This window comes from Monodon monoceros, unplaced genomic scaffold (genome assembly GCF_005190385.1).
Source record: "Monodon monoceros isolate NGI ecotype Baffin Bay Population unplaced genomic scaffold, NGI_Narwhal_1 Super_Scaffold_2, whole genome shotgun sequence".
In the NCBI taxonomy this organism is placed as follows: Eukaryota; Metazoa; Chordata; class Mammalia; order Artiodactyla; family Monodontidae; genus Monodon; species Monodon monoceros.
This window is the reverse complement of record NW_021703776.1, coordinates 68,535,431-68,679,609: the sequence shown is the minus strand read 5'-3', so window position 1 is coordinate 68,679,609 and position 144,179 is coordinate 68,535,431. Positions and strand designations below refer to the sequence as shown.

The 144,179-nt window shown below is 40.8% G+C and overlaps 2 protein-coding genes and 1 non-coding gene across 6 annotated transcripts; 1 reads left to right on the top strand and 2 right to left on the bottom strand.

The window, feature by feature from the left end:
- Positions 1 to 49,701: 49,701 nt before the first annotated feature.
- On the bottom strand, positions 49,702 to 61,065 carry LSMEM1 (leucine rich single-pass membrane protein 1). The gene is made up of 4 exons (XM_029234356.1): positions 60,704 to 61,065; positions 56,515 to 56,646; positions 54,022 to 54,150; positions 49,702 to 50,282 (listed from the first exon to the last, which is right to left on the bottom strand). Exons 2-4 carry the CDS (start codon positions 56,639 to 56,641, stop codon positions 50,152 to 50,154), a joined length of 387 nt encoding a protein of 128 aa, XP_029090189.1. The 5' UTR covers positions 56,642 to 56,646; positions 60,704 to 61,065; the 3' UTR covers positions 49,702 to 50,151.
- Positions 61,066 to 64,495: 3,430 nt separating this feature from the next.
- On the bottom strand, positions 64,496 to 113,442 carry IFRD1 (interferon related developmental regulator 1). 4 transcript variants are annotated; one of them, XM_029234205.1, is made up of 13 exons: positions 113,151 to 113,442; positions 89,672 to 89,940; positions 84,975 to 85,079; positions 84,747 to 84,831; positions 83,861 to 83,985; positions 81,702 to 81,859; positions 78,558 to 78,608; positions 78,297 to 78,475; positions 78,099 to 78,207; positions 68,432 to 68,566; positions 67,803 to 67,931; positions 67,255 to 67,350; positions 64,496 to 65,408 (listed from the first exon to the last, which is right to left on the bottom strand). In XM_029234205.1, exons 2-13 carry the CDS (start codon positions 89,760 to 89,762, stop codon positions 65,319 to 65,321), a joined length of 1,353 nt encoding a protein of 450 aa, XP_029090038.1. In that variant the 5' UTR covers positions 89,763 to 89,940; positions 113,151 to 113,442; the 3' UTR covers positions 64,496 to 65,318. The 4 variants fall into 4 exon arrangements, with proteins under 4 accessions (XP_029090038.1, XP_029090039.1, XP_029090037.1 ...); XM_029234206.1 differs by lacking the exons at positions 89,672 to 89,940; positions 113,151 to 113,442 and adding an exon at positions 88,941 to 89,166; XM_029234204.1 differs by lacking the exon at positions 113,151 to 113,442 and having other exon boundaries at positions 64,648 to 65,408; positions 89,672 to 90,685.
- LOC114902156 lies at positions 73,260 to 73,366 on the top strand. Its single transcript, XR_003795383.1, has one exon. It is a non-coding gene; the product is annotated as a U6 spliceosomal RNA (small nuclear RNA).
- Positions 113,443 to 144,179: the final 30,737 nt, after the last annotated feature.

Genomic DNA, 144,179 nt, shown 5'->3' with positions numbered 1-144,179 from the left:
AGGAATCCAAATCGGAAAAGAAGTAAAGCTGTCACTGTTTGCAGATGACATGATACTATACATAGAGAATCCCAAAGATGCTACCAGAAAACTACTAGAGCTAATCAATGAATTTGTTAAAGTAGCAGGATAAAAAATTAATGCACAGAAATCTCTGGCATTCCTATACACTAATGATGAAAAATCTGAAAGTAAAATTAAGAAAACACTCCCATTTACCATTGGAACAAAAAGAATAAAACATCTAGGAATAAACCTACCAAAGGAGACAAAAGACCTGCATGCAGAAAATTATAAGACACTGATGAAAGAAATTAAAGATGATACAAATAGATGGAAAGATATACCATGTTCTTGGATTGGAAGAATCAACATTGTGAAAATGACTCTACTACCCAAAGCAATCTACAGATTCAGTGCAATCCCTATCAAACTACCACTGGCATTTTTCACAGAACTAGAACAAAAAATTTCACTATTGGTTGGAAACACAAAAGACCCCGAATAGCCAAAGCAATCTTGAGAACGAAAAATGGAGCTGGAGGAATCAGGCTCCCTGACTTCAGACTACACTACAAAGCTACAGTAACCAAGACAGTATGGTACTGGCACAAAAACAGAAAGATAGATCAATGGAACAGGATAGAAAGCCCAGAGACAAACCCATTCACATATGGTCACCTTATCTTTGATAAAGGAGGCAAGAATATACAGTGGAGAAAAGACAGCCTCTTCAATAAGTGGTGCTGGGAAAACTGGACAGGTACATGTAAAAGTATGAACTTAGAACACTCCCTAACACCATGCACAAAAATAAACTCAAAATGGATTAAAGACCTAAATGTAAGGCCAGAAACTATCAAACTCTTAGAGGAAAACATAGGCAGAACTCTCTATGACATAAATCACAGCAAGATCCTTTTTGACCCACCTCCTAGAGAAATGGAAATAAAAACAAAAATAAACAAATGGGACCTAATGAAACTTCAAAGCTTTTGCACAGCCAAGGAAACCATATACAAGACCAAAAGACAACCCTCAGAATGGAGAAAATATTTGCAAATGAAGCAACTGACAAAGGATTAATCTCCAAAATTTATAAGCAGCTCATGCAGCTCAATAACAAAAAACCAAACAACCCAATCCAAAAATGGGCAGAAGACCTAAATAGACATTTCTCCAAAGAAGATATATAGATTGCCAACAAACACATGAAAGAATGCTCAACATCATTAATCATTAGAGAAATGCAAATCAATGCTACAATGAGATATCATCTCACACCAGTCCGAGTGGCCATCATCAAAAAATCTAGAAACAATAAATGCTGGAGATGGTGTGGAGAAAAGGGTACCCTCTTGCACTGTTGGAGGTTATGCAAATTGATACAGCCACTATGGAGAACAGTATGGAGGTTCCTTAAAACACTACAAATAGAACTACCATATGACTCAGCAATCCCTCTACTGGGCATATACCCTGAGAAAACCATAATTCAAAAAGAGTCATGTACCAAAATGTTCACTGCAGCTCTATTTACAATAGCCAGGACATGGAAGCAAACTAAGTATCCATCAACAGATGAATGGATAAAGAAGATGTGGCACATGTATACAATGGAATATTACTCAGCCATAAAATGAAACAAAATTGAGTTATTTGTAGTGAGGTGGATGGACCTAGGGTCTGTCATACAGAGTGAAGTAAGTCAGAAAGAGAAAAACAAACACCATATGCTAACACATATATATGGAATCTAAGAAAAGAAAAAAAAAGCCATGAAGAACCTAGGAGTAAGATGGGAATAAAGACGCAAACCTACTAGAGAATGGACTTGAGGATATGGGGAGGGGGAAAGGTAAGCTGTGACAAAGTGAGAGAGTGTAATGGACATATATACACTTCCAAACGTAAAATAGATAGCTAGTGGGAAGCAGCCACGTAGCACAGGGAGGTTAGCTCAGTGGTTTGTTACCACCTGCGGGGGGGGGAATAGGAAGGGTGGGAGGGAGGGAGACGCAAGAGGCAAGAGATATGGGAACATATGTGTATGTATAACTGATTCACTTTGTTATAAAACAGAAACTAACACACCACTGTAAAGCAATTATACTCCAATAAAGATGTTAAAAAAAAATACTTGGGAATTCCCTGGTGGTCCAGTGGTTAGGACTCAGATACTTTCACTGACACGGGTGTGCGTTCAAACCCTGGGAACTAAGATCCCATAAGCCACTCACTGCAGCCAAAAAAAGAAACTTTCATAAAATTGGCTAAAATATCCCTCAGAATTAGTGTCCTTTAATCAGTATTTATAGAATGCCTACTAAAAAACAGGCAACACATTAGGTATTGGGGAAATGGAGAGGCTTATTTTGATAAAAACTTTAACTCAAAATTCATTCTATGACAGACTATATCTGGAAACACAAGAAATTGTTAACAGGTTTACCTCTGGGGAGGAGACTTAATTTTTATAGTATACCCTTTTTCACTTTTTGAATTTTGTATTCTATGTCTATGTATTATTTACTCAAAAAGATTGGTTTCTAAAATCCTATGCATTCCATAAATCCTCTAGAAAATAATTTGTAACATGTAATTTGTTTTTTATATCTCATTAAAAGTCATTCCACATTGTAGCAAGTTAACAAATTCTGACAAACTTTTCAGTTTGTTCATCTTAATTTTTTTCTAAAAAAAGAAATTTTACCTCTATTTTCCAACCACCATACAGTAGTTTATTGTTTGTTACTGAGGATATTATGACCCTGAACATATTCTTAATTAACCACGATAGCTCCATGGGGAGGATTCTAGTATGTAGCATTCATCTCTACTTGAAAATAAGCGTATCTGTGCTTAGCACCAGCTCTTCTGAAGCTCTCCCATGGTTCTCCACCGAGTCCTCCTTCCCATGGTAGTGTATCATCTCAATCCCTGTGTCAATGGAGATTATGAGACGATTTTTCATCTATTCCCTTGCCCACAGCACTCATCTCCATCAATGAGACATGTAACTGGGAGGAACTCAGCAAGGTGCTGAGAAAAGCTAAAATGAACCCTCTGTGAATACTAAATACAGTGAGACTAAGCTCTGAAAGGACAGCTGATTAGCTACTGTTTCAGTTGCTTAAAATGAATTAAAATGTTTATCACGCTGGGGTTGTAGAAGAAAAGAGAAGGTGGGTAAAGTATTACATGAGACATTGCTTTGAGGGTGTATAAAGGAGTAGTCTAACACAGAGGGGTATAAGCCAAAGGCTTACTTGGTTTGTGGTCAGTCTCAGAAAGCAGTTCAGATCGTGCTGCAGTGTAGAAAGGGTTGAACGAGGACAAGATGGAGCAGAGAGACCATTTAGAGGACTGGATTAAGGCAGTAAGAGTTGGATAGAAAGGACAGGTCAAATATGTCACACATTAAGAAGAAACGTCTAAAATATAATAGCCAGGTAGAGTCAGTAAGACCAGAGAACTGATTGGCAGTTAAAGTAGAGCGATTAAGAGCAGGACTCTAGATCCGGTGAATTATGGCTCTGTATTATTAATAATTCTGGCTTAGTAAGACTAACAGAAATAGCAGCTATTAGTATTATTAGGTATATTGCATAGAAACAGAGATAGGGATGACTTCCAGGTTTCTGGATTACGTGACTTTTAAGTAGACATGCCTTTCACTGGGCTGGAAATACAGAAGGAAAAACAGGCTTGAGTGAGAGGAAGGGAAGATAAAAAAGATGCTGAGTTAGAGGTACTTGGGAAACACGCATATGTTGCATATGTGAAAACTAGTCAGGAGAGGGGTTGCGGTCTAGAAACATAGATTTGTGAGTGGCCACACATAATTGGTAGTTGAAGCCATCAGTGTAAATGAGAATGAGAGAACCAAGAGAAACATACAGCGTGTAGAAAAGGGAGACGGGTGGTGGGAAGGAAGACCAGAGAGCTTGCAGGGAAACCAGGACGATATAGTGACACAGGAGAAAAAGGGAAGCATTTGAGAGAGAAAGGCCTGATCAAGTGTTCCTTCCTCATCAGATCAACCCAAGAGAAGTTTTGTCTAGAAATGAACAAGGTTTTTTTGTTTGTTTGTTTTTTGTTTTTTTATTTTTTAAACATCTTTATTGGGGTATAATTGCTTTACAATGGTGTGTTAGTTTCTGCTTTATAACAAAGTGAATCAGTTATACATATACATATGTTCCCATATGTCTTCCCTCTTGCGTCTCCCTCCCTCCTACTCTCCCTATCCCACCCCTCCAGGCTGTCACAAAGCACCGAGCTAATATCCCTGTGCCTTGCGGCTGCTTCCCACTAGCTATCTACCTTACTACGTTCGTTAGTGTGTATATGTCCATGACTCTCTCTCGCCCTGTCAAAGCTCACCCTTCCCCCTCCCCATATCCTCAAGTCCGTTCTCCAGTAGGTCTGCGTCTTTATTCCTGTCTTACCCCTAGGTTCTTCATGACATTTTTTTCCCTTAAATTCCATATATATGTGTTAGCATACAGTATTTGTCTTTTTCTTTCTGACTTACTTCACTCTGTATGACAGACTCTAGGTCTATCCATCTCATTACAAATAGCTCAATTTCATTTCTTTTTAAGGCTGAGTAATATTCCATTGTATATATGTGCCACATCTTCTTTATCCATTCATCCGATGATGGGCGCTTAGGTTGTTTCCATCTCCTGGCTATTGTAAATAGAGCTGCAATGAACATTTTGGTACATGACTCTTTTTGAATTTTGGTTTTCTCAGGGTATATGCCCAGTAGTGGGATTGCTGGGTCATATGGTAATTCTATTTGTAGTTTTTTAAGGAACCTCCATACTGTAATGAACAAGGTTTGAGTCTTCTCTAGGACTTCAGGCCCAAGTATCCAAGAGCAGCCCCTGGGGTGCAGGCTTCCTGGAAGCCTCCATGACAGCAATGGCCCAGGACAGAAAATTCTCCTCTGCACTCATATCTCAGGTCAGCCAGAAGGCCCGTGGTTTCCTTGAAGCAGAAAGAAGAGTTTATCCCACTGTTCAGCAGCTGGCCAACGGCAGCTTCAGTTCAGTGGGAAAACTCTTAAAAAGCATGGAATCATGGAAGGTTGACAAAACCACCTGCCTATTAACAAATAAGTTAGAGATTACAGCTTTGTTGGAAATATAAAGTTGGCACCCTCAAATTCCTCTATGTTATAGTAGTAGAACAATGCCTTATTTGTATGAGTGAATTTTCTAGATAAAGTTTACTACTTTAGGAACTAAACCTTTAATTTTAGCCATCGTTTTGTCACTAAAATTTCCTTACCTTCCCAATACACAGTACACTAGACATAATATAATCTTGCTTGCAAACTCAGGATCATTGTTATGATCATTATTTATTATGGTAAAAGATATAAAGGATGAGAGGTAACATTTATTGTGCACTTACTATGTGCCTAATGCATAACACTTAACTTCCTCAATGATCCTATACACTAGGCACCATCTTCATTCTACAGATAGAGACACTGAGGTTTGGAAAGATTAACTTGTTCAAAATCAAACTTATCTTTAGTTAGAATTTATAGGTAGTGTCTGATTCCAAAGCCTTCCTATTTCCCTTCCTGCACTTTCCCCTCCAACTTTTGAAAATTGTTTTTTATAGCTATTTCTTGCTGGGGGTTCCCTCAGGGACTGTTTACCCCATAACGAAACAGGCCAGGTTACTGAGCTTTTACAGGATGATTTAACCTCTGTCCTCCCTTGATACCAATGATCACTTTTCAATATATCAGCTTCAGCAGTAATCCTTCCCTTCTCCTAATATCTTTTTTCTGAAACCTAAGCAACTTGCCAGGGAAAACCAAATTACCAATTTTATTAAATGAGTAACATAATTTAACACAATATTTAAGAATGTCTTCACATCTCTCTTGTGAATATTATTTTCACGCCTTCTTAGAGACTTGTTCTTACTGTCAGGTTTATGACTATACTCAAGAAGGTTAAAGCTAACCAAAGTCTAAATGTTAGATAAATTACTCTCAGTTTGCCCAACAAACCTTCCCCCCAGTCACCTGCCCATATTTGGGCCAAACTGATTGGTTCAGAGGAGGACAGGCACACAAGTCAAGCAATCAGAACTTTTCTTGGGGACTTCTCCTGCTGGAGCTATCAGGTAAGAGATGCTCTCATCACTGAAGCTATTACAAGACAAGTTCAGAGTTTTCCACTAGTCTTTGGAGATAACCCACTGCTGTAGTAGAGAATGACTGCCACTCACAGAGAGGGCAGAGACAAGAGATGAAAAAAAAGAGGATCCAGACAGCCTTATCTCTGGATTCAATTATTCCTAGCTCTGCAACTTCCATGACCGTATAAACTTATAAATCTTTCTCCTCTTTATTTTTCTTCAGCTAGTTGTACTTGTATTTCTGTCACCCATCACTAATAGACTTTTGGCCAATAAATGTAGGCATTTATCAAGAACAGTAGTTCTCAATTGTGGCTGCATATTAGAAGCATCAGGGGAGTTTTTAAGAGTCCCAAAGCCCAGGCTGCATCGCAAACCAATTAGACCAGAATCTCTAGGGTTGGAACCAGGCATCGGTATTTTTATAAAGCTCCCCAGGACAACCCAATGTGCATCCAGGATAAGAATCACTGCTGTGGAACAACTTTAACTCTAAGTAGTCTATCAAAAACCAGCAGCAAAGGATACATCTTTGGCAACATTCCCTCACTGAAGTAAAAACCAGAAAAATTGCCACAATTCCCTGTACTATTCAAGGTATACTGAAAGTCATAATTGATTCAAGAACACTAAAAAATGTTGTATGAAGTTTCAAAAAAGGATGTGCAGAGATGAAGTTGTCATCTTGCAGAGAATATATGATTGCCCACATAGATATCCAACAGACTCTATAGACAAAATATTAGCATTAGGAAGGTGGTTGGATACAAATTCCACACATGTACAAAGTGTTACTTCTCTCCAAAATGTATGTGCAATCAGTGCAAATCCAACAGGACTTCTCACAGAATGTGATCAGCTCACGCTAATACTCACCTAGAAAAATAAAGGATCAAGAAAAGACAAAATAGTTTTAGAAGATAACAAGTTGGAGACTTGCCTTACCAGATATAAATTCTCCCATCTTCTTCTAAATTTTTACTTAAACACACACACACACACACACACACACACACACACACGTATACTGACTCACACTCCAGAGATGAAAGCCATTACAAATACAGTAAAAAAAAACAAAAAAAATACAATAGGGAGGAACCAAGATGGCAGAGTAGAAGGACGTGCTCTCACTCCCTCTTGTGAGAACACCAGAATCACAAGTAGCTGCTGGACAATCATTGACGGAAGACGCTGGAACTCACCAAAAAAGATACCCCACATCCAAAGACAAAGGAGAAGCCACAATGAGATGGTAGGAGGGGCACAATCACAGTAAAATCAAATCCCATAACTGCTGGGTGGGTGACTCACAGACTGGAGAACACTTATACCGCAGAAATCCACCCACTGGAGTGAAGGCTCTGAGCGCCACGTCAGGCTTCCCAACCTGGGGTTCTGGCAACAGGAGGAGGAATTCCTAGAGAATCAGACTTTGAAGCCTAGTGGGATTTGATTGTAGGACTTCGACAGGACTGGGGGAAACAGAGACTCCACTCTTGGAGGGCACACACAAAGGAGTATGCACATCGGGGCCCAGGGGAAGGAGCAGTGACCCCAGGGGAGACTGAACCACACCTATCTGCTAGTGATGGAGGGTCTCCTGCAGAGGCGGGGGTACCTGTGGCTCACAGTGGGGACAAGGACACTGGCAGCAGAAGTTCTGGGAAGTACTCCTTGGCGTGAGCCCTCCCAGAATCTGCCATTAGCCCCACCAAAGAGCCCAGGTGGGCTCCAGTGTTGGGTTCCCTCAGGCCAAACAACCAACAGGGAGGGAACCCAGCCCCATCCATCAGCAGTCAAGTGAATTAAACTTTTACTGAGCTCTGCCCTCCAGAGCAACAGTCAGCTCTACCCACCACCAGTCCCTCCTATCAGGAAACTTGCACAAGCCTCTTAGATAGCCTCATCCACCAGAGGGGAGACGGCAGAAGCAAGAACAACAATCCTGCAGCCTGTGGAACAAAAACCACATTCACAGAAAGGTAGACAAGATAAAAAGGCAGAGAGCTATGTACCAGATGAAGGAACAAGATAAAACCCCAGAAAAACAACTAAATGAAGTAGAGATAGGCAACTTTCCAGAAAAAGAATTCAGAATAATGATAGTGAAGATGATCAACGACCTTGGAAAAAGAATGGAGGCAAAGATCGAGAAGATGCAAGGAATGTTTAACAAAGACCCAGAAGAATTAACGAACAAACAAACAGAGATGAGCAATACAATAACTGAAATGAAAACTACACTAGAAGGAATCAATAGCAGAATAACTGAGGCAGAAGAACAGATAAGTGACTGGAAAGACAGAATGGTGGAATTCACTGCTGTGGAACAGAATAAAGAAAAAAGAATGAAAATAAATGAAGACAGCCTAAGAGATCTCTGGGAAAACATTAAACGCAACAACATTTGCATTATAGGGGTCCCAGAAGGAGAAGAGAGAGAGAAAGGACCAGAGAAAATATATGAAGAGATTATAGCCGAAAACTTCCCTAATATGGGAAAGGAAACAGCCACCCAAGTCCAGGAAGCACAGCAAGCCCCATACAGGATAAACCCAAAGAGAAACACACCAAGACACATAGTAATCAAACTGGCAAAAATTAATGACAAAGAAAAATTATTGAAAGCAGCAAGGGAAAAATGACAAGTAACATACAAGGGAACACCCATAAGGTTAACAGATGATTTCTCAGCAGAAACTCTAAGAGCCAGAAGGGAGTGGCATAATATACTTAAAGTGATGAAAGGGAAGAACCTACAACCAAGATTACTCTACCCGGCAATGATCTCATTCAGATTCAATGGAGAAATCAAAAGCTTTACAGACAAGCTAAAGCTAAGACAATTAAGCACCACCAAACCAGCTCTACAACAAAGGCTAAAGGAACTTTTCTAAGTGGGAAACACAAGAGAAGAAAAGGACCTACAAAAACAAACACAAAACAATTAAGAAAATGGTCATAGGACCCCACATATCGATAATTACCTTAAACGTGAATGGATTAAATGCTCCAACCAAAAGATACAGACTGGCTGAATGGATACAAAAACAAGACCTGTATATATCCTGTCTACAAGAGACCCATCTCAGACCTAGGGATACATACAGACTGAAAGTGAGGGGATGGAAAAAGATATTCCATGCAAATGGAAATCAAAAGAAAGCTGGAGTAGCAATACTCATATCAGATAAAATAGACTTTAAAATAAAGAATATTACAAGAGACAAGGAAGGACACTACATAATGATCAGGGGATCAATCCAAGAAGAAGATATAACAATTATAAATATATATGCACCCAACAAAGGAGCACTTCAATACATAAGGCCACTGCTAACGGCTATAAAAGAGGAAATCGACAGTAACACAATAATAGTGGGGGACGTTAACACCTCACTTACACCAATGGACAGATCATACAAGCAGAAAATCAATAAGGAAACAGAACCTTTAAATGACACAAAGACCTGATAGATTTAATTGATATTTAGAGGACATTCCATCCAGAAACAGCAGGTTACACTTTCTTCTCAAGTGTGCACGGAACATTCTCCAGGATAGATCACACCTTGTGTCACAAATCAAGCCTCATTAAATTTAAGCAAATTGAAATCATATCAAGCATCTTTTCTGACCACAACGCTATGAGATTAGAAATGAATTACACGGAAAAAAACGTAAAAAACACAAACACATGGAGGCTAAACAATACATACTAAATAACCAGGAGATCACTGAAGAAATCAAAGAGGAAATCAAAAAATACCTAGAGGGCTTCCCTGGTGGCGCAGTGGTTGAGACTCCACCTGCCGATGCAGGGGACACGGGTTCGTGCCCCCGTCTGGGAAGATTCCACATGCCGCAGAGCAGCTCGGCCCGTGAGCCATGGCCGCTGAGCCTGCACATCCAGAGTCTGTGCTCCGCAATGGGAGAGGCCACAACAGTGAGAGGCCTGTGTACCGCAAAAAAAAATAAAACCTAGACACAAATGAAAATGACATCACCACGATCCAAAACCTACGGGATGCAGCAAAAGCATTCTAAGAGGGAAGTTTATAGCTATACAAGCCTACCTCAAGAAACAAGAAAAATCTCAAATAAACAATCTAACCTTACACCTAAAGGAACTAGATAAAGAAGAACAAACAAAACCCAGAGTTAGCAGAGGAAGGAAATCATAAAGATCAGAGCAGGAATAAATGAAATAGAAACAAAGAAAACAATAGCAAAGATCAATAAAACTAAAAGCTGGTTCTTTGAGAAGATAAACAACTTGATAAACCATTTGCCAGACTCATCAAGAAAAAGAGGGAGAGGGTTCAAATCAATAAAATGAGAAATGGAAAAGCAGAAGTGACAATAGGCACTACAGAAATACAAAGCATCCTAAGAGACTACTACAAGCAACTCTATGCCAATAAAATGGACAACCTGGAAGAAATGGACAAATTCTTAGAAAGGTAGAACCTTCCAAGACTGAACAATGAAGAAATAGAAAATATGAACAGACCAACCACAAGTAATGAAATTGAAACTGTGATTAAAAATCTACCAACAGGGGCTTCCCTGGTGGCGCAGTGGTTGGGAGTCCGCCTGCCAGTGCAGGGGACGCAGGTTCATGCCCCGGTCCGGGAGGATCCCCCATGCCGCGGAGCGGCTGGGCCCGTGAGCCATGGCCACTGGGCCTGTGTGTCCGGAGCCTGTGCTCCGCGGCGGGAGAGGCCACAGCATTGAGAGGCCCGCGTACCGCAAAAAAAAAAAAAAAAAAAAAAAAATCTACCAACAAACAAAAGTCCAGGATTAGACGGCTTCACAGGTGAATTCTATCAAACACTTAGGGAAGAGCAAACACCCATCCTTCTCAAACTCTTCCAAAAAATTGCGGAGGAAGGAACACTCCCAAACTCATTGTATGAGGCCACCATCATGCTGATACCAAAACCAAAGATACTACAAAAAAAGAAAATTACAGACCAATATCACTGATGAATATAGATGCAAAAATCATCAACAAAATACTAGCAAACAGAATCCAACAACACATTAAAAGGATCATACACCATGATCAAGTGGGATTTATCCCAGGGACACAAGGATTCTTCAATATACGTAAATCAATCAATGTGATACACCATATTAACAAATTGAAGAATAAAAACCATATGATCATCTCAATAGATGCAGAAAAAGCTTTTGACATAATTCAACACCCATTTATGATAAAAACTCTCCAGAAAGTGGGCATAGAGGGAACCTACCTCAACATAATAAAGGCCATATACGACAAACCCACAGCAAACATCATTCTCAATGGTGAACACCTGAAAGCATTTCCTCTAAGATCAGGAACGAGACAAGGATATCCACTTTCACCACTATTATTCAACATAGTTTTGGAAGTCCTAGCTATGGCAATCAGAGAAGAAAAAGAAATTAAAGGAATACAAATTGGAAAAGAAAAAGTAAAACTGTCACTGCTTGCAGATGACATGATACTATACATAGAGAATCCTAAAAATGCCACCAGAAAACTACTAGAGCTAATCAATGAATTTGGTAAACTTGCAGGGTACAAAATAAATGCACAGAAATCTCTTGCATTCGTATACACTAATGATGAAAAATCTGAAAGAGAAATTAAGGAAACACTCCCATTTACCACTGCAACAAAAAGAATATAATACCTAGGAATAAACCTACCAAGGAAGAAAAGGCCTGTATGCAGAAAACTATAAGACACTGATGAAAGAAGTTAAAGATGATAGCAACAGATGGAGAGATATACCATGTTCTTGGATCAGAAGAATCAACATTGTGAAAATGACTATACTACCCAAAGCAACATACAGATTCAATGCAATCCCTATCAAATTACCAGTGGCATTTTTTACGGAACTAGGACAAAAAATCTTAAAATTTGTATGGAGACAAAAAAGGCCCCAAATAGCCAAAGCATTCTCGAGGGAAAAAAACGGAGCTGGAGGAATCAGACTCCCTAACTTCAGACTATACTATAAAGCTACAGTAATCAAGACAATATGATACTGGCACAAAAACAGAAATATAGATCAATGGAACAGGATAGAAAGCCCAGAGATAAACCCATACACCTATGGTCACCTAATCTATGACAAAGGAGGCAAGGATATACAATGGAGAAAAGACAGTCTCTTCAATAAGTGGTGCTGGTAAAAGTGGACAGCTACATGTAAAAGAATGAAATTAGAACACTCCCTAACACCATACACAAAAATAAACTCAAAATGGATTAGAGACCTAAATGTAAGACCGGACACTATAAAACTCTTAGAGGAAAACATAGGAAGGACACTCTTTGACATAAATCACAGCAAGATCTTTTTTGATCCACCTCCTAGAGTAATGGAAATAAAAACAAAAAGAAACAAATGGGACCTAATGAAACTTCAAAGCTTTTGCACATCAAAGGAAACCATAAACAGGACAAAAAGACAACCCTCAGAATGGGAGAAAATATTTGCAAATGAATCAACGGACAAAGGATTAATCTCCAAACTATATAAACAGCTCATGCAGCTCAGTATTATAAAAACAAACAACCTAATCAAAAAATGGGCAGAAGACCTAAATAGACATTTCTCCAAAGAAGACATACAGATGGGCAAGAAACACATGAAAAGCTGCTCACCATCACTAATTATTAGAGAAATGCAAATCAAAACCACAATGAGGTATCAACTCACACCAGTTAAAATGGGCATCATCAGAAAATCTACAAACAACAAATGCTGCAGAGGCTGTGGAGAAAAGGGAACCCTCTTGCGCTGTTGGTGGGAATGTAAATTGATACAGCTGCTATGGAGAACAGTATAGAGGGTCCTTTAAAAACTAAAAATAGAATTACCATATGATCCAGCAATCCCACTACTGGGCATATACCCAGAGAAAACTGTAATTCAAAAAGACACATGCACCCCGATGTTCATTGCAGCACTGTTTACAATAGCCAGGTCATGGAAGCAACCTAAATGCCCATCGACATACGAATGGATAAAGAAGATGTGGTACATATATACAATGGAATATTACTCAGCCATAAAAAGGAACGAAATTGGGTCATTTGTTGAGACATGGATGGACCTAGAGACTGTCATACAGAGTGAAGTAAGTCAGAAAGAGAAAAACAAATGTCGTATATTAACGCATATATGTGGAACCTAGAAAAATGGTACAGATGAACCAGTTTGCAGGGCAGAAATTGAGACACAGATGGAGAGAAGAAACGTATGGACACCAAGGGGGGAAAGCCACAGGGGGGTGGGGGGATGGTGTGATGAATTGGGCGACTGGGATTGACATGTATACACTGATGTGTATACAATTGATTACTAATAAGAACCTGCTGTAGAAAAAAATAAAATATAATTCAAAAATTAAAAAATAAATAAATAAGAAAAAATAAAATAAAACACTGTAATCATGAGTTCCTCTCTGGTCTTTCAGGAAGACTGTAAAAGAGTCATTTTTCTCTTTTTTACACATACCAGCCCACCATCAATTTAAGTGACTACCCTAAAACTACAAGGAGGGTGCTAGAGGGTTACCACTATAACCCAGTCCCATAAAGCTTGAAAATTGGTATAAGACAAAATTCAGTCTTGGATCTGGTACCATAGATTGTAATTCTCAAAAGAAATCACTCCACTATATGTTAATGAATCCATAATTCTTTGACACAACTCCCAAAGTCTGTATTACGGTAAGGCTTCAGAGTATTTGACAATTCATTAATTCTTCAATGTTCAGTACTGTATTAAATAAAAGTTTAGTTTCTCTTCAGACATGAAAGAGAGTGGACACTCTTTTGTGAAGATATCCACATATGAGTTGCCAGGGTATTTTTGAAAGAGAGCAGAAAAGGAAAAAGATATAAAACAAAGGGTGCAGTAGTAAAAAAAATTTTTTTGTTTCAATTGGGTTTGACATCCAGGCAAACATTTGAGGCTGAAATTTTGCTTAAGAGCCCTCAAAAAGAGCCTGCTGCCACTTCTGCTTAATCTTAAAGCAAGAACCTCTTCAATGCCAAATCATCCAAACAGCCTGATTTTAAAATGAGCAGAAGATCTAAGTAGACATTTAAAAAGATATACAGGTGGCCAACAGGCACATGAAAAGATGCTCAACATCACTAATTATTAGGGAAATGCAAATCAAAACCACAGTGAGATATCACCTCACACCTTTTAGAGTGGCTATCATCAAAAAAGACAAGAAATAACAAATGTTGGAGAGGATGTGGAGAAAAACCTCGTGCACTGTTGGTGGGACTGTAAATTGGTGCAGCCACTATGGAAAAGAGTATGGAGATTCCTCAAAAAGTTAAGAACAGAACTACCATATGACCCAGCTATTCCACTTCTTAGTATTTATCCAAAGAACACAAAAACACCAGTTCACAAAGATATATGCACCCCTATGTTCACTGCAGCATTATTTACAATTGCCGATATAGGGAAGCAACCTAAGTGTCCATCAACAGATGAATGGATAAAGAAGATGTGGCATACACACACACACACACACACACACACACACACACACACACACACACACACACACAATGGAATACTACCCAGCCATAAAAAAGAACAAAATTTTGCCACCTGCAATAACATGAATGGACTTGGAGGGCATTATGCTAAGTGAAATAAGTCAGATAGAGAAAGACAAAAATACTGTACGATATCACTTATATTTGGAATCTGAAAAATACAACAGACTAGTGAATATAACAAAGAAGCAGATTCACAGATATAGAGAACAAACTAGTAGTTACCAATGGGGAGGGGCAATATAGGGCAGCTAGGGGATCAAGAGGTACAAACTATCAGGTATAAAATAAGTTACAAGGATATATTATACAACATGGGGAATACAACTAATATTTTATAATAACTATAAATGGAGTATAACCTTTAAAGTTGCAAATCACTATCTTGTACCCCTGTAATATATAATATAGTACAGCAACTGTACTTCAATTTTAAAAAGAAGGACCTGGAATAGGGAACAGGGAAGTCATCAGAACTCTCTATCCCTCCTTTCTGATTCTTTGTATCTGCTTTGTTCTTCCTTCTCAGGGCAGATGCATTCTCTCTATTTTCTAGCCCACATGGAGGGGTATGTGGGCCACCCCACAGATAAACCCAAGTTCATGTGTGTAATAGATTACATCATTCACTTTGATTCTTCTCACCACCCACCACTCACCCTTTGGGCCTCATATCCATGCAATGTGCCTTATGGCTACAGTTCTACCAAAGGAAAGCGTATATGTATCTACATCTTAATGTTGGGTTCAACACTTGACTTGTCAGGCAAACAGAATGAGGCAGATGTGAAAGCATGCCAGTTCCAAACCCAGGCTTGTAAGGCCTGCCTCACTTCCACGTGTACATTTGTGCTCTGCCATTGCCCTGTGTCCTAGTCCTTTCAGGCTGCTGTAACAAAATACCATAAACTAGGTGGCTTATTAACAAGACAAATTTATTTCTCACAGTTCTGGAGGCTGGGAAGTCACTCACAGAGACTAAGTCTCTGTGTCCGAGTCCCACCCTCTCTTTCTGAGGAGAGAGACTACAGTAGACCCAGTGTGGGTCAAGTGTCGACCCTTATGGCTAGAGGAGATGGTCAAGACTCTTAGTATCAACCTGGCTCCTGGGGGCCACCCTACAGATCAGGAGACTGTTCCCAAATGAAAGCAGTAGTGGGGTGGTCATCGTGAGCTGAGCAGGTACCCCAGAGGAGTCTACTTCTACTTGATGTACAAAGTGCTTCCGGCAGAGAGAACTGCCTGAAGGTAAAAACTGTTTCCTGCAAGAAAAACTGTTTCCTACAAGAAAGCTCTGAATTTCAGAGACAACTTAACTTGGAAGAAAGAAAAGAAGGAAAAGAAAAACAGCCACGATCTTTAAAAAGGGAGGATAGAGAGCAAGAGATGTTTAAATGCTATTAACAGGATTGGGGTAGAATGTGATCAATGGTTCGCTAGGAAATCAAGTGTGAAATAGAAGGGGAAGCAAGTAATTTCAGCACTCAGTTTTCTGTGAGTTCGGAAACATCGCTGCTCCTGGCCACTCACGCAGTTGGCTATCAGGCACGGATCTGCACCTGACAGGGGATGAAGAGTTGTCTCCTAATAAAGAAAATGGTCCAAGGTAGGAAAAAGAAGTTGACATAATCAGAACCATTTCAAATTTAATGAGTACACAGGTGATGTTAGTCCTTTAGTTGAATGGTGAGTTTTAAATCAGAGTTATTACACTGTAAAAAAAAATTTATTCAAATTGGCTTCACGGTAACAGGAAAAACTGATAAGTTTCTAAGTTGTTTTTGCCTTAAACAGAGGATTCTATTTCCTCTAATCACTCTTTGAAGAGATATGATGAGAATTTTTAGATTTTTGAACATTCAAATGGAGAGAAATGTTCATAAAAATGCACATTTGCAACTAATATTTAAATAACTGATTTCCAAACCATTTCTCAAAATACTAACATGAGGATAGAGATTACATTTTTCCTTTATGTCACTTCTAGAGAAGAAAAGACTGATTATGTTTTTACCTACTTATATAAAGAGAAGCAAACAACTATATATACATATTTTTGAAATACCATGCTTATTACAGACTGTGCTGAAATTTAAATTGAATAACTAACATCATAAAATAAATCATAGCCAAATGGACTCGAAATAGTTCTTAAAATAACTGATATAATTCTGAAAGCAATGCACAGTACTTGCCAAGAAGCAATACTTTCTGAAGGATTGTATTTGGAAACAATTCATTAATAATGGTCACTAATGATAATGAAGGTATTTGGTAGGTACATGGTGTCCCACCAATTATTTGCCAGACAAGCAAGAAAATTTTTTTTTTGCGGTGTGCGGGCCTCTCACTGTTGTGGCCTCTCCTGTTGCGGAGCACAGGCTCCGGACGCACAGGCTCAGCGGCCATGGCTCACGGGCCTAGCCGCTCCGCAGCATGTGGGATCTTCCCAGACTGGGGCACGAACCCGTGTCCCCTGCATTGGCAGGCGGACTCTCAACCGCTGCGCCACCAGGGAAGGCCAAGCAAGAAAATTTTGAACAAGGAATCTAATTTAAAGAGAGAGTTGCAAGAAAGTTGAGAAGAAATGGAAAGCTGTTCCAAATATTTTACAAGAAATCATACTGGGACCAGAGTCAGCAAGCAGACCAGCTCTAGGCTTTGGGTTGTGTTTTCTCCTAGGCAAAAATCCCAGAGGGAAGGAAATTCAAATGGCTGCTACCTACCCTGAAGACAGCATAGGTCCTTACGTCTACCCTAGACCTAGGGTATCCCAAATACCCTATCCCAGTTTGGGATATCGGATATGGGAATCCGATATCCCAAACTGGACTAAGAGGCTATATTTTTAATAGGCTTTTCTGGGTGATTCTCTTGAGCAGCCAGGTTTGGAAACTATTGCTCTGGAGAGAAAAATATCAAGCTAATATTGACACTGTTGGTAACCTCTCTGGTGACAGTAAAGCAGGACTTCAGAACACTCAGGGACCATGTGGTCAGGAATCAGCTCTTTGGTTTAATGCTCCCCACACCTTCCCCTCCCTCCCAGAGATTAAGAATCTCCCTTTTTTTTAGATATACAGTAGAAGGCGTTTCTATCGCCTTCTACAGTAGAAAACTATGGGGTTTTTTTTTAATTGTTGGAAAAAGTCTCAAGTGAAAATCAGACCCCTTCAATGACATGAATGATTTGGGATTAAACTGGCATAGGGTCACGACAAATGAATCTCTAAATTATTTATTGGGGACTGTGATAGGAAGAGGAACAACTGAGCACAGACATGGTTTCCCTTTAAATGTGTGTTTTACATCTACTTAGGTGCTGTTTTAACTTTGAAAAAAATCCACAGCACACTTAATTCACAACTCCTTCATTCTTTGTTCATTGATCTTTTAAATGGTTTTATTTATTTATTTTTTGCGGTATGCGGGCCTCTCACTGTTGTGGCCTCTCCCGTTGCGGAGCACAGGCTCCGGACGCGCAGGCTCCGGGCACAGGCTCAGCGGCCATGGCTCCGGACGCACAGGCTCCGCGGCCATGGCTCACGGGCCCAGCCGCTCCACGGCATGTGGGATCCTCCCGGACCGGGGCATGAACCCCCTGTCCCCTGCATCGGCAGGCGGACTCTCAACCACTGCGCCACCAGGGAAGCCCCCCTCATTGATCTTTTAAATTACAGAGCCCGAACTGCGCCAAGTTGCCTAAGTGGGATTATGCTACGTGACAAACTGCTAATAAGTGAGAAACTGAAAAGAGCCTCCATCTGTCCACCCAGCTTCCTGATGAGCAATCAAGGCAGCGAAGCTGTGCACAAAGCCCCGCTCCACCTGCAGGACTCCTGGCAGCCTCTGCAGCCCGCGTGCGCCCCCGGCACTGCGAGAAGGGCGATTCCGCTAGAAGCAGCGCACCTGAGGCGTGGACAGGGCGAGGCGGGTGGAGATGCCCTTCCACGGCGCTCTCCTCGAAGCTCAGGTTGCAGTTTGGCTCTTTCCCTCGATGTAAATAAAGCCAGTAAAATCTGAAGAACCTGTGCTCAGAGGCCTAATGGGCTTTAGAGTTCCAACATGGTTGGAAGGACAAAATCTACTTCTCTGACTTTCATACACTGTTTTTGAAGGTAACCAAGAACAATTCAGGACAGTCCAAAAGGAAGGGGGCAAGAAGTGGAGCCTACTCCTGGATTTTATTTATGGTGTGATGCAAATAAAATGGAGAGAAGTAGGCATATAATTTATATATAACACACATGCACGGAGATGTGAACATTTATGTCCATTTTGGGGGGCAGGTAAGCAAGAGGTTGGGCTCACCCCAGGAAGAAAACAAGAAAGGCCAGTGTGGGACAGACCCCCATAGTTCTGTATGTATGAGGAATCAGAACCCACTTTTTAAAAGTCTTCCTAAAGAAAGGAGAATAACGTCATACAAACTTGATCCAAGGACACCAGGTAGGGGTAGGAAGGGAGAGGAGATTTAGGGACAGCTGTTTGCCTGAGTCCCAGAAAAAGAGCCTGAATTGCAAGAAAGGAAAAACAGAAGGTCTATTTCACTAAATTTCCAGTTAGATGGAGAACATAAAAAACAATATGGAGGAGTTCAGTACCCTTTCTTATCCCTTGTCAGAGGAATGTGGATGGAGCTTGTTAGAGCAGAGGGATAGAGCAGGCTGGTCACAAAGCGGGACTCACCTCTCCCTGGGACAGAGAAGTAGAAGAGAATGACATGCGTCTGGGCTCCTCTCTGGGTGACAGGCGAGATTGCCACAGCCAAGGCAGGAAGAGTGGGCACGTTGGCAGAGAGGACCGGCTCCTGAGCACACGCAAAGCATTTCAGCATCTCCCTGAACCAGCTGGAAAGGTCTGGGAACCATTTGAGTTTCCCTAATTATAGATGGGAGCAGAGCTACAGAAATGCCTTTCTATCCTCCTTTGCATTGTGACCCCATTATAACCTCCAGGATGGCATGGCCCAGGGAAATAGGAATCATCACGTTTTTAAAAAAAGAATGTGATGGTGTAATCAAAGATGGCTCATATCTTGGACTAGCATATGGCATATGGATGAATAAAAGGAGATACACATATGTTTATGAGCCACAATGCACATATGTATTATGGCTGTTTTCATGTACATCTAAGTGTACACACATACACACCTTTATACACGCCTGGTTTTTTTGGCAGAAATGACAGATCTTGGTGATGAATTTGATGATAGTCCAGGCGGTGGATGGTGATGCCATTTACTGAGAAGAGGAAACCAGGAGGAGTCAGATTGGGTCAGCAGGGAGCTGTAAACATGAGTTCAGCTCAGGATGTGTTCTGTTTGAGATGAAAATGCCGCGTAGGCCGTGGTACACTCTGTGGAGTTCAGAGGAGAGACTGGGTGGAGGTGTCAAATTGGGTGTCCATCCACAGTTAAAGCCACGGCCTTAGATGAGCCCTCCTGTGAGGAGAGGACAGATAGAAAAGAAAAGCCTCTCAGAATTGAGCCCCAGGGAACACCATTTCTGTGACTAGATAGAGGAAGTGGAAGAATGGAAAACTAAGCTTTATATTTAACTCAGCGGAATTTCATAGAATTGTGTTTTTCCAACTCTAGTCCGTGGGATACTCAGTGGGAAGTGGGTTTTAATGAACAAATCAGTGTGTGGTGTGCCGCATACATAGTTCTCCCTGGGAGCTTCAGAGTAATATTTGTAGATGAAAGATTCAGAGATGTCCTACAATGAAAAACTTGGTTTAATTTTATTGAAAAGAGCATTTCCTAAGCCAGAGGTCCTTGAAGTGTGGCTCCAGCCCAGCAGCAGGAGCATCACCTGAGAACTTAGAAATGTCAATTGCTGTCCCACCCAAGACCCATAGAACCCAAGGTTTTGGGATAGGACCCTGAAGTCTGTGTTATCACAAGCCCTCCAAGGCGACTCTGATGAGTGGTTTGAGATTCACTGTCCTAAACATTGTCCCTTTTTCTACTTTTGGCAAATAATAGCATTTTCCAAAGTGATTTATTTGGAAAATATTGTTATTCAAACTCTAGCTTTTAGATTCTTAGTTTAACAAACCTTCAAGTGAGGACTCACTACTGAGGATTAAATCCAGTATCTCACCATTCACTTGTTTGTTGTTAAATCAACATGCCACGAAATATTTCTATCAATAAAGGCTTTACTTGCCAAGAAGCAACAATTGATTATAAGCTAGTCTGTGATACATTTAAAAATATTTTTTCACATTAAAAAAAAAAGTGATCCCTTGTGCCTCACTAAACAGGTCAAATTATCTAGACCTACACTATCCAACAAGGTAGCCAATAGCCACCTGTAGCTATTTACATTTAAACTGATTAAATAAATTGGTTAACATAAATAAAAATTCAGTTCCTCAGTCACATTAGCCACCTTTCAAGTGCTATCCATGTGAGGCCAGTGGCCAGTGCAGATATAGAACATTTGTTGAACAGCACTAATTTGGACAAGGAATGATTCCTTCCTTTTCTTTGTTATCAATGAATGCCTCACAGTCAACAGTTCAGAGAGGAGAGCAACTGTGATGTGTGAGCACGAGCCTCACTTCTCCAGACAATATCCGTCTTGATATGGAAAGGACAGTGACGAGCACAGGTAAGAAAAGCAGGGGTCTAGAACTTTAAGCTCGAATGTCTCCCTCATTTTTTCCACATAGTCTTAGAAGTTGCCCACTGCAAGTCTATGAAAATTCTCCTTCTGCTGCCCAGGAAACCCTCTCCCTCCACCACTTCACGACCTTGTTCACCCATCACCCCTTCACCTCTACTGCTGCCATGGTATAAATTCTGGCCATCATTGCCATTCTCGCCAAGACACTCTGGCCCCTCAGTACCTTTGAAACTCCTTTCTTTGCTGGGCATGCCCAGTAAATGAACCCATGCTTTCTCAAAGTACATGCCTTCCCCTTGCCGGCCTCCTTTGCAGGCTACAGAGGGGCATGTGACCTACACTCCACCAATCAGGTGCATCCACGGAGATTTCAATGTGGGAGAAAGCCACACAATTAGAAGGCAACACCTGGGCACTGCATGACAACCTGCTGGCAAGGATGCGGGAGGGTGGCAAGAGAGACCGTCAGCTTACAGAGGCAGCAGTGGGGATGGTCTGGAGGCAGTGCCCACACTCAGTGTCAGGACCAGAATGGCAGGAAGACCTCCACCGGAACAATGAACTGCCATGGCTTGCATCTTCCTCCTGGCTATAAAAAAATCCAAGTCCCGTTCTCCAGCTTCTTGGAAATCCTGTGAGCTACCTCATATCTTTTAATAAATTCCTTTTCAGCTCAAATTAGCAAGAGTGGATTCCGAGTAGCATCTGAAGCAGAAATTCCTACCAAGTAGGAAAGAATTCTCTCCATAGCATTTACCCATGCACGTTAATTATGTGGCTTGTGTCAGACTCTGCCAGGGAATGGGGATGCAAACACTGACAGGACGTTCTCAAGGGCCTTAAAATTCAGGGAAAGAGACAAATCAGCAAACCAAGAAGAACTTTAAAATATCGTAGATGGCCATGACAGAAATACAAATGCAGCATCATGGGAGACAGGGAGATAGGCCCAGCAGATAGGGAGAAGGAGGGCAAGTTCAGAAAATCTTCGAGGAGATGGCTCTTGAGCTGTGCTGTAAAATATAAACAGATGGTCGACATGCAGGCGGGCAACAGGACAAAGGCAACAGCATTAGCAAGACAAGGAGGCGACCATGGTCTTCCACGTTCTGGGAGGACAGTCGAAGCCTGGGGTTGGGGGTAGAAGGAGGAGTCTGGGCAGCAAGAGAAAAGGTTCGAGATATCAAATCAGCACACTGTACACCTTCAACTTACACAATGTTATGTGTCAATTACATCTCTGTAAACCTGGGTGATTTTTTTTTTTTTTTTTTTTTTTTTTGCGGTACGTGGGCCTCTCACTGTTGTGTGGCCTCTCCCGTTGTGGAGCACAGGCTCTGGACACGCAGGCTCAGTGGCCATGGCTCATGGGCCCAGCCGCTCCGTAGCACGTGGGATCTTCCCGGACCGGGGCACGAACCCGTGTCCCCTGCATCGGCAGGTGGACCCTCAACCACTGTGCCACCAGGGAAGCCCTGGGTGATATTTTTAAAAGGCTGGAGAAACCCTAATAATAATATCAACTGAGTGCTTATTGTGTGCACTACATAGCTTACACTGCTTTAAATCATTCACTCCTCACACAACCTCAGGTGGTAGATGACTCCATTACCCTTATTTTACAGACAAAAAAAAACCCGAAGGAGGCAGGAATGTACAGTGGAGAAAGGACAGCCTCTTCAATAAGTGGTGCTGAGAAAACTGGACAGGTACATGTAAAAGTATGAGATTAGATCACTCCCTAACACCATACACAAAAATAGGCTCAAAATGGATTAAAGACCTAAATGTAAGGCCAGAAACTATCAAACTCTTAGAGGAAAACATAGGCAGAACACCACAGCAAGATCCTTTTTCTTGTTTGTTTTTGTTTTTTTTTTTGCTGTACGCGGGCCTCTCACTGTTGTGGCCTCTCCCGTTGTGGAGCACAGGCTCCGGACGCGCAGGCTCAGCGGCCATGGCTCACAGGCCCAGCCGCTCCGCGGCATGTGGGATCCTCCCGGACCGGGGCACGAACCCATGTCCCCTGCATTGGCAGGCGGACTCTCAACCACTGTGCCACCAGGGAAGCCCGCAAGATCCTTTTTAACCCACCTCCCAGAGAAATGGAAATAAAAACAAAAATAAACAAACGGGACCTAATGAAACTTCAAAGCTTTTGCACAGCAAAGGAAACCATAAACAAGACCAAAAGACAACCCTCAGAATGGAGAAAATATTTGCAAATGAAGCAACTGACAAAGGATTAATCTCCAAAATTTACAAGCAGCTCATGCAGCTCAATAACAAAAAAACAAACAACCCAATCCAAAAATGGGCAGAAGACCTAAATAGACATTTCTCCAAAGAAGATACACAGATTGCCAACAAACACATGAAAGAATGCTCAAAATCATTAATCATTAGAGAAATGCAAATCAAAACTACAATGAGATATCATCTCACACCAGTCAGAATGGCCATCATCAAAAAAATCTAGAAACAATAAATGCTGGAGAGGGTGTGGAGAAAAGGGAACACTCTTGCACTGTTGGTGGGAATGTAAATTGATACAGCCACTATGGAGAACAGTATGGAGGTTCCTTAAAAACTACAAATAGAACTACCATAGGACCCAGCAATCCCACTACTGGGCATATACCCTGAGAAAACCAAAATTCAAAAAGAGTTATGTACCAAAATGTTCATTACAGCTCTATTTACAATAGCCCAGAGATGGAAACAACCTAAATGTCCATCATCGGATGAATGGATAAAGAAGATGTGGCACATATATACAATGGAATATTACTGAGCTATAAAAGAAACGAAATTGAGCTATTTGTAATGAGGTGGATAGACCTAGAGTCTGTCATACAGAGTGAAGTTAGAAAGAGAAAGACAAATACCGTATGCTAACACATATATATGGAATTTAAGGGAAAAAAATGTCATGAAGAACCTAGGGGTAAGACAGGAATGAAGACACAGACCTACTAGAGAATGGACTTGAGGATATGGGGAGGGGGAAGGGTGAGTTGTGACAAAGCGAGAGAGAGGCATGGACATATATACACTACCAAACGTAAGGTAGATAGCTAGTGGGAAGCAGCCCCATAGCACAGGGAGATCAGCTCGGTGCTTTGTGACCACCTAGATGGGTGGGATAGGGAGGGTGGGAGGGAGGGAGACACAAGAGGGGAGAGATATGGGGACATATGTATATGTATAACTGATTCACTTTGCTATAAAGCAGAAACTAACACACCATTGTAAAGCAATTATACTCCAATAAAGATGTAAAAATAAATAAATAATAATTTTTAAAATTATGAATCCCTCCAAAAAGTTTAAGTCATATCTAAAAATTTCAAAATAAGGACATAATTTTTTTATGTTATAATAAAGGATATCATTTCTGGTAAAAAAAAAAAAAAAAAAAAAAACCTGAGGCAGACGATCAGTTACATGCCCAAGGTCACACACACCTAGGGAGCAGCAGAGAGGGGGTTTTACCTCCTGACCCAGCCCGAGTCCACACTCTTAAGCACTGTTCCTATAGTCAGGCGAGCGCCAGTTCAGAGAGGACTTTACATCCCATCCTAAGGAGCTTGGACTGGACTCTCCAGCAGCACTGAAAGACTTTAAGCAGATGAGCAGAATGATCAGACTTATGTTTTAGGACAAACGTAAAGTGTTTCCAGAATGGAGGGCAGAACCAGTGTGGGTAACACAGCGAGAAGACAACTCCACTCTCCACCACACACCCACACGCACCCTCCTCCTGGGGCCTGCCACACAAGCCAGGATAACAAAAAAGGGCAGCTTTGGGGGACGTGATTCAAAACCAAGGCAGAAATACCAACTTTTAGCCAAATAGCTCGAAACAGACCTATGTTGGAACCATATCTCTCAATGTAGCAGCTTTGTGACCCCAGACAAATTACTTAACCTCTTTGAGCTTCAGTTTTTCTATAGAAGCAGAGGATAGAATGAAAATCCCTCTTCCAAAAGTCAGAGTGGAGTCAGATGTGTTTCCAGAATTCAGATTTTCTGGATTATAGGACAGAAACGCATTGCCCTTACCATATGTTACCTACGCAAACAGCGAGGTCTGACGCAGTCCTGTATAATCAAATCCATCAATATTTCTGCCGCAAAACATATGAATATTCACACTGAGTGGGGTAAGTCAAAACTATAAATAGCCTCACATAAGTTCAAGTCAGATTTTCCTGTCAAAAGATTTCAGGTCAGTTTTACATTCAAATGAGTTAAGAAAAACTCTCAAAGCTTTGGGGATTTCAGAATTACAGATAAGGGATTATGCCTCTCTTATAATAATATTATTTGTTTCAGAGTTGTTTTAAGACTTAAATGAGGTGCTGCATACAAAGCACTTGGAATCTGATATTCTCCTGCCTGACAACAAACATGACCCAGTATCCCACTTACAGAGCCCAAGCTTCAACTCTGCTATCTCAAAGAGCTTCCAAAGCGGGGGACGTCTTCAATCACCCCTTTAATCGTGAATTCTAATCTTTACAGTCTCTGAGCCCTACCACCAATCCTAATGCCCACCACCATTTTTCTTGGAAGCCCTAGCAAGTCTGTGTAAACAGTCTCCAAATTCCTAAGGTGGGTCTTAGTGAACAGCCCTGCCCTCACCCCCATGCATAGACCTGTCTGCAGGGCCATCGTGGGAGGTGTGAAGCTGGGGTGAATCACACCATGGGAGACCTTCTGCATCCAGAATGTTTTTAAAAGCAAAATGTTGTAAAAATCAGCAAAAGTGAGCATGAAGTGTAAAAGATGGGGGGAAAATACCAGGAAAACCACATAAAACCTCAGTGAGACAATGGTCAGCAAGGAAACATTTATTGACTGTATACCATGGACCAGGCATGGCGCACCTTGTCCACCTGCCCTACCCTAAGACAGCACAGTGTCTTCCTCCTATCTTCTCCGGTCCTCCATTCTGCTCCGTTGCCTCAATCGGAGTTCTGCTAAATCACCATCACCATCACCATCATCACGCTTCCATGATACAGTGCTTTAAAATCTACTTAGGATTATTACATACGCCGCCTTGTTTCTGCCTCACAGCCACATGGGGTTGCTATCATTAAATCTATTTCACAGGCGAGGAAACTGAAGCTGTGGGAAGTCTGGTGGTTGGTACCTATGTCTTATCCTTCTTTTCTATGGTCATGATCTCCTCACTCAGCCAGCCTTCTCACAGCTGGTAATTTCCATAAAATGCTGGTTGTTTTGGTGGGCAGAAGCCATAGAGGAAAAAAAGTCAAGTGATGCAGACAAAGACCTCTCACACCCACAAATCAAGCCATTCTGTGTGTCTGCCTGGGGATCAAGGGCCCTCCTGGACTGGAGATCAGGCCTCACCTGAAGAATGACAGCAGGCTATCCGTCAGCAAAGAACAGGAGAGATGCTAAGTATTGCCATTTCCATGGTTATTACAAAGAACAGTGGTTCCCGAACTTGGACTGAGCATCAGCCTAACCCTGAGAGATTTTTTAAATCCAGATTTCCAGGCCCCATCCCCAGAGACTGTGAGACCACGGATATGAGGTGAAGGCCGGGAATCTGCACTTTGTTAAGCTCCCCGGATGACTCTCACATAGCCAGTTTTGGGAACCAATGACCTAGAAAATCAGGAAACACAGATTACAGAAAAAAATCACTTTAAACATACCAAATTCTAATTTCTGGCAACTATGAACTCTGTGGCCACACGGGAGACAGAAAGAAAACGACCTTGGAATATTAATACATGCAGCTGTAATAACTATTCACGTTGGATAACTTGTGGAGAAATGACATAGAGGCTTTGTGAGGGAAGGACAAAATTGTAAAATGCAAAGCCTAAAACTGGGCGGAATGACAAATGAATATTGGGCATCTAGAAGATGCTCTCCATCAGCTTTGTGTGAGGGCTTGTTGCCTGTTCCTCTCCTCTCCTCTCCCCTCTAGCTCCCCACTTCCGTCCCCCTGTTCTCCCCAGGTGGAAGCTGCCTCGGGTCGCAGGATGACGCTTCAGAAATCAAACAGAAACCTAAAAATTACTTCTCTGGTTAGCATCTGTGTGGCAATATGTTTACTGCCTCTATTCAGCCCTGAGCAATTGGCAGTAAAGCCAAAAAGAGGGCAAGAGCTCTATTCATCTACTTGCTTCAGCAGAAGAAAAATGTGTTAATTAACTGACCTTAATAATTCATATATATCCAAACCAAGGGATCATTACATTGCACACAAGGGCTGGCATCTGAAGAAAGGATCACCGAAATGATCTCAGGGACAGCCTTATTTTGGAGAGGTGATCTATTTTTGTTTTCTCAAGAACAAATCTACCACCTTCAAAATGATTGAAGCACCTCTCTGCAAATTACGGGTTGGGTATAATACCTTGATTCCCCCAATTTCCTCAGCCCGTCTGAGGGATGTGAAATATTTTTAGAATCACAACAGCCTAACACATTAATTGGATTTCATTATGCTGGCTGCTGATTGGAACATTCTACAGGAAAGGGGAATGTGACTGTGTGTCCTCTGCAGACTTCCAAATCAGAAAGACAAGGGATAACAAAAAGGCTGGCTTTTCTGGGGAGTAACAGAATCATTCAAATCACAGTTTCCTATCAAATACGCTGCTGCATAGAAACCAGCCAGGAAATTAGATCAACAGACCTCCACTCTTAAAGTCAGTCGAAGAAAGAGAAAGGATGCTTATAATTTCATTCTCAAAGACAGTGGGACCCCCAAGCAGGTATGCTGTTTACATGTGCCTTCCTGGGGTCTTAGCAGGTGGAGGAGGAGACCTATTTTAAGGTCACAGAGAGAAAGAGGGAAATGGATCATGGGGCACTTGCAATTGGGATGAAGTCATTTTCCAAAAGCATTTATTAAACAATTACACAGGCATCACAGACACACAAGCACACAGATGGAGGCTGGGAGTCTACTTGCAGATGACAAACAGGAATGGTGAACAGAGAATAGCAGGAGGTCCTCCAGAAGGTCAGCAAGACATGATGGTGATGACAAAGATGCAGCTAGCAGTGATGGCAGGGGAAGAACATTTGTCCCTGGCAGAGACTCCAGTCTATCCAGCCAAGGCCATGGCTACAGCGTGCATGCCACAGCTGAGCCCCAGAGCCAGCAGCGGAGCCAGAGGGACACCTGCTTCTTCAGCAAAGGGGACCTTGCCAGGGGTCCAGTCAGAGGTGGGAATAGGCCGAGAGGACTGCCTAGACGCAGGACCCCTGTCTGTGGGTCCCTGGGTGTTATGGGTTGAATTGTCTCCCCAAAATTAGTATGTGGAAGTCCTAATCCCCAGTGCATCAGAATGTGACCTTATTTGGAAACAGGATTGTTGCAGATGTAATTAGTTAAGATGAAGTCATCCTGGAGGAGGGTGGGTCCCTAATCCCGTATGATTGATGTCTATCAAAGAACACCATGTGAAGAGACAAACACATGTATCAGAAGGATGCCTTATGAGGATCTGAGTTATACTGCTCCAGCCAGGGAACGACCAGAACCTAGGAGAGAGGCCTGGAGCAGATCCTTCCCTAGCAGCTTCAGAGGGAGTATGGTCCTGCTGACACCTTGATTTCAGAGTTCTGGTCTCTAGAACTGTGAAAAAATAAATTTCTGTTGTTCTAAGTCACCCAGTTTGTGGCCCTTTGTGATGGCAGCCCTGGGAAATATACACTGGGCCAACGAAGGTCTGAGTGGGTGGAGGAAGGCTCCATCCCCTGGCACTGAAATCCAGCCACCATGCTCCAAAACCCAGCCTGTGATCTTACACAATTGTGTAAGCTCTTCAAGCCTGTTCCTCCATCCATAACATAGGGCTGCTTAGATGGTGCCTTTCCAGAGGGTTGCTATGAGGATTAAATGAGATAATCCTGGTCACATGGTTAGCCCTGTGCCTGGCACAGAGTAAACATTCAATAAATGTGAGTTAGCTCCTGTTAAGGGGCCACAGAATCAAATTACCAAATTACAGTGACAGTGGACAGTGGACATCCATCTGCAATCTTTTCCATCCTAGATTTTACTTTGTACACCCCATAACTTGTGATGTGCGTTTTCTACCATGACAGCTAAAATTATTTATCTGAATGGCTGATTCACAAACGTCACAACTCTCCTCAAATCCTTTTTTCCATGTGGCCGCTTCACTAAATCACTCCTGGCTGGCAAATCCTCCATCGGCCCCTCTTTCAGCACCTTCCCCTCTCTGTGCATCTCCATCCATCTCCACCCATCTCCACCCATCTCCATCCACAGCCTTCCCTCCCGGGAAGATGCCTTTTCCTCCTTGCCCTTTCTGTTGGCTTCACCCACCTCCAGCTATAAATCTTCCTTGCTCTCTAGCTGCTCTGCCTGGAGCCATCTCCCATCGTGGGTCCTCCCCTCCTTTCTTTGAGCCCCCTCTCATCCTACCTTCTCCTCAAAAACCCATCCGCATCCAATTACAGTGAATGGAAATAGGAGGCAGGTTACCACTCAAACCTAAACCGTGTCAACTACCTTCTAACTCCGAATCACCCGCAGCTGATAAAAATAATCCTTTAAAAAACAGAATGAATCAGATTAATCCAGTGTCTCCTCATTGCACCAGGAGGAGCTCTGTCTCCAAACCCTGCACAGAAACAGTGTGTGCAAGACAAGGGAGGTCTGTGTGGGCGACAGTTCATGAGACAAAGCTGCTGGGACGTGGCCTGGGCCCCTCACCTTCCCTGCCCTGCACCAGTGTTTACTAGACACTCCCAGGGGAAAGGAAGAGACAGCACCCAATAATTCATCTGCAAACCCACAGAAGGAAAGCCGAGTCACACAGGCGGTGCCTCCCGCCCTTCACCACTCTTATCTCCAGGAGTCAACCTTTGGGGATTTCCCCCACCTATTTTAGAAGCAGCATCCAAGATATGGGTTGAATCTACTGGCACAGTGCACAGGTCTGTGGAGAGAGAAGCTGTTCAACTCTTTACCCAACATCTTGCTATCCATCAGCAACAGTAGCTGGTTCTTACTTTTGCCCGCCAGCGACTCCATTTCTTTGGGGGAACAATTCCTCTTCTGTTGCGTATGAATCTCATGACAGTCAAGCAGTGGAGTCACTCCACTGACCGTCAATGAAAGATCTGGTCCCATGTGATTCCATTCACTAAGAATACAACTGTCAGTTTCTCTCAAACAAAAAAGACTCAAGGAAAGCAGCCTATGGGACACCTTGTTATACAAGGGGAGGCAAAAGGATGCATGAGGCGAAGGGTTGTCACCCCATATGCCAGATAGAGCTGCATCTCTGTTCTAGGCCTTGTGACACAGATACACATTTACCAGTCTGGCCTCTGCCATGTTGAGACCTATTAATTAAATTTATGTACAGGTAATTCTGGGAGAAGGGTTGAGGGCATGTGGGGAGGCGGCACTTGGCAGGGCACAGCGAGGATGTTAACAGTGGCCAGGTACCTGGAGAGTGTGTGAGAGACACTGGCTTTGGGGGACCCCTCCTCAGTAGGTCCCTTCCTGCCAACTTGAGACTCTACCAAGGGTATGGGAAGTTCTGAGAAACAGCACATAGAGGGAGTCATCTCCTTTCCACACTCTGAGAGGCATGTAGCCAGCACATCCCTGCAAGGATGGAAGACAGTCAACAGCAGGGAGATTCGCAGCCTTTCAGAATGAAAGATTCGGTGCATTGTTTCCTCCGCGCCCTGCAAGGAAAGGGGAGGAGAAGTTCCCCCGTCTCCTGCCTCAGCCCAGCCTGTTACCTCCCTAGGAACTTGGGTATGTTTGTTTTCCAAGCTCCAGGAACATCTGCTTGGGGCTTTGCAGAGTCCCATTTAAATCCCTTGGCTTTGGCTTTGGCTTAATTTATGGTTTTGCTGCCACCATCTGGAAGGCTCTGGGCAAAAGCAATGGCAATTCAATGACTCTGTAGATGAGAGGGCCCAGGGGTCTTGGGAAATTTGGCTTGGCTGGGGGAAACACAGAAAGCAGAAGCATACCCAGGGAAGGCATTTTAGCTCTGTTCATCCCCAAAGCATCTTTACAAAGAGAAATTAAAGGCAAATTTAAACTCGAGTTAAGTAAGGGATATTGTAAACACAAAGTGTTATGGGTCTGCTAGGAAAATGAACATTTGGAAGGTACTGAGAGAAACCAGATCTGTATACGCTGTGCTCTGGATAAAGACTGAGTTACCTGGCAGATACCACTGATATTGAAGAAGCTGTAAATTGAAATGGGTCGGGGGGGTGGCGGGGGGGGGAATACCTGAAGAGAAATAAACCTCAAAGCTGTTACTGATGTTATTGATTAGAAAATCATTCACATCAATATGGTAGATAAAACTTTCTTACAGCACATCAGAATGGCCCAAACAGAGCGACAGGTTTGTCACTGGAGGCATTTATCAAGAGCAATTCCCCCCACAGTGCCTGGTAGGAGGACTATTCAGAGGTCATTTTCCTAATCTGAGACTTGTGGGTGGGATAAGTGGTGGTTCCTGGTGCCCCAGAAGCTACTCCATTCACTGTCTCTCTTCAGGGCCTTGACACCAGCTGCCCTTCCCACCTGAGCCGCTGGCCTCCACCTCCCACGCTACTGAGACAGAGCTGCCACCTCCACCACCACTGCCACCCTGTAGTCAGTTAACATTCTTGGATGCTGGACCGTGTCAAACACAAAAGCTGAATTCAGGAATATACTCCTTTCCTCCTGTCCTCGTCTCATAACCAGGTTCACTTCTTAGCTCTGCTTCTGACAATAGCACCTGAGTTCTCTCAGTCACCAGACTGAAACCATCAAGTGACTTTTTACTTTCTCTCCACTAACCTACCCATAAACCCATTGTGTAGTAAAGAACTAACCTCACCCAAAAAGAGGTCTGGCCTTTGCCCTTGGCTCCTGGAAGGTGATCTCTAGGCCCTTGAAATGTCCTTCCTGATGAGAGTGCCTTCATTTAGCTGGAGGCCTTGGGCTACATCAGATAAGGTAATGTGTGATTTATGAGGCACTAGATAGTAACTGAGTTAGGAAGGATTTTCCAAAGATGGCCACAATGGTATCTTTTACCCCACATGCTCTTTGGAGCCCTGAGCTGACCACATAAGGGCTCCAACTATTCTAAGGCTGTCATGTTGTGAGGAAGCACACATGTGGGTGTTTCAGTTGATACCCTCTGCCCAGGTGCCAGACATGTGAGTGAAAACACCAAGAATTCAGCCCTCAGCCATTGAGTTGCCCCCAGCCACTTGAGTCTTCTTGGCTGAGGTCCCACACGTTGTGGAACAGAGAAGAACTGATCCCACTGAGCCCTTCCCAAATTTCTGACCAACAAAGTCTGAGTATAATAAAATGGTTGTATTATGCCACTAAGTTTTGGTCCAATTTGTTACCCAGCACTAGGAACTGATACACTTTCCTGGCCACCCAGGTATGAATTAGACTCCCATTCTCTGGACTCCCATGGCAACTTGTACCTTTCCTACCCTAACTTTTCATACTGAATTATCACTGTCAATTCACTCATCTTTACCCCATGCTAGATATTATCTGTGAAGTCAGAGACCACATTACACATCTATGTCTCCTCAGCACTCTGCAGTGTCTGGCAAAAAAAAGGCAATCAATAATAATTTTCCAACAAATATCCCATAACAGAATGCCCCAAGAGCACCAGACGACCTCCCCAAAACATCATACAACAGGAAAAAAAAGTCCAGAACATGCACCCAGTGAGTCAGATGTATCATTTTACTGTATGAAGGGAAGCACCTCAAGTCAGTGTGAGGGTTAACAAGAGCCTAAGCCCAATTCCACTACAAAAATAGCTTTCAATTTGTGAATTTTTCATGAAAGGAAAGCAAGCTCTGCCCTGGAAGAAAGACCCAGATAGCAGAAAAGCCAAAAGTTCGGGGCTATGGCTCTGGATGGCAAATTATACTGTGAGTTTAGACCAATGTCTAGCCAGCCTTTATCTAAGGCCTGAAATTATAAGTCATAGAGCCTGACCCAAATATATTGAGGTGGGAGCTGAATCCTGTTTTCAACAGAGTCTTCTATGGTGCTCAAAAGATCCAGGGAAAAGGGCCAGGGTGTCACCAGGGGAACGATGAAAGGATAAGGAAAATTAAAGGAGTTTAGCTAGGGAGACAAGATTTTATTCAGAGAAACTAGATGGAAATATAAACACTTTAATTCCTTGGCCAAGTAAAAAACTTTAAAAACAGGGAATATTATCTTATTTCTTCATTAGAACTAGGAATAATGGATTAAAAGTATGTTTTGTGGGATGTACAGTAATTACTGCTATCAACACAATAACATTTAAGTAAATCAGACAAAGCAGGTTGATTTAGAATGATTTCCTTAACAAGAAACTAGATGTTCAATAAAAACTATTTTGATAGTAAAGAATTTTATCTTTTGAGATTTTTCTCTCTCCAGTTGTCTGAGTTTTCATTCTCAGAAGTACTAATATTGAAAAGATGTTGTTAATAAAATAATCAATTCTGGCAAATGCTAGAGTGACATACTTGCTAAAAGACACTCAACAATCAAAGAGGACTGAAGTCTTGCAAAGATTCAAGATGGTTCTTTAAAAAGTTAAAAGAATCAAATTTTTTTGAATATGTAAAACACACATGATATAAAATTCAACAGGTGTAATAAATCATAATGGAAAAGAATGTGAAAAAGGTTATATATAACTGAACCACTTTGCTGTAGACCAGAAACTGACACAACATTGTAAATGATCTATACTTCAATTTAAAAAAAAATTCAATCAGTATTAAAGAGCATAAACTACAAACTAAGTCTCCCTCCAAGAGTATTCTTTAAAGTCACAGTTTTATTCTGAAATTTTAGAATCTTTGAATTGCGTTATTTTGGGCCTACTTCAAGAAGAGCATTAGGAGTAATTTTTTGTGTTTGTACCAAGAAAAAAAAAATCTATTCGATCAATGTGTAGTGTCATTATTACAGTCACATTCCTTCTTGATTCAACTCTTTCTAATTTTAAGTTACTTTCCCTCCTCCCAACATTTTGAGACTTAGGACCATGGCCTACCACCTAGTAGAAAAACTCTCCATTATTTACTCTAAATCCTTTTTAGAATTTAGAATGCATTAGCTGTTAGCCATTAGCTACACATGCAAGTTTTAAGGGAATGCTAAAAACACCTTTAAGCAATGAAGGATTGTGTAAATTTTGGCCTCAGAGACTTCAGCAATGTTACCACCTCTTAGGTGGGCAGTAGTTACTGGGAACTGCAGAGATCTACTTCCATTGTTAGGACTTTTTTCCATTTTTGTGTTTTGTGTTGACAACACAAGTGGGTGACATCAGGCATGGTTTTAACCTCTTGCACATGTTAAGCATAAATTCACATCCACATCTGTCTCTGGGAGTCAATCAAACTGAGAGAAAAGACAAAATCTTCTCCTTCAAGTCTGTGAAGCAGGGTCCCATTCTTTCAATAGATTTTGAGGTTACACACTTACACTTCTGTTTATTCATAGATATGAATTTTCCGATGCTTTGTTTAGCTTGGCTACTCCATCATAGGCAATAGTGTTGAAGGCACACAACTTGCCACAGAAATTATGGGCCTATGATCTGATTAAGGCAACAGAGAAGAGAAAGAGAGGAGAAGAGGAAGAAACTGATTAATTTTCCTGGGAGACCTCAGTCTATTTCAACACTAAATCATCATGAGTTGACATTGAAAGAAACACAAGGTCTTTGCACTTCTCCACATTTTCTTCCGTCTTCCAGATGGAATTTTAGGTTTAGTTCATGCCATCACTGGCCCCAGCCCAAGATGACTCCAGACAAGGTAGAAGAAAAAAAACACCTGTCAATAGGGACATAGGAATAATACTTCTGGTATCCCAACATCCTGCCTGGTATGTGTTATGCCTTGTCTGCTTATCTGCTGGAATATCCAGGTGCTTACACATCACCTGGTATTTGATTCATTCACCTTGGGATTCCTACACCATGAAATAGTGTCCTGTTTCCCCGTTCATCTTTTACTTTCACATTTTACACTCTAAAAGTCATCTACCTCCATTCCTTACACCATGTATGAATGCCCTGTTATCTTAAATGTGTCTTCCCTTTCTTCCTGCCTCCTCTGTTGAGGAAAATGCTGGCTGCCTCCTGTCAACAGATTCCCTCCCTGCCTTTTAAAATGGAGCTTTAATCTCTTCTCTATTATACTGTCTTCATGAGGAGACGAGATCACAAGTATCCTCTTCCACTCCCATCTTCCGAAGTCCATGTCACAGCACACCTGGAGTCACCAACACCAATGTCTACCCACATTCAGAGTTTATGTGCTTGCTTCTGGCAAATCTGAGCCCAAACTAATGTTCTCTCTCCCTTCTCACCCTCTGCCATAAAATATGGTCACCAAGTATCCTTGGTGATCTCTCCTTGGCATTCCTATTTCTCAACAGATATTTCGGATTGATTCAGATCGAGATATTTCTAGGACACTTTCAATGAAAGGATAGGATATAAGGCAATTAAAGGCTCAATCAGTCACCTTTAGGTGTATGTCCAGCTCATAATAAAACTCTTCCTCTGAGAACTACCCCTCAAAAGCCACGCTTGTATAGTATGACCCCACACCTCAATTCAGCCACAGGTGAATGGACCAGAAATAGTCGGTCACTTGGTAAAAGCTGAGCCACAGATTCTCCTAGAAATTTGGAATGGGGTCAAAGAGAGCCAGATTGTTCCTGAAGCTAAGGACATATAAACTCAGAAGCTGTTGAGAAGTTATTCCACAGTAAAGCCAAGATTGGTCTGCAGAGACAGAAGAATGAAGCAGAGACAGAAGAACCACATATTCCCACAGGAAACAGACTGATGAGATGCCTGTGTTCCATCAGTCTTCCTTGTCTCTAGAACCTCTCAATTCTTTCTGGTAAGGATTTTCTTTAACGTCTTGTAGTGTGTGTCTATTGTTGCTGAATACTTTCAGCTTTTGTATGTCTGAACGATTCTACTTCTTTGTTTTGTTTTGTGGTACGCGGGCCTCTCACTGTTGTGGCCTCTCCCCTTGTGGAGCACAGGCTCCAGACGTGCAAGCTCAGCGGCCATGGCTCACGGGCCATGGCTCACGGGCCTAGCCGCTCCGCGGCATGTGGGATCTTCCCGGACCGGGGCACGAACCCATGTCCCCTGCATCGGCAGGCGGACTCTCAACCACTGCACCACCAGGGAAGCCCTACTTCTTTGTTTTTAAAAGTCATTTTTTCTGGGTTCGGAGGTTTTGTGTTTTGTTTTAAGTTTTGGTGCTTTAAAGATGTTGTTTCACTCTGTCTTTTTCTTAAAATTTTTTATTGGGGTATAGTTGATTTGCAATGTATTAGTTTCAGGTGTACAGCAAAGTGAATCTGTTATACATATATCCACTCTTTTTTACTTTTATTTTTTTAACATCTTTATTGGAGTATAATTGCTTTACAATGGTGTTAGTTTCTGCTTTATAACCAAGTGAATCAGCTATGCATATACATATATCCCCATATCTCCTCCCCCTTGCGTCTGCCTCCCACCCTCCTTATCCCACCTCTCTAGGTGGACACAAAGTACCGAGTTGATCTCCCTGTGCTATGCGGCCCCATGCCTTTTTAGATTCTTTTCCCATATAGGTCATTACAGAGTATTGAGTCCCCTATACTATACAGTAGGTCCTTAGTAGTTATCTATTTTATATATAGTAGTGTAGATGTGTCAATCCCAATCTTCCAATTTATCCCTCCCTTCGCTTATATTTTTCCCAATGAGAAATCTACTGTCATCTTTACCTTTGTTCCTCTGCATTTAACTTGTCTTTTTTTCTCTGACTGCTTTCAAGATTTTCTCTTTATTACTGGCTGAGAAATTTTATTATAATATGCTTTCTTCATCTAGCTTGTGCTTGGGTTTTGTCAAGCTTCTTGGATCCGTGGAGTTTTACTTTCCATCAAATGTCTGGCCTTTATTCCTTCAAATATTTTTTCTCTCCTCTCCTTTGAAGACTCCAACTACACAAATATTAGACTGCTGTAGTTGTCCTGCAGCTCACTGATGGTCTATTTCCTTTTGTTAATTCTCTTTTCTCTGCATGTTTCATTTTAAATAGTTTCTATTGCTATGTCTTCAAATTCACTGATAATTTCTTCTGCAGTGTCTAATGTGCTGTTAATACCACATACTGTGTTTTCATCTCACACATGTAGTTTTTATCTCTATATGCTTTAATTTAGGTCTTTTTAATATTCTTATTGTCTCTAGCTTTTTAAACATATGCAATACAGTTCAAGGCAGTACACTGGGACAATTGTAGGCTCACCTTGTTTGTTTCCAGTCTCTAGAAATAACAATTGCTCAATGCCTGATGCCAATTGTCTTGAAATCATAGCTGCATATATTTTCAGGTGGCGGGGGAGGGGGGAATCCAGTCCTAGTTACTCAGTCTTGATCAGAAGCAGAAGTACCATCTCCCATTTCCTAAGGCTTGTTGTCAGTTTTTTCTTGGATTTCTTCATATTAACCAATGTCCTTCAAAGAAATTCCATTTTTTGCCTAAGCAAAATATCTGATACATTGAACAAGTAGAATTCATGTGCTTTTTAAATGAATTTTTAAAATAAAAATATGCAAAACTATCCTTTTTTCTCCTGTACCTTTAAATCTCTTCATGGGAAGGTAACTATTCTTCTCCTGATCTTGGGGGGAAAGATGCAGGCCAGACAGTCTGCATGGGAATACTCAACATTAGCATCCTTCCAGGTATACCTAACTTCCTAAAAAGGGGAAAAAGAGAGCTGATGGCAGGGGGCATTTTATATCCCTGGTATAGGTCATAGTTTGGCAGGGGATGTCAGGAAGTCAAAAATCAAAATAAAATAGAATATATAAACAAGTAACTACAAAGAAGAACACAAGTAATATCATAGACTACAGATCCATAATGTGTTTTTAATTTCTAATCACTCAGATGAGCTATGGAGAACCACTGTATTCACCCATAAAGTATCCTTGAGAGTCAGAGGCAGAATTCTAAGCTAAATAAATCTCTGATCTAACCCTTTCTTAGAAAGGGTGGCCTTTCTTAAATTAGGACAACAATAAAGACCAAAATATAAGTTGATACAGAGCCAAAGACTGTAGAGAAATAGACACAAAAATCAATCAAACTTTAACTAAAGGTGAGTGCTAACACAAACAATTGGAAGTGAAACTTTATGTAGGAAACTGATACTGAATAGATATAGGAAAAGCTTGAAAAGAGGAGATGCCAAGTATATTGTGAGAGAGGAGCCAATTATGAGAAAAGAGTGTAGATATAATTTGGGTCATAACAATGGTTAGGAATTGGTGAGCCATCAACTGATACGCTGGGTCTCCTGAGATAAGGCAGCCTAGCACTGCCTACACATCCACTTTATTTGCTGAAGACCAAGTGAAAATTGGAAGGAATCCAAAGAAAACTAAAAGTGACCACAGAAGAGTAGATATTTTAAAACAATCTAAATGAATTAAAGATGGAAAATCTGGTTTAAAGACAGCAAAGACAAAGAAGGAAGGATGCACAGATGAAATCTAATAATAAAAACAGTACACAAATTCTTAATAGAAAGGATGAGAGCAGAACAAGGGCATGAGGACAAAAGAATTAAACCTGCAAAACCCATAATACAAGGACTTTGAGGGTTTGGGGCAAGAAAACAAACAAACAAAGAGTGTGAATCATAGGGAACACAGCCTAGCTTTATGAAGGAGAGAGGACTTGTTGGCTGGGTATTTCTTTTTCTAAACTTCATGGGTCAGGAATTGAGCTGAACACAGTAGAAAATGCCAGGAACACACCAACTTTCTTATCTGCCAACACTGTTACAGCCTCTAAACCTGGGCAGTTTCATGGGTGGTCACCTCATACATTTACACAGGACCCTGGGCTTGGTTTAATGCTCTACTGTTGCCATCTTGAAATTCTTAGTAATCTACAAACAAGGGGCCTGCATTTCCAATTTGCACCAGACCCCACAAATTATATAGTTGATTCTTCAATACACTCAGATTGTAAATAACTTCACCACTATTAGCAAAAGGTCTTTTTTTCCCCACCTCTGAAATAACAGACAAATCTGGAGAGAGACTAAAGCAAGAACAAGGACAATCCATTCACCTCCTTCCTCTGCAAGATCCCCTTCCTGTCTTCCCTGTTGACTGAGCTTCCCCCAGACATCCTGCCCCAGGACAGCAGACACATGTTTAAAGAGGATGTGCCTTAGCAGCAAAAGCTGCCTGGTCAGAGTCCACTAAGCAATGGCTTCCTCCAGAGTGGTCACTACATGTTAACAAAAAGTCCTTCTTTGGTCAACTGACATCTCTAATCTTTCCATATTAAATCACCTTTCTTCTTGCAGAATGAATGTGATGAGTAAAGAGCTACACTATTAAATAGGAGAGTGGCCCTTCAAGGCCTAGGAGAATTATAGATTTCTTATCCCCAAACATTATGAATAAGCAGAAAATTGTAGAACAGATACATGTACATAAAAATATTCCTAACAGATACAATTTCTTTATTCTTTTATTTAAAAAGTCTCCTTCTGTTGCCAGACACCGTCAGGCACTGAGGATTCAAGGGTGAATAAGATAGACACGGTTTCACATTAAGGCAGGAGTTGCTGGTGCCATAGTTCCAATACCTGGAAGGATCAATCTGCAGGAGAATAAAAAAAAATTAAAAAGAATAAAACTGACACACGGAAGAAGAGGACCGAGAGGGGAGTGGGATGGTCCTGATGGCTTTTGAGTTCCTAGTCTCAATTGTCCCTGAGACCCAGGCTCTGTGAGCCAATAAAGTCCCTTTTTCGCCTTAACTGGTTAAAGAAAAAAAAAGACATGGTTTCTACTGCCATGGTGGCTAGAGTCCAGGGTAAAACTATGAGCCAAGACCTGTGCTAAGTACTGCACGAACATGTCATCTCCCTTCAAACACACCATGGGGTTGATGATTATCATTCTCACCTGTATAGAGGAGAGAACTAAGGTGGAGAGAGGTTAAGTTTTCTTCCCAAGGCCATGCAACTGTCAGGAAGTAGACCTAAGATACTAATCCAGTATGCCCAACTCTAAGTCTTTCTGGTGCCTGAAAATATTAGGGTAGGTCTCCTTGAGGTGATAAATCCAAAAATGTTTTAGAGACTATGTCTGAGAAGCCTCAATATCTGAAGAAGAGGTGTTGAGATGGAGGGATTAGAAAAGGTCCCCCAGACAGAAGGGACTCTATGAACGAAGGCATTGCAGTGGAAACGACATGCTGTAAGGACCCACAAAGTAGGATTTGGGAACTATTAAAGATTTTTCACCGGGGAGAATATGGATTTATATTTTTAGAAAGATTATTCTAATGACTTTGCAGAGTGAAGACTTGAAAGAAATAAACATTGAGTCTGAGAGACCAGGTAGGAGGCTATTGTGATCATTCGGACAAAGGGCAATGATGACCTTAAGTTGGGCACAGGTCGGAGGGATAGAGAGGAAAGGATGGATTTGAGAAATGATTTAGAAGGTCAAATAAAAAATCCTTGATGACTAACCACATATGGTAAGTAAGGAAAAGAGAGAAGTCAAAGGTGATCCCCCAGGTTTCTGGCTTGGGTAATTGGGCAGTTGGTGATGCCCCCAGCTAAGCAAAGAGATACAAGAAGAGGAGAAATTTTCATGAGGAAAGGCAATCTGTTTTGTGTTGGACATGTTGAATTTATCTAGGTCCAGATACTGAGCAATTTCTTCTATATCTGAAGCACAGTGGAAAGATCTGGATTGAAGAAATAGATGTAGAAGTCATCTATAAATAAAAATGGCATTTGAAACCATAAAATGAACTAACCCAGGAATAGTGTGTAGAGAGAGAAGAGCAGGAACAGCAACATTGAAGAGGCAGGTAGAGCAAGAGGGGCCCTAGGAGGAAATAGAATAGAAACCCTAGAAGCATCCAAGGAAAAACAGGAGAGTGCTGACCCAGAGGTCAAGGGACTAAGGAGTTTCATGAAGGCAATGATCAACAATGTCAAATGCAACATAAATTTCCATTAACAACACGTTTGAAAAATAGTCATTGGATCTGGTAATGAGGTCATCAGTTATAACCTTAGCAAGGACAGTTTCAGTAGACAGGTGGGGGTGAACGTCACATCTCTGAGGAATGGATGGGAAGTTAAACAGTAAGAGACAATGAGTGCAGCCTACCATTTTTGAGAAGTCTAGACAAGGAAAGTAAGAAAAAAAGATAGTGGCCATTGGGGGTAATTGGAGAAGGATTTACAAGGATAGGAGAGACTTAAATGGGTATCTATAGGAATAGGAGCTAGTGGAAAGGGACAGACTGACTAAATAGAACATGGTCCCTGATAAGGAAAAGAGATTGGGATCAAGGACAGAAGGCAGTTCACCTTGATCTGATTCTTGAGGAAAAGTCATGGCTGGGGTGAAGTTGTAGGTAAGTCTGCAGAGAGAGAAGGTAGCCATCCAGAGGAACCCTTCTGGTGGCATCAATATTCTCTCTGAAGGTAGAATGATCAACCATCCCAGCTTGCCAGCGAATGAAGACTTTCCCAGGATAGATGGCCAGCCTATTGTCAGCTCAGGAAGATGCCTTTCCTCCCCTGAACTGTTCCAGATCTTATTCTCTGGATCACAAAATTGGGAACTTAACCATGCCTTATTTCTTGTTTTGCCTCTGTCTGGTAATCTTGTCTCCCCACTTAGGGGTAAGCTCCATGAGGGCAGCATGTCTGCATAGTGAAAAGACGTTGGAAATTAATAAATTCCTATTGCTTCATGGGAAGATACTTCCCAACAGAGACCTGACAATAAGTTACCTTCTGTGGACCTTCCTAAAAGTAGGATCAGAGAGGCCCCTTCCAGGGAATTTTTCCAAATTCAAAAGAACTATCAGCCCTTCACTAGAGCCAGCAGAAAACCTCTCCCTCACCTCAAACCCTGCTCTCACCTTCTTTATGTGAACAAGGGAAGGTAATAGCCACTCTCATTAATCAAGAGCTTACCAAACACCAAGTGTTTGCAGCAACACTGTGAGGCAGGTATCATTCCCATTTTACAGATGAGGGGACCAAGGCTCAGAAAAGGTAAGTAACTTAGCCAGGGTCGCACAGCTTGTGAGCAACAGAGCCAGATTCAAAGGCAGGTCCTTCGACTCCAAAGCCCATGGTCTTCACCACCATCAAGGTGGCCTCCTAGCCTGGTGGCCATTTCTCCCACATGTAGCCCCCAGCTGTCCTATGTCTGATGCAACCATTCACTCTCCCTCCAGCATCACACACTATATTTTAACTCCTGCCTTCTTTCTTCCTTTCAAATTGACTTCCTTCCTCTGAAATAACCAACTGCCACCAGGTGTCTCCCCTCTCATTAGTGAGCAGCACTTGGCTCTGTTGCAAGTCAGAGGCAATGCAGGCAGCATGGAAACCCGTCCTAGATTAATTACACAAATTCCCATTACTGAGCCATCACTATAGCCCGAGGATGCCCAGATGAGAACATCATACAAAGGGTACAACACAGGTACACAATGACAAGGCAAAATCTGAGAGGTTCACATGAAGTTCTAGGCTCAAAGGATTGCATTGTGTCCATTGGAGAAAAAATTATGAATGATTCCTTTGTGACTTCTACAAGTAATATGGAAAGAACCTGGGTTTTCTCTCATCTGTACTAAATGAAGGTTAAACATAGGTCAGGGAATGTACCTCAAAGGCTACGTAATGTCTTTTCCATCATTGTGTTTTCTGAGCCTGTAAGAAACTGTTTGAGCCCCTGAATGGATTTATAGTAATTCAGGAGTTGACCCCAACTCATCAATATTTAAAGAAATTTGCTAAATTTGGGGGAGGGAGAAGGATGTGGGTAGAATTCTAATTTAGTCTATTTGTGGCAATATTTAAAACCACTTTGGAACATGGAACATTAGACATTTTTAGCATTTGAGAGGCCATAATTAGATTATTAATTGGTTTTTCAATTGTTTGACCCGCCCCATTTGTTCATCAGGCAATAAATGCTCTGTGGCAGCAGTATTCCACATTCAGGAAGGATATTCCTCATGGAATAAGCTGTTACAATCCATTTCTTTGAGGATTCATGCATGAAGAATGAATCATGTTTCATAATTTGAAAGGGGATGTGAGAGTCAGAGGAGGCCAAGAAACAACGAGAAATTAGGATCATGACTTCCTTTTCTACAGCCCATTCGTTCTTCACATACAAGACGCGGGACAGAGCTCATCTGCCTTTATCCGGGAAGACTTAAAACGCCACAGCTTGACAGGTGGGATCTATACTTCACTCCAGGGCTGCTTTCTCTGCCCTTATTTACCCTCACAACCTACTTCCCACATTCCTGGTCTAAAAGCAAATGTCTACAGAAAAATCCCTACGTATTTTATTGGCAAGACCAGCCTTGAAGGCAAAAAAAGAGAGAAAGAAGAAATGAAACAAAATCAACAGTTTCTTTGATTTCTTTTTGACCAATAATGTGCCTTTCTCTAGGGGCAGTTTGATTTCTCTTAGGTGGTGAGAAATTTAGGGGTAACACAAGTTGTGTCCAAATGAACTCTTGCAAAGACAGAAAATGCACCTAAATTGAAGACAGGATTTCTAATCCTTGCAGTTTTAAGAGTTGCACCTGGCCTAGTCCCTGTTTCAACTGTTGCTTTTGCTCCTCAGGTGCTGAGGATTGAACTTATTTGCCTCACTTCATGGCCCATGACTGTCATTGGTTTCAGGTGATTATTGAATATTTGGGTATTGATTTTTTTTTTTTATCCCACCAACTCTGAGTCATTTATAACTGTTATATCAAAGAGGAGGGTGACCATTCCCAGACGTGATTCTCAATGTCCGGGGAATGTCAAAATTCTGTCAAAGGACCCATAAAATGTCTTCAGATAAAAATATCCAAGACAGGAGGTTCCCATCCCAAATGACCAGGAGGCAGATCCTGACAATTGGGGCCAGGGCAGGGGGGACTCTAAGGTGCTACCAGGCCACTCACAGGACTCTAGGGCCCTGAACAGTATTAGTTTTCTTAAAAACAAAACAAAACGGAAATCTGAATCATTTGTGTCTTGAGATCAAGATTGATCACAATTTTTCCAACATGTGAAAAGACAAACTGCTGGGCAGTCTACCAGCCTGGCCAGGCCTGCGTGTCTCACATTCCCAGGAAGCCCCTAGGTCATGGCGCCACAAAGCTCCTATGGCAATAATTCTTCTCTGCTCTCCTGGGGCAGGAAGTGGAGCAGACCCCTCTGTCTGGCTTCTCCCTAGGTTCCTCGCCCTTCAGCATTCCCAAGTTCTCACTGACACCTTCTGCTCTCAGAACGGCCCTCAACCAGCTCTTCAGTCAAATTGAACAGCCCCCTAAACTGGATCCTCAGCCAAGCACAGATGAGAAGGGGGAGGGAAGAAAAAAGACAGGTGAGGGAGGAAGTGGAGGGTTCTTCTGAAGACTTTTATGGTTCCTTTGACAAGAGATTAATAGTGTTCCCTGAGGATTAAAAATAACATCCACAATTGGGCCCCCTCTTTAACATACAATTTATGAGCCGCTTATAAACAGCACAGAGGCTGAAAGACTTTGTCAACTTCGCTGTTCTCGCCAGCAGCAACACCCTCCCACTATACAGACGAAACTCCCAAAAGTCAGGGAGGTTAAGAAACAGAGTCAAGGGATTTCCCTGGTGGCGCAGTGGTTGAGAATCTGCCTACCAATGCAGGGGACACGGGTTCGAGTCCTGGTCCGGGAAGATCCCACATGCCGCAGAGCAACTAATCCTGTGCGCCACAACTACTGAGTCTGCACTCTAGAGCCCGCGAGCCACAACTACCGAGCCTGCGCGCCTAGAGCCCCTGCTCCACAACAGAGAAGCCACCGCAAGGAGAAGCCCGTGAGCCACAACTACTGAGCCCACACACCATAACTACTGAAGCCTGTGCACCTAGAGCCCGTGCTCCGCACCAAGAGAAGCCACCACAATGAGAAGCCTGTGCACCGCAACAAAGAGTAGTCCCGGCTCACCGCAACCAGAGAAAGCCTACATGCAGCAACGAAGACCCATAGCAGCCAAAAACAAAGAAATTTTAAAAAAAAGAAACAGAGGCAAGAGAGGTGAGGGCCTCACTGTAACTTGTGCGCAGAACCAGAATCCAAACACAAGTTTACTCCGAATACATCATTTGTCCAGCAACTCAACCAAACTGAGCATCAGACTCACCACAGCAGCTTTTTAAGATCATGAATTCTCAATCCCATCCGCCCTGCCTGCTAAGTCAGAATATCTGAGAATAGGATCCAAGAACCTGGGTCTTTCTAAGCCTCCCAGCTGATCCTTGGACAGCCACATTGGGGAGCTGCTTTCTCCTGTTCATTATTACAGATCATTACTGGCTTCTTACGTGTCTTATTTGCACGACCAATAAGCCTCCTCTTAAATCCTCTGTACCATCAGCCCACACAGGCGGGCACCACATATACGCTCAACACCTGCTTGTTACAGGGAATTAAGTTTGTTCTAAATTGCTTGTCATTTTTTTTTAATCCTTTTCATCATCGTGAAAAGCAGAATTATATTTCAGTAAGGTTTTGCCTATAAAAAAATTTACTGAGAAGTTTTTATCTTTACCAAATGAAAATAAGTACACACATGGGTTCCAATAAGAATATGTTTAATTTCCTTTTTTTAAAAAAAATACACTTCCTGATTCTGTGGAAAGATAGCTCATAGTCCTAATGCTTTTTCACAGCTTCTTCTGAGCAAACTCATTCACAGAGGGGATAGATTACCAGTCTTTTCTTATGATGTTTCTTTTGGCCATCCTCTACTGAATTTAAATGGGGTCATTATTTTAAGTGGGAATAAAATTATTTTATACACCATGACTCAGAGAGACCTTGTTTCCATTAAAATTCTCTTTCTAAGCAATAAAAATGGATTATAACACAATGGTTTGTGCAATATTTCCCAAGACACCTCAGTCCAAATGTCATGCACACCAAAATTTTTCTCTTTTCCACCACAGACTGCTGTTAGAAAAAAAAAAAAGCAATTGTGTTTTTCTTTTTTTCCGGCCCCCCGGCATGTGGGATCCTAGTTCCCTGACCAGGGATCAAACCCGCCCCCCCTGCATTGGAAGCGCAGAGTCTTAACCACCGGCCAGCCAGGGAAGCCCCTGCAATTGTGTTATTTTTAACCCTCCTGGTTTTCTTCTTACCTAAGAGCCTTGCTTTGGAGATTGGTGTCCACTGGCAGAGTCCTGGCCAGATGACCCTGGTCTTTGCAGGAGAGAGAAGCACCCCGTATTCCCTAATCTGTGGCCGGGCAGCCACACTGGGAAGCTGAAGCCTCCTCCTTCCGGGTTGTTCCACACCCCAATGGCCTCCAGGTGTCACAGCAGAGTGTGGTGGGCGGGTCTGGGGCCAGCTCACCTGCAGGTGGTTGCCAATCAGAACAATTTGAGGAGCTGTAGGAAGGCTCTCCCAGGGTCCTCCTGGTGGACTGAAAAGTGCATGGCATTGTTCCTGGGGTCAGAAGACGTGGATAATCCTTCTATCACGGCAACACCAGGAAGGGCATGCAGACAGAGCCCATTGCCAGAAAAAAATCACCTCTCTCTGAGCCTCTTGTGAACATGTACAAAGTCCAAAGAAAGATGCAAAACTTTCTTTTCTTTCCCTATCAGGACATGTCTCAGTTCAGCAGTCCCTTCTTTCTTTTTCTACTCCTTTGCCTCACATTACTGTCCCGGCTCCCTCCTGCCACTGCGCGTTGTGCTTTGGTCCAGGACAGACCTCAGAGAAGCAAATGTGGATTGATATGTTCTTCAGACTAGATCGTTTGGAAAACCACAAACCCTCCTGCTTATATTGATCACCTCTTGTAAATTAGCTTAACACGTTGTTTTGCCAAAAGCTCTTACCCCACCATCCCTGGTCGGATCAGATCAGGATGCTATGGTCTTAAGTGCAGCAGAAAAACATTTGGCCCTAAGTCCCCATCAGTAGATGTTAAATTTAGTGGGTTATTTCCCTTATACAACACCTACTACTTTTAACATTAATAATTACAATAACTAGCATTTACTGAGTACTTTGTTTCTGACACAGTGTAAGTCATTTATCAACTCTTTTAAGCCTTACAACAATACTAAAAAACATTTTATAATGATCTAATTTTACTGATAAAGGAGGAAAGAGGTTAATTTCCCCAAAGCCACAGTAAATGGTGGCACCAGGATTCGAACCAGACAGTTGGGTTCCCCAGCCCATGTCTCAACCACCATATTTGACTGCAGCGAGACTACATGTAACCAAAGGGTATGAAGGTTCAGCTATGCAAGATGAACAAGTTCTCAAGACCTAATGTCCAGAATGGTGACGATAGTTTAACTATACTGTATTGTACACTTGAAATTTACTGAGTATAGATCTTAGATCTTTCCATACACACCACACACACACATTCATACAAATAGTAACTATGTAGAGGTGATGAATATGTTAATTAGCTTAATTATGGTGATCATTTAACAATGTATGCATAGATCAAAACATTGTTATACACCTTAAATATATAGTTTTTATATGTCAATTATATCTCAAAGCTGTTTTTTAAGAAAAAGGAAAGAAAAAAATGGATGATTTTATTAAACAAAAATTCTCCAAATGTTAACATTTACCATAGTGGCTTTATACACACATAAATTTTTTTTGAATTTTTGAATTTTATTTTATTTTTTTATACAGCAGGTTCTTATTAGTTATCTATTCACACACACACACTTTTATTTTTCTGAACCATTTTGGAATTGAAGACATGATGTCCCTTTATCCTTAAATGCTTCCATGTGTGTTTCCTAAAACCAAGAACTGTCTCATGATAACCATGATACTATTAGTAAAATCAGGAAATTAACATTGATATAATACTATTATCTAGTCTACAGACCCTATTCAGATTATTCCAGTTGTTCCAATAATAGCTTTAATAACAAATTTAAATCCCTGTGTTAAAAAAAAAAAAAGACTACATGTAGCCAGCCAATATTTTACAACAGGATCAATAGAAGTTGCGAATCTGTGAATCCAAATACCAGGAGCTGTAATGCCTGGAGTTCCCCAGGCTGTGTATGTGACCATGGCTCCATCGATGCCATACAGGCAGGACAGTGCAGATCCAACAAGATGGATGAAATGATTTATCAGACACTACACTACTTCATGTTATAAAAATCATAAATTCCTTGGAATAAAGATCATTTATTACTGAGCACAAAATATCCACTGTGTAGGGGAAAGAAAAAAAAAGGCATAACAAGACCAAACGGGTTCAAAGAAAGAAATGGGTATTTTTAAAAAGAGTTGTTGCATCAGCTCATCTGTAGTTCGTGAAACAATGTTATAGCAAATCCTGATAAGTTATTTTGCCACACCCCATCAACAGGTCAATAAGAATTTTCCAATAAATACAAATCAGATTTTTAAAATATTCTGCATGATGTCAATTTTTAAAAATTAAGTATGCAGTACAAATGTTTTTGAGTGCAAAAATGGATAGGTGAAATGTCTTGTGTTTATTTCATTAACTGTTTAGTGTTATAAAATGTGTTTATGTATGTGTGTAACTTTAGAATAAACCCAGATATTTCTGATGAACCCAAAATGATAGAATTGCAATAGACTTCACACAACAGACTTACACAATATATTTATATTAAATAAAAGATTTTCTAAGACTCATGCTTTTAAAGCTGATTTATATCACAACATATCCAATTTCATAAATTCTGTGCCTTGCCTTTTGTGCTAAAACAAGGCAGGTTCCAAATATTCCAAATATATGGTTTCCCACTGTAGTTTAATAAAGGCTACAAACCTATCAGATTTCCTCACAATTAATCAGTAGCATACTGAAGGATTTTTTTCCCATCAGAAACAAAGTCAAAAAGCTTATATATCTACACATAACTATACATCTCCTTTGTTCCTCACTTGAATGTAAGCTTCTCTGGAGTATGGTGGTTTGTACAAAGCAGCAGCTCAATAAACATTAGTTGAATAAATAGGGCTCTCTCTTTTGGCCCCACCCTACCATAGGCACATAACTACTATTAGCAAGTACCAGTAGGCAACTAGCTTGGAGGCCGCCCACCCCCTGTCACTGGAGAAATGAGTCAAAGTGTAATCACCTGAGCAGAATCTATTTTATTGCAAAGAGTTATCACCTGATTCCCTTGAACACAAATAATTCAATGAATTCCTTAGGCTTTCGAGGGATTTCATAAAGTTACATGAGGTGCCATGAAATTTACTGGCCACAGTGAACTTATTCTGGTGCCAAAGCTCCTTTCGTAAAAGAAGCTGTACATACAGAGCCAAATTCCCGTTCTTGTTTCCTGTTGGTTCTCTTCCGTGCTAGCCACCTTCAACCCCATGAAAGCTGAAGGACCCTACCACAAAACCAGCCCCCTTCTGGCGGCTGTCCCCAGCCCCCCTTGCCTTGGAGCTGCTCCCATCCCTGTAGTGGAAAGTTGGCCTTTTGTTGCCTGCAGATATGCCCTTGGTCGGTTCTTAACCCTGTACCCTCCCAGGACAGCGAGAAGCTCAGGTGTTAGCAGTTGCTCTTGGAAGATCATTCCTTTAGTTCTGTTCAGAGTCCAGTTGGTTGAGTCGCTTTACAATGATGCTGTTGATTTTCTTAAGATCATCTATGTCCCTTCCCTCAGCTGCTAGTCTTCTTGACACATCTTCCATCTTGTTGCCAGTTTGAACTTTAAAATGAAAAACAGACAGTGTTACACTGGTTTCCAGTGTGTTCCATCGGGACTCATCAGAGCCCTGTTGGGGTGCTTGGCTTGAGAGCTGAGAGGCCCTCTTGGCAAATCCCCTGCTCCAGTATCCCACGCAGCCCAGAAGCTCAGAAGAGAAATTGATGAAGACTGAAGTTACCTATCAAGTGAATTATTTTGACCTCTTGGTGAAAGACTTGACTACCTTTGGCAGACTCCACACAGATTTTCGCTAAGAAGGACTTTGCTGTGAGCAACCAAAGGAGACCACCAGCGTCTGATTATCCCCACAGAAGTGACTGTTATGTTGTCTCATTTTGAGACCCATTCTCAGAAAAGGTTTTTCACTCCACATGTGGGAGATGGGATATCTTGGGTTCCAGACTACTTTGATATACACAGCTCTCCTGGCTCTAAATTACCAGCCCATAATGAATGTATAATAATTCCCCTCAGACCACCCTGAGAGCAGAGAGTCCATATTTCCAAAATAAATAGAACCCCTGGTTATTGAGTAGGTCAGGGAATGGAATACTCTGAGGTCTGCTTATGAGTTAAAATTTCCAAGAAAAGCAGCACAAAATCAGTATTTAATACATGAGCTCCTTATCATTTCCATTGCAGGCAAGTTTTTTCCAAGATATCTTTCAGGAACTAATGATGGTGGTAACTTGCTACTGGGTTTAGCCAAAAACTAACGTGGGAAAGTGTTAGAGCCTCACCTTCCAGGCTTGGGACAAACTGTTGCCCAGAAGCTGCCCTTCCCTCATATCTGAAAACTTATGTTGGATGAATTATGGTCCAAGACATGACAGAAAGGTTTTAATTGAGCTTTGATGCAGAGCCAGGCAGAGATACCACTTGCTTCTGGAGAAAAGTGTGAAACAAATAAATCCATAGCATGTGACATACTTCCCCTCTTGGGAAACTTCTACGTTAGTCAAACACAGAAGGAAGTAGCAGCCATATTGGACTAAGGCTGTTCCACAATACAGTGGTTCCAAGTTAAATTCCAAAAGAGAAAAAGGTTTCTATATGCAAAAACATTAGAGAAAAATCATGCCTGACCTGCCTTTTGGAAATTCACAAGAAGTAAAGTAAAATACCTTAAGTATTACTAACCCAGCAATTCTCAAACTCATTTGACCATAGAACCCTTTTTTAAATTAAGGCAATACTTAATCACATCCCACATATCTACATTGCTTGGCCACTGGAAACTGCTACAGAGGCAGGTAGGCACCCACGGTAACCTATCCTTGCTGTCCGTTATTCCTCTTTAGGACAGAGATTGTGACAAAAACACAAGGCCCAACAGTTTATTCAATGTAATCAGTATAAAATAGCCTTATTTCTCTTGCATAAAAATGTCAGGGTTATAAAGAATATAAGTTCTTACACTTCAGTTAAAATGACACAAATTTGCACTGAACCCCACTGACAGCAAAAAGGTTTCCTTGTTAAAGATGAGCACAGGCCAAGTTCATTTATAGCTGCCTGTGCCAACTCTGGTCTTAGGTTGGGTTAAGGTTTATCTGAAAACCACAGGAAGCCTTTATTATTACTTCAACACAGGCAGTGGAGGGCCAGTGAGGTCTGCAGGCAGACAGCTCAGGCTATGAATCCCAGTTCTGCTTCTGACTAGCTGGATAAATGTGGAGAGTTAAACTCTCTGGGCCTTAGTCTTTCATCGGTAAAATAGAAATATTAGACACTACCTTGAAGGGTAGAGTAAGGACTTAAGATAATGAATTTAATGTGTCTAGCAAAGAGTAATTGTCCAAAAAAATACACTCTTCTTTATTCACATTTTCTTTTTTTTTTCTAAGATTTTTTTGATGTGGACCATCTTTTTTAAAGTCTTTATTGAATTTGTTACAATATTGCTTCTGTTTATGTTTTGGTTTTTTGGCGGCAAGACATGTGGGATCTTAGCTCCCCGACCAGGGATCAAACCCACACGCCCTGCATTGGAAGGCAAAGTCTTAACCACTGGACCGCCAGGGAAGTCCCTTCTTTCTGTTTCTTGATATGACTTTGCCCTCAATATAAAACACTAGAAGCAAACATAAAATAAATCTTATTCATACAACGGGGTGTAATATGGTGATAAAGTGAATGGTCTTTGATGTCAGGCAGGGGTGTCTCTGAGCCCTGATTAGGCACCATTGTCTGTTGGCCTTGGGCATATTAATTAATCTCTCTAAGCTTCAGTTTCAGCATTGATAAAACCAGAATAATAATAGGTCCTACACCATAGGGTTGTTATGAGGGGTGAGCAAACAGACATAAATGCTTAGCACAGTGCCTGGAACAGAGTGGGCACCCAATACATAACATTTTAAATTATCATTGCCCTAAATCTTACTACTTATTTTCCCACAAAAAACAGCAGTCCCTTTGGATTGCTCCCAAGTCGGTAGGCATACCTAAAATTTCTCAATAGTTTAACTGAGTCATTTCCCGGGCAGGTGAGGCAGGATGATATTTGGAGCATCAGCTTATGTGGTATAACATTTCAGAAGAGTAATCCGTGTGCTCTTTCCTGCAGGTTCAGGGCCAACCCTCCTCCAAAGAATAATCACATGCAAGGGCACCACTATTGTAAGGAGAGTTCACACTGTAGCTTCTAAGTGCAAAAGGGCATCAGCAGGGTGACAAAGGAGCAATTAAACATCACCGCTTCGCGCCAGCTCTGAAACCTATACCAGGAAAAGACCTTTAAGCTGGAAGGGAGACGAAGTTTTGGGGAGGAAAAGGGGTTAGAAGCTGTAAGTAAGAGTCATGCCCTCTGCCCACTTCCCATCACCACCACTGATCCTGAATGAATCTGAAATAGAGGCATTTCAGAGCCATGGGATCCACTGCTCATTTAGGAGTTCTGAAGGCTACAAGGCCTGCAGGGCAGAAGAAATGACAGTGTGGTGGATCCAGGCAAAAGGGTATAAAGCGTGACTCCTTCTCTCAGGCTCCATCCACTCTTAAGAGGGGTGGGAGGGAACTGAAGTAATCCCAGATGGTGGTCTGCAGGGGACAGCTCAGGGAGGATGCTGGTGGGCTTTCCTGAAAGGGCAACGTGCCTCAGGATGGACAGCACCCCTCCCCGACCTGAGGCAGAGAGGAGAGTGGCACTGAGACCTCAGGGGATCTCTTGGCTGAGGGGCTGTGTGGGAAAGCCTGGGTCACCACTCAAGGGCGGACATGCAGGGCCCAGGCCAAGGGCAGGCAGGACGCCAGCCTGGGCGGTGTCAGACAGGAGCAGTCTCCTCCCATCCCAGCACTGCCTCTGGGCCCTGGCACAAGCCCAGTTAGTGCTTCTAATGGATTTCAGGGAAGCCAGGGAACCTGGAAGAGGGGGTGAACCTGACTGTGACTGAAAATTATAGACCTGAGTTCATGGAGAACCCATGTGTTGGATGAAGAAAACCCAAAGTTAGCTAGAATAAGCTGCCTACCATTGGCAGCTAGGGACTCCAGATGAGAAATTAAAGCATTATAGAAACATTGAATGTCCATGTTTGCGAACTCCTGGCACTGCGGGCTTATGTGTGCCCCAGCGACCCGGCCCAGAGCAACAGGTACCCTAGGCATTCACGCCCCCTCAGCCTTCAGCGGCAGCACTGACTGCCAGGAAGCACTGCCTCGTTACCGGAGCAAAGCTAAACAACCAGCTACAAAGTAAGTGCACAGCAGTGATGAAAGGTGTGTCGATGGTACTCACCTATCAGAAATATCACAAAGGAAACCAGTGCCAGGCTGACAATCAGCACGATGATCAGCCCCACCAAAAACAGACTGTGGTTTCCATTTCCTGAGTTAGTGCCGATGTCCGGGATTTTCTCCTCTAGAGCTAATGTGAAACAAACAACAACAAAGACAAAAACTCCTCAGCATTAAAAAAGAGAGAGAGAGAGAGAGAGATGTAAGGGATATGCCCATTTTCCTTCTGATCACTCTGGAAAGAGACTTATGTTTGAGGAATGTCTTTGGATCGGGTGCTCTTTGAGAATTTTTCACCTTCTTCTATATCAGTATCCAAAGAACAAGTCAGGTCAAGCTATCTCCTCAGCCCCTATTTGGAAAATTCTTTGAAGATCGTGTTAACACTGATGTAGCCAGACTTGGATTTTTCTTTTGCTTGGGGGAGGGTGGTGGTGGGTGGTGGGCAGGGAATAAAGAAGTTAAGGGTTCAGAGTGATGGAGGCTCTATTGCCCTTTTCCCAAAGTGAGCCAAGAATAAAACACAGCTGGCTGTGGGCCACTTACTCTGGGTGAAAGGCTGAACACTCTGAGATATCTCCCAGAAAACTTTATTTCCTATAAAAATAACCAGTTATGGGCTTCCCTGGTGGTGCAGCAGTTGAGGGTCCGCCTGCCGATGCAGGGGACACGGGTTCGTGCCCCGGTCCGGGAAGATCCCACATGCCGCAGAGCAGCTGGGCCTGTGAGCCATGGCTGCTGAGCCTGCGCGTCCGGAGCCTGTGCTCCGCAACGGGAGAGGCCACAACAGTGAGAGGCCCGCATACCGCAAAAATAAATAAATAAATTTTAAAAAAATTTAAAAAATAACCAGTTATGCTTATATCCATTTAAACAACAACATCAAAATGACCCTGATGTGATTTGGTTTCTAAAAGCTGTTTCCAGGATGGACACGCTCTGGAAGCAAGGTTCTCTTAAATGTTTTACCGTTGAACTGAAAATGCAACCATGCTTATAAAACAGCTTGGTTCACCCAAACCATGAATTGTCTGCATTTGGTCACTGTTTTGTAAGGCCTATTTGCCTAATAACACCCAAATTAAATTGAAAAAGAAATACAGAAACTTGCGGTAATGGAGATCCTTGAATTGCCTTCTGTAATCCCTCCTACTTTGTATCAGTCCCACACCCTCTGCTACTTGATTATGGAGAGGTGGGGGCTTAGGTCCTGTGCTTTATAGGGACATCCTGTGTCACACCCTCCAGAGCTTTTCCTTCCTAATCATAGCCACGGCATAAGCTGGCACCCAAACACCTGCATTTATTGAGACTGACTACAGTAAAAACAGGTGAAAACCTGAACAAATTAAAATGAAGAGAAAAACAAGAATTCAAAAAGGATTTAGGGGGCTTCCCTGGTGGCGCAGTGGTTAAGAATCCGCCTGCCAATGCAGGGGACACGGGTTCGAGCCCTGGTCCGGGAAGATCCCACATGCCACGGAGCATCCCACATGCCACGGAGCAACTAAGCCCATGCACCACAACTACTGAGCCTGCGCTCTAGAGTCCGTGAGCCACAACTACTGAGCCTGCATGCCACAACTACTGAAGCCCGCGCACCTAGAGCCCATGATCCCCAACAAGAGAAGCCACTGCAAGGAGAAGCCCATGCACTGTAATGAAGAGCCCCCGCTCACCGCAACTAGAGAAAGCCGACGTGCAGCAACGAAGACCCAATGCAGCCAAAAAATAATAATAAATAAAAATAAAATTAAAACAAAAAGGATTTAGAAGGGGAATAATGGACATAAAATTGGGACAGTAAGAGTTTCGAGTGCATGTGAAACAAACAGCAAGTGGGCATTTATCACCTGTGTTGGAATGTCAGCGTTTAAGCAAGAAAAGATGGGGCTCAGAATAACCTGATAGAACTCATTTATAATATTTAGGGGACAAGATACACATGTAGTATTTAGTATTCAGCAGCTTTTTATTTTGTGTTCCCCCTCCTCTTTCTAATGCTCTGAGGCAATCTGTAATCTAAAAAAATGAAGCTGACTTTTTTGCCCAACAAAATCTTAATGACTTTTTTTAAAACTAGATAAACGTGTGGAACAATCCGCTATGAAGTAAGACCTCTCTAGGAAAGTGGGCACCCTCGGTGACCTGGCTGTGGTCACTAGGAGGCACAAAAGCGGCCAAGAGGGATGAGTAAGCCTCATCTCAGCAGCCTCCACCACTTTCCAGGGAGAGAAACTCCACAGGGAACTTCTTAGAACTTTTAAAGACAAGAGTTCAAATCTTGCTTAACAGCCAAGAAAGCCCACAAGCCTGGCAAGTATTCAGAGAACAAAAGCAAAAATTGCCTAATACTAAACAGCATCTCTAACGCGGAGGCTTCCTAATGCCCACCCCGCCCCCAGCCCACGACCACAGGTCCAGCTCAGCATTCGCTATTTTTAGGTGGCCAAGAAGCCCGGACGGGCTGCCAAGCCTGGGAAGGCACACATACGGAACAGATGCTGCGATCCGGCAGGACAGAGGTTTAGTTTGTTTAAGTCATTTATGGAATCCACAACATAAAGCTTTCTATCTTCAGGAATGCCGCCAGAGCCGGTGTCCTGGGAAGAAGGATTCATTGTCCCTGGAAGAAAACACTGCTGTTAAACACGAGAGGCGGGGCTGGGGAGCCAGCCTTCAAATGGATCACAGCCCACAGGAAGTTGGGCTGGCATGTGAAGACCCACCCACACATACTACTGCCAAATGAAGGGCTAGAAAAGTTTAGCTGTTCCTTTTGGGTACAACACTGAAACTCTTCTTTTTGCTTTGCTTGCCTGGAAGCTCAGAGTCAAGTGTGTGTCCCAATTTTAACGCTTTAATACCCTGCTTATCTGCACTTGCTCTTTCTTCCTGCTCAGATTTCTCAATTCTGTCTGTATTTACCCTGGGCCTCTTTTAATTTTTTGTAATTGATTTTTTTTTTTTTTTTTTTGCAGTATGTGGGTCTCTCACTGTTGTGGCCTCTCCCGTTGCGGAGCACAGGCTCCGGACGCGCAGGCCCAGCGGCCATGGCTCACGGGCCCAGCCTCTCCGCGGCATGTGGGATCTTCCCGGACCGGGGCACGAACCCGCATCCCCTGCATCGGCAGGTGTACTCTCAACCACTGCACCACCAGGGAAGCCCTGTAATTGATTTTTGAATGTTTCTCTTTATTACACTGTTCGTATTCTGGTGAGACTTCTCAAATCCTTTGTGCAGGAAGACGATGTATAAACACATAAAAAGATAAAATTAAGCTAGGCAGCCTGTGGCCATAAAAATTCTGAGAAGAAGATGTTACTGTGAACCATTCTAATTGATGAGGCTTTAATACAAAACTATACATTTTATATTCTCCCTCAATATGGTATAGGAGTCCCCACCTTAAAGGTATCCTTTAGTCATTACAGACTGGCTCTGAGACCTCAAGACAAAAATCTTAGCAAACTGAGTACGGAGATGAATACTGCAGCTGTTGGAGGCTAAACTTCAGGACTCTCAGGTCTCTTCCTTCTGTGTTTCCTTAGAGTGCGGTCACTTACGTAATAAGTAATTCTAAAATTGTGATTTACATTGAAGATAATATTCTCTAATGATAGCACAAGTTCAAGCTACACTGAAAAATCTGAATGGATTAAAAAGTTCTATTTTAAGATGTCTCTCTAGCACAACAGAGAACCTGTGACCTTTTAATTATATGAAAAGAAGGTTCTAGGAAGACAAATTCTGACTGCTATCAAAGCTTTCTTCTTCACAGTTATCTCTTTTCATAAAATGAGTCTAATAATGGATGTGGGATGTTTTGATCGGGAAAGGACTTTAGACATGCTCTCATCTAGCCCCCATCCTTTCCAAATGAGAAAACTGACGCTCAGAAGGTAAATGCCCAAGATCATACATTAGCTAGTTGCTGGGCTGGAAGCAGGCCTCACGCTTCAGAGTTCACTGCCCCTTCCCTCGTGTTACCTTTCTTCTCCACACCCTTCCTGAATCCTTTGTCAAGACTCAGCTCAAACCTCACCTCCATTAAGAATCAATCTGTCTTTTCCTTGTGCCCTTGCTGGATACTGTACATTCTTCTATCAGAACATCTGTTCTATTTTATCGCATTTATTTGCCTACATCTTTGATTTCCCCAATTGACTGAACACTCCATAGGGTAATCTCCAATCCTATTCTTCAAATGCCCAGTGCCAAGTTTAGAAGCCAGTGATTTATGTTAAGTTGGAACACCTAAAATATTTTATTTAGGATTTAAATCTCACTGTTTCCAAAAGAATTTGAGGCAGTTAATAATAAGTACACTAACATAAAACTGACGTTAAGAATCCTCGTGTCATATCTATCTGGACTTTAGTAAAAGCCATGCAGAAAACTTCGCATCTGCCTATATGTGGCAACACACTACTGACTTCCTCTTAACATTTTAAAATTTTCCTTTAATGCCCAGCTACAGAATGAAGGCAAATATGATTAGAGTTAGGAGAAACCAAATTCAGGAAAAAAAAGATGAACACCTATAGAAGATCTGAAAAAAAATAGTATCAGCCATTTGCTAAACAGATTAAACTGCACACTAAAATATTAAGACCAAACAATTTCCCAGTAATAACTAAAAACCTACTAGTACTTGTAAAAACAAAAAAAGTTCCCCCAGAACCCTAGCTAAGAAAAACAGTTAGCTCGAAAAGCCATGAACTAGTTAAATTTTTTTTCAAAGTAAAAATCTAAAAGGGTGTTTCAATTATGCTGAAATTTTAATTAACAAGAACACCTAACTCCCTGAATATTTTAGGTAAGATACTACCGAAGCACTTTAGATATAGATATTACTGAATTCCAAATATACTTCATGGATCATTCCTAAGGCAATGACTTTAAGTGACAAAAAAAAAAAAAGTAACAGCATATAGAACAGAGGGGCCTTAGAGATCAATCAAATCTCATCCTTTTACAGATAAAACCAAGTGTTGAATGATGCATGGTCACAGATTCCTATTGTTTTAAAAATGTTTTATATTTTATCCTCTCTTTATATATTATCCCAAACACTAATATCTGATGAGGCATAAAGGTTGTGTCCCATCATAGGATCATCGTTCCAGACACAGCGTCTATTTTAGGCTTGGTGGTTGACACATAGTTCATTTTTGGATCTCTGACTTGACATCCTTGAGCCTTAGATTCCCCTCTAGGGATGTAATTACTATTGCTTAAATCTCATACTGAGGTTTGAATCAGTGTTTACAAAGTAGAGGACTAGCTAGAAAATCATAGCTACAAAAACTGACTTAGGAGCTGCACGACTAATAAAATCTCCAAACTACTGGCCTTGCTGCTAACTCAAAAGGTGATTCAATGCGACATCAAACCCAGAAGCACTAACATAACAACTCAGAGTGAACTCTGAAGTGCTCTGAATGGAAATCTCTTCATTTGAGTAAAGTCACAATGTAAACAGATGCTATTTCAATGCATTTTTAATTAAACGCAACATGCAAATGAAAAATAAAGAGCCACTAGAAAAAACTGAGTTGAGTGTGGTTCACGGACGCCAAGAGCCTGCAAATGACCCTGTAAGTAAATGGATACAGGATCACATGGCCCTCAAGCCAGGACCCATAGCTGTTTGACACCCAGTTGTTGCTATCTTTGCATCTCCACATGAGAGCATCTGGCAACAACCAGCAGTGCTGGAGCAGCCAGAATGTTACTAAATTCTGCATTGCACTAACTTGGCCCTCCTTCTTAACTGCGGTGTGCAAATTTGCTCATTAAGATTGACCAACCAAAGTAGCATCCTTTTCATGGAACCCTTTCTAATACCTTGAGCTGAAACATGTAAGTAATTTTATTTTCCTCCAGTTTAGATCAATGCTAACAGCTGATTCTTTTTGTCATTTAAGAATTCTTCGACTACCTACTAATAAATATTCTGACCAATATCATCGTCTATGAAAATCTGCTTTGCTCTTTACTTTTTACCATAGGTGCTTGGTATCAAACCAGAGAAATAACTCAAACCAGCACTGCTTGCCACAAAATAAAAATTGTTATAATAGGATTTAATTCAAAGCTAATAGGAAGCTTTATTGAGCAAGTCATGGTAATTTGTTCTATAATTCCAGTTCAGAGTCAGTGCCTCTTCACATCCAGGAAGTAATTTTTAAAATCAAGTCTAAATCATCTGTATCAAAAGTTAAAAAAGCAGAGTAGGGCTTCCCTGCTGGTGCAGTGGTTAAGAATCCGCCTGCCAATGCAGGGGACACGGGTTCGAGCCCTGGTCCTGGAAGCTCCTACATGCCACGGAGCAACTAAGCCTGTGGGCCACAACTACTGAGCTTGCGCTCTAGATCCTGCAAGCCACAACTACTGAGCCTGCGTGCCGCAACTACTGAAGCCCGTGTGCCTAGAGCCCGTGCTCCACAACAAGAGAAGCCACCGCAATGAGGAGCCTGTACACTGCAACGAAGAGTAGCCCCCACTCACCACAACCAGAGAAAAGCCCACGCACAGCAATGAAGACCCAACGCAGCCAAAGATAAATTTAAAAATTAAAAAAAAAAAAAAAAAGCATAGAGCACATGCAACAAAAAACATCCCAGCCTCAAGAATCATAATTCAGTCTCAGTAGAGTAATAGCATGCAAATTACTTACAAAAATGTGAGCTTTGACTGCTAGGTTACCAGGAAAAACAAATTATTCAGAAGCAACTATAATGACTTCCTAGAAATTCTGTAGCTCTTTCTTTGCCTCCCTTCAGCACACGGTGCTCCTATAAGGCCCATAAACCCCAGCATGAAACTGCTGGTCTATATTTAGTGTTAACTTAGCCAAGCAGTGTAAGATTCCAAATAGTGACTTTTTTTCACAGTGCCTAAGGTTTTTAGTAAATATAGTACTGGGACTACGCTTTGAAAAGAACCACCATGCCTTGATTTAAATGGTAACTGATGAGGTTCTGATTGGACTGAGATTTACGTCCTTATTTGGTAGATGTGTAAACTGACACAGTTCCTGCACTTCTGCCAGGAGGTGCTCTCATATATAAATATCGGGTAGCAGGCTGGAGCTGCCACTCTGACAACTAACTTGCACAGGACTCCAGTCAACAGGAAAAGAATAAGGCTGACCATCTAACCAGGATGAGGGCAGATCAGAGGACGCCTAGGGCTTGCAGTAGCTACAGAAGCGGACTGTGCGTGGGTAGGGTTTGCAGTAGCTACAGAAGCGGACTGTGCGTGGGAGATTGCATGGCTACAGACCCAGTGCCCCCACTGCCGGCAGTGGAGGCACTTTATCTCATCAACTTTCTTTCCTTTTCAAAGGCTTTATTCTGTGAGTTTTTAATGCATCCTCCTTTCTCAGGAATGTCAGCCTCTGACGTGGTTCCCTCTCACACATGCCAAGGACCATCTGCCCTCTGGGGTACATAAAAGCAGCACAGTGAGGAGTAGACTATACCACAAGCCTACCCCCCTGACTATCCGAGCAGGATACTGAGGGTTAAGTGGTAAACGGATATATAACCCTTTATAATCCTACCCTCCATTGCCATTGCTAGACAGACATTAATTCATCCTTGAGACATATTGCATGTCAATTAGAAAATGTTTGCTCCACAAAATTCCTTTTACGTCTGTATTCAGTATGGACCTCACTCTCCTTTTGGGGGAAAAGAGTGTCATCTTTCAAAGCTTCATCTATACCTGAGGACCAGTTCATGAAGAAAGACAATGTAACTAGTAACTTTTTCTTAGAAGCATATAATACATTAAAATCTATACCAAATTTCTTGGAAAATGAGAATGTTAGCTATTATTTTAATTATCATATTCAGCTTTAATCTCCCAACTACCTCATCTGTTTTAAACCATCTATTCTTTGAAAAAATAATAGGATGGCCTCATTTTGAACACTGACTGTTTTTCTCTCTCCTGTAAACCTAACCCTTGAAGTATCAGTCCCCTCCACTCCGCCTCAAAGGTGAGGAAAATGGAGACTAAGCAACTCCTCCTGCCAAAGTCTGAATTCAACCCTATTTTACACCAGTGAGGGGGATGAGATTTTTTATGGCTTATGAGCCGTTAGGCTTCTGGAGAACCAGTGAAGAACAAAACAAGACAACCTACCTCATTTTATCTACTCTGTATCTGAAAGGCCACATCCAGAAGTTTTGAGTCACAAAAAGAAAATAGGTATTCTCACATGAACTGTTCAACCTGGGGATATTTTCAAGTATTTCTTGCTTTTTCTTTCAAATATTATCTCATTCCCAGGAAATTAAAACATGCTACCAAAGACTTGAGTCAAAGATACCAGTTGGTTCAAAATTAATGACTGAACCTCGAAGAACTTACTAGGCAGGGGCCATTTTAAATTCCTTTAAGCCAGCAAGATTAACCAAGAATCAAGGAATGAATTGGTCTCTCATATACCATTTTACTGCCCTGAAGAAAACTCAAGCATTCTTTCACATTGAATCCCCAGTTATCCTGTCTAGCAACTACCCATCAATTTGACAAAAAAAGGCACCCGTCTATAAATTTAATATACAAATTAACACTTGCTTATATCTTCTTCCTCCTAAAATCCCAGTAAAAAGGCAGAATAAAAATTATAAAACCACAAGTATAAAAATAGGAGGAAACAACACTGAGCAAGATTTCAACAAACGTATCAAACATGGGAAGGAGAGAGTGGTTGGTACCTGCCTTAGCAGACCTCCGGAGGACCATCACTGCTGAGTGAGGTGACAGACCCTGCAGAATTCAGGCAGGCTCAGGAACTGGAGGCAAAAGTGAAGTATGGAGCCAAATACAGGCAGGTAATTTCACGTTAGCTGAAAATATAATGCAATAAGAAGACTGGAAAACCATGTTACAGAAATCTCCCAAGAAAAAGAAATAAGGCCAGACGCTCAACCCAGCAGCTCTAGCATCTCATGGGAGTTCCAGATCAAAGAAAATGTGTATGTGTGTGTGAAGGGGGAGGGGAGGTCAAGAACTTAGTATTTTCCAGACTGCCAGAGTCCACCAAAGCACAGTACCACCCGCTTTTAGAACAGTACAGATTCAAAGAACAAAAGAAAAAGAAACAAATCAGAAATTAAAATCCCATCAGATATCACAGCAACACTTTAATTAGAATAGAGCAATGCCTTCAAAATCCTGAATTTGGTTTTCTACCTAGAATTTTATATACCAAGCCAAAGTATCTGTCAGACATTTAAAGTCTCATTTCCAGAAGTTACTGAAGGAAGTGTTCCACTTTAACAGGAAAGTAACCTAATAACGAACACAGGGGGTCCAGGAGATGTGTAATCCCACTCGCGAGAGGAAAACAAATCCCAGGATGATGAAGTCTCAGGAAACAGCTGTATACTAAGATGAGAGAGAAGTTAGTCTAGACTGAAACAAGTACTCTGTTCGGCTTTGACCATGTGGAAGGTAGATTAAAGAAGAATTTTACAAATTTACTTGGGACTATTTTGGAAAAGTTAGCGATATGTGTGTAAAACCAAGACAAGATGTCCTATGAGAATGGAAATGTAAGCATAGTAAACCATCTAGTTCAGAAATGAATAGAAATATGGTCACTATAATGCAAACGATGCTAATTTAACCAAAAAAAACAAACAAACAAAAAACCAAAACAAAATGGGAGAAGGGAAAAGTAAAAAGGCAGAAATCTTCACCTATCGAATAAAGAAACAGCTGTGTAAGCATACTACTTAGAAATCTGAAACCAAGGTGCTAGGGAAAAAAAACTATAAAGGCTGAAATGAAATGCCTCCTGAGAAATGGGAAAGGATGGCACAGGGAGCTAACTTCCTTATAAGCCTTGAAATACTATTATACTATGTGTATATATATATATATATATATATATATATATCACTTTAATAAAAATAAAAATTCATTAATATTTTAAAATATACATATATGAAATTGAAATTTTAGAAAAAAAATATTATTTGCAATCTCTTCTCCATGGTTCTAACCTACTTGGAATATAAAGAGGTGACAACACACAATGCCAGGTTCGAGATTCCAAGTCTGTTTTCCATTGCACTGTTTCTGAGGGATGGAACTCATACTCCCAGAAGCAGTAGTGGTTGCACAGGCCGGCCAATGATTTTCAATGAAGAGGGCACATCAGACCTTCCAGAAGAGGTTAAAGATGTGGCAGAGAGATGCTAGTTTAGAAAAAATACCTCTATTTTGGTCCTTATCTACATGCTTCCCCACCCCTCATCACTATTTTCTGCATTAATATAAAGAAATAAATCTATGAATTCTAAACTGCAGGTATTACTTGTGCAATGTAATTTTAATATAAAGTTTAATAATAACAAAACCCTAATACATTGTCAAAATGCTTACAACTTCCCATAAAGTAAAAAAATCACCTCATGGGCAACCAAGCAGCAATTGTCTTAATAGTTGGAATGCCAATGATATATTGCTATATTTTTTCATTTATTTTCATGTTTCCAAATATCCAAGCAAGTTCTGTTTCACTCTCTCCCTACCCCATTTCATCACTTTGAACTCTGAACTTCAAACCCATAAATGTTTCTTCTATTAAAAAAGAAGCACTTTTAGTGTGAAAAGATCTTTATTTCAAAATAAAGAGCACAAGGTCTTACACAGCAGATAAAATTAGTGTTACTGCCCTCAGAGGTCAAGGCTAGCAAATGTTCTGGCATATACAAATTCATTATGAATAACAGATGGACTGAAGGGCCTGTAAGTGCAGCTGTAAGGTCTCATGGTATAATTCCCTTTGTTGATCCCAGTAACAAAATTATTAGGTTCCATTTAAAATTGAAAATAATAGCAGCTTTTCCAGAAGATCTAGCTCCCAAAATTGTATCCAGAACTCATCTAAGAGCTTAAGTTAAATACCTTGTATATCTATATCATTATAATCAATATTTCTGACAACCACAACGTAAGAAATTTAACCTCAGCTAATAGTTTTTCTCATCATGAAATCAAGTGAAATACTATATTTTTGCTCTCTTCATAAATAGAAAATGACCACACACTACAAACACTTTATTCATGTTTACTGATTATATATACAGAGAATATTCAATAACCAGAACTCACCAGTTGCAATACTACATATTAAATTATAATATAACCCCTACTACAAAAGCTATCTGTTGACCCAAGATAAAAAACTGTCTCTAGAGTTTAAATACATTAGAAATTTTTTTTTTTAAAAAAGGGAAATTAGAAAGTGGTCTTCAAATGCTAAAAGCCTAGAAGAATTCTCCAACATCTGCTCTCTTATCTCGACATTTGCTTCGAGCTTTTGTTCGAGCTTTGAAGGCGGCAGAATTATATAAATGCTGAAATGAAGAAAAGGAAAATGCAGGTGAGCCACTAAGGCTTCAGATATTCTTATAAAGTTAAAAAAAAAGATAAATAAAAAAATCACAAAGGAAAGAAATGAACTAATTTGACTCTAGAAATATTTTAAATGTTTATAAGACAGACACAAAGAATGAGGGGGAAAATTAACACATTATAGTTCATGGCTATTCTATATGAAAAAAAATAGCCAAACATGTAAAATACCAAGAAAATTCCAGCCAAAAAAATTTTTTCAAGTATATAAACATCTATTCTGATCAAGGAAAAGACAAATCATGAATTAATGTGAACAAAATACTCAACTTTGCTGTTAATTAAAATAATAAGGGAAACTATCATAAGGTTTCATTCAAACTAACAAATTTTTTAAATTATAAAACCCAATGCTGTCAAATATGTGTGTAATAGCTACATGCTTTCATTCACCACTGAAAATAATTAAAAATGATAGAATTATTTTGGAAGGTAATTTGGCAATGCATATCAAAAAATCATAATCAAGCCCTGTAGTCCCATGCAAGGATTTCTTCCAAGAAATAATTCAAAAGAGAAATTATGTAAAAATATTAGTATTTATTCAAAACAGTTTTAAAATACCCAACAATTATATGGCCATCAAAATGATTAAATGTAAAGATTCTTTACAATACACAATTAAACAATTCGGACCCACTAGGATGGCTGTAATTTAAAACAAAAATAAAACCAAAGAAGTGTTGGTAGGGATGTCAAAATTTGAACTCTTATACTGCTAGTGGGAATGCAAAATGCACTACAGTCACTGTAGAAAACAGTTTGGTGGTTCCTTAAAAAGTTAAACACAGAATTACCACGTGACCAAGCAACTCCACTCCTAGGCATACAACTAAAAGAATCAAAAACAGGTGCTCTAACAAAAACTTGTACATATATGTTCATAGCAGCATGATTTAAAAGGGCCAAAAAGTGGAAACAAGCCAAATGCCCACCAACTAACGGATAAACATGTGGCATATCCACACAATGAAGGATTATTTGGCCACAAAAAGGACTGAAGTAATGACACACTACAACATGGATGAACCTTGGCAACATTATGCTAAGTGAAAAAACCAGTCACAAAAGGTCACATTATATGATTCTATGTATATGAAATATCCAGAATAGGTAAATCCATAGATAGAATGCACATTAGTGACTGTCAGCAGCTGGGGGGAGAAGAGGGGAAGGGAATGGAGAATGAATACTTAATGGACATAAGGTTCCTTTTGAGGTGGTGAAAATGTTTGGAAACTAGATAGTGGTGACAGTTGTGCAACACTGTAAGTGTACTAAATGCCACTAAATTGTACAGTGTAGAATAGTTTTTTATGTTATGTGAATTTTACCTTAGTAAAAAAAATAAAAATATAAGGGTTTTTGAAATGTTAAATAAAAATATTAACCACTATTTAATGTTACAAACTCTCTGAGCACATTTGTTTCCTCATTTGTAAAATGAATCTGGTACTTACTAAGTTTAGGCTCAGTTATCTGATACGAAAGAAGCACTGTGTAAATATTTATCCTTAACTATATAAACTTCATAAGCAAAAGGAAACAAAAGATAAAAATAGCTTCTATGTTAATAGGATTATGGATAAAAATTTTTCATCATAGCCCTCCATACTCTAAATGCAGTGAAGTTTCTATACTTTTAGTCCAGCTACTCTGTGTCCGAAACATCATGAGAACTAAAATCTCACAGACATAGCTAAATACCTATCACCTGGCAGAATCAAAGCTTTGGCTCCACTTTTCTTATGTGCATTTAGTTCTATTGAAAACAAAAACCAAACCTACCCTTTCAAAACGAGAAATCTTCATTGTTTTAAGTGTTGCAGCATCAAGCATCACTGGGGGTCCAAGTTCAAAAACATTGCGAAGGAATTCATTTGACTTAAATAAAAGAGAAAGGCAGTAAGTCTCAGTATTAAATGTCAGCTCTTTTTTTTAACTACATAAAGTGAAATCTGGTTAACAGAAGTTATGTAGAGCTTATAAATATGAATGTAAGTCACTTATTTTCTTTCTGTTTCTCGTAAGACCAAATGGTTTTCCAATGCCTGGAATTCAAGAAAGCTATGTCAAACTATCTGCTTCCCTACAAAGATATCAAGTGTTCCAACAGCTATACAGATGCTCCACTAGGCTTACACAATACAAAAACAAAAAGAAGAGTTTCATATTTATTAAATTTAACTTTCAAAAATAAACTTGCTATTTTGCAAATCATATGCTGAAAACATTCTGTATATTCAAACTAACTTCAAAAGCCAGTTAAGTAAGGTAGATTTAAAATTCCTCCCTAATTTAAAAGCAAACATACAGAAAGGATGTCACCCACTCACCTGCAAGTGGTACTGCATCCCTGATCCAAGAACCTCCTTAAAGGTGTCATATGTATGTTTTTTGACCCAGCAATCAATATACATGCGTTCAGGACCAAATTTAACAGTTTCTGTTGGAAAATCCCGTTCCTGGCCAATAGAAGAACAACAATTGTAAGAGGAACCAAAATGATCTAAAGAGATCCTACATAAACACAATTTCTAAATAGACATGTATATGTTGAAATGAATAATGTGGTTTAAACCGATACCTCCATTCCTGAAATATGAATAGACTAGAAAGTGGAAGTACTATCCCACATATAAGGGTGTGGAATTTGCCTAGCTGTGGTAGACTTAAAGACACAACTAAGTTTGGATAAATATTAATGGCAAAACCACCTTGTTGTGAATGTTTTTAAATTTCAAAAGCACTCAACAAACTTGGTGAAAAAGTCAGATATTTGTACTGGTCTAGGATTGGCAGGGGCGGAGGGAGGGGAGGTTACAGGACAAGTCAGAAAGACAAGATATCCTCACAAGCCAGTGGTGAAACTGGGGGAAGCAGAAATCTAGGAAAGGTAGGGAAGATAAATGGGGTTTACAGACCAACCATCACAGAGTATCTATTACAGCATTAAGTGGCCTACCTCTACTGCCCTAAGGATGTCTCTGAACACCGACCGCTGCTTTCTCTTGTCCACTTTGGCCCGGTGCTTATTTCCATCTGTAGCCAAAGCCCTAAGCATCTGAGTCAAAGACTCCATGTCTTCGTAAAAAAAGTCCTGGTCAGAAAAAAAAAATTTGGTTTTGTTTGTAGTTTGTTGTTTCTTTCCCCCCACCCTCTTCTAGAATTAACAAAAAACAGTCCACCTTGGAAATATCCAACAGGGTTACACAGAGCAACGCAAATCTTTGAGCTATTTAGAGATCTTCGCACAGATACACACATAAACACTCATTGTCATGCAAAAATTTAATCCAGAAATGTTGCCTACAAGATGATACACTACCACCAAACAATGAACATTCCTCTTCCAAGTATAACCAGATGCATTCAACCAATGCTTACTGTGTTCCTACTGTATTCAAGACATTACTGGGATTTCCAAGTTCAGTGATAGTCAGTTACACATAAACCAATACAGCTTCTACCCCCTGGCTCCCTAGTCCCCAAAGCACATATTCCCAGAATTCCAAATATTCTTATTCCAAAAGGGCAAGCTATCAGTAATGCTTTTTAAAGCACCTAATTTCTAATTTATTGGCCATATTTCAAATAAGCAACCGAGTATTTACATCAGGTGCACAACTCAAGTGATTAAATTATTTAAGAAAGGAAGATATTTTAATCCCTTTTGGAGGGAAGCCACAAAATGTACTGCTATTTGCTATGACCTTAAGTTGACTATGGCCTTCCTTTTTACAGTTTAAGTGGCTATACTTTGAAAGTCTCTTTATTTTGGACGTTTTTACTCCCTGATTAAATTTTACAACCATATTAAACTAAAAGATTATTCCAAGTTCTTTAGCTGACCAAAACTACAGCAGACACGCATGGAAGCCAGAATGTGACCCATCTCCAGTTCTAGTTATTAATGCCTATTTAACATTTTTTGCATTGGTGGTAACAATCACTTCACTTATTCTATTAAAACAAGCAGCTCAGACTTCCCTGGTGGCGCAGTGGGTAAGAATCCGCCTGCCAATGCAGGCGACACGGGTTCGATCCCTGGTCCGGGAAGATCCCTCATGCCATGGAGCAACTAAGCCCATGCGCCACAACTACTGAGCCTGCGCTCTAGAGCCCGAGAGCCATAACTACTGAGCGTGCACACCACAACTACTGAAGCCCGCACACCCTAGAGCCCGTGCGCTCTAGGGCCCGCATGCCACAACTACTGAGCCCGTATGCTGCACCTACTAAAGCCCGTGCACCTACAGCTCATGCTCCTTAACAAGAGAAGCCACCGCAATGAGAAGCCTGCGCACCACAACCAAGGGAGCCCCCGCTCGCCGAAACTAGAGAAAGCCCACATGCAGCAACAAAGACCCAATGCAGCCAAAGATAAAAAAATAAAATAAGCAGCTCTTATTCTAGGCATTCTTCACACTGTATACATAATTGTTCAATCTCAAAAAATATAAATATAATTTCTTTTCACGTCTAAAATGAAAAAAAACTATTACACTCATGGAAAATAAGCTTGAAATTAACACATTCTTTTTTTTTTTTTAATTAATTAATTTATTTTTGGCTGCGTTGGGTCTTCGTTGCTGTGCGCAGGCTTTCTCTAGTTGTGGCAAGCAGGGGCTACTCTTTGTTGCGGTGCCCGTGCTTCTCGTTGCAGTGGCTTCTCTTGTTGTGGAGCACAGGCTCTAGGTGCGCAGGCTCAGTAGTTGTGGCTCATGGGCTTAGTTGCTCCGCGGCACGTGGGATCTTCCCGGACCATGGCTCGAACCCATGTCCCCTGCATTGGCAGGCAGATTCTTAACCACTACGACCAGGGAAGCCCCAGATATTCTTAATTTAAAGTATTTTCTCATTGTCAGTATTTTAGAGATTGTATATTCTTAACTGTTCTAACAAATGTTTTCTTCAAATGTTCTGATTCAACTTCCTATGTCTGAGTTAGCTGGAAATAACACCTGTCAAGAAGATTTTCATCTAGAAAAGCAGGTACCAAAGCTGATAAGATGTTATTAAAACAGTCCAATGATACTTTGATCTGTATATTTAAATTCCAATAAATCTGATTCCATCATAAAAAAACGGGAATCATTTTACTGCTAGAAACAAATACATTTCAAGAACTGGAAGTTCTCTACTCATTTCATTGACTACTTGTTCTTTTGTATTATTCTCAAAAATAAAATTTATGGAAGATTTAAAAATATATATATGGGAGAATACACCAAAAATTAACAAGACTTTATGCATTACCTTAATTTGTTCTAAGAACTGGGAACTACTGCTAGTGGTCTCAACAGTCTTACCTCCCAGCATACATCTGGCCATGTCTAAAGACATTTTTGGTTATCATCATCTGCCAGGAGGTGCTACTGGCCTCTAATGAGTAGAAGCTAGGGAAGCGGCTAAACATCCTGAAATGTACAAGACAGCGCCCCCTCCAACAACAAAAATTATCCAGCCCAACGTATCAACAGCGCTGAAGTTGAGAAACTCCATGGTAAATAATCTTAGCAATCAATAAAACTCAATCTAGTTTACAGAGTCTGAACCATTGAGTTGAATATAGTACTTGTGAAAATAAATATTAAGTACTGTAGGGAAATGTTTCCATAAAGTGCCTGTGCTTTAAAAAGAAAGAAAACATAAAATATAACAAAAATAGTCCATAAACAGCATCCAAAAGCCAATTTACTGAAGTTTGGGATAAATGCATAGTAAAACTTCACACTCAGGAACAAATGAAAAATGGGCTCCTAGAGGGACAAATACCTAACTCTTATCAATAATGAAAAGAAAATTGCAGTCATTGCCACACAACGGGGTCAAAAGTCCTAGATCAGAACCTCAAGCCTACTACTCACTACACCAAGTTTTAAAAATTACAAATCTGTTTCATCACCTGTAAAATGAAAATATCCACCCTCCCACCACATGATAGTTTTAAGGATTAAATAAGACAGGAAATATAAATTTGCCCAATAAATTATGAAGCATGAACTATTACATCAGTATTCTAGATTGAGGAATTTACATAGAATTGGACTTTTAAAAAATCAGTGTAGTAATTACAGCTATATGAGGAAGTTTATTGTCATACAAAACAGGTTTTGCAGTCAGAACATCTATGTTTGAATCACAAACATCCATTACTTAGACATATATAACCTTGGGCATAATTGCATTAGCAATCTGTGTCTCAGGTCCTCTGATATAAAAAGGGGATAGCTAATACCACCCACATCTCACAGGTTTATTTAAGGCCTAAGTAAAATATATTTATATATTCTAAAAATATATAAAACACAGTACATAAACATCCATTATGCTACAGCTCTTTTATGATATAGCCTGTTTCAGTATAACAATATAAATGCTTCAAACAGGTCAGCTAAAGATAATTATTTCATACTAAAACGACTATAAGTTAAATGGTTTCAAAGGCTGAGTGGCATTAGAATGAAATGAAACCACAGAAAACTTTTAGAAGAGTTTAAATACACAGGATGAGATGCTTAAGGTCACAAAAATCACCCCCCAAACTACTATTTCTATACAGAAGTTACTGGAGCACTGACTGTAAACAAAATGAAATAAGCTGGATCTTGCACAGCTGTCCTATGTGTTAAAAAATAATCCTAACAGGGAAGCCTAATAAAACAGAATTTGATCTCTCCCCACTTCACTGCAAAGTGATGACTACTATTTCTAGAATGGTTTTACCTGACTCTACGCAACTACAAAGACTTTTATTCTTTTCATTCCCTGCTAATTGAGGCAGAATGTCTCCATCAGGGTATGGAGACATTTTTACATGAGTCAGTTATCCTATAAACAAAGGCAAGAAATGAGAAGCACGTGGGGTTGTCCTTTCTGGAAATATAAAATCTAAGTGATTTAAGGCCTGGGGAGTGTGTTGTGAGTCTTCAAATTTTCTTTTCTTTGTTTCTGCTCTGTCTCTCTGTCCTGAAGCACTTCCCCTGTCAGCTTAGGTGGGGGATAGAGCAGGGAAAATTAGGGAAGGTTTGACTATACTATATTTTGATATATTTCCCTGAATCAGCATATCACATGGACCTCAGACCTATAATTCCACTCACTAAATAGTCCTTGTCTTAGTTTAAGTTACCCTAGAGAGCTCCTAAAAGGCCACTACTAGAGTACTAGTAAGAAGGAGGTAATACATGATTCAGTTAATAGTGCAGGAACTGCTACCACTTACACTGTACTTGGCATGTGTTCCCAAGAACCATATTAGGTAGTGACTATTATTATCTCCATTGTAAAGATATGGATACTGAGGCATAGAGAAGTTGCCCAACATCATCAGGTAATAAGGGTGGAAGACAAAATTTGAACCCAGGCACAGCAGCTCCTAAGTACGCTCTTTACCTGCTTGGTTACATGGCAGACACACAAAGTAAACTAAGGGAGCTCTCACAAACGAAGGATTACTAATTCTTCATATCAACTTTGAACAAATAGCTATTATTAATATTTCACCAACTCATTCTTTAAAACCCAACCTAAAAGCCAGCTCTTCAGAGAGAATTTTACTAAGTCTCCCAGGCTGATTTCATCACATAGCTAGATTTCCAGGTTAATAATAACACAAAATAATTAATGTTAGCAAAAGGCTCTGAATAATTTGATGCCACACTTGTGCTACAAAAACCTAATTTAAATCAACCTATGGTTTAACTAATTTTTTTGAACACCTTGTAACCACACTAAACCACCAGCAGACACTCCCCTCCTTTCAAAAAACTTAACAAAAATAGCAAAGAGTGCTCGTTTCGGCAGCACATACACTAAAATTGGAACGATACAGAGAAGATTAGCATGGCCCCTGCACAAGGATGACATGCAAATTCGTGAAGCATTCCATATTTTAAATCATAAAGATCAGATCAGAAATAAATGAAAAAAAATGAAGGAAACGATAGCAAAGATCAATAAAACTAAAAGCTGGTTCTTTGAGAAAATAAACAAAATTGATAAACCATTAGCCAGACTCAACAAGAAAAAAAGGAAGAAGACTCAAATCAATAGAATTAGAAATGAAAAAGGAGAGGTAACAACTGACACTGCAGAAATACAAAGGATCATGAGAGATTACTACAAGCAACTACATGCCAATAAAATGGACAACCTGGAAGAAATGGACAAATTCTTAGAAAATCACAACCTTCCAAGATTGAACCAGGAAGAAATAGAAAATATAAACAGACCAATCACAAGCACTGAAGTTGAGACTGTGATGAAAAATCTTCCAACAAACGAAAGCTCAGAACCCAATGGCTTCAAAGGCGAAATCTATAAAACATTTAGAGAAGAGCTAACACCTATGCTTCTCAAACTCTTCCAAAATAAAGCAGAGGGAGGAACACACCCAAACTCATTCTACGAGGCCACTATCACCTTGATACCAAAACCAGACAAGGATGTCACAAAGAAAGAAAACTACAGGCCAATATCACTGATGAACATAGATGCAAAAATCCTCAACAAAATACTAGCAAACAGAATCCAACAGCACATTAAAAGGATCATACACCATGATCAAGTGGGGTTTATCCCAGGAGTGGAAGGATTCTTCAATATACGCAAATCAATCAATGTGATACACCGTATTAACAACTTGAAGGAGAAAAACCATATGATCATCTCAATAGATGCAGAGAAAGCTTTCGACAAAATTCAACACCCATTTATGATAAAAATCCTCCATAAAATAGGCACAGAGGGAACTTTCCTCAACATAATAAAGGCCATATATGACAAACCCACAGCCAGTATCATCCTCAATGGTGAAAAACCGAAACCATTTCCACTAAGATCAGGAACAAGACAAGGTTGCCCACTCTCGCCACTCTTATTCAACATAGTTTTGGAAGTTTTAGCCACAGCAATCAGAGAAGAAAAAGAAATAAAGGAAATAAAATCCAAATCGGAAAAGAAGAAATAAAGCTGTCACTGTTTGCAGATGACATGACACTATACACAGAGAATCCTAAAGATGCTACCAGAAAACTACTAGAGCTAATCAATGAATTTGGTAAAGTAGCAGGATATAAAATTAATGCACAGAAATCTCTGGCATTCCTATACACTAATGATGAAAAATCTGAAAGTAAAATTAAGAAAACACTCCCATTTACCACTGCAACAAAAAGAATAAAATATCTAGGAATAAACCTACCTAAGGAGACAAAAGACCTGTATGCAGAAAATTATAAGACACTGTTCAAAGAAATTAAAGGTGATGCAAATAGATGGAGAGATACACCATGTTCTTGGATTGGAAGAATCAACATTGTGAAAATGACTATACTTCCCAAAGCAATCTACAGATTCAGTGCAATCCCTATCAAACTACCACTGGCATTTTTCACAGAACTAGAACAAAAAATTTCACAATTTGTATGGAAACACAAAAGACCTTGAGAAAGAAAAATGGAGCTGGAGGAATCAGGCTCCCTGACTTCAGACTACACTACTAGGCTACAGTAAACAAGACAGTATGGTACTGGCACAAAACAGAAATATAGATCAATGGAACAGGATAGAAAGCCGAGAGATAAACCCATGCACATATGGTCACCTTATCTTTGATAAAGAAGCCAAGACTATACAAAGGAGAAAAGACAGCCTCTTCAATAAGTGGTGCTGGGAAAACTGGACAGCTACATGTAAAAGAATGAAATTAGAACACTCCCTAACACCATACACAGAAATAAACTCAAAATGGATTAAAGACCTACATGTAAGTCCAGATACCATCAAACTCTTAGAGGAAAACATAGGCAGAACACTCTATGATATAAATCACAGCAAGATCCTTTTTGACCCACCTCCCAGAGAAATGGAAATAAAAACAAAAATAAACAAATGGGACCTAATGAAACTTCAAAGCTTTTGCACAGCAAAGGAAACCATAAACAAGATGAAAAGACAATCTTCAGGATGGGAGAAAATATTTGCAAATGAAGCAACTGACAAAGGATTAATCTCCAAAACATACAAGCAACTCATGCAGCTCAATATCAAGAAAACAAACAACCCAATCCAAAAATGGGCAGAAGACATAAATAGACATTTCTCCAAAGAAGATATACAGATTGCCAACAAACACATGAAAGAATGCTCAACACCATTAATCATTAGAGAAATTCAAATCAAAGCTACAATGAGATATTGTCTCACACCGGTCTGAATGCCCATCATCAAAAAATCTACAAACAATAAATGCTGGAGAGGCTGTGAAGAAAAGGGAACCCTCTTGCACTGTTGGTGGGAATGTAAATTGATACAGCTGCTATGGAGAACAGTATGGAGGTTCCTTAAAAAACTAAACATAGAACTACCATACGACCCTGCAATCCCACTACTGGGCATATACCCTGAGAAAACCGTAATTCAAAAAGAGTCATGTACCAAAATGTTCATTGCAGCTCTATTTACAATAGCCAGGACATGGAAGCAACGTAAGTGTCCATCAACAGATGAATGGATAAAGAAGGTGTGGCACGTATACACAATGGAATATTACTCAGCCATAAAAAGGAACGAAACGGAGTTATTTGTAGTGAGGTGGATGGACCTAGAGACTGTCATAGAGTGAAGTAAGTCAGAAAGAGAAAAACAAATACCGTATGCTAACACATATATTTGGAATCTAAAAAAAAAGAAGAAAAAAAAAAGAAAACGGTCCGAAGAACCTAGGGGCAAGACAGGAGTAAGGATGCAGACCTACTAGAGAATGGACTTGAGGGTACAGGGAGGGGGAAGGGTAAGCTGGGACAAAGTGACAGAGTGGCATGGACACATATACACTACCAAACGTAAAACATATAGCTAGTGGGAAGCAGCCGCATAGCACAGGGAGATCAGCTCGGTGCTTTGTGACCACCTAGAGGGGTGGAATAGGGAGGGTGGGAGGGAGACACAAGAGGGAAGAGATATGGGGACATATGTATATGTATAACTGATTCACTTTGTTATAAAGCAGAAACTGATACAACATTGTAAAGCAATTATACTCTAATAAAGATGTTAGAAAAAAAAATCACAATGAGGAATCACCTCAAACCTATTAGGATAGCTATCATCAAAAAGACAAGAGATAACAAATACTGGTGAGGATGTGGAGAAAAGGGAACACTTGTGCACTGTTAGTGGGAATGTAAATTGGTGCAGGTACTTTGGAAAATAGTATGGATGTTCCTCAAAAAATTCAAAATAAAATTCCTAGTGCAAAAAAAAAAAAAAAAAAAAAAAAAGCAAACAAAACACTAGGTTGTTTTATAACCCAGTTCATTTTTGTCTTTGACAAGGACTTCAGTCAAATTAAATACATCTGGATGAGTTCTCCTGGCTATCACATATTATTTCTTAAGTCAGATAACGTAAGATATGCAGGTAATAATATATTTACATTTATGCAAATTTAAACAAATCAACACATATACTTTAAACTGCATCATTAGTTCACATTTAAGATGCATTTCAAGGGAAAAAGAAAAGAATTTACCATTTCTAGTCAGTAGAGGAATACAAGATTAAAAATGGGGACATCTGGCTTCTGTGCCTTGAGGTTAAGGAGCCATTAAGTAGCTCAATAAAATTAAATGGATTGCTAAACTTCAGTCTTCTAATTTCTCACATAAGGAGACTCATTAGCTACTGACAGCATTAATAACTTACTTTTACCTCATGCCTGCTCTCTTTCAAAATAAGGAGGGATGTGGGGGGCAATGAAACACAGGCCTAGAATGGAATGTGAATAAGCAAGGCAACCCAGAACACGTATTAATCTTATTTAGAAGTATCCACTGTTAAATAACTTCTTTAATTGCAGACAAAGTTTCATTCCAGAAATAGTCTTTCTCCTTAAATTAAGAAGCAGCTAGTAAGTAACCCAAGATTCACAATAGAGGTCACAAACCAGGATGACCAAATGTCCCATACAGCCTAAGACAAAGGGTTTCCTAGAACACAGGACTTTTCAGTGCTAAACTTGGAATACCATCAGGATGGTGGATCACCTATTGGTCACCTATCACAAACTCAAATACCTTCAAAAGCCAAACTGTGGTTTAAAAAAAAACAACTATGAGTCGACAGTGGTAGAGAACTGCAAAGCACATGTCCCAGACTAATGGGCTATGTTTATTTCCATCTTTGGCTTGAAAGTTAAACATAACAGTACTAAACTCATCTGACTTAATCCCAAACCTATGTTGACTTAATATTTCATCCATTTGTCCAACATTTATTATAAAGCATCCATGCATGAATTACCTTAATGTGTCTGATGTCTGAGAAATCCAAAAGATTATACGGGACAACTCTCTCCATGAGTAATAAGAGTGTACCTAAACTTCAGTTCTGTAAGCAGCAACAATTAAATATAATAAACTACACTTAAATATTGCTCTACCAACCCCTATTGGTTTATGCTCTTAAAAGTATTACATCACCACTGCCAAGAAGCAGAACGATCAATCACTAGGTTCTCAGTGGGCCATGCTCTAAAGTTATCATTCACTTCTTAATTGTGAGGATTATGATGGAATAATGGTCCTTGTGATGCAAGCTTTTTGTTTTACCTATCAGATACTTACACTCTCTATTCCTCTGGCCAATTCAAACAGAAGTGCCAGAGATTCACCAGCAGCTATTCTCATGTTTACATCATCAGAAGAGAGAAGGCTTGGAAGTTTATGGAAATGCCTAGAAAATAGTCAGTCATTATTATGTGAACACAACCGATTATGTCAATAAATGTTGATTTTATAAAGTAAGAAACTAAAAATACATACACCTCAAGCTTTTTCTTCACTTCATTGATTGGGCATATGGTCAGTAATAATGTCCACACGAGAAGCGAGCTGATATGAAGCGCTGTAGTAGGGGTGCTGCAGACAACATTAGTGTCTTTCTCTTTGAGATAGGACTTGGTGAAGATATTTTCCAAACACTGCAGAGTTGAATACAGCTCCTAATGCATAAGAACAGGAAATAAGATACCATCTTAAATGAGAAATGTGCAAACAACTGGATTCAAAAGGTTGTCTACTTACAGTAATGTCATCTGTGGCAATAAAACAGCAAACAGCAAAGCAAGTTGCACACTAAAAAAAGCAAAATGAAAACAGACATTAATGTTTGCCATTTTCTTATTAATTCTACATCTTCCTGCTTTTATAATTCAATGTGAAAAATTTCTCAACCACATGACTACATTAGGTCCCAAGTACAGTATTAAAAAGAAAGAAAGAATATAAGGTCAAAAGTTAAGGGAAGTGGGTTTTGGCTAAAAGCCACTAAGGTCTGCTACTAAACTCAGAGTATGACTTTAGGAAAGTTACTCCATTTCTCTCAGATTTTCCTTCATTAATCTAGCAGATCATTTCAAACTTCAACTCCAACTCAAAGACAGAGATGAAGTGTGGACATTTGAGATAAAGAAACCTACTCTATTAAAAACCTTTAAAACACAAATCTCAAAAAATTTAAATAGCTGTCCTCAGACTTCCAACTTAAAGAAGGATCTCATTAACTCAGATTTTACTTATTTTGGAATACGTTGAAGAGAGGTTGGGAATCCTGTAATTGTTTATTTTGCGGGGGGGGATGCTAAACCAGTGAGTACACAGTCCAAGATTACCAAGGTAATCTTTTTTTTTTTCTTTTTACGAGGGCCTCTCACTCTTGTGGCCTCTCTCGCTGCGGAGCATAGGCTCCGGACGCACAGGCTCAGCGGCCATGGCTCACAGGGCCAGCGGCTCCGCAGCATGTGGGATCTTCCCGGACCAGGGCACGAACCCGTGTCCCCTGCATCGGCAAGCGGACTCTCAACAGCTGCGCCACCAGGGAAGCTCCCCAAGGTAATCTTACTTAATAAAACAGATTCAGAATATCTATATATGATCTACCTGCAACATAAATAGGAGCCATGAATTCTCAGAACACTGCTCTAACAAATTAATCATATAAAAACAGAATCTGAGGGCTTCCCTGGTGGCGCAGTGGTTGAGAGTCCGCCTGCCGATGCAGGGGACACGGGTTCGTGCCCCGGTCTGGGAGGGTCCCACATGCCGCAGAGCGGCTGGGCCCGTGAGCCATGGCCGCTGAGCCTGCGCATCCAGAGCCTGTGCTCCGCAGCAGGAGGGGCCACAACAGTGAGAGGTCCGCGTACCGCAAAAAAAAAAAAAAACAGAATTTGAAATTCGTAAGGCTTTATCATTCTTCATTTCCCTTTTCCCCATATGTTATCACTAAAATTCCCTCATGTTGTTCCAAGTACCATTAAAGCTTAAGTCTTTAAAGTCATCATGCATATGCCCAGGTTTCAGCTAGTTCTGTTCCAGTAATATGAGGACACTTGTAATATTAATCTGCTTGGTGTCACTATTTTATTTTCATTAGTTTATCCTGGTAAAAATTGGACATTGTTAAAATTCAAAAGTAGCCTATGCATTATTCTTAGTAAAGAAAAATTTCAATCTATCATCCCTTCTCCTAAGTAAGCAGCAGAAGCAAGGCCACATCTCTCCTTTTGATTACTAAGAGAAATGGCAGATTAAAAATTAGGACTGCCTACGTTTAATAAAGATTCCTTCTGCTAACATGCAGAAGAATGCTAGTTTATTTTTTATTTTAATTCACAGAAAGAGTGAGAAGGATGAATAAAGGGCCTTTAGATGACCACAACAAACTCACATGCAACCAAAATTAAGTGATCACCTCAAATATCTAATCAATAGTGTTTTCTGTCAAACATTTCAAATACCCCTATACTCCTGCACAATTTAAAAGTTGCATGAAACTACACAAAAAGGAAGAACAGAAAGGCAAAGAGCAAAAGCGTGATTAAATATTTTAGGATTACTAACTATTGGGGGGCAGAGATTCCTATAATGTCACCAAACTCCTATTCCTTTGCCTCTGGGAGAAAGAGCTAGACTATTCCCAGCAGCCATACGGTTGGTAAACCTAGGAACTTTGGCAGAAGCGATATGTCTCTGTCCTCTAGCTTTCCCCATCTAGCTACCATAGTTGCCATCTGAAAGGACCTAGAGGTAGGGCAGAGACGCAGGATGGATGCCTAGGGACCCTGCTGACTTGACTGGGCAGTGATATGAACAAGAAGTAAACTTTTATTAAGCCACTAAGACTTCAGGGTTTATCTGATACAAAGATTAATGTCATTTACCGTAAGTAATACTAAAGAGGAAGCTAATTTGAATAATCAGTATGAAAAAGCTTTAAACTTAAAATGGTTCTCTTGTTAGGAAAACAGCTTAAGATTCAAATCCACTAAAATTAAATTTTTAAGATCTATTAAGACTCTTAAGATTCTTAAGATCCGTAACATTCAAATCTTAAAATTCATTAAAATTCAAATCCACTTTCTAAATCCACTACAACCACCTCATGTTTCTGTGAATAAAGCAAAACATGTTCATGTGATCATTTAAATCACTTACTAGCACACCAAAAACCAACAACCAAAAACAAAACCCACAGTCTTAGGTGTTGCAAGTGGTATATATCAATTAGAGAATGAAAGCTTTTCTAAACCCCAAAACCAGATGAATATTTCACAAGTCAGAGTTTCAGAGTTTCCTACATCTACCAAATCCACCTGTGTAACTACAGCATTCAGCTCTCTCATAAGGACTTTTAGGCCACAACAGCCAGAATTTTTTCAAGAAAACCACTCCATTACATTTCTTAGAATAAAAAATAACCACACAATAAACATTGTCTAGACCATTTCATTAAGCTCCAATAAAAACTGGATCATCCTAAATAACTCAACATAGCACTGTATTTCATATCAGCAAATGATGTTCAATTTCAAAGATGTAGAAATCTTCTCTATATGGGATGCTCTATTGAGTCTCAGAAAATTTAAGAGGGCAATTGTCGTATTGAGCCTGCTCACTAAAATTAAAGACAAATGGGGGTGGTGGTGGGATGAATTGGGAGATTGGGATTGACATATACACACAAATATGGATAAAATAGAGAACTTATGAGAACCTGCTGTATAAGTAAATAGAATAAATAAAATTCAAAAAACAAAGGGACAAATGAGAATAAAATGTTAATAAAAAACCTGCTATATTTTTTAAAGATGCTATTTTCCTAGATCATTCATCACAAGGTCTGGCTGTCATGCCTAGATAGATCTATAAATTTAAAAATCCTATACTTACAGTTTGCCTAGCCTGGATACTTGCTGTTCCATCACAAATTATTTTCTTCAGGATTGGTCCAAGAGTCTTTAAAACCTCTTCACTTTCAATTCCAGGGCCCAGCTGAATACAGAGAACAGATGCTAATGCTGCAGCTGCACGCTGCTCATCACCTTTACCTATAAAAGAAGCCACAATGCAACTATGACAAATCATTTTCAATAGACTTATTAAGGCAGCAATCTCCCAAATTTGTTCAATTTCAAAGTAGCATCTACCAATTATGAAACTTGTAATATGCTCAAGGCTTTGACATGAGCGACAAATCTAGACCTCACTCAAATCCTAGATCTACCACGTATTAGCCAAATGATCTTCAACCAATTACTCTTATTCTCAAAACATTTCCTCATCTGTGAAATGGAGATTAACACCAATTTTAAGGGATTACTGTAACAGTTCAGCCAGATAATGCATTTCAAGCTGATTTGACCTTCCAAATCCTTCATGTACTTATAGAATAGTGCTCAAGTAGCCCTTGAATTAATCTGACAAGCATTTCAGATGTACACAGCCCATGAGGTAAACTAAACTGTCAGGGCTTCCTCCACCAGTGTTTTTTTAATTTTTTTTTTAAATAAATAAGGGATTCAAAATAAGTGATTCTTGGGAATTTCCTAGTGATCCAGTGGTTAGGACTCCGAGCTCTCATTGCCGAGGGCTCAGGTTCCATCCCTGGTCGGGGAACAAAAAAATCCCACAAGCTGCATGGTACGGCCAAAAAATAAAAATATTTTAAAAATAAGGGATTCTTTAAAACTACAGAAAATACGTTAATATAAAGGTAAATGTAAGTTAACTCTTGAGAACTGTATACACCAAAGGATTTGGGCAAATTTTGAACTTAAGTTATTATCTGATAAATTAAATATTTATGCAGGTTTTAAGAAATTCTTAAAGGTCACCTAGTCCAATTACCTTGTGGATACAGTTTCAATGTTAACACTTTTAACAAAGCCATTGTAATATCTCAAAAAAGTTGGCTCTGAGGGCTTCCCTGGTGGCACAGTGGTTGAGAGTCCGCCTGCCGATGCAGGGGACGCGGGTTCGTGCCCCGGTCCGGGAGGATCCCTACATGCCGCGGAGCGGCTGGGCCCGTGAGCCATGGCCGCTGAGCCTGCGCGTCCGGAGCCTGTGCTCCGCGACGGGAGAGGCCACTACAGTGAGAGGCCCGCGTACCGAAGAAAAACAAAAAAAAAAAAAAGTTGGCTCTGTTATCAACTATACCAGTAACAAGGTATATAACTTTAGACCAGTCTCCTGTTTCCTAGGCCTTTCTTTTTCCTATACAATGAGAGGTGGATTAGATCAAAGGTTTCCAAACACCCATTCTTGACAAAGCTTCCACCTGAAGCAAAATGAGAATAAGAACATAAAGCTAAGCACATTCAATTTAAAGGAATATGTGTGCTTCCTACACTTTTGGTACTAGAAATATTTTGTTGATAAAGTGATAATGATAGTTGAAGCTAATTATTTTCATAATGTTCTTACTTGGCAAAATAATTAAGCTGGCAGCCCCAAATCTTTTTAAATCTGGCAGCTCCTAAAATTGAAAGTTTGATAATACTAGACTTAATCTTTAAGGTCTCTCTTCATTCTTAAAAGTTCTATGATCATAAAAGTTCTACAATCATAACATGAATTCCAGAATCTCCATTACAAAGTTCTAGAATTCAAATATTCCAAGGGATATCCTGAAATGATGTCATTGACAGGTATGATTGATGTTTTAAATAAGAAAATGAGGTAGATAATTATGATACTTTTTTAATTTTAGAAAAATGAAGTAGGATGGCTTATAAATAATACTTTTTGTTGACATCTGACACATGGTTTCAAGCCTTTCTTATATACAAAAGAATGGCAAACACCTCTTCTGATACAACTAAAGTTGATAATCCACCCCAATCCTTCCTAGTTTCAAACTGTTTATTACATAAACAAAACAAAGCTAACAAGTTTGATTTTGAGTTCTAACAAGCCTGGCATATTCCCTGCCAATTACAAAGTTCTAAGAGTGAGCCAGACTTCTAAGTGCTATTAACAAATATTACTGCACAGAAGGTAGCAAATTCCTTTTCAGTTCTGTGACTGTGACTCAAAAATATGGACATTACCTTTTTTCAGGCAGCGTTCAATGCTATCAGTTAAAGTCATTCTTCTTTCCAGAATAAATTCATAAAGCATCTTTGAAGCCAGTACATTTTTAATACCTTCAAGAGCTGCCTGCCTTGTCTTCGCACTATTTAAAACAAAATGTAAGAGAAAGAATATCCAATTGGAGTATACCATTGGTCAATGAGACTTTTAAAAACTGAGCTTACTTCCCTCTCAACTTTTTCTATTTATAGATTATTTAAAATCTAATTTTCATCAAGCTCTCACAGTTCTTCAATAATAATTTAATTTTCATCTACAACTCACCTTATTATACAAAAGATTTTAAGCTACTCTATATCATGTTTTCTGTTTATTAGTTCAATAACCACAATGTTAAATGACCACATAGAATTTTATAGTTTCAATGTATAAGACATGTTCTCCTACATTACATATTCAAGTAAACTCAGACTTTTTAACACTACAGAAGTCTAGAGTTCTTGTTTGAATCTTCTGGGCTTTTTAATTCCATTTGTTTTAAGTTGGTTCTAGAGTTACTGTTAAGTAAGAAAACAATTTAGCTTTGATACTTTTCGAAGTTTAGTTATACTTTCTAGTTGAAGATTAACTTTTAATTCAACAAATCCACTTCAATTATCAAATACAGTTATGTCCCCTATGCTGAACAACGACTAATCTTAGGCTATTAATCTAAATTCTAGTGGCATGTTCCTATCTACTGATACATTAAAAGTCCAAAGGAATAAGAAACACTAAAATATACAAAGTAAACAAATCGAGCTTTAGAAAAACATAATGTTAAATGAAAGAACTGCACATATTTTAAATAAAAAGTGGCTGACAGAAATCACCCAGAAGAAAAGAGTTTCCAGTAATTCCTACCTCTTATCCAGGGTCAGGTCAATGAATCCCTTCAACTTATACTCTAAGTCTTCTTGAGTTCCTTCCTCTTCAAGGACTTCTGGTCCTAAGGAATAATAAAAACCAACCACTGTAATTTAAATAGAAAAAAGCAGACAGGGAGCAGTAATAGTATACTTAGCTACAAGAATTCCTCCACCTAAATCATCCTTTTATCTAACGTTGCAAATCTTAACTGAAAACTCATACCATCTTCAGCAAAACTGGAAGGATCACTGTAACCACTGCAATGGCTCATTGTTTCAATCGATGCATCCTCATCACTAAAAGGTTGAACATTTCGATGCTGGCCACCTAATAGGTAAAAGAGGTTGAAGGTAAATGATTTTGTTGTCATATATGCAAATACTTAACTTGGGATTTTAAAATTTACTTACAAAAAAATCCAGTAATAAAAACCCAAACTTATTTATGAGATGATTTTTTACAAAAGAATACACTTAAATTCCTAACATAAGTCAATTCACCTAATGTGTATTTCAGAGCACCAACTGTTTACAATATACATCAACTTCAGAAATATATCAATCATCTAACATGCAGCACCCATTTTTGGTGATACAAAAAGTGGTATTACAGATGAAAAAACTACTTCAAATCATGAAGACAATGAAAACTGACCATCATAAGAATAAGACGAATATATGTTCCAATGAGAATAACTGGGCTTAGTAAACATTAACTGGTGAATGGGTTAGTTTTTAGGTTACACATGTCTTATGTGAAGGGGAATTTAAGAAGTTAAGGGATGGTAGTTTTAAAGACAACTTGAATTGAGAGGGTCAACAAAGGCTTAAAATTGAAGTTTTGGATGGGGATGTTGACAAGTGGATCCAAAATGGCATAGAAAGTAATGATAGGAATTGGATGAAGTAATTGATCACTAAAGTACTACAGTGCTGATGAGATGTGTATGAAATTATAAAGAGCTCTGATGGGCTATTTGGGTGATGCCCAGTGCAGTGAACTACAGGATTTTTGTTCCTGAGTCATGCAAGTCAGAAGAGCTGAGAAGTCGTGTGAACTAGCGTGTGAATCACTTAAGAGGCAGGGCTTCTTAAGTGAGGACCCCTTAAATGGTTCTCAAGCACTGCACAAAGGTCCTCCTTTCTCTTGGCCAGTACTCTATGGCGGACTTCACAGGGCCACATCCACTGGAGATAGAAAGCATCAATTTGAGAGTCTTTACAGAATTGCCTCATTTTTGCAAGTAAAGAACTATGGGCAAGTTGCAAGCTGATCAAGACTGTAGACATGGTGTGTTTAAAATTGGGACTTTGCTTCGAAGATTTTGAATTATTTAGGTGAGCAATGTTTAAGATTTGACTTTTTTCACATGCCGATTTCAAAAGTGACTACAGTATTTTAAAAACCCACTTTACTGTGGTGACCAGTGACTAATTTGGATGATGACTTTCCTACTACGATGGGTGCACACGTGAACATTTGTACCTAGTCACAAGTGCTGACACTCCTGTCACTTCCTTGGGAAAATTGACAGTGCCCTTTTAAAATTTGTGTGAGTATTTTCCAGCAATAAAGAGCCAAGATTTAAGAAAAAAAAAAAAAAAGTTTTGGTATTTGATGTAGCATAAAAAGGTAGATAAAAGCCCGACCGATAAATTACCTTTAAAAGAAAGGTTCTAACAAATCCAACAGTTTTAAAATATCAGCCCTATTACTAAAAAATTAAAATCCTTTTTTTTAAGCTAGAATCTTTCTCTCACCTTCATTAACTTAAGGAGTAAATGTACATTCCTGGTCACTGTCATTTCTAGTCACTTTTGTTTTGTGGGAATTTCATATTAATAAAAAGATTACCTAGTCATCAATTACATTGAGAACTGAGTTAAAATAAGTCTCAAATTCTGCCCCAAAAGTGACTTGAGTCATCTGATTTACCTCTGAGCTCGAATCAAAGATTGTACCTAAAATTGTATCCTTAGGTACAAGGATACAATACAAACCTAAGATTGTATCACTTAGGTCTCTATATTCAAGAAATCTGTAGCATTTACTATATCATAAGATAAGCTTTTCAAAAATTCTCTAAGTTTAATTAAGCCTGTTGCTGTTTTTTTTTAAATGGGGGTTGTCTTTTTTTTTAAATCACAACAGAGGTGAGACTTTAGCAGATTTTTAAATCAACACAGGAAGCAAGTGGCCTTCAAATCTGCTGGCTATCTCAAAGAGAATAAAGTGTGCCAATCAAAGTAGTGAAGCATAAAGAATAAGCAATGAAACCAAGATCCCAAAACTTCTTAATCATAGTGCTTAGGACAGGAATAAACAAATAAACAAAGACCTATGCCATCATACTCTATTTCTGGATCTATCTTCATGTGTTTTCATGATTCGAAGTCGTGGCAACAGTTGAGTCATCTACTTAACTTTTACTAACATTTATTCACAAATCAATTTACGTTTTTTATTTTTCATATTCAGCCTATTTTTAAACTATCAAGAAGAGTTTCCTATCCAGGTCTTACACAGCTCCCTTCTCTAAGTTTCAATGATTTCCCAAGGCTCAAGGGAAAAAGAGATTAAAAAAAAAACAAAACACGAGGAAAAAAATCCTGTATGAATGTCTGATATCTAGGTCATACTCACCCACCTTGTGATCCCAAGTACCATTAATGAGGTGGCACTTAGACACATAAAGTCCTTATTTCTTAGAGGGCTTATGTATTAACAAAGTTTTGTTCTTTCCTAAAAATGCTCTCTTCAAATTAAGTGTCACGAAAAATAAGCACACTTGAACAAAAGGTCAATTTTATTAGTTTCCTAGACCTGTCCACTAACTTAAAAAGCAGAGAATTTAAATGGGAAACCCAAAGTGATAGAGAAGTTGGTTATCTTTCAGCTGTACACGGGAAGATCTCATTTGAATCCCATTTCTTCTAGATGTCACTTAAAAATACCAGTAAGATAAGACTTTTAAGTACAAGTTGGTGACAATTTTCCACCTCTTCTACTCAACTATTATTTATTCATTTATTGATTTAAGTAATATTCATAAAGGACCAAATGAAACTTTTCAAAAAGTAAAGCTCACCCCCCAGGCCCAATTAGAGGCAAGCACAGTTAATAAGTTCTAGTGTAAACTTCCAAAGATAGTCAAAGCATGTATAGTTTTATAAACTAATCAAATAATTCTTTACCTGATGATGAAAGTTCGCAAATGAACCTCAAGGTAAAATCTGAAAGGCAATCCCCCACTGCCTCCTGATATTATTCTCTAAGTACCAGGAAGGAAGGAGGCTGGACAGGAAGCTCCAGAAGGGAATAAAGGTTTGTTTGTGATTCAAGGAAGCCATTAGTAACATCATTACCATTTTCAAAATGACTTTAGCTTGCTGCATCTCCATAATTTGTTCCATCAACAAAAGGTAAACTTAAAGAAGAATAAAATTAATACGGACCTTCTAGACAGAATTTAAATGTTTACTTCAGATGAGGAAAGCTGAAGCAGAAAGGTAGAGAGGTATGTATCCTCAATTCACACAGAGCAACTAGATGCCACAACAAACTATGTATTTTATATCTTGATCAAGAATGAATTTCATGAACACCGAGAGCATTCAATCAAAATAAAGAGCGATATAAAGAAAAGGGAAAAAACTACATTTATAATAATTCATTCTTGTTAATTATTAAACATTTAATACATGATCACAAAGTTTTCGTGCTGCTATAAATCCTATAGAAAAGCTTTTAAAATACCAGCTTCCAATCATCTTTAACAAGAAAACTGGCCTATTTACTTGCTAAAGAACAAAGGCATATTCTGAGGGTCAAAGTGGCAACTGTGTTGACAAGTATATGTGGCTGGTAGTAGTTCCGATGTGATAACATCTGAGGATATTCCAACATTTAATTTCAAAGTTTCAACAAAGCAATTATTAAACGTGCTGATTTTACCCAGTTTAACACTAGCTTTCAGTATGCTGTGTCTCGTAGGGCTTTCTGCTTTAAGTCCTTTTTTCTTAGCCGTATAGTTAGGAGTAAAGAATCATTAATTCAGTTAAGCACCTACCCATCCAGGAAAAGCTTTAACTTTGCAAAGAGGAGACAAAAAACCCTAAACTTTTGGCCAATTGCAATCTGAGCTCCTCACCATTCCCGCCTATCCCGGGCTCCCATCAGAGAACCTACAGAATACGTCACAAAGGAGAACGTGGTTTCTGCCCCGAGGAGTAGGAGGTCGTCTCGACTGGTCACAGGAGAGCTGGGGGCTCGGGATTTGTTCGGGTGCCAGATAGGGACAGGAGCAGAGCCTACTCTGGGACAGTGGCCCCCAGCCTCCGACGCCTCCGCCAGGCCAGGTGGACACGCGGGATGCGAAAGAAGGCAGCAGAACGGGATACCACGTGGGCACCTCTGCGTCACCCCGGCCCCACCACGTAAGGCCCAGGCCGCGTGACGCAAGAGTCAGTCCAAACCCGCCGGACGTTTGGCATTCCCGAGAACTCCATGTTGGAGCCGGGTGGTCAAAGGTGACCAGTGACTGCATGGACGGAACTCCGAGCCCGGCCCCACCCTCCGTCAAGGAGAGCTCTAGAGAGCCAGCACCGGCCTCTGAGAACAGTTCCTCTCCTGCCAGCTCCCGGTCACCCCCGATGCCAACCCTCTCCCAGACCCGAGGACCCATTCGCCCCTCCCAGACTCCACGGCCCGGGCCCGAGTTGGACTCGCATTCCGGATCCAAATCGCGCGAGGTACGGCCACCGGGGCACGCTGGGAAGTGTAGTTCGCCGGCCACAGCAGGTGCCCCGCCGACGCAAACGTCTAGAGGAAAAGAACTACACCTCCCACGGTACCCAAGGCTAAGAGACTTGCCAGCCTGGCCGGCAACTGGGACGCCGGCGGCGGGGATACTCTCGTACCTGCTGTCGCCGCCGTCGCTGCAGCTGCCCCTGAGCCGCCGCCACCACTGCCACCGCGATGGGGAGTGTTCCGCTTCTTATTCTTCGGCATCGTGGGACGCCCGGTGCCGCCTAAACTCGGAGCTTAGCGAAGATCAGCCGATGGAGCTGCACTTTTTACTCGTGCGTCTGTGCGGCGGGCGGCTGAGAGGCGAGTTTTCGACTAACAGAGGCGAGAAGCGGCGCGGGTAAGAGTGGGCGGTGGCGGCAGCAGAAATCCCCGTGAAGAGCTGTAATCGGAAACGATACATGTTTCTCTCTAGCGCTGGAGCTAAGGCGGGGCGGGCGAGGCCACGACGCCTTAAGTAGCAAGACCGCCGCCTGTCGTCACCATACGTGGGCGGGACTCGAACTCTCACTAGCCAATCCCTATAGACCTCCCCACCAGAGGCGGACTTAGAGCGGCCAAAGGATGCTGACTACCGATCCCATGCCACAAGTCTTCCAGCGGCGGCCCGGAGCCGGTCTTAGTTGCCGTCTTGAGTTCTGGGAAATGTAGTCAGCCCTGGTGAGCCGGCTCCCAGCTCCTCCCAACGGGCTTTTCTACGCGCTTGCTTTGTTTCTCGAGACCCTTCCCCTGCCGCCCCGTGGCCCCGCCTTGGAATTGACGGAGGTGGTAGCCAGTGAGGAGCATGCCGAATGACGACAGCCCGCTTCCAACTGGGATTGCTTCCAACTGGGAGCTACGCAATCCGCATTGCTGGTCTGTCTCCAGAAGCTCGTGTTCTTCTCCTTAACCTTTACCCTACTTGCCTGTGGGCTCTGCCCATGCTCAGCCATACCCCTCCTTAGGTATGTTTCCATGGTTTTAGTTGTTGAATTAGTTTAGCGATCAATATTTATCATTGAATTGTGGTTCAAAACATAGGAGCACCTCAATACGTAAGGCAAATGCTAACAGCCATAAAAGGGGAAATCGACAGTAACACAATAATAGTAGGGGACTTTAACACCCCACTTTCACCAATGGACAGATCATCCAAAATGAAAATAAATAAGGAAACACAAGCTTTAAATGACACATTAAACAAGATGGACTTAATTGATATTTATAGGACATTCCATCCAAAAACAACAGAACACACATTTTTCTCAAGTGCTCATGGAACATTCTCCAGGATAGATCATAGCTTGTGTCACAAATCAAGCCTTGGTAGATTTAAGAAATTTGAAATCATATCAAGTATCTTTTCCTACCACAATGCTATGAGACTAGATATCAATTACAGGAAAAAAAACTGTAAAAAATACAAACACATGGAGGCTAAACAATACACTACTAAATAACCAAGAGATGACTGAAGAAATCAAAGAGGAAATCAAAAAATACCTAGAAACAAATGACAGTGAAAACACAACAACCCAAAACCTATGTGATGCAGCAAAAGCTATTCTAAGAGGGAAGTTTATAGCAATACAATCCTACCTCAAGAAACAAGAAAAATCTCAAATTAATTGTGGTTCAAGGCTATGTGCCACCCCCCCTTGAAAAAGATGTGCTTTAATCTACTTAGTCATGTAGTTCCTGTATTTCTCCTGCTCTAGACTAGAAAGATCTGGCGATTCAGATTTCTATACAAGAATGTGTCCTTTGTCAATTCTTCCTGCCAGTTAGGAGGTCAATCTGAGATAAGGATTGGGTTTTGGGAATTTAACAGCTGGTAAAACAAACATGAGCTATGAATACCAATACTCTCAGTGTTTTTTATTTTCCAAGGTGCGCCTAAGATCTCTGTCTTCCTTGTTACATTTGTCATGTATTTAGGACCTGTTTTTAAGTTCATGTATTATGCTTATGACAGACAAACTCACTGACTCACCTCAATGTAGGTGACTCATCTCCCACTCCACCTCCCTCCTGAGTCCTCTTATTTTCTTTTCAATGGCAAGTAGCACATTTCCACCTGAATGTTCCATATGCACCTCAGTCCAGCATCTCTAATACTGTTTCCCTCTTCCTGTCTTCCCTTTGTGTGTTCACAGTACTACTGTCCTCCCATATGTCCAAATTCAAGAACTCAAAGTCATACCTGGTTTCCCTAAAAACAATCAGTTTTACCATAAAACACCTAAATTCATGTCCTCTTCTCCGATCACACATGACCTCAGTTGGTGCCTGAGCATTTTAAGGGATCTTGCCAGTCATTTCACTATATTTAATGCATGATAATATTGCCAGATTTATTCATATATCCCCTATTTTACTAATTCACATGGTTTAGTAGTTGCTCAAAAACATTCCTTGGTTCCCATTACCAATATATCCAATGCCAACCTTCTTCCCCTGGCCTGGACTCCCTCTTCAGCCCATCTTTCACTGCTTCCTGGTACATGCTCTGTGCTTCAGCCACATTGCACTGCTCCTCGCTTCCAGTACACAGCTCTGCTGTCCTGCCTCCATTTTATCATTCACGTTGTCCAGTGCTCTGTAATGTCCTTCCTCCCACGTTCACCTTGGAAAATTTTATCCATCTTTCAAGATCTAGCTCAAATTCAACTTCCTTCCTTCCTAAAGCCTCCAACCAAAATTGTTTCTTTTTCCTCACAACTCTTAAAACTCTTTGTAATGCTCTAATGGCACTTATTACACCCGCACAGGCCACACAGCCTATTCAAGGATGCTATTCAAAGGGCATTATTTCAGCGTTGCTTTTACTTTGTTTAATCCTGAAGCTGCAAGTAAACCAGATAAGGATGCCGGTTGGTGGACACAGCTCCCACTGATGCCCTTGTATCATCCCTTCAGATGACTGTACGTCTGAAGCCCCGTGGCCTTGGCCCACACTGAGTGAGATGACCCCAGACTGGAGGATCATAGAATTATACCTTTCATAACCCCAGGCTCTTGGTCATCCAGAAACAACTCATACTACAAGTAAGGCAATAATTTTGCTACTCTGTGAGCCACATCACCCAGGCTTAATGTCCAGGTTTCAGGCCTTGTAACTTGTGCTTTGCCTACAATTGGGGCATGCTCCTTTTATCTACATCCATTCACATCCACTTGGAGGTCTTTACTGGGAAGGCCTAGCTATGACCTACCACATCATATACATACTTGCTTTACATTTGTTTGTAAACACATCTGTCATCTCATGAAACTGTCAACTCCCCCAAAACAAGAACCCTGTTTGCATCATCGCTTTCCCTCATGGCATGTAAAGAAGTGTTATCTTTGTAATTATAGGGGGTCAGTATATGTTAAATGAATGTTCAAGAAATATTTGTTGACTAGATTTTTCTGGGTCAAGAAAAGGCAGCAACATTACATACATGGAGTGTTACTTTTAGTATAATGAACTCTGAGAGATAGATATTTTTGATAAAATCATCTTACTGTCTTTATGTCCATAGTTTAGTTCCAGATCAGTAAAAGTACCAGAAAGATTTAGCCATAGATGTCATAAAACAGTGGTCCTTAACTTAACATACTGGTTTTGCAATATATTTGAAGAAATTAGAAGACTCCAAACAACATCAAATAAGCACAGAATAACTACAATTAACCAGGAGGGAAGAGGAACAGGACAAAGGGATTTTCTCCTAGCCAGACTTTGCCTCTGCAGGGACTTCTGCTTATATCTCATTGGCTACACTTTTGTCAAATACGATTCCTAGTTACAAGGGAGTCTAGAAGAAAAGTATTTTTCATTAAGTTCGTTGATAATCAAATCTGAGGTTCTGTCGAAGAGAATGAAGATCACGCCTATAAGACAGGCAGCTAGCAGTGTCTCCCTCAGGTACTACAAGGCAAAGGTCTCCCTTGAAATGCTCTAATAAATATCACATATTTGTTACCAACTTGATGTTATGTGCTCCCTCATACCTCTTACTCATAGGAAGATGTATCCTCCTCCTATAAACACAACCTAATCCAGTTTAACATTCCACCTAACAGATATCAACATCATGGTAAGTATATTCAGATGTTGCAAAAATTACACTAATCTGAATCTGTGGACTTGAGAAGAGTTCTAATCTCTCATGGGGTATATATATTGAGGATTTTGGTTCAAGAACAAGTAACACAAGACTTGGTATTCAAACCTGCCTTGAAGACATGAACATGAAAGGATTTCTTTGACTGACTTTGGTCATGGCTTCCTTGGGATTCTTTGCATAGCTTTAAGCAGAAATAAATGCCTCCCAGATTCTCCATTTTTTTTTTTTTGCGGTACGCGGGCCTCTCACTGTTGCGGCCTCTCCCGTTGCGGAGCACAGGCTCCGGACGCGCAGTCTCAGGGGCCCATGGCTCACGGGCCCAGCCGCTCCACGGCATGTGGGATCTTCCCGGACCGGGGCACAAACCCGCGTCCCCTGCATCGGCAGGCGGACTCTTAACCACTGCGCCACCAGGGAAGCCCCAGATTCTCCATTTAAGACTTGTCATCATCCGGTTCCTGCCTGTCTCTCTCGACTCACCTCTTATCGCCTAACAACAAGGCCCTTACTTCCTGCGATACTGGATGCCTCGAAGGTCTGTGAGGTCACCATGCTCACACAGGTTTGGTACCTGCCCACCTCTCCTTCTCGTCTCAGGAGCCTCTTCTCACCCATGCCAATTCAAACACACCTCAAGCATCTTCTTTGCCAACTCAAAATACAGAGTTCATTCCCCCTTAAGACTTTTGTAACAGCTCCTCCCCCCACCTGATAAGATCATCAGCTGAGTTTTCTACTGCCATTTAAATCTCAGCCTAAATGACAGCTCCCTGGCAATGCCTGTCCCACCCTCCACTCTCATATACCCCCTCACCCAACCTACCACCACCCTGCCTGTGTTATTATCCCAAAGCACATCTCACTACCTAATATTTTTCTAGTTCAATTATCATCGTCTCTCTGCCCTACCAGAATGTTAAGATTATGAGAAAGGAGGTTTTGTTTGTTTTATTTACTGCTCTTTCTTCAAGTTCAGTATTGGAAGTTGGTAGCTATTCAGTTTGTGTTTACTGAATGAATAAATGGATAAATGAATGTCACTGCTCTGCCTGAAACATTGTCCACAATCTCCCCCCTCATCCTTTAAGTCAGGGTTCCCCAACCCCCGGGCTGAGGACCGATATTGGTCTGCGCCTGTTAGGAACCGGGCCACACAGCAGGAGGCGAGCAGCGGCGAGCGGGCGCAGCTTCATCTGCTGCTTCCCATCGCTCGCATGACGGCCTGACCTATTCCCCCACCACCACCTGTCTGTGGAAAAACTGTCTTCCACGAAACCAGTCCCTGAAGCCAAAAAGGCTGGGGACCGCTGCTTTAAGTCACAGATTCTGATTATCCCATCCCTCACCCCATCTCATTTAAGTGTCTCTCTTCTGTGTGCCTGTAGTACCTTCCCTAGAATAGCATTAATTATATGTATTATAACCCTTGATTACTTGTCTGTGTCCCATCAGTCACAAAGTGGGCAAAGTTCAAATTTATTATCCCTGAAACAGATGCCGGGGCTTTACAAGCACACGTAGCACGTTTCTGCAAATTAGAAAGAGAGCGAGGGCACCCAGCTTGACGAGTGCTAGTGGGCTGGAACGCACCCCCCTCACTTCAGCAGGGAGCAACCTGTGCACCTGTACATGGTGGCCCTGGTAGACACTAACTGTTTAATTCAATGAGGGAGTGAATCTCCTCTATATCTTAGTTTCTTAAAGGCAAAGAAACTAAGGTGGGGGAATGAATGAGACAACAATTATCAAAAGCCTGCTCTGTCGCTGGTACTATTCTAGGGTATTTTTTTTAATTTTTTTATTTATTTACTTATGGGCTGTGTTGGGTCTTCGTTGCTGCACGTGGGCTTTCTCTAGTTGTAGAGAGTGGGGGCTACTCTTTAATGCGGTGCGCAGGCTTCTCAGTGTGGTGGCTTCGCTTGTTGTGGAGCACGGGCTCTAGAGAGCAGGCTCAGTAGTTGTGGCGCACAGGCTTAGTTGCTCAGCGGCATATGGGATCTTCCCAGACCAGGGCTTGAACCTGTGTCCCCTGCATTGGCAGGCGGATTCTTAACCACTGCGCCACCAGGGAAGCCCTAGGGTATTTTTTTTTAAACCACTTTATTGAGGTATGATTGAAATATAAAAAGCTGTACATGTTTAATGTATACAATTTGATGAATTTGGATATAAGTATATACCCATGAAACCATCAGCAAATCAATACCGTAAACATATCCATCATCCCCAAAAGTTTCCTCTCACCCTTGTGTGTGTGCGTGCACACGTGTGTACTTGTGTGTTAAGAACATTTCATTCTAGGTTCTTTTCACACATCTCATGTACTTCTTACAACACCCCATGAAGGAAGGATTAGTCATTCCATTTTGTGGATGAAGAAATGGGCTCAGAGAAGTTTTGCAACTTTCTCAAGGTCATACCATTGGTAAACAGTGAGCCTGTGATTAAAACCCAGGCCCTTCTGATTTCAAGGTTGTCCCTGGCTGGCCTTAGCTACACGGGAACCTGACTGCGTGTTCCCAGGAGTCACGGGTTATGTATGAAGTCCTGCTAGGACAGGCCCATCTGGGCAAAATCTTGCCTTGTTCCTTTTTTTCAGTGTCTCTCAGCCCCTAGTGTTGTTGACTGCCTGATGACTAGCAGATTTAGAATTTTCTGATATTTCTAAGGCTGTAGAAGAATTGTATTATCAAATAGCAATGTTAATCAAATAATTTTTTAAAAATGGATTATCACTTGTTATGTTTTTGGTTACATTGCTTTCTTAACATTTGCAAGTTTTGTTTTATTGTCAGGAATGGTGATAATGCAACATGCTAAATTTGAGGTCCCTGTTTGTTTCTTTTAAGAAAGGATACAGTGGCAAATTTAGTTAGAACTCTTAAGCCTTAAAATATATTTTGTTTGCCTTTTTTCTTATTTAGGAGATATTTGTTTGTGGTGTTCAGTTTTGAAATTGCATACACTTTCTCTAATGAAATTTCTGACAAATAAAAGACAATAAGGGTAAGTTCAATTATCTTTTTCAAAAAAGAGAATGTTGCTTATCTCACAAAGCTATGGTATTATCCCCAATACAGTATAAGGCTGTGTTAGAAAAGTAATGTGAGCCGTAACTACCATTATATGCACAACCAGGCAGTAATAGTTACGACTTCCTGTGTTGAAAGAGCTTTTCATGGCAACAGCACACGTATGAATTATCTTTTCTTTCAAGCTAAAGATACCGTTGGACTTTTTTCATTTGGATATCCTCTGACACTTCATACCAAACATAATCAAAATCAACTTGTTCTCTACCGATCCCTCTATCCTTATACAACCAGTTCTCCTTCCCTGCTTTCTCTGTATGTGTTGGCACCAATCTCCTGGCCAAACACTCAGGGAATCTCAAAGTTGAAAATACTTGAGAGCTAATCTACCTCAATCTCCTGCCTCATCTAGAAACACTTGGACAACATGACTAGGATCCAGATCTGTAACTCAGTCTTCTAGGGTTCAAATCATGGCCACACAACTTGCAATGGATTCTTAAGCAGGTCACTTCACCTCTCTGTGCCTCGGTTTCAATGAGGATAATAATAGAAACTGTTTTGGGGGATGGAGTGAGGAATACGTGAAATAATACATGTAGAGCACTTAACCCAGTGCCCAGCACATAGCAAGTGCTCAATAAATGTTAGCCTTTATTATGAGCAAGCAGATATTTATCCATCTTTTCTTAAACTCTGCCAGTGCTAGGAATCACCCAACTTTTCAAGGCAGTTCATTCCAATATTGAAAAGTTATCATTTTTAGGAAAGTCTCATATTCCTTCAACAAACATTCAGCAAGAGTCTGCTATGTACCAAATACTGTGCTAGAACCTGAGAACAAAGAGATGAGTGAGAACAAGGTATCTGGCCTCAAGAAGTCCCCAGTCTAGAAAGAAAGCTCAGCACCAGGTGGCTTGTGGCTGTCCTGCCCTGTCAGCCCACTTGGGTCCCCCAGGGACATGACCAAGAAGATCCTTCATCTACTCCTAAGCAACCAGTCCACCTCCCCAGGGAATTTAGTCCTCTCTACTAGAGCAAATCACCTTGCCCCTGTGAACCTCCATTTCCTTATCTGTAAATGGGAGTAAATAATTCCAGCCAACCACATCACTGGACTGTTGTAAAATAAAAGGAGATCATCACATGGTCTTTGGAACCTGTCAGGTACTCTATAACGATGAGATACTCCTTGTATTAAGAAAGAAATGACTCTTCTAATGATGGGAAGGGAAGATCTTTTGGCTGGGCGTTGATAGAGGCAGTGAGAAGAGGAACTGTACCAAGCTTCCAAATCAGGCTCACCTACAAATACAAGACTGGACTGAGTCAACAAGGTATCAAGCATTGCTCCTGAAAATCTCACTGGTGTTCACATATGTTGTTGGAAGGTCACCACATTTAAGATCCAAACAGACCTAGAGTCAAAATGCCTTATCGGGACTTCCTTGGTGGTCCAGTGGTTGAGATTCCGCTTCCACTGCAGGGGGCGCAGTTTTGATCTCTGGTGGGGGAACTTGGCCAAAAAAAAGCCTTTCTAGTTGGGTGACCTTGAGCCTTCCTTGAGTTGGGTGATGCTTCATTTAAGCCACAGTTTCCTCATTTGTAAATCAGATTCTCTTGCCTGGGAATTCAGAATTAGAACTGAGAGACACTGAGGGTCTGAGAGACACTGAGAGACATGAGAAGTGATGTCAAGGAATAAAAAGTGGCTCTCATCTGCCCACCACAGACATGATAAAACAAGAAAGTATTTGCAGAAAGAAAAGAACAAAATAGGACAATAGTGAGAAGCAGAGACAAGAGACAGAACAGCCCGGCTTCCAGTGGTCCTCCACTTCCAGGCAGCAGAACTTCCAAACACTCAACTGAATTCCTGCCTTCGGGTTCCAGGAGACACCCCTGAAGTGTTATTAAAACAAACTCTTTCTTTATGCTTAAGCTAGGTCCAGTTGATTTCTATTTCTTGCAAGCCAGAGTAACTGATAATTCTTCTTAGTGCTCCCCCTGTTTTATTGAGTCTAGTATCTCTGGAAAACCCAGGAAACTGTCCAAGTAGTTGCAAATGGGACTTGCAAAGCCTATCTTTTAGTCTCCAATGAAACGCAGTAGGAAGTAGGAACAGATTCTGCAACACTTTGGAGGCATGTTAGCATTTTTCCTAATTATGGAGAATGAGAGAACTGCCAAATTTCATCCATCATCAGTGATATTAATGTGAACCAACCCAGCCAAAAGAATTCTGAGAAGGTATTTTAGAAAACTTAAGCCAAACTAGGACTTCTCTGGTGGTCTAGTGGCTAAGACTCTGCGCTTCCCCTGAAGGGGGCTTGGGTTGGATCCCTGATCAGGGAACTAAGATCCGGCATGTCGTACGGTGTGGCCGGGAAAAAAAAAAAAGAAAAAAACTTAAGCCAAACTAAAGTGACCACACCAGGTTTATCACACTGAAACAGTTATATTAAATAGTTCTAAAATTATCATTTTTATTATTTTACTAAAAATAAGAGAAAACTGGCCATTGAACACATAGTTAAAGACTAAAAACTTTATTAGTAAGAAACATTTAATGAAAAATGTTTTTTCATTCCATTCAAGAAAGGCTTTTGGGCTTCCCTGGTGGTGCAGTGGTTGAGAGTCAGCCTGCCGATGCAGGGGACACGGGTTCGTGCCCCGGTCCAGGAAGATCCCACATGCCGCGGTGCGGCTGGGCCCGTGAGCCACGGCCACTGAGCCTGCACGTCCGGAGCCTGTGCTCTGCAACGGGAGAGGCTACAACAGTGAGAGGCCCGGGTACCACAAATAAAAAAAAAAAAAAAAAAAGAAAGGCTTTTGTAGTTCATTTGTAACAGACACCATTGGTTGCCTACCCCAAAACTATCCAACCCTCCTTCTTCATTCACAAAACCCCAGTTTTGTCCAGATTTCCAACCTGCTATGAGTGGCCATGTGCTTCAGGGAAAGCTGGACCTGGCCTCAGCTCCAGGAATTGGGTCATAACTGATCCCATGATTGATTCCTCTTACAAATGGTTTGTGTAGTCTTAGACATGCAACATAATTCTAGCCAATGAAGTAGAAGAGTTGAGGGGTTTTACAGAAGGATTTCTCCATTCCAAGAGAAATACAAATGAAAAGATGGTTTTCTCTTTCTCTGGATGTTGTCATTTGTGACCATGAGGGCAAACAAAGCTAAAATACCAGGAATGGCCACAGGGAAGGATTAAAGAACCCATAAGAGACTTTTGTATCACTCACCCAATCACTCACCAACCAGCACCACCTACCACCTCTAGACCACCCATTTTGTGAGATAATGAAGGCCTTATATATTTAAGTCAATTTTAACTGGAGATTTCTGTGACTTGGGGCTGAAAGTATCCCAACTGATACTGTTATATCTAACAATCCCCTTAAAAAGATGGTAGCATTTGACAATTTCTAACATTCTTATATGTGTTCAAAAGTGAGTTGAAAAAAAGAATCCCCCAACTATTCCCCTGCAGCCCTTAAAAGTCCCATATGTTCTAAGAGAGGAAATGTCTTTGAAATCCGCATTCCTGTCATCTGCTGTTTTGTACCTAGAATGTACCAACACAGCACCACTAGCCACTTCATGCTGTCTCCACAGAATTCTGTCCAAGAACACCCCGTTAAAACTCTTTCTTTGGAGAATTTCCTTTCCTCCACTCCCACTGTTATCATGCACGAATGTTTTGTGGGCTTTTTTCCCAATATCCTTTTCTTTCTCCATCTTTGGCATTCCTAATTAAGAGATTTTATTTCCCTTAATGGTTCTTAATAGGGTCGTTTGTTGCTGTTAATTGGCATCAGAATTTTTGTAACTGAAACATCTTTCAATGAGAAGAATCAATTTTTCTGTCAGTGGTATCCCAGGTGGCTAACTTTCATTATGTTTAGGTTGATGATTCATGACTGGTAGTTTTCCTTCTAAACAAGGGCTGCCATGATGGGTGAGCAATGATGCCCTCTCTATATTCTAAAGGCCAAGGGAACAAAATGTATTCTACCCACATGATAATGGGGTTAATTTAATTCTAAATATATAGGTCATAACTGTAATTTCTTTGAAGAGTATTTTTTTGTTGGCTTGATTTCCATAGCCTAGTCTTTTTTGTATAGGAGATACCTTCTAGTCTCAAATTATTTCCATTCATGCATCCATGCAAATTTGCCTTTGTCCCCTGAGGTTGATCAATGAACTCTCAAAATAGGAAGTAAACCAACAACTTTTATACTTTTGTGCTTTCCATATGATTAAGGCAACATTCAGTAATGTTCTTTCCCTACTCTTGTTCTCTGAAGTTCTACCTCTTATATCTTAATCCACCTTCTCCCCATCCCTGGTGTCCGCCCACCCAAAGTTACGCACAGTACAATACCATTTTTTCACAGCTCCGGAAGCTAGAGTACCTGCCTACATGTTTTTTTTAAAATGGGGTGGTCCATTTTGCCAGCTTCACTGTTTGCTTTCTAGTGGTATTATCCATTTGTTGTATTTGACCCAATTTTTTGGATAGAATCAATAGTTATGATTTGACATTTAGAGAGATACCTTTAATTAATATATTAGTTTTTAAATCTTCAAAGTGACACCCAATATAATATCTAGCTACTCCTAAACTCTAGTTAGTTCTTAGTTAGTTTCTCCTAAACTCTAGAACTGTATATCCAGTCACTGGCTTTTACTTATATTTATTGCCCTACAGACTCCACAGATTCAACAAATTAAAAATGTACATACCTACTCTACCCCTACCCCACACCTACCTGTTTCTCCTTTGGTATTATGAATCATGGTTAATGGCTCTACTATCCACCTTTATATCCAAGTCAGAAACCTAACCTCATCCAGCACAATAAACCATTTCACATCTAAAATATCTCTGGATTCTATCCTCTCCCCTCATTCCCACTGATACTACCAACTGTTACCTAGCCTCCTAACTCACATTCCCACTTCTGATCTTGCCCAGGTCCAAGCTGACAGAGTGATCTTCCGTAAGACAAATCCCATGACTATCTCCATGAAGACTTTCCAAACCCTACCTCTGTTTCTGCAGAATGGATAATGTGGCCCCTAGTGCTCTTAGAAATCAGACAGATTTCTGTCATGGGGAAACAACATAGTCCTTATTGGTAAAAGTGTATTTTCTGGAGTCAGACCACTAGGATTTGAACCTGGCTCCACCACTTACCAGAGGCAAGGTATCAAATTTCTGTGCTTCAGTTTCCTCTTCTATAAAATGACACTAACTAATCAATAGTGTTTTTTAGGGTTATTGGGAGAATTAAATAAGACAATGCATTTTAGCACTCAGCACTATGCATGTATGTCTGGCACACGGTAAATACTCAATAAATATAATAATAATGATACTATTTCAGAAAATCTATGACTTCCATTGCACTAACTTGTTTATCGTTTTCTTTAGTAGGCTTTGAGTTTCTTATATCTAATTCATCCTTGTAGCTCAGCACCTAGCACTGGTCTGAAAATTGCTTTTTGATTGAATGACCATGTTACTGCCTGGCTCATAACACTTCATTGGCTCCTGATTGCCTGTAGTATAACATCCACACTCTTTAGCATGGTTTGCAAAACCTCTGAAATCTGGCTCCTCCCCATCTATTCTGCCTCATCTTCTACACTCCAGCTAAACAAGATCACTTGCAGTTCCCCAAACATACATTTCCTTCGATCGCACTGAATGTCTTTCCAGGCCCTTTCCCCAAACCTGGTGAACTTCTTTTGGTATTCAAGACCCAAATCAAGTATCTTCTCTTTAAAGTCTTTCCTGACCTTCTTACAGATAACCAGCAAGTCTAAAAACACAGGCAAATACAAAATAGTTTGTTGGTATTATATTACAATACAGGATGAAATAAGGTATCTTCATTTCCAGACTTCACGGCCACCCTGTAGCTAAAGCTGATCCCTCCCTTCTTCACGCTCCCACATCACTCTTTGCCTCTTTTGCGAAGCACGGGTGACTCAAGACTCAGCACACAGAGGCTCTGCCTTATTCATCTTTGTATCCCAACCACCCATCTCCATGACTGACACAGATGAGGCACTCACCAGATATTTTTGAATGAATAAAATGTCAATAAATATTTATGGATCCTCTATGTATAAGGCAAGGAAAACAGCCACCCACTGAATCATTGATAGTGAATATCCCCAGCACAAATCCCACCCTGCAATCACTTTCATCCCTGTTGCTCTAGGTGGTGAAGCAAAATGCTTGGCAAGTGTCCTGGTGATCTCATACTGCATTTCTTGCATTCATGATGTCATTCATGAATGTCATTCATGATTAAAACATGTCTTCTTTGAACAAATATTCCTCCCCCCTTTTTTTTTTTGCGGTACACGGGCCTCTGACTGCTGTGGCCTCTCCCGTTGCGGAGCGCAGGCTCCGGACACGCAGGCTCAGCGGCCATGGCTCACGGGCCCAGCCGCTCCGCGGCATGTGGGATCTTCCCGGACTGGGGCACGAACCCGTGTCCCCTGCATCGGCAGACGGACTCTCAACCACTGCGCCACCAGGGAAGCCCCTCCCCCCTTTTTTTTTACAAAGGAAAAATTTAAGGAAATAGTGTCTACTTTAATCAGTCACCATTATTTGATACCTTCAAAAAGAAAAACATTGATAGAGAGTAAAATAAATAAAACATTTCAATATTAATGACATATTCAAGTATGAATGTTCATATTAATAAGAGTCAGTTAAAACTTTATAAAGAGCTATTCTCTAAATTGACCAGATAAGTATATTGCTGTTAAGGTCAGCTTTAATTTATACTTGCTGATGCAGCTCACGTATGTGGCTGCAGTCAGATCACGGGGCATTTTCAACTAGTAAACTAGTTAGTGGTCCCCCACCCCATCCACCTGCAGCAGATTTCATCTGGCTCATGATAAAAATCCCAAGCCAGTCTCTTCTCAGCAAACTCTCCAATGAAATATTTCTTAAAGATGACATGTGACAAGGAAAATAAACACTTAACATGACAGTTTCATGACATAGCCTGTGATGTGGAAGACAGCCTCTGGCTAGTGACGATAACCACACTGCCAGAGGCGTGTTTTACAGTCGCACACTGGCTGGTCCAGTAAGGGAGCCATGCTTTAATAATGACTCATTGTCCAGGAAAGCTTCCTGTTCTATGAGAATGAGCCCTGGAGTAGCTCGTAATTTCATGGTCACTGTGACAACTCTGAACCTTTCAGAGACACTCTGGATCTGTGGATCTGACCTTGAGGGAGCGTTGTAGTGGGGGGTAATGGCACCATCACTCATTGAAATCTAAAGGAAAATTATTGTCATCTGATAAAGCATTATTCTGTTCACCATTAACCCAACCTATAAAAGGCACCCTGCAAAGTGAGCCACAATAAATATGTATTCATGGCACACTAGCACCCAAAACCCGGAGTGCTGAGTTGCCATTTAAACCCTCCCAGAGGAAGCTGTTAAATGACACAGGGTGATTCAAAAAGAATTAAACACTTCCAAAATGGACTACTCAATAACCAGTAAATAGACATCATGTGGGTGACCTTTTAACTGTCTAGCCATAGGGAAAGTATTAGGTTTTGACCACATGTTTATATTTGTTATAAACAAATACTACAAACACATAAATACATTATATTGTCAATTCTTTTTTGAATCATTCTGTACCATAATATAGGTATGCTAATCTGAGGTCCAAAATGGGATTTAGATGGTCTGTGAAATGCCTGAAATTAGATGCAAAAATACTGTGTAGTTGAGACTTAAAGTTATAATATTTCATTCTATCCCATATTACAGTTTGGTTTTATGGAATAACATGGATTCAATAAAATTTTTCATTAACAGATTCTACAATGTTGTTAGTCATTACTTAATTACTGAGTTAATCTTAAATTTAATTTAGAATTTAATAAACTCCTACAGTATTTTAAAGTCTACAGTAGACATATAATAAAACTGTCATATTTAACACCACACTTCAACCATGGCTGCTACAGCACCATTACTATTGCTCTTGCTGTGGGACCCAGGGTCACTGCAAACCCATAAACAATCTTTTCTAACTCCTACAAAATTTAAAAAGGCACCAAGATGTCCTTCCTTTCGGGAGGGAGGCAGTCTTGCAATGGGGAGCATTGTTTGGCATGGGAAATGCAGACTGGATTTCAGCCCCCTCTCACCCCCTCAGCTGGGCTCTTTTGTATAGTACACAAATTGCACGACTGTACACAGCAGTCCTGCTGGGACCCAATGAAAGTGAAAATACATCATGACTCTTTCCTACTTTCTCTACTTAAAATACCTTGAACATAGACCAAGACATACTCTTACTAAAAACAAAACACAAAAAAACTGTATTTAATTATTTTAAGATGCATATTTTTTAGCAATTTAATATCACTGAAATTGAAATGTTTCTTACAGTTTTATACCCAGTCAGCCACTCAATAAATTTTATATAATGAATATACTTACTAAGCCAAAAAAAAAAGGAAGTGAAATAATTCTAACTTCTATTTATTATGTTTTCACTCAGAATAACAGATTATTTCCTGCTTGAAAAATGATACCCTGAAGATTTATCACATAGAGCACTTCCCCTGTCCTCTGTTTTCAAGTACTCCTTAGACTAAAATAATCACTCCTCAACCCCAAAGCACTTTGTTTATACTCTTCTTGTGGCCTTATTCCTTTCTGCTTTGTACTCTAATTGTCTTTTACTTCTCTTGCCTGTTGTCCTGTAAGCTCCAGCAGGGCAGGGCCTGTGGACCATGGTCTTCTCTGCTACACGGGGCAGCAGCACCGTCAAGTGGAAGCAGAATGGGCTCTGGAGCTGGGCCACCCTGCATCCAGATCACGGCCCCGCTGTCTACCAGCTACAAGATCATGAGTAGGTTACTCAGCCTCTCCAAGTCCTATTTCTTCACTTGTAAAATGGAGATAATAACACCGAACATATGAGATTGGTCTGAAGGTTTGAAAACGAGTGAAGTTGTGAAGGACTGGCACTTAGGGTCCTTGTAACTAACTATCGCTATGTTTTGGAGGCAGCATGAGTTTTGTAATCAGATAGATTCGAATCCCAGCTTGGTCACTCAGTGTGTCCCCTAACTACAAGTCATTTCTCTAAGCCTCAGCTTCTAAGCCTTGTGAATGTTAGATTTTGTCTGTCTCACTGACTGATGTGTCCTTACCATCTGCCAGCGAACCTAGCAGCTGATGTGAATGAAAAATGACGGTAATTCCTTACGGCACTATTGCAAGAATTACAAAGAATGTACATACAGAATGCCAGTCATGGTTACTGTGCCCGGTACACAGTAAGCCACACTGATTTTTGATTGTCAAAACAAATGGATGTGAAAAAATAGGATTAAAAATGCTATGAGCACCCACGCCCATGTATTTATCACATACTCTTACTAAAAAAGAGAAAATTTTATTGAATCCATGTTAGTATATAAAACCAAACTGTAATTACAGGAAGAGGCAATAAGAGGACATGGCTACATGGCTGGCCAGTGACTAGTGCCTTCTGCTATTAAATTGTGCTCACACCCCCGATGCAACACTGATACAGGCAGCAAGAATCATTCGTTTAGTAACTATTTATGGAGCACTAAGGATGTGGACAACACCAAGATGGATAAAATATTTAGGAATAAATACATCTATATCAGGGACAGAACATGGAGGTGCTTGCTTTCCAAGAATCTGAGATCACAGATGACTGGAATTTCCATGTAAAGAGAGATTCCAAAAAGAGCATAATGAACAGACAGAATACCTGTCCTTTCTCTCTTTGTTTCAAATACTACTTTCATAACTGTGACCTTTCTTCTCCCACCTATTTAGGCAAACGGAGGTAGCCCCTATGCCTTTTGTCACAAATACAGATAGCACAGAAACACAGATTATGGAGGTCAGGACAAGGGAGTTTCCTACTGCCCTGGATACTACCCTCCCATTAGTACAAGATGGGACTATGTAGATATGAGGACTGGGTGGAAGGCGGGTAAATCAAAGCTGGGAGTCTAAAGATAAATGATTACACTTCACCTGTAACCTGGCTCCTAGGTGATCTCACCTAAAACATTCCAAATTGATGCATGTCATTCTTGTCCTCCAAGATAGGAAAGCAGACTCCATAAACCATATTGGAGTACTACTGATCGAAGAGGAGGGAAAAGTCCAAGGCTGAGTTAACAATTTGAATTTTACATATCTCTATATTGAGATTCTTAATGCAAAACATACAATAGGACATAGAGTTAAAACAACGTTTTATGTCTTCATATAATCATTTCTAGGCAAAAAGATCTAAGCAGTAACCTTGAAGCCTAGACTTAAGCTTCCTCAGCTCCCTTTGTGCTCTCTAAGCCTTTAATGATGGGAGCAGATTTCTGGCCACTGCAGGGAACACAGGACACTAGGAACAGCAGCAACACTGCTTGAAAGATAATGAGCAGAAAACTTCCTAGGACCAACGATGCGAGAAGGAAAGAAGGGAGGGCAGAGAGAAGGTGGGAGGAAGAGGAGAAGAAAGATGAGAGAAGAGAGAGGGAGAAAGGAAAGAAATAATAAATGAACCTAACAAGTTCCATCCATCTCAAGGATCAATTATGTAAAACATTGAGCTGAAGGAGGTCTGAGAAATAGCCCTTCCACTTCCACTGGCCTTTGGGGGTTGTCTTATCAATTAGCTGAGAAACATGATGCTGACCTATATGAAACAGGATGCTGGGAGAATCCCTGATTTCAGACAGCAGGCTACATGAGTGCCCAGGGCCACTTCCGGGGGTAGCAAGCTGCAAACAGGTGATGTGAGTCTTTGATATCCTCCTTGCTCCCTTTATGTAAAATACCTTCTAGTTTTCTCCTCCTGCTTGGGCAGCCCCCATTGGAAGAGACAGAAGTGGCATGAAAGGCAGCTAGGAGTGTGTGTGTGGATGGGAGGTGGGAAATAGCCCCATTCCTGGACATGGGCTCCGCAGTGTTTATCCTGGGCAGGCCAGATGTCAAAGACCTCTCTAGGCTTCCAAGGGCAACAAGGATTAGAGCTCATGTCATGTGTGACAAAAAGGAACTTTATCTTTTACCAGGTTCTCCTTCCAGATTCCTCTGAGAATCCTTGAGGGCTGTTCGCCCACTCCCACCTCTGCACCAGCTGCTGTCTGTCCCCCGGGAGTGGCAGGGAGCGAGTCCCAGCTCTCAGCAGGTCACCTCTCCCATCTCATAAGCACCTTCCCAGGCTGCTGCCAGGCTTCCTTTTTTGCTTTGCTTCAGCCACCCACGCATACCCGTCCCTGAACCCTTCAAAGCTGCAGAGATCAGAAGGCTCGGGCTAACAGAAGAGAATTACAACATAGAAAACAGTATTTTCCCCAAAGAGAATTGGGCTCCCAAATCCTCCTCCTTCCCCAGGTTGCATCTGTTCTATGTCACTTAGAATCATAAGTTTTACTTTCCTTGGTTCATAATTCCTTTTGCAGAATTACAGTGGGCAGACCCAAATCCCTTTGTCCCAGGGAAGGCCTTGGGCCTCTGCAGGTGCTGTCAGCCTCACCACACCTTTGAGTTGTATCTGCTAACATATAACAGGGAGATGGAGAGACTGAAGGAGTACAAAGACGCTGAGAAGGAGGAGGTGAGAAAGGTCCGGTATGAAACATCAGCACTGTGCTCTAGGGCTCAGAACTGTCTCCTAATAGTAACATTATAGCTTCATTTTACTTATAGAACAACATTTCTCCATAATAAGTTATCTCCTTACAAAAAAAACTGAAAGACTGTCAGTGGAAATTTTAACCAAGCTGCAATTTTTGTAACATGAGGCCATACAGTATGTTCTTTCTAGGAAGATGCTAGGCCCGCCTTATCCCTGAAGGAAAAAGAACACGGTGAGACTGCCTTGTTTACCGAGATTGCTAAGATAATAAATCGATATTATGAGTCCCATTTTGGTGTGTCTGAGTGAGAATCTATTGAAGCAGAAGGGACATTATGGGGAAAAAGCTTAGGAAGTGAATTAGATTTTTCGTACCCGGAGTAGGAGCTATTCAGATAGCAGAAAAATCCTCTGAAGTCACTCATCAGGCAGCAATGCAACGAACACTGAAGACAACTCTTCTTTCAGATGAGAGGATGGTCCAGGACAGCTCTGTGACTGCAGATGACTGCATGTCATATTCCAGATATCAGAACTATTGAATAACTAATGTTCAAGGGTTTATAGCCCAGAGTGAACATTCTAGAGTACAAACTGCCTTTGACTCAACATTATCAAAAACCAGAATGTTAAAGTGTCATCACATGTTGGATGTCCACCAGGGCCACACTATATAGTGATGTTTGCTTCTGCCAGAGGCTCTCTGTGGGCATGAGACATTCCTGACACCAGTCACCACTGAAAGGCCAAGTCAGAGATTAGACACATATTTCAGGTAGAAAAGCCACAACTGGCAAGAAGACTGGTAGTAAACAAAGTTCAACAGAGTGCAGTTGGCCCTTGAACAACGGCATTTGACTGCGTGGGTCCACTTATACGCGGATATTTTTCGATAGTAAATACCACACGGTTGGTGGTTGGTTGAATCTGCAGATCCTGAGGAACTGAGGATACGGAGAACTGACTATAAATTATACACGGATTAACCTCCGTGTTGTTCAAAGATCAACTGTAATTGCAACTAAAGCAGCTCTACTAGGAGATAGGTCTTGAAGGGCCAAAGACCCTTTGGTAGACAGGGATGTCTGAAACTATAAACACTTGTTGGAGAGCATTTCAGTAAAAGGCAACCTCAAGGTACAAGTGTCAAGTTGGCAAAAAGTCACTGACACAGTGACAATGGCTTTTGAGGAGAAGAATGACACGACATCAACGGTTTTCTTTGGAGGATTAATCTAGTGGTAATCAGCACTGAAGTTAATAGCAGCTTAAAGAGGGTCTGGGCCCTCTTTAAGAAAACGAATACAGACTTAAGAATACAAAATTGCTAGGGCCAGTCCCAGAGACCTTGAACGTGCCCATGCCTGCAAGGAGGCCTGAAGGTTAAGCTCCCTTACCTTCACAATAAGCTACCTCAGGGGTGACAGCTAAAGCCACTAACGCCGTCACCCCCATCTATCCAGCACCCACACTAGAAACGTGGGAGTCATCTTTGATCTTTCCTGTTATTTTCTCTTCAGTCACCAAGCCATGGCCATTTTATTTCTTGAATGTTTCTCAGATTCATTTCCTTCTTAATTTTTCCTGCCAATACCTTGGATCTAGCCATCACCACCTCTTACCTACTCCACTGCAAACAGCCTCCTAACCAGTACCCTGTTTCCACTTTTGTTTACCTCCCAGAAATCTATCCTTCACCCAACCACCCAGAATACAACATCTATCTAAAAGGTAGGTCTACAATTTCACAGTTCTGCTGAGTACCCTTCAGTAAGGCCTCCTCAGAAGAAAGCCCAAGTCTCCTTAGCATGACAAGCAAAGCCTCCATGACCTGCATCTCTCCACCCTCAGCAAAACTTCTCACAGTATCAGCACCTTGTGGCCTATAGTTCCTTGCAAACACCTTGAAAGTTTTCATTTCCAAGCTTTTGGTTCCTCACTGACCTCTTAGCTTGGAATCATCTCCCTTTCTCCTCATCCCTCCTTCTTTCTTTACCTTTCTTTACCAGGTTCACCTTCTCCTGGAGGCCTTCATCAATACCCAGCCCTCCACACAAACAAGCCGGTCAGGTGCCCTCTGTAATCTCACATGAGAGCTCCATCAGGTACTCAGCACACTATGTTCGAAGGACTTGTTTATAATCTGCCTTTCCTTCTCCTCTCCAGCTGGTGATCTTCTTGGGGGAGGAGACATGTCTAGTTAATTTTTAGCAGAATGTAGGTCCCTGGCACTTAGCAGAATGTAGGGCCTCAGTACATTTTTTGAAATGAATGAACTAATTAATGACTAAATCAATCACTATATGAGCTATTCTCTGTGACAGAGTACAGAGAGACAAGAGAGTAGAGAACTTAGTGCTGGGCTACGCCCAAGATTGTAGGTGGAAGAAAGAAAGGAAGGCAATTAGGCATAGGCTCGTGGGAATAATCAATCAGAAAAGGAGGAGGATCAACAGGAATTTTTGGGTCATCTTCTTTCTACTTATCATTCAGTTTCTACAGTGAATGCATATTACTTTTTTTTTTTTTTTTTTTTTGCGGTACGCGGTCCTCTCACTGCTGTGGCCTCTCCCGTTGTGGAGCACAGGCTCCGGATGCACAGGCTCAGTGGCCATGGCTCACGGGCCCAGCCGTTCTGCGGCATGTGGGATCCTCCTGGACCAGGGCACGAACCTGTGTCCCCTGCGTCGGCAGGTGGACTCTCAACCACTGTGCCACCAGGGAAGCCCTGCATATTACTTTTTAAATAAGAAAAAGGAGTTTATTAGAGTACAGGCTAAGCTGCTTAACAAAAAAAGACCCCCAAATAGAATGATTAAAATACAGTATAAGTTTATTTCTCTCTCGTGTAGAGATCCAGAGGTGATCTGTCCCAGGCTGGTGGAGCAGTACTGCTGCCCTCAACATGCCAACCCCGCCAACTTGACCACCAACTTCCAAGGCTGCTTTTCCAAGGAACAGTGAGAACAAAACAGGAAAGACAGCACAGTTAGCTCTCAGAGAAGCAGGAATTTGCCCCCAGCTGATGGCCAAATACTCACATCCAGCTGCAAAAAAAGACTGAGAATTGTAGTCTCTAGTTGAGCACCCATATGCCCAGCTAAAACTCGGGAGAGTTTTATTCATTAAAAGGAAGAACAGGAAAGGAATACCAGGGACAACTAGCATTCTGATGTAATGTTCTGTTCTGTTTGTTTTCTGTAAAAGAGAGAGAAAAAGAATATTTTAGTAAAGTATTGTAGTAGAAACAGAAGGAGAAGCCAGATTTCAAGGGATTAAGAGTTTTAGGTAGTGGAAAAATGAAGATAAGAAGTGCAGATCAGGGTTTCCCTGGTGGCGCAGTGGTTGAGAGTCCGCCTGCCGATGCAGGGGACATGGGTTCGTGCCCCGGTCCGGGAAGATCCCACATGCCGCGGAGCGGCTGGGCCCGTGAGCCATGGCTGCTGAGCCTGCGCGTCCGGAGCCTGTGCTCCGCAACGGGAGAGGCCACAACAGTGACAGTCCCGCGTACCGCAAAGGAAAAAAAAAAAAAAATGCAGATCATTTATTCAAGTTTAACAGTAAATGGAAGAAGAGAAATAGAGTGATGACTTAGAAAGAATGAGAGTCAAACCAGGTTTTGTTTTTGTTTTGTTTTTCTTGAAGGAGGAATACCTGTGCTTGTTTGAAGATGTCAGTGGAAAGAAAGATCAAAAATGCTGGAGAACGCCTAAAACTTGTGATTTAAGCCTTGGTAAATCAGAAATCTGCTCCTGAAATTGAAGGAAGGATGACAGAACAGTACAGAGTACCTTGACATTGAAGTGGGGAGGAAGGTGGATTGGGAAGTTGACACTTCCCACCAGCTCTCCAGGGTCTCCTGCTCTAGAGCCCCAAGCTCCAAAGTTTCCCGCCCCTAATCCTACCCAAACACACCTCCCCCCAACATATTACCTGTGACCCATTCCTCCTCATTTTCTACTTTGCAAAGTCAATGAATCAGCTAGACAAGAGTATCAACAAAGGCTTCAAGGGACACTCTGCCTACTGTTCACTTCTTGAATTCATTTATTTATACATTCTTAATTTCATACATAAGTATCACCTTCTACATCCCTAGGGATATGAGGCAACAAGACAAAATCCTTGCCTTCATGGAGTTTAACTTTGAGGACAACATGTACATTTCAACAATAACCTTCTGAAGACAATGCTCAGCCTCCACGGCCTCACCCAGTTACTTTAAGAGTGAAATTTCAGGGAGGGTATGAGATGGGGCAACAGTATGACAGATGTCTCTCCAGTCACACTGAATACACACCAGTCCCTTGGTAGCTGGAAGAATACAGATCTAGGTAATAAATCCATGGAATGCATACATGGAAAACAGAGATAACAAAACCTGTCCATCTTGAAGACATGTTAACAAGGTAACCTAGCCTCTAGGTAGGACCTTACGTGGCCATAAAGGGCCAATGGTTTTCCCACCTTGATTTTCTGCCACAGCATATGCTTCCCTCCCTCTATTCTTCTCATCACATTCCTGCCCCACTGTTTGCTTTTCATTTTCTCCATGCTCTCCTGCCTATGATCACCTTCTGATTTGTGTTTCAGCTCGATAAACCATTTCTAATCTCTACCAAGCAGTAGAGGGTACAGGTGAAGAACACAGACTCTTAAGTGAAAAGGCTTGAGTTAGATTCTCAGTCCTTGAGCAATTAACATCTCTCAGCCTCAGCTTACTCATCTGCAAATGGAGATAACAATACCTACCTTGTGGCCTGCTTCTGAGAGTTACAGGGGATGTTCCTGTAAAGTCTTCACCTGATGTCAGCACCTGATGATCACAAATAAAGGTTACTTATTATTCTGTGACAATGCGACCAGATAAAGCAGCAGATGTCAGCCCAAAGCCTGACCAGCTCAGCCTACTGGCTGAAGTTTAAAAAAAAAAGGAATAAAAGAGCATTAAACACCAGGATGAATTACACATCCCTTCTGGAATAGCCTTCTACTATGTAGACCTAGAATGAACCAGGGGCCAGAAGAACAGTCCGGTTTTAACAGCAGTCAGCCTTGCTAGGGCCTCTGGGGTTGGCCTTAATAATAGTAATAGGAAATGCTGAGTCATCCTGTCCCTGGAGTGGGGTGGGGACTGAAATCCTCCGTGGCAGGCCTCCCAGCAGAACCTTCCAGGGCCTACTCGTCCACTCTGATCTCCTGACCCACTTGCAGCTGACCTTTTCTTTGTCTCAGCCCTATTTATGTTCTCATCTCTCACCCACTGATCCAACTGGTTATTTTCCTTCCGTAGGCACAAGCCTCCCAACCTCAGTTCTTGAGCCACAGCCAAATGGGCAAGTGCTCTTATCTGGGAATTTCCACCTGCTAATTAGGGGAGGCCCTGAGCAGAGAAAGGTGCTAACTTTCTTCCTGGGAACATTGCTCAGGTTCTTCCTTTAAAAGAGTTAAATGAGAGGAAGGAGGAAGCAAATTTAAAAACCTGCTCATAGTGGAAATGGATGAAAGAGAAGGAAAGGGGAAAAGTTCAATGTGTTTTGCAGAAGACAGATGAGTGCAACTACTTTATTAATTTCCTAATTCTATCTGTGCAGTCTGAGGGTGCTGCCAGACTTATAAAGGTGGCTTGCCATCTCCTGTTAAAAATTCGCCCCATAGGGCTTCCCTGGTGGCGCAGTGGTTGAGAGTCCGCCTGCCGATGCAGGGGACACGGGTTCGTGCCCCGGTCCGGGAAGATCCCACATGCCGCACAGCGGCTGGGCCTGTGAGCCATGGCCGCTGGGCCTGCGCGTCCGGAGCCTGTGCTCCGCAATGGGAGAGGCCACAACAGTGAGAGGCCCGCGTACTGGGAAAAAAAAAAAAAATTCTCCCCATAATAAATATCAATTTATTATGATATTTATTATGACCCTTGCTTTATGTGGTAGGCCTGTGAGATGAATGGTTGGTTTTGGTTTTCAGGCTGCAAAGCTCTGCGACAGACTGCAGATGCCCAGAGTTAGAGGGCTGGTCAGCACTCTATAAAAGAAGCCACACGGGAAATGAATTTCAGCATCTTCACTCACCGGAGAACTGTACTGGCAAAAATGCTTGCCCTTTGAAGTCCTGACTGTACGGCTGCCAACCCCATGTCCCCTTCTAGGCCCTCACTTCCTATTTCCTCGCTTGTGAAATGCGGGGTGGTCAGAAGTGTCACGCATGAGGTCTGTGCGGCCACCAATGCCTCCTTTCTCCTCAGTGCTCCTCTTGCAACCCTGACCACAGCCCCTGCAAATGACAGCAGGGGGGAGTGGCTGGCAGGTCCGAAGAGCAGCAGCCACCAACTCTGCCACTTCCTTCCCCCTCGGGTTCCAATCTCTGATGACTGTCCACTGCCCCCTGCCCCCACCTGGCTGTGATATCTTTCTCCGTGCTGATCACCAAGGGTGGCTGCAGTGTGGCTGAGTGCTTCCCACCTGGCTGCTCCATGCATGACCCTCCGAAAGGGCCACCGAAGAGGACGCCTTCCCTGCAGAGAGAGGGTGCCGCTCTCAACAGGAGACGTGCACCCCACTCTGCTCTGTGCCTCACAGAGGCCACTCTGTCGGCCAACGCTTTAAAAGACTTGCCATCGGCTCACTAAGTCCTAAAAGTTCCGACTTCAACGTTTCTGCCAAAGATCAAGTCCTCAGTTTTCATTCTTATTCACATTTGTTTGCAGGCTGCTTTTTTTTCGGGCCCTGGGTCTGTGTGTTCATATTAATTCTTTTGGTGGTACATGAAATGAACTGACATGAATTCTCTTATTTAGTTTGATTTTTTTTTTTTTTGGACTGCTTGTGGATGTTAGTTCTCTGACCAGGGATCGAACCCAGGCCCTCGGCAGTAAAAGCACAGAGGCCTAACCACTGGACTGCCAGGGAATTCCCTTATTTAGTTTAATTTTTGTTGTGAATTATTACTAAGAAATGGGACAGAATCACGGAATGAGAAATAATTTTTAACTGTTAAGGATTATACAAATTATCATTTTTATTCACATTTTCTGATTATAAAACTACTATATAATCATTTTACAAGATATGACAAGCCCAGGAAAGTTTAAATCACCAAGATAAAAGGCACAATAATCTCAACACGCCACAGTAATAACTGTCCACAGTTTGATATATTTCCTTCCAATATCTTTTTCTCACAATTTTTAGTGGGAATAGGAGGCCTGTTTTTATTAAAAGCACTCTTCAGCCAAGAACGGGCGCTGTGCTAGGAGAGTGACATATATATTTGCTTGCATTTCCAGCAACTTGGAAAGATAGGGGTTGCTGAAATTGTGGAAACTGAGCCCCAGGAAGATGAATTAGTTCAAAGCCACATGCCTTACTCCCAGAGCAAAATTTTCTAAAAAGTAGACCCCACACTGAAGCCTTTTAGTTGGTTTTATGGAGAGAATGAAATGATGAGAGAGGAATGTGGGAAGATTGATGCTATTCTTTTTTAATTTTTTGGCTGCACCACGTGGCATGTGGGATCTTAGCTCCCCGACCAGGGATCAAACCCACACCCCCCCTGCATTGGAAGCACAGAGTCTTAACCACTGGACCACCAGGTTAATGCTATTCTTAGTGAGACTGCACAGTCAGATCTATCCAGTTTATTATGAAATCCAACCTACTGAAAGAAATTTCTTCAGCTGTATATAGTAATTTTAAAAAGATTTCTTTCTTTTTGAATCCAAAACATCACTGCTTGTCACTGTAAGCTGACTAGAAAGAAGTGGAGAGATACCTCTGAAACTGCAAAGCAGCTCAGCTGGAAGTTTGTACACTAAAGGAGAAAGGAGAGTAAATCTTCAGCAGTTTGGGCCACAGTCAACACAGCACGGGCCTGGGCAATGTCTTGGCTGCCAGGGACTGCCAGCTGCAGATAAAGTCACGGCAGTGGGGTCCCAGGCTATTGGCCAGACATGAATAATGACAGTGAGGACAGAAATGTAGTTGGAGTTCTGCTAAAAACATCTGGGCTCAGATAAAAATATATATTCAGTAATTCCTGTGCTAGCCCACTACCAGCTTTGGGGCATTAAATAAAGTACAAACAAGACATGGCTTCCTTCATATGCAGCAGCATGGATGGAGCTAGAGATTATCTTATTAAGTGAAGTGAGTCAGAGAAAGACAAATATAATATGGTACCACTTATATGTGGAACCTAAAAAAATGATTTAAATGAACTTACTCACAAAACAGAAATAGACTCACAGACATAGAAAACAAACTTATGGTTACCTGAGGGGATAGCTGGGTTGTGGGCAGGGGCGGGGATAAATTAGGAGTTTGGGATTGACACATATACACTACTATATATAAACTAGATGCACAATAAGAACCTACTCTATAGCGCAGGAGACTATATTCAATATCTTATAATATCCTATAATGGAAAAGAATCTGTAAAAGAATATCTGTCTATCTATCTATCTATATAAAACTGAATCACTTTGCTGCACACATGAAACTAACACAGCATTGTAAATTAACTATACTTCAATTTTTTTTAAGTTTTTATTTTTTGTTTTTTTTAAAAATTGGAATATAGCTGATTTACAATGCTGTGTTAGTTTCAGGTGTACAGCAAAGTGAATCAGTTATATATATACATGTATCTACTCTTTTTTAGGTTCTTTTCCCATATAGGCCATTACAGAGTATTGAGTAGAGTTCCCTGTGCTATACAGTAGGTCCTTATTATACTTCAATTTTTTAAAAAAGGATTTAAAAAAAAAGAAGAAATGGCTTCCTTGCCCACAGGAGTTTCATTCATTCAACAAATATTTATTGAGCACTTACTATATGCAAAACACTGTATATGCTGTTTGGATACATCAGTGAACAAAACAAATATAGATCCCTGCCCTGTGGAGCTGACTATTCAGTAGGAAAAGATAGACAACAGACAGTAAACATAATTGAGGCAAGTTGTGCAAATTCACAGCTTTCCATGGTTTGGGGATGAAGAGCAAGACTTACTGGGGAAGCTCACAAGTGGAAGATCAACAAAAAGACGCTCATGGTCCCTCAATCTGTTATTCACATGAAATCAATTTGTTTTCAATGTTAGGGTTTGCTTTTCATTTTACTTTATTATTATTTTTAACGTTAGTAAGACTTTCCATTGTTCAATATATTTAGAGAAGTGTCATCTCCATCTCTGTCTTCTCAGGCCCTTTTTCCTGCCCCTTCTAGGAAACCATTTTTACTAACTTTTGGCTTAACATTCCAAGACTTTAATTTGGGGCAAAAATAAGCAAACATTCTTATTTCTCCTCCTTTCTTACATAAAAGATAGTGTTCTATACCTATCTTTTATCTATCTATCTAATCTGTGGTTCTGAATCTTGCTTTTAGGGAGCATTTCTTCTCACTCCTTTTCTTTTTTAACAGCTGCTCTGTTTTTTATGTAACAAGTCCCCTACTGATGGATATTTGGATTGTTTATAATATTTTGCTACTATAAATAATGTCAGAATGACTAACTCCTCGCACATAGTCATGAATTTATCGAGATTCCTAAAAGTAGAACTGCTAAGTCAACAGGCAAATGCATATGTAGCTTTATTAGTTAATTCCAAATTACTCTCTCTAGAGGCTGGACCATTTTGCACTCCCAACAATTAGGACAGCCCCTGTTTCTCCACAGCCTCACTCACAGAGGGTACTATCAAACTTTTTGAGTTTTTCCAATCAGATAGGTGAGCATTCGTATTTTAAAATACTTATTAATTCAATTTTCTCTTAATATAAGCAAGACTGAGTAGCTTTTTACTATGTAAAGGCCATTTTCTTTTTTTTTTTTTTTTTTTTCTTCTTTGAAGAGCCTGTTCATATCTTTAGTCCACTGTGCCTCTTTTTCAGGGCTTTCCTGAGTATTCTTGCTTGGAATCAACTTTTCTGATTCCAGAAAAAAAATAAATGGCCACTTTTAACACAATCACAATAAATGTACGTATTAGCTTGGGGAGAACTGGTGTCTTCCTGACGCTGTGCTGTCTAATCCAAGAACATGGCATGTCTCCCTATTTGTTCAACTCTTATTTTCGTGTTCACCAGAGTGCTCTGAAATTTTCCTCCTAGCTGTTTTGCACATTTCTTTGTACTCATCTGGCAAAACCGCAACAGGATGCAGCTGAACGGAACGTGGCTGACTGGTCTTACTTTACATTTATTACCACAAACCTCAAGTGTTGCCTTCATGCTCCTAGGCAGTTATACTGTCCTCCAGTCTCTGGCTCTCCCAGACAGCTATTCATACCCTCTCCTCTCTCCTCCCCCATCCTCATTCAGCTGATTGACTTGTTTTCTACCTCACCGAGAAAACAACACAAAACAAAAACTCGGAAGAAATCAGAAGAGAACTTCTGCAGCTTTTCCATAGGATAATAATGCCAGCCTCCCAAATTCAAATCTATCCACCCACCCTCCCTCTGGGGAAAAAAAAAAGGTAAGATTAATAAAAAGAGAGAGAGAAGGAGAGAAGCTTGCACCTTCGGAATAACTAGGAGACAGAATAATGCGGATTGCAATTTAGATGTAAATGGGAAAGTAGAAACCCAGAGCAGCAATCTCTCAGAGTTTCCCCAGAACATCAGACTTGTGAGAATTAACGTGGAAGAGAGGAGAGAGCAGCATGTTCTCAGGGACAGCAGAACCTAAATAACATCAGCTGGGGTTCACCACCAGCAGGAGAGTGGGGGGATCAGATCTAAGACTGTGAGCTGGTTCCCTCTCCTCCTCTGGGCTCACCAGGGAAGCGCTGACCTTATCCAAGTGTGTGCGCTCCATCTTGACTACTGCAAGTAGACTGGAGGATGCCTGGTCATGGCAGGGTCACAGCAAGAACGAGGGCTCCCTCATCACTCCATGAGAGTGTAGGGGATGTGTGAGGGCTTAGTTTCCATGACCGAGGCCTCTTTTAAATTCAGCTGAGGGGGTTGAAGTCCTAGAGAATTGACAGTCACACTGGGAAAACAAGACAAACACCAAGCAATTAATAACCAAGACAGAATGATACAGCTTATATTTACACACTGATATATCTGTTAAATCATTCAGTAGAGACAATTCAGGAATAGTACAGTATATAATAAGGTGCTAATCATAGGATGCAGGGGTAAATACAAAAGATGCTTGAGAATGGACAGATGTCCTGAGCTGGTCATGGATATCTTGATGAGGAGTGGTGGCCTCAAGCTAGATTTTTATCTCTGGCATAAAGACTGTTAAGGAGGCTTTTGTCAAATGGACCTAAAAATGAACAAGATGGAGGGTGTACATTGGTGACCATAACGTAGCTGATGGACATGTTTCCAAAGAAGGTCTCAATTTAGCCAGCAGAGGGCAAGAGAACACAGAAACCATTCCAGGATTTATGATCTTAGAAATGTTTGGAATCGAAGGACTGTATAGGTGTCTTTGCAAAAGCAAACAACAAAAACAATCACAAATGCGGCTCTTTTGAAACAAATATATTTTAAAACTGCATGTCTAAAGCAGAGACTTATTACTGTTTATGCTGCTACAAATTCTTGCTCTTTTATAAAAAGTCAGACTTTCTTTAAATGATGCATGCATTTCTTTATAAATCCTTAACTGCTTGACAAAAATATGAAACTATGTCTGAATATATGACCTAATATTTTAAGAAACACTTTCATTTGAAGATCCCATAAAAATGATACAGTCTCTAAAAACTTTAATAAGCCTACGTAGCAGTGATTACTTTGATAAGTCTCAGAAATAGATTTCTCTGAAGAACATGATGCTATTGTAAATATAGCATGTTTGTTAAAATGGGCTAACAAATGTCAAAACGTTAAATGGGTATTTATTAAAAACAAACATGTGTAATCTACCAGGTAAGTAATAGTGGAGGTGGGAGGAGTGAGAGGAAGAGCTCCCCTTTCCAGTGGATAGATGGCAAGAGCAGGCTTAGACCTCAGCAAAATCCGGAGGCCACTGGCCACGTGTCTGCTCTCTCCAGGGTCCATCAGCTCTCCTCGTGTTGCAAAAACTGTACTTAGTATTCGAATGGAGCTTCAAGCCCACAGATTCCAGACCCAGTTAGAGAAATTGCAGCAAAGTTCCTCCAGGTGTTTAAAATGTGCCATCCACTTAATTTGGGGATAGTAGGAGAGTATAAAATCCCCTGGGTTGGATGTCTAGAAACCAGGGTTCTGGCTGTAAGGTGGAGATTATCTGGGTAAACCACTGAACCTCTCTGGTCCATAGTATTTTTCATCTACAAAAGAAAGGTGTGAGGCCAGGTGACCTCAAAGATCCCAACTAACTCACAGAGCCTAAGATTCTGTTCATTTTGTCCCCATCTCACACTTCCCCATCTCAGTTAACACTTGAGCTAATAAGAGTGTAAGATGCTAGTCTCTGCACAAGCAAATATGTAATTTAAGAAAGGACTCTTGAAGACCCTGAGAAAATTAATCTCTACCAACAGAATTTCAGACCTGAAAGCAGGATATAAGGAAATTCATTTTATTTTACATGCTGGGTGGAGGATTTTGGTGCCTTTCAAACCATGTTTTTAGAGGCCAGCTTCAGCTTGGATATACAGGTTGCTTTCACACATCCCTGAATCTTACTGAACTGTAATCCTTAGGGCTCTTAGGTCTCTGAGCAATCAAAGTAGCAACTAAGAGAATGAATAGAAGGTAGGACAGCCAGTTCTAGTATTCCTGTAGGCTGCAGTGTGAGGACGCATTATCTCCTACCCAGACATTAGACCATCTGCAGTGGCTACAATGTATTGGGCTCTAATTAACAGAATAGTCAACCACAGAAGCTTAAACCATAGGGAACAAGAAATTCAGAGCTAGCTCTTCCAGGGTGGTCAGCAGCTCAGTGGTTTCATCCAGAGAATTAACACCTGATGTTCACCAGATGTCTGCCAGGTTCGAGGCAGCCCAGCCTCACATACCAGCTTTATAAACAGGGAGGGATGAGTGGGCAAATTAACTTTCTTCTCCTGCATGCATCTCTTGTTCTTATCAGGAAGGAAAATCTCTCCCTCCACCCCACCCCCTGACTTCCTCTTATATTTCATTGGCCAGAACTAGATCATAGTTATTTTTCACAGTTCTAGAGGCTGGGAAGTCCAAGATCAAGGTACCAAATGAATGCAAAATCCTCAACAAAATACTAGCAAACCAAATTCAACAGCATTATATAAGGATCATACACCATGATCAAGTGGGATTTATCACTAGGATGCAATGATGAGTCAACGATCACAAATCAATAAAAGTGATATACCACATTAACAGAATAAAGGAGAAAAATCATGTGTGTCTCAATCAATGCAGAAAAAGCATTTTTTTTTTTAGATTTTTATTTTGTACTGGAGTATAGTTGATTTACAGTGTTGTGTGAAAGCATCTGTTTTACAAAGGCACTAATCCCATTCATGAGGGCTGTGCCTTCACATCCTAATTATCTCCCAGTGACCCTATTCCAAATACCATCACATTGGGGACTGGGGCTTCAACATATGAATTTGGGGGGGGAACGAACATTCAGCACCCACCAAAGGAGTTTTAACGTATTTTGTTTTCCGCTCTATTGCTTAGCTTATTGGGTTTCTCTTGCACTTCGGCTGAAAGTAGTCTCTGTGTTGAATAAGCAGCCAGATTATTCCCAGGGAAGTGATTGGGAAAATTTCCTCGGGAAGACTTTCTTGGCAGACAAACAAAATGCATCCTGTATGTTTCTGCAGCGGCCCGACAGAGAGCAGCACTGCACTGCTCACTCCCTCCTGGGGACGGAACTGCACCAATTGTCAAATTAATTTCTTTCTTGAAACGCACAACACAGTTCATTCTGAGCTTCTATCTATTCAAGAGTTTAGAGCTAGCACCTTAGACAAAGGGACTTTAATTGCATGCTGATAAAATGTCAAAACTATTGTGCATAAGGTAACTGCATTTAAAAAAAAAAAATGCCTTCAGGATTACAAGAGAGATTTGCCCCTGTGAGTGAAATCTCATTTATAACTCATCAAAAAGTCTTCAACCTAGGAGCAAATTCTCCACTGTAAGCCATCAGACTGTATCTTTCTAGCTTTCAAATTGCACAGCAATACAGTACACTAAAATGAGTAGTCGGCAAATTTGGTTAACCTATTTTTAACTGTGAAGGCCTTCATGATGAATAAGGGTCATTGTTTGGGAAAGTTGCTTATTTCACAGAACACAGCTGGTGTGCCTCATGTTAAACCATGAGGAGTATACCAGAAGGTCACCTTCTCTAACCATCTTTCTTTAAAAAGAAACACCCAAAGACAAGGCCATGGCTTGACTTTCAAGGTTATCCAATGAGATAAAGAGGTGCTCTATGTTAAGTCAGAGATACTCAACCAAAGCATGGTACCACCACTGGTACCCAGACAATTGCTAACACTTAAAATACAGAATCATCTCCCCAAAGGGAAGTTTTTGTTTCTATTGGGGTAAGACACTTTCTTTGAGGGAGTGATTAATGAGAGGCAAGATATAAAAGGTCTAACGTGTTTGTCACTGTCCTTAGTATTTAAGCGATAAGGCAAAAATGTGTATATATACATATACATACATACATATACATAAAAGTAGATATTTCTATTTGAGGTGATAAAATGCCCTTCAGTCACCTAGCTTACTTTTCAGTCAAACTGACCCTTCTTAATTTCAACAAAAGAGTTCATATACATCTCAGTTCTAAAAAACCTATTCAACAAGTCTGAAGTTACAAAACAAAAAAACACAAATACCGCAGCATTCTCATTATCAAATCACAAGCCTTTTAGCTGCTGGAGTTCTTTCACTTGCAGCTTGTAGCTCTTGAAAACCTCTAATTCCTCTGTTACACTCTCCAGGGTACACAGACATTGCCTCATTATTTTGGTTAATGGTGATTGCAAATGAACCCCTAGGTCACATAAGTATGCTCACCACTGCTTTACAGAAACCCTGTGGCATGTCCTAGTATAGCTAATGACACTTCCTGCTCACATGTGTGTGCTCCTAAGCTTGTCAGGAGTTGTAGCTAAGCGACTAGAAGCTAAGTTGTAACTGCCAATGCAAGATAAATGTTCAAGTAAACTTCTTTATTGAAGTTTAGCATACTTGCAGAAAATTACAAAAATATTGAGTACAGGTCAATGAAAAATTACTATTATAGGACTTCCCTGGAGGTCCAGTGGTTAAGACTCCGTGCTTCCCATGCAAGGGGCAAAGGTTCAACCCCTGGTCAGGGAACTAAGATCCCACGTGCCGTATGGAATGGCCAGAAAAAAAAAAATTACTATCGGGAGGAGGGATAAATTAGCAGTTTGGGATTAACATATACACACTACTATATCTAAAATAGATAACCAACAAGGACCTACTGTATAGCACAGGGAACTATACTCAATATTATGTAATAACCTGTAAGGGAAAAGAATCTGAAAAAGAATATATATATATATATATATATATATGAATCACTTTGCTATACACCTGAAATTAACACAGCATTGTAAACCAACTATACTTCAATAAAACAATTTTTAAAAGAGTTCCCCAGCAACTAACAAAAAAAAGAACTACTCTCAAGGAAGTTGATCAGAGAGAACTTTCGTGAAGGAGCTGGCAGCACAGCAGGAGAGAGAGGCCAGTGAAGGGACTGCCATGAGACCGAAGTAAGACTGCTTGACACTCGTCCCCCAGAGACTGAAGAATATGGCAATTGGTACTTGATTCTCACCTGCGGGGATGTAAGGTGAGGGACTGGCTAGAGCTGCTAGAGCAAGAAAAGAGACATGCAGTGGAAGCAACACTCCCACCAACGGTAGGCAAGGGTGCTTGTTTCCCACGGGCCAACTTGCTGTAATCACAGAGGGCCACCATGCTGTAATCATCTCCCTAAGACCCCAAAGGAACATCAGTCGGGATGAGGATGTCAACAAAAAATTAATCAATAGTCAATCTAAAAAAGAAAGGGAAAATTTTATTCGAACTGACCTGAGGATTATAACCTAGAAGGTGGTCTTTCAGAGAGCTCGGAGAACTGCTCTGAAGAGGTAAGAGGGGAGGTTGGTATAAACGTGACTTTGGTGAAGGGGGTACATGCAACCAAGCATATATCTCGGTAGAAGGTCACTGCTACTCAGGAGGAACAAACATCTTAGTTGATGTCTTAGTGCTTTTCTAAGTACAGGAAGATGCAAGAATCCAGATTCATGGAAAATTTCTCCTGAAAATATCTCACTACCTGAGGGCCAGTTCTGTCAGTTTTCCTAGAACACAAAGTGTTTGAATTCTTGGGCAGGATTTTGGGTGGCATGGAGAAGACTTTTAATTCAACAGAGTGGCTAATGGTAGGTGACATCAAGTTCTCCCTGGAACTTCAAAGCAGGAAGATGAAAATGACAGCTTGGATACCTTAACCATCCTAAGAGTAGACAAAAGTATTTATTGAGTATAGTCTAGTCTAGGATTTCTCCACAAGATTCCTGAGCAGAAATAATCTACCTCACTGGTTATCATTTATCTACCTGGCCCTGTCACAACACACCTGGAGTCAAGGATTTCATTCCAGGGGCCTCACCTTTAGAGGCAAGTGGCCTCAAAGTAATATAAGAATTGTAAACAGGAGAGGGAGAAGATTCCAAGCCCTGATGCATGAGCAAGTGGAAGAAACCTGGGATGTCGAGCCTTAAGGGATGCATTTTGAGAGCTGTGGCCTGTGTCACAGTGTCAGTCATATGTGTGCTTCCAGATGGCACGCCAGCCACTATGAGTGTTAGAGGGTGGAGAGTTTTGTCTTAAGAACCTTTGTGTCAAATTGACCCCAAGTTATCTTTTAGGAGAGATGGTTATCCTTAGACCTAACGCGCGAGGCCATTCCCTTCTGGTGAGCTCCTCTCCCTTGAAATGTCCAGTGTCAAGGAGGGAATAATTCTTCAGACATGGAACTAGAATTCAAAGGTGGGCTGAGAAGCAGGCAAGGATGGAATTGCATATCTTAGGTTTTGTTCTCCTAGGTCTGCATCTCAAGAAAGAAAAGCATTCAGAATTGACTCCTGGGGAAGAATGGGAAGGATTCTGGCTTCTAATCCATAGTGAGGTTGGCCAGAATGGAAGAAAGAAATCTTAGCAAATCTAAGCAGGTCAAATAGAATTTGATTTACTGACTTCAAGTTACTTTCAAGGCCCCCGAATTCCCATATTCCCTGTTGATATTACCAACTCGGAATTCCAAAGGAATATAGGGGTTTCTGGTCCCATGGCTCCTTGGTCTTTGGGGGTGAACGGTGGATAGTAGCAGAGCAGAGGCCCTGGAGTGTCAGAGAGAACCGTATGTTTTTCTCATCTGCCACTCAACCAACTTCAAGATGTCGCTACTGAGACCTGTGGGAAACAATTTTGAATTATAAGAACGCAAGACCAAAACTCTTTGGCAAGTAATATCTTAAATCTCATCTAAGAACTCCTGCCTCCCACTTCTTGTCCTTGTTTTTCATAGCATCTGTAGCATATTACAAGAACAGGCATGAAAAATAAACTACTTTTATGCCCTTTAGAAGAATCATTTCAAAACCTGTGTGGTAGATTGATGGCAGTGGTTTTATTTATTTATTTATTTTTTGTGGTACGCAGGCCTCTCACCGCTGCGGCCTCTCCCATTGCGGAGCACAGGATCCGGACGCGCAGGCTCAGCGACCATGGCTCACGGGCCCAGCCTCTCCACAGCATGTGGGATCCTCCCGGACCGGGGCACGAACCCGCGTCCCCTGCATCGGCAGGCGGACTCTCAACCACTGCGCCACCAGGGAAGCCCCGATGTCAGTGATTTTAAATGGACGATCCATCCTCATCCACCTCGTCTTTTGCTGCAAGGGTGACCCACCACTATTATCACAGGATCCTTGAGCTGTTTTATTTTAGTAATTTGTAGTGGTAATGAGTTTAAATTGATCCACTCAACACTCTCCTAATGAACACATATTGCAAGGCAGCCATCTAAGCTTAGAAGTATAATCAATCCACGGAGGGGAGCAAATACCCACGGATAAAGAAACAATCATTATAAAGAATATTTATTGAATGGTTGGTATGTGCCAGGTGCCGTTCTACTATTTTATTCACGTGTATAATCTCATTTCATCATCACAGTAGTCTAATGAGATAAGAGCTATCATTATCCCTCCTTGCTATGGATGAGGAACCCAAGGTACAGAGAGGTCAAGTGACTATTCCAAAGCCAAACAGCTTGTAAGGGCTGCCATCTGGACGCTGCCCAGCCAGGCCTGTTATTTTGTATTCATTTGCACAGTAACATAATAATTCAGTGCTCCCAGTAACAGCACTTTCTGGACACAACCAATCTGCTCCAATATAGGCAATTCTAAAATTTCCCCAAATACCTACATCTTCTGCCAAGCATTCAGCCTTTTGAAAACAGAGGAACAGAGCCAGGCGAGTCTGACTTAATGAAAATCTTGAGAATGAATTCAAGGTTTCTCATTAATATTTCTGAGCATGCACTGATCTGTTTGACATCTTAAAATGACACTTGAAAGTATATGTTAAGAGCGAGTCCGTTATGCTACTTTTCTCTTTAAGATAAATGAAAAGTCCAGATATGTCAGTTGTGTGCTGTCATTAAGTTCACTATTCAATTTCCTCTGAAGACAATATGTTTTTCCTGCCTTATAACACCCACTCTTCATTGCTAGTTTCAATGTTGGCAACATTTACACCAAATACCACCAGTCTCATAGCTCTGCCCACCCCTGAGATTTTATTCCTCCCAATTTGCCCCTCCCTCTGTCCATTTGACCCAGCTTGGGCCAGGAGAAGGGGTTTGGGCACATTTTAAATGAATTGGGACAAGTTATAGTTAAGAATCAGATTTCTGAAACAACAAAGTGGGCCTAAAAAAACAGGCCGTTAGGGTCAGATTGCTACACTTAGGGCAGAGAGGTCTAGTTCTGAGAGAAATGGAAACTCGGCAGGCTTTAATGTTTGTAGGCCCAAGGGCCCAAGTAAAACTAAAAATTATTCTTTATTGGGCTGGTCAAGATTTTCTCCGAGCTGTATTTCAGTCTGAGACTTTTCCTACCCAAACTTCCTTCCTTTCCTCTCTCCTTTCATCGGTGTTAGACCTACTTTGTGGTCTGAAGGCTTTTCCTGCCCACTCTTCTCCCTCTTCCCTGTATCTTTCACAGGCATCTCCCCAAACAAATCTCTTGCTCTTCTGACTCTGTCTTGGCATTTGCTTCCTGGAAAACTCAAACTGGCACAATATTATCCATTTAGTCAACAGTGCAAAGCATTGGTATTGCATTTTACTCATGTTACATCTAGGCCTACATACAAACAAATTTTAAAATAATACGAATTAATATTGCAAACTATTCCTTGGCCACCATATGCGATTGCTGTGAACGCTGCGCTCTGGAACCACAGATTGGAACATGAGGAGAAGCAAGAACGTGAACACACGGCATTACTGGAAAATGATGTTTCATTGTGCGAGAATCTATTGCATTCAAGTTATCTGAGAGGATGCATTCAACAGTTAATTTGTCTTCTCTTTACTACACATTTCTGCCACTCAAATCCTCATGCCAAAGCAGCATCCATCTCTAACGTCTGCTGTGGTAAAACACAGACCTTCAGGGCACTCAGATACCATCACCTGTTGTTTAAAAGCAATTTTGGCAAAAGTTGTGGATAAGTGTTTCCCTGGGTTCTGAACAGTATTAGTCCCGAGAGTAGATGTGTAATGCTACACGTTGTACTACGCCAGAGCTGAGCTCTGGATCTCAGTGACAGGATATGGCGTGTTTTTAACAAACGTATGTTTTCTGTATCTGTGAAATACAGATGTCGAAAGCACAGGGCTCAGGAAGGAAAAACCATCTTGCCTGGATCTAAGGATGGTCCTGATCCCTAAAAATGGCATCCAAAGGACGAAAAGAGGGAAGCAGCCACAGCAGCTCCTGAGCACAAGGGGAGCACCTGGTAGTCAAAAGTTTCCAGCTGCACCTGCTCCTTAGCTTGCTCCAGGCTGTGGGAAAGCCAGGATAACAGGTACTTGGCAAAAATGTTTGCTGAGGGAATACTTGTGGAATCAATGAGCCCAGCCAGTGCAACAGTCCCCTTGACATGGTATCTTCTTCCATGCTCTTCTTAACACTTTTCCACTCTTTCAAAAACCTCCTACACACCCTCTTCCTATGTGAACTCCTTGCTATTTAAGACATAGAAAAGCAACTACACCCTAATACTTAGCACTAGCTGTATATTTGAAAGGCAGACTAATCAGAGTTCAATTAGACCTAAAATGAAGATTATTCTATACTCTAAAAGTTCTTAAAAGTAAAATTCTATATTTATTTTGGTTTCATCATAAACATTCCACTACAGGCCAAGATGGAATAACGGGGACCATATTTATTCTCTCACCTTAAACAGCTAGAAAAACGGACAAAATATATGAAACAACTATTTTCACACACTGGAGAAAAGGCAGAGCAGATCTACCATCTCTGAAAGAAAGGAAATAAACAAGGTCAGCCCTACAATTGTACCAGTTTACTGCCTGGAGGTAGTTTCCAGGCTGCAGTGCAAAAGCAGGGAACCCAAACAGACCACAGAAGTCTTGCTGAGTTGAAAGGCAGATATTGGCTAAGGCAAGTAGAATTTTCAAGACAAATTACCAGAAAGGAGGGAGCTCCTGAGAAAGAGAGAGCTCTGGAGATCTGCAGAGAAACACCCTCAAGTATTTGGCTGAGCTCTACTGTTTGCTTGTGTGAAAGGAAACTACCCAAGGCCAGGAAAAGACCCACTGAAAAAGTGAAGGCATAACAATTCCCAGAGATCACACAGGGCTGGGAATGGTTTGTGTTGCACAAGCCTGGGTGGAAAGGTTTTTAATACATGGGGCATTATGAAGAATTATCAAAAGTGTGCCACCTTAGTGGGAGGGCTAAATTATTTCCTGACTGAAGGCAGCTCAGGACTTGCCCTGACAAAGCTTAAAGGCAAAAGTTGAAAGGATCCAACTGACTCCAAGTAACTTAACTGTGTGCCGAAACAAAATCCAACACAATTTAAAGGAATACAACAAAACCAAACATTCAGAGATGTAAAATTCACAGTGTCCAACATCTAAACATAAATTACCATGCATGCAAAGAGGCAGGAAATATTATCTATAACCAAGAGAAATTTTGATTAAAAAAACATAGAACCAGAAATGAAAAACATGATGGAATTAGCAAGGATGTTGAAACAGTTATTATAAATATGGTCTATATTTAAGAAGGTAGAGGAAAACAGGACCATTATGAGGAGAGAAATGGGAGGTTTTTAAAAGACCTAAATGGTGCTTTTAGAGATGAACAATACAATGTCTGGATAGAAGATATACTAAATGAGATTAATAACAGGTATGATGCTGCAGAAGAAAAGATAACTGAACTTGAAGAAATAGCAGTAAAACCATCCACGGTAGGCAGAATTCTAAGATGTCCCCCCAAGATTTTGTGCCCTGGGTGTACACCCCCAACATAATCCACAAGACTATGAATATGATAGATTCCACCCTGGTGATTGTTATATCCGAGGACACTGATGATGTTAAGAAAGAGGGATTATCCAGGTAGGCCTGAGCTGAGCACCAGAGCCCTTTGAAAGCACAGAGCTTCTCTGGGTGATCACAGAGAGGAAGTCAGGGATCAAAATCAGGAGAAGTATTCAAAGTACTTGCTGCTGACTTGATAATGGAGAAACCCATGTGGAAAGGAAAGTGGGCAGCCTCCATTTGCAAAGACCAGCAACGTGCTGAGAAGCAGCAAGGAAATGGGGACCTCAATTCTATAACCCCAAGAAAATGAACCAGTCAACAACCAGTGAATCTGGAAGAGGATGCTGAGCCTCAGGTGAGAACCTCATCCCCAGTCAACCCTTTGATTTCAGCCTTGTGAGATCTTAAGGAGAGAATCCAAACATACTGTGCCAGACTTCTGACCTACAGAACTGTGAGTTAATAAATGGGTGTTATTTTAAGTCTCAAAGTTTGTGGTAATTTGTTACACAGCAATAGAAAACTTACCCGTGAAGCAGAGAGAAAAAAGACTAACATACATGTGCACACACACACAGCATCAGTGACTAAGCAATATCAAGGATTGTAATACATGTGTAGTTGGAATCCCAGAAGAAAGGGGGAGGGGAGATAGTTGAAGATATAATGGCTGAAATTTTTCCAAATTTGATGAAAACTATAAATCCACAGATCCAAACATCTCAACAAACTCCAAGCAGAACATACATTAAAAAAAAAAAAAGCCAAATTATGAAACATATGTACAGAGAACAAAGATAAGAATGAGAGCAAACTTTTCATCAGAAACTATGCTGGCTAGAAGAGACTGGTACAATATCTTTAAAACATTGAAAGAAAAAATTGTTGTGCTAGAATGCTTTACTCAAAGAAAATATCAGATAAATAAAAACTGAGAAAATTCATGCCAGAGGACCTGCGCTATAAGAAATATTAAATGAAGCTCTTCAGGCAAAGAAAATGATATTGGTTGGTTTTATCATAATGTATCTTCTGCTAATTGATAGAAGTGCCTAGAGATTAAAGTCATGAACACACAAACACACATTTGTCTTATGTTTAGGAAGAATATATGACATTTAGCCCAGTCATGCCAAATATACAATAAGCCAAATTCTTACCAAGTAAAATGTACTTTCTGTTCATTAATTTTAAAAAAATGAGAGGAGGAGAAATTAGTTCATTATTTAATTTACTGAAGGAGAATTTACTAGATGAACTGTAATGAACCTATAAAAAATACTATGTAGATTTTACAGGCTCAGTACCTCCATAAAACTTTAGCTGACATTAAGCACATTCTAGGAAATTATCAGCAGATACCTAACTTCACAGAGCCTCATTTCGATAACAAATATTCAACATTAGCTACTATGTAAAAGCAAAATAATTTTAAAAAATGAAGGCCATCTGCCAAACTATTATTTCAAAATTATAAAACTCCAATGCCATTGCTGTAGGAAGCCTCTATGAAAATCCCTAACGATTCCCACTATCTAATATTCATGCCCTTGTGTACTCCCTCCAGTCCTGTGGATTGGACTTACTGGCTCATTTCTAATGAATGAAATATGGCAGAAGTGATAACATGTTACTTTGGGGATTAAATTATAAAAGACCAGCTTCTGGTTCTCTCTCTCATTGGCCCCATGAAAAGCCAGTTGCCATGTCATGAGGCAGCCCCATGGAAAGGCCCTAATGGCAAGTGATTGAGGCCTGTCAATGACCGTGTGAGTGAGCTTTAAGGTGGACCCCAGCACTGCCACCAGCTGAGCTGTTAGATGAGATCACAACCCCAGCTGATAGCTTGATTGCAAACTCCTGATAGACATGCAGCCAGAGGCACCCAACTATGCTGTGCTCGAATTCCTGACCCGCAGGAATACTTTTAAGTCTCTAAGGATTGGGGTGATTTGTTACACAGCAGAGGATAACTAATACAGCTATTATTCAGCAGTTTCAGTATCTTATTCATAAAGAAATCCTGAAGACACTTTCTACATAATATATGAGGCAATCATTCTACTTGCTATTTTGTGTATGATGGTATTTTCATGGATTGGTAAACAAGTCAGCATGTGGCAAGCTATCACATGGAGATTCAAAATCTGTAATAATTTGGCACCACGATCTATTCAACTATTGTCACCAATGAGCAATGTGGTAAGAGAACAGAATTTACCAGGAACCAAAGTACCTCTGGCATTATCCAACTCTTGTTACTGTTTTATAACCTTAGAGAATTATTAGGTTCTGTTAAAAGTGTTCCAGAGAGATATCTTTAATTGCTGATGCTAGGTTCAAATTAAACAACTTTCTACCCACACAAATGGGTAGAATTCATGATGACTCACTAATTCTCCCACTGAACAGAGCTGCACACAACCTTTTGGCCATCTGGCTAAGATAGATCTTTGGGACTAATAACCTAGGACTCTCTAGGACCTAATATTACATCAGACTAATACATATAACTCCTGCTGGCTAAATAGTAACATCTGGGCTGGAGCCATGACACAAAGAAGATGATGATTAAAATAACACTGGTGGAGCAGTCTAAAGTTGATAATATTATTTGTCATTCACAGTTTCATTTGTTTCTCACCAAAAATCTTACATACTAGATACCATTTTTATTATAAGCCCCTTTCACCATGCTACATTCTTTGTCATGTATCTAAGACAAGGTTTGATAACTCTAGAATTCAAAGACAATTTGCCACAAACAGAGTAGTTGTTGATCCCTTAAGCCATGAAATGCCTGCATAAGAAGTAAATAGATCCATCATAATGAGAAAAATCCTGATACCCTACCCACTTCCCAGCCTACCTTTGGCTGGACTTTGAAATTGTTTCTATTCCATATTGCTTAAGTTTTTTTGTTTTTTTTTTTTTGGTTGCTTTACGCTGACTTAATGAGCCAAATTCTTTGAGCCAACGACTACCTTCCCTACCAGCCCCCAAAACAAAATTGACCATATTTGCTATGGGAAAAGGCAGTCCAAAGACATGGTAAGGAGTGCCTACTGTGGGATTTTCATCTCCTACAGAAATTTATGGCCCCATTCACCACAGCATCATATGCCTTCTAGAAAAAGAAGCAATGGGTAGTTTATTCCTGTCTAGAAATTGATGTGTAGCCAGGGGTAACATGTGCACATTCACATCTGCCTAAAGCAGGGTGTAAAATGTGCCCATGCATCAAAGATCCCCTAGAATTTTTAAATCACAGAAAGTCTGAACTAGCTGCAGGAGGCAGGCTTTTGCAGCCAGGCTGCACTTTGCTGAAATATGTGCCTTGACCTGTCACTCTTCCATCTCCCAGACTGGATGTTCTCTATAGGCCCTTTTGACTCTAATGTTGTAAGATCTGTGGAGTTGAGCTGAGTTGGTTTAAGAAATCTTTCTAAGCTGTGCTAGCCATGTGTTGGATCCTTGATGTCATCTAATATTTTTCATGGGTGATTTGGATTAGAAGACACAGTACATCATGGAAGGATATTACAGCATAGCTATGACTGGTAAAGAGTCATCAAAAGTTGGAAAAATTTTTGAATGAAAAAGAAAACAAGTTACACAATAACATGTTTGGCAAAGACCACTAGTGGTGTCCCAATTTCCATTCTCCCCTATTTCCTTTATATTAGAACTCCTGGTTTTATGCTGGGCACACTGCCATCTGAAGCAAAGATATTCCTCAATAGCTCACCAGTAGATATGGTCATATATCTCAGTTCTGGCCAATGAGATATAAGTATCGATATAACTGTTATGTGCAACATCTGAAAAACGTCCTGCTGGCTGGAATGCAGACAAGATGACTGGAGCACAAGGAGCCACCCTGAACCATGAAGTGGAACTTGTATGCTGAGGATGGTGGAACCACAAGATAAAGGGACCTTAATCCTTAAACCATGAGTGCTATCTATACCAGCCCTGAACTACCTCCAAACTTCATTTACGTGATAGAGAAATAAACTGCTACCTTGTTTATGTTACTACCATTTTTGATTTTCTGTCACTTACAGCAGAAATAATCTTGCTGAAAAAGCAGAAATATGTGTATCCCATTTTAATAAACGTATGTAGGTGTGTATGCATGTATGTGTGGATGTGTGTGTGTGTGTGTTGTATCCAGCCACCCAGCATCCATTCTCCCATTTTAATATCATTCTGATTTCCCTTTAGTGAACTGTCCCTCTTGCTGTGTGATGCCATGGTGGATGGTCAAGACTAGATGCCTAGCCTCCCTTTAAATGACCCAAGGGGGTCCCAGAGGCTCTGTTCAGTGAGGCTTCTTCTCACTGCCCTGTTTCAGTGGGAGGCAAGGTAGAGATTCTTGAAGCTCTATCCTAAACACTCTCCACTCTGTTCCCCCACAAAGGAGTTTAATCTCCACATCTGCTTCTGCTACATCTACAAACAGCTGATTCACAAAATACATCTCCAGCCTGAACCTGTCCTTTGAATTCTGCATGGATGTATCAGTCAGGACTCTGGCAGAAATGAATAATACCCTCAGATTGGTGCAACTTGAGTGGGTGGACAGACTATAGGGAAATTGTCAGAGGTAGCACAGTATTCTGAAAGAAGCAAGGGCACAGCCAGACCCTGGAGAGAGAGGGCTTGGTGGAGAAGGCTGTCCGACAAGAGCTGTGATCTTTGGTTCAGGGTTGCAGCCAGCCCACAGCAACTCTGCAGAGAAGAAGCCAGGAAAATAAAGACCCACTTCACTCCTTTTCCTCCTCTGATCTCCTGCCATTGCTCTCCATTGAACTGACCCAATCTGAAGCCAAAAGCAAAGGGAGTTGGCTGCTGCAGGTCAGCCTCCCAGGACAGCAGGCAGGGTAGACAGGAGGCTGGAAATGCAGATAGAAAAGCTGCAGCACAACTTATGTATCCGGTTGCCTACTTCACATCTTTTCATGTATCAAGGCACCTCAAATTCAGCATGCACGAAACAAAACCATTTATCTAACCCCTCCCAAGATTTAGCCAGCCTGGTCCTCTTTCATGTTCCTAATCTTAGGAAATGGCACCATTAGCAATGTATTTATGGAAGCCAGAAACGTGGAGATCATTCCTGGTCCCTTTCTTTCCCTCTCCACCCATAGTCAGTCTATCATCAAGTCCAATCAGTTTTTTTTTTCTTTTCTTTTTTTTTACGCACTTTGCAGGGTCTTAGTTCCCCAACCAGGGATCGAACCCAGGCCCCTGCAGTGAAAGCACCAAGTCCTAACCACTGGACCACCAGGGAATTTCCCACAACTAGTTTTATACAACTTAAATTCAGCAAAAGAAAACAAAACAAAAACCACTCTCTCCTGGTACTTTGATTTTTGAGGGGAGATGGGCAAGCAAGGAAGGCAGGCCAGGCCAGGACCTCTAGATCTCTGTCCATTATAAGCCCTGTTCTTCAGCTTCTCTTCAATCTCAGGAGACACCTATAGTCTTCTGGTAGAGTCTCTTTTTGCTTAATCTATCGAGAGGTGGTTTCTGCTACTTGAACAAGAGCCTACCGGAAAAAACAAAAACAAACAAACAAACAAAAAACAAAAACAAACAAAACTAGGGGCTGGGTCTGAGGCAAAAGACAAGAGAAGGGTTCCCTTAATGACAGAGAGCTATCAGCAAAAGTGACTTTTTCACCAGGTTTCTAACTACTCAAGAAAATGGTTATATTTCTTCTACATATTTAAGAGTTGTTTCTGATATTATCAACAAGTAAGAAAAAAAGTGTTTTCTTTTTCCAAATTAGGCTGTGGAAATTCTTTTTTTTTTTTTTTTGTTCTTTTTTTTTTTGTGATACGCGGGCCTCTCACTGTTGTGGCCTCTCCCGTTACGGAGCACAGGCTCCGGACGCGCAGGCTCAGCGGCCATGGCTCACAGGCCCAGCCGCTCCGTGGCATGTGGGATCTTCCCAGACCAGGGCACGAACCCGTGTCCCCTGCACCGGCAGGTGGACTCTAAACCACTGCGCCACCAGGGAAGCCCTAGAAATTCATTTTTAACCAGCCTAAAAGAGGTTAATCACACTTGGGATGTTTCCTTAGAGCATAAGATGGCAACATCCCCGGGTTGAGCCTCCAGAGGGAATTGATGGGTTACTCCTACAGCTGAGGAGACAAGCTATCAAATGCAGACAGTGATCCATGGCAAAATCTCAGTAGAAGACTTCTCTGCAGTGAGCTAATCGAGTAATAACAACCTTGTAGTAACAGTTACACAGCAACAGCCATGCAACTTTCTAGAAACTACCTATTAAACCTCAGGGTATTACACGTACTTCATGTTTCCTTACCCAAATGAGCAGTTTCACTAACAGGTTTTAATTGATAAGGTAGAACATTTGCCTCACACAAGGATGAAATCTGTGAAAAAAAATTAAATATGTGTGTGCATGCACGTGTGTGTGTGTGTGTGTGTACATACATATATTACTATAGAATTTGGCACTTTTATCATCCACACTGAAATGTCTAGGCAGACAGCCAAAAACCTCAGAGTATGCTTTCTTGTGGCCCAAATAAATAATACTAATGTATAATTTAAAAGAGTTCATTACACTGGATTATAATTAGTAATATCTAAGCATGAGATTATGATGTTGCACATTTCATGCACTGTTCAATCAACTAATTATAGTTTTGGTTATGTTTTCTGCAACAATAAAAGAAAAATATCACATGTACTAGTGGATTATACCAACAGGCATAACAATGTTAAGAAGCAATGAAGGCTTGAGTGTGAATCCATAAAGAACATTTATATATGCTGTAGCCTAAGAAAATTTTAGAAAATATTGCATCAATATGTATTTGAATGGACTCATAATAACAGGCAAACAAATACTAGCAAAGAATCAAACATTCCCCTTACTTGATAAAACAAACGATACAATGCCAGTTAGCAAAAAACTTTGCAAGAGAGAGAGAGACAGAGAATCAGGAGAGAAAGAATAAGAGAGAACAGAGAGAGTCTGAAAGATAAAATTCCAGGTATCAGTTCCTGGAACAAAATGATCTTTAAAATGTTCTCTTTTCCAGATATGCCATGGCACCCAAGAGGAGAAGAGCAGGGGAAGTGTGGGAGAAGAGAGAAAGGAGAAAAGAAGGGAAGGCAGGCAGCATGAAGACAGCAGGCGCACAGGTGGGAGGGGTGTGATGAGGAGCAGAGGAAGGAACACAGGGTCCACATTTGCTGACAGTGAGGCAATGTTAGCTGTCACGGAGATGGAGGGGATATGAACACAGATGTCGGAGAGCCAAACCTCTAGCCCACCTTATAACTCTGGAGGGTTCTATAGCCCACGAAAATTATGATTTTGACTCATAAAGAAAAAGTTAAAATGTTACCCAAAGAAATGAGTTGTTTTCATTTTATTGTATCATGAGGTGACACTATCTTTGGGAACATTCTGCCAGACATGCCCCACCACTTGTAGCATTTGTGTTCCATGCAGGGTCTGCTTTTAGTTAAAATTTTAAGCTGTTTTACGTATAAGCATACACTGGTTACTATTGGTAGGATACAAAATGTCCATTTTATAATCAGCCCTTGGAATATTCCAAGACAGATTAGTATATAAGGGAAGAAGACAATGAAATTCCAAGGTCCAGTGCTGGGCAAACCCAGAGAGTGAAAGGGGATTTCCGATAGGTAATCTCAGACAAACTGACCAATCGGACACTGGCCCCTGTCCCTGGTAAAGAAGCAGAGGATGGAGGACAGAAAGAAAGCCCCTGGGAGAGGAAGGTGTGTGGGATGTAGAGATGGGTGTCTTCTGCGGGCCCCTATTATATCTTCTCTGTCTATTTCATTCCCAAAGTCATGTTCATTCATTGTAATTTTTTTCCTAAAAATTAAAGGAGGATATGAGTTTTAAAGTCCTTCCTCTCTAATCTCTCTAACCACAAGTCATCACAGTTAACAATTTGATGTTTATCTTCTAGATATTTTTCTGTGCATATATGATGCCTTACCTATGAATGTATATTTCATATATACTCACATTACAGACACACACACAAAATTATTTAGACAATGAAAAATGAGGGATGCTTTACTTACTGTTCTCCCCTTCCCTCTCCACTTACTTCTTCATGGTCTTCTCTCTGGATTAGGACGAGATCTGCCTCACTTTATGTTTTTTCCTGTTTTTTAAAAAATAGGATTTATAAAAAAAATTGTGGTAAAATATATAAAACATACAATCAGCCGTTTTAACCATTTTTAGCTGTGCAGTTCAGTCGTGTTCAGTACATTCACATTGCTTTGTGCCTCATGCTTCTTAAGAGAGGACAGAGGAGGGGTCAAACATGTGGGCTTTGAAGTCAGACTGCCTGGGTTCCACTCCCAGCTCCCATGCCTATCAGCTACGTGGCCTTGGGCAAGTCATTTAACCTCTGGATCCAACAGTTTCTATGTTTGTAGAATGTAACAACACCATCTATCTCATAAGAGTATCTTGAAGATCAAAGGCATATTAAGATTTAAAGTGCTCAGAACAGAATTTAACATACAAGAACGTTTAACTACAGGCCAAATGATATTTCGTTATAAGGATATATCATAATTTATCTAACCAATTCCCTACAAATGGTCCATTAGTACGTTTTGGTAGGTAGCTGCTCGGAGGCAGCTGGAAAGGTGAGAGGGCACACATCAGCTGACCTCTGAGACTAGAGGGTGTTGTTGGCATTTAGCAGAGGAAGAATAGCTACGGCCGAACACGCTACAATAAGCAGGACAGTCCTGAACAATGACGAATTTGCACTCCCTTAAGGTCACTAGGAGAGAAACACTGCCATAACTCTTAACGCTGCATTCCCACTTCTTGTCATTTTTTTCCCCACAGACTTACTTGCACACAAACAAAATGATAAATGTAGAAGTTTATTCAATGTAGTTTTGTTTATAATAGTAACAGATAGGAAATAAACCAAATGTCCTTCTTGACATGGACTAAATAATAATTTGCAGTACTTTCAAACGATGGAATGCTATGCAGCTGTTTACCAAGATTCAGAAACTTCCCCGTATGCTAATATGGAAAGATTTGCAAAATGGTATATTACGTGGAAAAAGAGTGATGTACATAGTATGCTAATATTTGGGGGTAGAAAAGAAGCCATATTTACATATAGTTCCATACACTATGTAGAAGCTATAAGTCAAACTAACAAACTGTTAAATAAAACATGTTCTCTTCTCCTACCTTGAAAAATAAACTTAATGACAAAAACAGATAAATAAATGTAAAATTGAAAGATGGCAAAATACCAAACACAAAAGAATTAAATTATTGTGTATAATGGATGGTTTGGTGGTGTTTGGAAGAGTAATAAAATAATGATGTGCATAATTTGCAATGTGTTTTGTATTTATTTCACACTATTTTTTGGCCTTTATTTCAATAGAACCACTAATTATGTAGTTTTAATCAAGATTTTCACATATTTTCAGTTCTATTGATAGTATATTAGACAATCTTTCTTGAATAATTAAAATTGTTTCCTTAATTAGTTTCAATTTGAGGAAACTGCCCTGCTGAGGCAGAAACAACTAGAATTGTCAATAACTTTTTAAAGCAATACTTAGATTGGAAACAAACCGTGGAATTTAAATATTATGTCCAAACATTATAATGGGGTCTTTATTGCAAAAATTATTTTAAAATATTTAAATTTTATCATATAAATCAATAGCACTCAATTGCCCTTTTCATCATCTCTCAAAGTGATATCTATTATCTATACAGTATTTCTTAAATTCTTCTCACTTCCAAATTTTCATTGCTGAGACATCACAAAGAAAACTAGAAATAGCCCACCTCCTTCAGTGCCCTATTTCAAAGGACTCAAAAATCTCAGAACTTGCCCAGGTCTTCCTGAAGTATGAATACCATTGGTTTCTTTTAAATTGGGAGACTATATAAATCAAAATAAAATAAATTATGGAAAAGCATCTGTAATATTTAAAATCTCGAGATTGATACTGTGGTTAAAAAAGGAACTCTGAAGTAAATTGATACAGGTGAGGATGTGGTCAACATAATGCAGACAGCAACGAACTACTCTTCTTTCAAAGTATCTCAAATCATGACAGAGCTGAGGGAGTAATGGCAAACAATTTCACAGAACCACTAAAAGCACATAGGAAAACCCCAAACAGCCACCATCTAAGACAGATGGAGACAAATACATAGGGCTAAGCAATAAAACTTTCTCTGAAGAAAGTTACTAGGGGGAGAAAAATCCCAGGTCTCAGAAGAGAAGGCAATTAATACAATTATTTCAATAAACTTGAGATTCTTGCTAAAATATTTCTAGAACATCCATGTGACTGTGATCTTGACAGTACGGTCATCTATTTATAATATAGCAGCAAGGATCTGACACAAAATGATAATATCACAGGAGTACTTTATTAATATATACAGTTAGAATTTGATATTCTGATTACTCACTAACAAAATATATCTTAAAGTTAACTGAATAAGGGAAAATGGTTATTAAAGAGCAAGAGGAAGAGAGAAAATTGAAGGAGTTCATCTATACAGAAAGATGACTGGATGAGGTGAGCACTGAGTGGATTGATTTATCAAGGTGGACCTATGTTTATTCATAACTCCTATGTTCATCTCTTATAGCGTGTGAACTACATTGTGTTTCAACGACCTTTTTATCTGATTTCTTTACCACTATAGTCTAATCTTAAGGAGAAATATGGTGACCACTGTGTTCTTCATTGTGTCTCCAATAATCACACAGGGTCTAACACACGGTAGGTACTGGTATCTGGATGGATGAATGGGTGGATGGGTAGGTGGGTGGATGAATGGATGGATGGATGGATGGATGGATGGATGGATGGGTGGATGGGTGGATGGGTGGATAGGTAAGTAGGTGGATGAATGGATGGATGGGTGGGTAGGGGAGTGGATTAGCTCATGCATCTCTGGTGTTAGGGAGCTGCACAATCCTTGGCTACAATAAATAGGAAAGTTTCCTCATACCCATGGGAAGCTCAACTGCCAATGCCACAGTCACAAATATCTCTCAGACATCACTAACCTCTTTGCAACAGTTTGCTCAAATTTCTGGTGTTTAACTTTAAAAAAATTCCAAGTATTGGAAGAGAAATCTTAGAAATTTAAACTTAAAAACTGATATAAAATACATCACATTATCAATCTCGAGTTTTTAAGTATTATAGATGCTTTTCCATAATTTATTTTATTTTGATTTATATAGTCTCCCAATTTAAAAGAAACCAATGGTATTCATACTTCAGGAAGGGCTGGGCAAGTTCTGAGATTTTAAGGCCTTTCAGAGATAGCTCTGGTCAGGGTCAATGCAAAGCCATCTTTTTTTAGTTGAAATATTTTCTTATTTTAAAGCTCTATTGAGAAATAATTCACATACCGTGTGAATTACCCATTTAAAGTACACAATTCAATGGTTTTTAGTATTTTCACAGAATTGTGCAACCACCACAATGAATTATAGAACATTTTCATCACCCCAAAAAGAAACCCTGCACTGACCAGCAGCCTCTTCTCATTTCCCCTTTCCCCAGCTTCTGGAAACCACTTATCTCCTTTCCGTTTCTATAGATTCCCTGTTCTGGACATTTCATAAAAATGCAATCAGAGAATATGTGGTCTTTTGTGACTGGCTTCTTTCACTTTGCATAGTGTTTTCAAGGTTCATCTAGGTTGTAGTATGTATCCATACTTAATTCCTTTTTATTGCCAAATAATGTTCCATTGCATGAGAATATCACATTAAGTTTATCCATTCATCAACTGATTGAGAGCTGGGTTGTTTCCATTTTGGGGGGTATTATTCATAATGCTGCTGTCAACATGCATGTGCAAGTTTTTGTGTGGACGTAAAGGTTCAGTTCTCTTGGGTATATAACGGAGTGGAATTTATGTGTCATTCGTTAACTCTATGCTTAACCTTTGAAGAACTGCCAGAGTCTTTTCCAAAGCAACGTGTGAGGGTTCCAACTGCTCCTCATCCTCGTTCACCCCTGTTTTTATCTGTTTTGTTTTTTTTTTTGAACACAAGGCAGTCTTGTAAGGTAGGCAAATTCTGACTCCTGGACCCTCCTCTTCCCCTTTCTTCCCTCTCCTTCCTAACTAGGTCTTCTGCCAAGAACCCAGTGCCTCTCCCAGTGCCCTGTCTCTTTCCATTCCTATAAGCTGCTGTTGCCCAAACTCTAGAGCACTGATTCCTCCTCAGTTCCTCAGCCATTATGCTTTTTCCTTGAAGACTCTGAGGGGCATCACATTCAAGAAGCAAATGTTAACAAGCCAAAACATCATTTTACAATAACTCAAGTTCTTTCCTTTACCGAGAAAGGGGCTGGGGCAGACACACAGAGGGGTGGCCCAGACCCCCTTTAAAGAAGGACTTGCTTCCCAGCTGGGAGTTGGGGAAGGAACATGTGGTGTAGTCAGCTGCAGGGAGCTGCTTCTCCTGAGTTCTCTCCCTTTTCAAGGCAGCCCACACTCTGACTGAGCAAATTGGGGATTTAAAGGCACATTCATTCTGGCTCGGCACAGGACACTCTCTCCACAGCTCCTTGCCAACTGGCCAAGGCTACGTTGAGCCTGCGCTGCAGTTCAACTTTGTCCTCTTCCAGTCCCGTTTTTGTCTTCTTCCCTTCACAGGTGTTGATTCCTAACAAACACCCTACACTCCAAACTGCATCTCGGCATCTACTTCCAGAGAAGCCAAGCTATGAGAGTTGGTACCAGGAGTGGTCCAAGAAAGTAGGCAATAAGACGGGGTTTTGGAGCAGTTTATCAATCAGTCACCTTGGGCTGGCGGTGAGGACACCAATCACTGGTGATAGGAGGAACACAGACATCCCTGGGGCAAGGTGGCAGCCCAACTTCAAACTTTCACCTGTGGGAGCATGTACTGGTAGAAGGGAATGAACTGGCTAGAATGATTTATCAGGCGTTTGAGATGTATGGAGAAAAGAGCAGCTGCATGGATAAGAGTACTGGAGCGATTGCTAAGTGCCAATGATGCTCTACAGGAATATAATGAACATTAAAGGGCTGAGTAAGAGGCAATTGAAAGCCAGACATGGAAGCCAGAGGGCTTCTTTAGGTGTATACAAAGAAGGTCTCATCTCCTTTAGGAGGGTGGAGAAGGCCAAGGGCCAAGTTCAGCAGGCTTCAATACCCAGTGAAGGCCCCTGAGATCTTGACTCTCAGACTTCTCTGAACTTGCTGAGCCTACAGACTTAATAGAAGCTGCTCATCTACACTACTAAGAGCTATTACCCCTCCATCTCCCCACCCCAGAAGACAAAGCAGAAGCCTCTCCCTCTTGAGGGCATCCTGTGGCATTTGTCACATAATTATGCAATGGAGAAAGGGGAATTCCTAGACATTTAAAGGACTGTTGGAACCAGATCTGAGTAGACACTGATACACAGAGACTTGAAACATTACCATAGGCCCTTGATTACAGTGAAGTGATATGGAGACTAGATAATAAATGAAATCCTAGCCAAGCCCTGGCTTAGTGATCTACTGTGTCAGTGAACCCACCCTGTGCTCTGTTCACCTCTCACCAAATGTACAATTGGATTGACAAACTTGGCAGTTGCAGCAACTCCCAGTCCTTGGTCTGTGGGGTAACAGCTGTCATGGGAAAAGCCATACGGAAGGCTCTGAACCCCTTCTCCCCTCAAGATAGTGATTCTGCATCCTGGGAGAAAAAGCAGAGATTAGCGTCATTCTTCAGGATAAAAAAGATGCAGGGGTGGTGGTCCCCAAAATATCTCCATCTAATTTGCTAATCCAGGCCCTGAAGAAACCAGATGGATCGTGGAAGATTACTGTAGATCAGGGGTCAATGAATTTTTTCCATAAAGGACCAGATAATAAATATTCAGATTTTGCTGGCCATAGAGTTTCTGTTTCAACTACTCCATTCTGCTGTTGTAGCATGAAAGCAACTATAGACAATTTGTAAAGTGGCTCCCAATAAAACACAGTAACATATTTTTAAAATAAAATAAATTTTATATACAAAAATAGGCAGAGGGCTGGATTTGACGCTGAGGCTCGAGTTTGCTGACTCCTGCTACAGACCACAACAAGCACGGCCAC

Excerpts from the sequence above, each read along its gene's own strand:
- IFRD1 (XM_029234205.1), bottom strand. The coding sequence starts at position 89,762 with ATGCCGAAGAATAAGAAGCGGAACACTCCCCATCGCGGTGGCAGTGGT. Across the intron at positions 68,567-78,098 it reads TGGCCAGAGGAATAGAGAGT|GACTTTTTTTACGAAGACAT; the intron begins GTAAGTATCTGA and ends TTTTCTGACCAG. Across the intron at positions 67,932-68,431 it reads ACATCCTTAGGGCAGTAGAG|GAACGGGATTTTCCAACAGA; the intron begins GTAGGCCACTTA and ends TCTATTGGCCAG.
- LSMEM1 (XM_029234356.1), bottom strand. The coding sequence starts at position 56,641 with ATGAATCCTTCTTCCCAGGACACCGGCTCTGGCGGCATTCCTGAAGAT. Across the intron at positions 54,151-56,514 it reads CGGATCGCAGCATCTGTTCC|CTCTAGAGGAGAAAATCCCG; the intron begins GTATGTGTGCCT and ends GTTTCACATTAG. Across the intron at positions 50,283-54,021 it reads CTTTGTGATATTTCTGATAG|TTCAAACTGGCAACAAGATG; the intron begins GTGAGTACCATC and ends TTCATTTTAAAG.